The 144,179-nt window shown below is 39.0% G+C and overlaps 1 protein-coding gene across 1 annotated transcript; it reads left to right on the plus strand.

Moving 5' to 3' along the window:
• The first annotated feature begins 62,621 nt into the window (after positions 1-62,621).
• ubl3a (ubiquitin-like 3a) lies at positions 62,622-119,019 on the plus strand. The gene is made up of 5 exons (XM_059964124.1): positions 62,622-63,200; positions 105,806-105,914; positions 113,416-113,502; positions 116,617-116,694; positions 117,321-119,019. Exons 1-5 carry the CDS (start codon positions 63,174-63,176, stop codon positions 117,371-117,373), a joined length of 354 nt encoding a protein of 117 aa, XP_059820107.1. The 5' UTR covers positions 62,622-63,173; the 3' UTR covers positions 117,374-119,019.
• The last annotated feature ends 25,160 nt before the right edge of the window (positions 119,020-144,179 follow it).

Here is a 144,179-nt window from a genome sequence, read left to right on the forward strand (position 1 = left end):
ACTTAGAATGTGTGAAATTTGTTGTTTTGTAGCAGTAGTACAGTGTGAAGACATAAAATTACTATAAATTACAAAAATAAATAAATAGTGTAAAAAAAGGATAATGAGGTAATGTTCATGGGTTCATGAACTTTACAGAAATCTGGTGATCAAAAGGAAGATATTTTTTCTGAATCATTGAGTATGATACTTCAGGCTCCTGTCCCTCCTCCCCGATGGTGGTAATCTGAGGGTTTTAACAGATTTCACAACATATGCCAGTGATAATAAACCTGATTCTGATTCTGACTTTAGTCAAGGATGCTACCTTCTTGAGGCACGGCCTCGAAGATGTCCTCGGTGTGTGGAGAATTGTTCCAGTGACAGATCTGGCTGTGTCCACAAGCCTCTGCGTCCACTTGCAATGTTGTGCATTAGAGCCTGCGTACCAGGCAGTGATGCTTCTTGTCAGCACGCTCTCCATGGTACGTCTATAGAAATTAGCCAGGTTCTTTGGCGACATACCGAATCTCCTAAAGCTCCTAATGAGGTAGAGTGGCTGGTGTGCCTTGTTCATGGGTGCTGGGCCCAGAATAGATCCTCTGAGATGTTGGTGGCCAGAAAGCTGCTCACCCTTTCCACTGCGGGCTCTCAACGCTTCCTCCTTGTGAAGTCCACAATCAATTCCTTGCTCTTACTGATGCTGAGTGCAAAGCTGTTGTGGCATCACTCAACCAGCTGATCAGTTCACTCCTGTAACCCTCTGAGATTCTGAAAACAACAGTGGTGCCATGAGCAAATTTATAGATGGCACGTGAGCTGTGCTTGGCCACACAGTCATGAGCATAGTGAGAGTAGAGCAGTTGGCTAAGCACGCATTGGTAAGTTTTATACTGACATAAAAGGGCAGAGAATATGGCAGAGACCTTCCATTACATGGCTGAAAAATTGTGTTTAACTATGTGCTTCATGTGATACAATTTTAGAACACTGAAAGGTACAGCACTTACTCGGGAAGTGGTAACTATTATGAATAGACAGTCTTGTGCTTATCAAGCAGAACTTGAAATCTGATATTTTCATTCCAGGTCCTCCTAGCATTTGATGCATAAACACAAAGAGGTACCAGATATGGGAAGTGCATCCAATAACTGCAAAGCTGTTTTGTTTACCCATCCAAAAGCAGACTTTCACAGCAGACGGCTCTTCAAGCAGTCCAGCTTCAGCACGTCACAGACAATAAAGCCCAGCACTGAGAACTTCCAGGCTCTACAAGCTCATGCCCTCTCTCAAACACTCCCAAAAATTCCAGCCTTACTGTCCGTTACCAACTCAATGGTAAACTCAAATGCCCTCGCCTACTAGTAACGATCATGAAACTCGCCGTGGAGATCTAAGAGACAGTTGGTGGTGGAATCTGAGCCAGCACACAGGATGTTGGAGCACTCTGCAGGTCAGGTGGCAACTATGGAGGGAAGTGGACAATTGACATTTCAAGCAGAAACCCTTCATCTCAACTCAAGATGAATGGCCTTGGCCTGGAAAGTTGACTGTGTATTTTTGTTCATAGATCCCGCCTGGCCACTGAATTCCTGATGCCATCTCTGCTTTGACTCAAGCCTTAAGCTCTCATGTATCCACCATTGGCATGTATCCCCCATTTCCTTTCATGTTGACAGAGACATGAGAAAGGAAAGGCCTTTTCCCACTTCAATTGTGTGAAGATTTGAATCTCATTATTAAGGAAGTTTGCATAAGTGGCTCCTTAAAGGAACCTATGATAGCCCTGTCAAGCCAAGTTAAATTAATCTAATCCTTTGTGCACCAAATAATTCCTAGTGCCTATAAAGGTTATTGACTCCAAAAGCAAAAGTAACATGCTTATATTGTAAATATTGTAAATGGTCCTGAGGCTAGGGCTAAATTGGTGGGTTGCCAGGCAGTGCTGCTCGGTGGTCTGGAAAGGCCCGCTCCGCACTCTATCTCCAAATAAATAAACAAGCAGATGCCAGAAATCTGACGTTAAAACAGAGAATGCTAGAAGACTCAGCAAATCTAACACCATGTGTGCAGAGAGAGAAAAACAAAACTAATGTTTCAGGCTGTTGTGTTTTCACCAGATGTGCTGAGTTCTCATTTGAATACTAAGTGTTGTGGAATACTGATTCTGATAATATCTGAATGGCATAATGTGCCTTTACAAGTCAAGTGAAACAAAGTGTCTATTCACAGATCAATACTCCGAACCTTCTCTCCTTCCTTGGCAGCTGCTACCCATCCATCATTAGTGGCGAGTGTAGCTCTGAGGGTCTCTGTTTCTCATTGGATGCGGTTTGAATCCTGTGCAAATTGAGCTCCTGCTGTTTTAGAGATTCTGTCTTTGTCTGAGTCATTCAAGCTTCTTGCTAAAAAGTTCATGATTATTTTTTGAAAGTATCTTGATTGGTGGCCAGCACCAAATGCAGCAAATGTAAGTGTGCTTCATAAATGGGAAAAATCATTTTCGTAGACAACATGAAAGGAAACGGGGGATACGTGCCAACTTTGCAGGTCAAAGTGGCTTTAGGTTTCTTGAGAGAGAAGACTGAGTTTGAGGCTGTGGTGGGATTGGGGTCATTCCGTCAGTCAAGCAGTGATTGAGAACTGGGTCAAAGCAGAGATGGTGGGATTCTTGGAGCTACAAACAAGATGCTGGAGATTCTGTGATTTTACTTCTAAAGGAGAAACAATTTCTCCAAAATAACTGCAGAGATTCAACAATAATTCAAGGAAGTGTAACTTATCTGGTGTGAAACATTCTCACTTATTTAGACTTCTATTTACAGAAATATAAAGTTGAGAAAATAACTGAGATGTAACAAGAAGGAAGCGACATCATTGTTTAAAATATTAACACTTTTAGCAGACTAAAAATAAAAGCATTGAAGTAATTACTGCTGATGAGCTATTTAGATATTAAGCTCCGGTTATTAACAGAATTTATCTCTAATGCTCTCCACAAATATAGTTATTTTTAGTCCATCTACCAATATTCATCCTTCTTTTCCTATTGAAATGGGTGCCAACAGCAGAGAAACAGTATTCATCCTTCAGTTCAGTGTGATAGTTAAACATCTGAAATAGGTTAGAAAGGCAAAGCCAAATTCCCACTCAGTAAAATTATTTTATAGCGACTGCACTGATTAGGACAAGCTGATAATTACAAGCTCTGCAGCAGGGGCTGCGAGAGGGGATGGTGCCCAGTTCATGTGAGATTAATTTATTTAACAGCACATGGATAATGATGACTATCAAAATAGTTTTGTACTGTCTACCTGCCTTCCTGGAACAGCCCCAGGATGAGGTTGTCAAACAATGTCTCAAAAATGATCCTCATTCACAATAATTCACAGATGCTGCAGTGGCACACATATAGTGGGTCGAGTGCAAGGGGATCCCAGCTTTAGTTAGGACACCAGCTGCATAGCCCCTTTCCTTCTCTTCAAAACACACCCACCTTGGCCAACACTTAGTCAGCTTGCTACCAGGAGAAAACATTAAAGCCGAAAACCTCTTCATCTATCCTGGAGTCTGCACATTACGTCAGGTCAAGCCAGTATGCATCATTCCATTAGACTGTGAGAACAGAATCAGGACCTTTGGCCCATTCAGTTTGCTCTGCAATTCAATCATGGCTGTTTTTTTTCTCAACCCCATTCTCTTGCCTTCTCCCTTTAATAACACTTAGCCCTCTTACAAATTAAGAATCTATCAATCTCTGCCTTAAAGGCCCCCAATCACTTAGTCTCCACTGCTTTCTGTGCAAACAAATTCCACTGATTTGTGACACTCCAGCATGAAGAAATTCCTCCTCGTCTCAGTTTTAAAGGACCCTAGACTCTCCTACAGATGGAAATATCCTCTTTATGTTTACTCTATACAAGCCTGTCAGTAATATGAGGATAGGTTGAGTGAGCTAGGGCTTTTCTCTTTGGAGAGAAGGAGGATGAGAGGTGACTTGACAGACATATACGAGATGTACAAGTGTTCTAAAGGGAATGATGTGGCAACTGTGGTTGACAAGGGAAATCAAGGACTGCATTAAAGCAAAAGAGAGGGCATATACCATAGCAAAAATTAGTGGAAAGGTTGAGGATTGGGCAGTATTTAAAAACCAACAGTAGGCAACTAAAAAAGCTATAAGGAGCGAAAAGGTAGGCTAGCCAATAATATAAAAGAGAACGCCAGAAGTTATTTTCAGAAATATAAAGAGTAAAAGAGAGGCAAAAGTGGATATCAGACTACTGGAAAATGACACTGGAGGGGTAGTAATGGAGAGCAAAGAAATAGTGGATGAAAATCAGTATTTTGCATCAGTTTTCACTATGGAAGTCACTAGCAATATGCCATAAGTTCTAGAGTGTCAGGGGCAAAAGTGAGTGTAGTTGCAATTACTAAGGAGAAGGTGCCTGGGAAACTGAAAAGCCTAAAAGGTGATAAGTCACCTGGACCAGATGGACTACAACTCAGGGTTCTGAAAGAGGTAGCTGAAGAGATTGTCGAGGCATTAGTAATGATCTTTCAAGAATCACCAGATTCTGGAATGGTTCCGGAAGACTGGGAATTTGCAAATATGACTCCACCCTTTAAGAAGGGGGAGAGGCAGAAGAATAGAAACCTGACTTTAGTGGTTGGGAAGATGGTGGTGTCTATTATTGAGGATGTGGTTTCAGGGTACTTGGAAGCTTATGATAAAATAGGCCAAAGTCAGCATGGTTTCCTTAAGATGAAACCTTGCCCGACAAATCTGTTGGAATTTTTTGAGGAAATGACAAGCAGGATAAACAAAGGAGAGTCAGTGGATGTTGTGTACTTGTATTTTCAGAAGGCCTTTGACAAGGTGTCACACATGAGGCTGCTTAACAAGATAGGAGCCCGTGGTACTATAAGGAAAGCATGGATAGAAGATTGGCTGACTGTCAGAAGGGACAGAGTGGGAATAATGGGAGCCTTTTCTGGTTGGCCGTTGGTGTCTAGTGGTGTTCCTCCTTTTCACGTTATATGTGAATGATTTGAATGACAGAATTAATGGCTTTGTAGCCAAGTTTGTGGATGATACAAAGATAGGTGGAGGGGCAAGTAGATTTGAGGAAGCAGGGAGACTGCAGAAGGACTTGGATTGGGAGAATGGGTAAAAAAGTGTAAAATATAATATAGTGAAGGGAAGTGTATGGTCATGCACTTTGGTAGAAGGAGTTAAGGCTTAGAGTATTTTCTAAATGGGGAGATTATTTAAAAATCAGAGGTGTAAAGGAATTTGGGAGTCCTTGTGCAGGATTCCCAAAAGGTTAATGTGCAGGTTGAGTCAGTGGTAAGGAAGGCAATGTTAGCATTCATTTCAATAGGAGTAGAATATAAAAGCAAGGATGTAATGCTTTTAACATCATAAATCAGTGAGTTGTTTTGTTATGTCTCCCCTCTTGCTGTGAAATGGGGTCACCTCTTGTTCCCTGATTAGGGAGAGAGCCTGTGGTATGTCGAATTACTGAGTGAACGAGTAGTCTTTGGGATACTGCAAGTCTGTGTCTTACTGATGCTTTGCTGCATGCTCAGTGCTCGGAGGGGGCGCCAATGCCTTTTTTGTTGGTGGAGAAGGGGAGGGTCGTTATCTTGCTGCTGCCTGTGCATGGGAGGGGGGAGATGAGGGGGCTTTGTGGTTCTAACATTTAACTGTCATTCATTCTTTGGGGCACTCTTCTGTTTTCATGGATGTTTGCGAAGAAAAGGAATTTCAGGATGTATATTGTGTACATTTCTCTGACATTAAGTGTACCTTTTGAAACTATTGAAGCTTTATGAAGCATTGGTCAGACCGCATTTGAAGTATTGTGAGCAGTTTTGGGCCTCATGTACAAAAGGATGTGCTGACACTGGAGAAGTTCCAGAGGAGGTTCATGAAAATGATTTCTGAAATGAAAGGATTAACATATGAGGAACATTTGATGGCTCTGGGTCTGTAATCACTGGAGTTTTGAAGAATGGGGGGGGGGTGGAATCTTATTGAGTCCTATCAAATGATGGAAGATTTAGATAGAATGGATGTAGAGAGGATGTTTCATATAGTGGGAGAGTCTAGGACCACAGGGCACAGCCTCAGAGTAGAGGGAATTCCATTTAGAATAGAGATGATGAGGAGTTTCTTTAGCCAGAGGGTAGTGATTCTTTGGAATTCATAGAGGAGGTCAAGTTATTGGGTACATTTATAGTGGAAGTTGATAAGTTCTTGATTAGTTACAGAGAGAAAGCAAGAGAATGGGGATGGGAGGGATAATAAATCAGCCATGATGGAATGATGGAGTCGATTCGATGGGCAGAATGTCTTAATTCTGCTACTAGATTTTGCAGTCTTATGATAAGAGGCATTAGTAGAGTGGACAGCCAGAGTCATTTTTCCATGCCGGAAATGGCTTATATAACTTTAATGTGTTGGAAGGAATGTCGAGGGTGTATGTCCAGGTAGTGTTTTTCACACAGAGAGTAGTAAGTGCATGGAACGTGTTGCCTGGGGAGGTGATGGAGGTAGATATATTAGCCACATTTAAGAAACTCTATGGTAGGCACATGGATGAAAGAAAAATAGAGGCCTATCTGGGAGGGGAAGGTTAGAGAGTTCTTAGAGTAGGTTAAAGTGTTAGCTGAAAGTGTTCTGTACTGTTCTATATTGTTAGTCGGTAGGTTTCATGAGAGCTCACCTCATCCTGCATCAAACTCTCCTCATGTGTTAAGCCTTTCATATCTAAAATTATTCTTGTGACCCTCCTCTGGAGCCTCCTCTCCACCCCACACCTCTCTTACCTTTCACCTCTCAAAGATAAAGCACTTCTCAAAATTGTGGCATCGAGATCATTTACAACTATATTAAAATTGCAATTAACTCAGTCTTTTTATAATTACACCATTTATTGCGATTACTTTTTTTAATCCCTTGATGACCCAAATTATAATGCTCTAATATTAAAGATGTTGATAATATTATGTTGTATTAAATTAAATCAAAAATAGAAAATGTTGGAAAGAGGATGGACAGCATCTGTAGAAAGAAAAATGGTTATTTTTTCATGTTTAGGAACCTTCAGTGGAACTAAGAAAGGAGGAATCTAAAACTATTCAGTTTTAGGTAGCGGAGAAGGGTGGGGGGGGATGGGTAAAAGAAGGGGATATTTGGGTGAGACCATAATGTGGCAGTTAAGCAGCGGTTAAAACACAAAAATACAACTGCAGATGCTGTGGACCAAAGAATACGAACACAATGCTGGAAGAACTCAGCAGGTCAGGCAGCATCCGTGAGAAAAGAGTAGCCAACGTTTCGGGCCGAGACCCGTCATCAGGAATGGGGGTTACAGAGCAGTTAAGCTTCATTGTCATTAATGTGATGGTAATGGTAATGCCAGGTGACATGCAAAACAAAAACAAGAAAAGCTGAGCCAAATTAATGATGTCAGGCAGAAATGCACATTTCCAATCCATTGAGAAAGAAAGATTGAGTAAAATAAATTGGAGAATTTGATATTCAGCCTTGCTGACAACGACATGCCCAGACAGAAGATAAGGTGCTGTTCTTTGAGCTTGTGTTGGGTTTTATTTTGGTAGTGCAGGAGACCACAGGCAGACAGGTCAGAGTGGGACGGTGAATTAGACTGACAGGCAATAGGAACCTCAGGGTCACTTGTACAGACTGAACACAATTCTTCTGCAAAGTAATCACCCAATCTGAGTTTGATTTCCGCAGCGTCTGGGGATTGCTACCCACAGCTCCTGGAGTTCCTATGAAACTGTAGGAGAAGCAACACATGACCTTTCAACTCTCCTTTTGACCATACAGGCCCCCAAGGTTCCCTTTCCAGGTGAGACATGATTGCCTCTAGACTGCTGCTTCTGGTTTTCACAACACAACGACAGGAGAGTGAAAGGAGAATAATATTCAGTCGAGATGTGAAGGAAGCAACAAAGGGGAATGAACAGAAGATAGAAAACACTGGTACTGCTCAGAAAGTCAAACAGCAATTGTAGAGGGAGAAAGTGGATCACTCTTTTAGACCAATTATTCTTTGCCTGAAATAGGAAAGCTTATGAAAGGGACAGGCTTTCTGTTGCACAGAGTGGGGAGGGGTCGGGAGAATGAGGGACATGAATTTGATGGAGTGGAGGCCAACACAGAGTGTGATGAAAATGGTGGTGGTGCAAACAGCAAACTAACCAAAGGAAATTCCAACCAACTTAGAACAGGCTCTGAGGGGAGATAATATATAACATCTGAGAGTATCAACAGTGTTGAACTGTTGTGATGAACTCTTTGGTGGTTTCCTTTTATACTAAAGCTTCCTTAGACTTCCCTCTGTCATGAGCAGTTAGTCGTGCTAATGCACTTCCTTCTTAAAAGGGCTTCCAGCTGACACGTTGGAAACCAGCCCCTAGTAGTAGTTTGATTCCTGGTTGGTTCGACCAATTCTGAGGGAAGATCACTGGAAAAAAATTTATAAAGTCCAGTATATATATTAAAGGCATGTCAATTTTTTGGCTAAAAAAGATGAGTTCTGAACTAAATGGGAACCAGGTTTACCTGCAACTGATAATTAAAATCGGGGTCTTCCAGTTTTCCTATGTAAGATTCTGAAGGGAGATAGTACATAACAGCTGAGAGCTTACTTGATAAACTGTTGAAATGAACTCTTTGATGGTTGCCTCATCTACAAACACTTCCTTAGGCTTTCCTCTGTCATGAGCGATTAGTCATGGCGGTGCACCAGATCCTTTGAACAGGAAAGACACAAGGCCTACTGTTGTAGTGATGCTGTTTGACATCATTACTTCACCTTGTGAGGAAGGGGCCCTGATCCCAAATGTTACCTACTTTCTCTTTCCACGGGCGCTGCTTGACTGGCTGAGTTCCTCCAGCATTTTGTTTTTGTTTCCAGTTCTAGCATCTGTAGTTTATTTTATTTCCCATAAATATAACTTTCCTGGCTTTGTAGTTTGTGAAGTGCACAATGCACTTATTTAGACAAAACCCCGGGATGATATAAAGAAAATCTGATTTTTTAAATTTCAGAGGTTGTCTATGCAGTCTCTCTCTTAAAGTCTACCTCATTGGGCAATATTAATTGTTTGTCTGCATGATTTGCACACATTTGCGATCATTCTCCATTTTAACCTTCAAACAATGTGCAGTAGCAGTTAATATGTGACCATCCAGATTATAGTACATCCTGCTAGCTTTTACTGTGATCCTATGCTTTTGTTAAGTCTGTGCTTTCTTCATAAATGCAAATTTTCATAAACGAGATTTGTGCCTGGTGGTGCATTCTGATTAATTTGCGTGATTTACTCATTGGCTAAGTGGTTGGGTCAAAGGCAGATCTTTTTAACATGCTGCACTTTACACTGAGTGAATAGCAATAGATAGAAAAGATCTGTCTATAAATTAGACTTCACCTCTTTTGGTATGCATAATGTGCTCTGTTTATGGTGCTAACCCTCAATTAGATGTGGAGCTATTTCTGAAATCGTTTAATCAAACTAAACTTCAGGATATTTTTGCTGCTGGGTGGACAATCTATTGATTTCTTTTTCCTTTATTTTTAGGGCTTAAAGGAGGTATCAAAGTATCAAAATATAATAATCAAGTGATGCCATTTACAGGATCAAATGACCCAGTTAAAGTTCAGCCAAGTGATGCCTCAGTACAAGTGGGGTGCAGTGAGTCTGATGCCTGTCTCAGCAGCCCATGTCCAAATGGAATGAAATGCATTAACTTACCGTTAGCATATGAATCCCTTCCAGCTTCCTGTTTTCCTAACCCTTGTAAGCACGTATCCTTTCTTCAGAAGGCTTACTTCACTGTATTTGCAAACCAGACTTTACTGGATCTTACTGTGAGTTGCCCCATTGGAAAGGCCCAGTGGAGAATAGCAGTGATCATCTTAGTTATTCTTGCTGTAACCTCTTTGTTGGTTACCTGCATTAAGTGTCAATACAAACACAAAACGCTGGCAGAACTCAGCAGGCCAGACAGCATCTATGGGAGGAGGTAGTGACGACGTTTTGGGCAGAAACCCTTCATCAGGAGTTAAGTGTCAATGCACTGCCTTAAAAAACAAGAGAGCAAAAATGATGCCATCATTTCAAGCAGGTACCGAGAACAAAGCTTTCGACAATGACAATAATCATGTTGAAGACACAAAAGCTTGCACTTCTGACAATAATGAAGAGCAGCCAGACATCCTCAAAGCAGAAAAAAGTTATCACATCATGGACGATAGATATATTGATGCCACAGTGCGGGGAAGGAAATATTATGGACACAGGGACTATGCCTTAGAGAAATACGCCGTGGATAACATTAGCAGCACAGCTTCGTCTGATATTGATGTCATTCAGCATCAGACACAGATCTGCTAATGGTCACTACAAAAATGTTGTTCTCCCCAGAAATATGCCTGAAAAATTCCAACCTTTTATGTCAATATTGAATCAAAGGAGCATCCATTCTATTGCACAGATGATTCCAAGCCAAAAAAATGTAACAAAAATTAATTTTGAAAACTGACACTGCCCTTATACACTGACATCTAAATGGTTCCCTTCATCATGTTTATTTGCAGAGCGCAAACATTTAATGAATGAACTTCATTCAACAGGCGACGAAGCACAGTTTCTCTCCACTTTGACAGCAACCAGTCAGGTCAAGAAGGCATTAATAAGTTGTCTTTTACGGGAGATGTGCAGTCTAATGGATCAACGTTTACATCTGGTATCACAGCTAACAGCAAAGGAACACAGAGGTGCTGAGGAGATTTGCACTGGGACTATCTGCTGAAGAGATTAAACAACTGAGTGCTCAATAATACAAAAACCTGTCAAAAGCACCACTCAAAGAAGTTCACTGTCACAATTTTCACCAAGAACCGCAACTCAGGATTGCACCTCAGTCTTTATCCCTTGCTTCGAGCCTAATTGTCTGACAGTGATTTCCATGGTCCTTTCACTTGTTCCGAGTATGACTATGAAACGGAACCCAGGGCATATAATCACTCATCTGTCGACAGATAAACACAATGAGATTTGGAAAGAAGTATTGCTGAGGATAAGATACTGAACGAATGGGAGATGAGATTACAAGAGCGTGTAAAAGAATATGCATCTAATTCGCTCTTAATGGACAGTGAAACTTTCACTAATGACAATTCAGATAACTGTTCATTCTTCTGTCCACAGAATAAACAACCTATAACATTTAACCAACAGAGTAGGAAATATACACAGAATCTATGGGTATTTACTGCTTGACACAGCAAATTATTTTGAGACATGACCAAAAGAGCAAATTGCATCAGCCTGAGTTCCTTTCATCACAAATGACTGGATGCCATACTAATAAGGGAACAGATCATGTATCTATCAAATACCAAGATTCTACACTGAATGTTCTTTTTTTTCAAAAAAAGCATTCCCAGACATCTAACAACTCACACCCAACAATATTAAAGTTGTAGGCTTCAATATTACCAATCATTCTGCAACTATTTCCCCTCAAGACCAATATAGAATGGAAGTTAATTTCACCAATTTTACCACAAAACAACCTTTCCTGATTTTCCTAACAAGAATTTCCTGTAAGCCAGACATCAAACTATACAATGACAAAATGCGAATGTGGTCCCTAATTCTCTCGCAATGCTTTTCCTTCTTCTTCTTAGTGCTAATGGGGTACAGCGTTGTTCCCAGACTGAAAGGCTGTTTCTGAGACACCCAATGGTAAATCGGTTTATTGTTGTCACATGTACCAAAATACAGTGAAAAGCTGTCTTGCATACTGAAAGATATCTAGTGCTTTCCTGGCGTATATGACACATAAACTCTTCGCAGACTTCCAGCCGAGTAAAGGCATTGATTTTAACTGACATTTGAATGCCAAACTCTGCTACTTTCATTAGGGATGATGCCTAGGCCTATCTAGTCTGATGGTATCTTTACATATTCTGGAGTTGAGTGCAGGTAAACAATAAAGTGCAAGATCACAATGAGATAGATTGTGAGGACAAGAGTTCATTTCATTGTACTAGGGAACTAGTTAATCGTTCTTATAACAGTGGGGTAGAAATGTCCTTGAGCCTAGTGATGTGTGCTTTGAAATTTTTCTATCTTACGTTCACTGGGAAGCGGGAGAAGAGAGAATGTATTAGGTAGTTGTGTGTATTTAAAATTTCAGTAGTATTTGAGTAATATTGTAAATATATTGTTTGATTAAGCATACTTGTTCATTTAAATAATTCATTATGAGTTATATGTAAAAATAAATGAATTGCATATATGTGCATGCCACACGAAAGGAAAACAATGTTAGACTAGCATTCCCAGCAACCTCATTTTCCTTTCAATTAGCTTTTATGTTTTGTTACAAAACGTAACAGTAATAGGATCTTTGATTATGCTGGCTGCTTTACTGAGGCAGCAAGAAGCGTAGATTGAGTCCAAGGGGAGGTGAGGGGGGAGGCTGATTTCCATGATGTGCTGATCTGTGTCCATAACTCTGCAGATTTTGGCAGCAATGTTCGGAGCAGTTGCCAGTTGAGTCTTTTAAAGGTAGAGGAAAAGGAGTATTCTTCATGATTAACTCATCGTGGTGCGCAGATGTGACGGTTCGGTCTCAGTCTTTCTCATCTAGCAGTCAAGTGTCACCCATTCTCTGCCCTGAGGGTGCTTTCCTGGTGGTGGTGTACGTTCCACCTCAGGACGATGTCGGGCAGCCACTGGAGGAGCTGAGCACCGTGATCAGCAGTCACAAGACAGCTCACCCTAACGCGACCCTGATCATTGTTCTTCAGACATTAAAAAACCTGTTTATCGCCAGAGCAGAAAAAAAACCACTGCTGACTCCATCTGCCCTGTTAGTCACCTACTCACCAAATTGCCATCAGGGAGACAATACAAATCCATCGCCACCAGGACTATACATCATCTCCGAAGATTCTTTCCTGTAACTGTCCACCTTCTCAACAAAACTCTCAGACGTAACACCCTAACTGTCCCTGCACAAAATCCGTTAAATGGTCTTCCCGACTCTCCTTGATTTGTTGCTAATTATTTAGTCTGTTAATAGAGTCTATTCACATTTATATAAGTTTGAATATTAATGTTTGCGCATGTGGCCAATCTGCTAATTACTGACTGCTCATGACTGTTTGCCTTACTGTCTTGTAAATTGTTGGTTGCTATTGTGTTGTCTGTTATGGTCTTGTCCTGTGTTTTGTGCTTGGCACCAGACTACAATCAATCCTGGTGTGTTTCACAGAATGGGAATGAAGTGTTGTTTCTGGTTGTGCGGGATTTCTACCAGGCCAGCCTGAAGAAGCCTCTGAACAAACAACACCGACGTGTCAGCTGTTGAACCAGAAGAGCCAATCCACTGTTCTAGCACCATCAAGAATGCTCACTGTGCCATCACACACATGCACTTCAGAAAGTCCGATCATCTGCCTGTAGCTCTGCTCTTGGTGTACAGGCAAAGACTGAAGATTGCAGCACCAGTGGTGAGGATCAAGAAGATATGGTTGAAGGAGGTGGAAGAAGACTTACTGGACTGTTTTGTGTTGGTAGACTGAATATACCACAGTTGTCATAGACTTCATCAAGACCTGTGTGAATGAGTGTGTGCTTTTGCAAACATACCAGACATACCCAAACCAAAAGCTGTAAATGAACCAGGACTCTGCTGAAGGGTAGTTCCTCGACATTCAGGACCAGTGATACAGAACTATTCACAAAGTACAGGTGCAACCTATGGAAGGCTAGTTTAAGAGCATAAAGACAATTCTGATTGAAGTTAGAGATGAAATCGGATGCATGGCAGCTCTAGAAGGGTTGACAGTTCATTACTTCCTGCAAGGCAAAACCTGACATGAATGTCTGTGATGCTTCGCTCCCAGATGAACTAAACATTTTTATGCACACTTTGAAAGGGAGAATAAAACTACTCCTGTACAAATCCTTGCTGCATCTGGTGACCCTGTAACTTCTGTTTTGAAGGCCGACGTCAGAACATCTTTGAAGGGAGTGAATCCTCACAAGGCATCAGGTTCTGATGGTCTACTTGGTGGGACACTGAAAACCTTGCAGGAGTCTTCACGGACGTCTGCAATCTCTCACTGCTGCAGTTGAAGGTTCCCACCTGCTTCAAAAGGGCAACAATCATACCAGTGCCCAAGACGAGCAGGGTGAGCTGCCTCAATAACTATTTCCCATTTGCACTCATATTTACTGTGATGAAGTGCTTTGAGAAGTCAGTCATGGCCAGAATCAGCTCCTGCCTAAGCAAAGACCTGGACCCACTGCAATTTGCCTATCACCACAATCCATCTACAGCAGATGCAATCTCTGTCATTCGCCGGTCCGTGAAATCCGCATTCCGGTTCACGGTGCGGTCCATTTATTCCGTATTCTGGGTTTTCTGTTTTTTCCCTTGTTCCGCTGGGTGCTTTAATTGAAGCACCTGATTCTCATTTTGGACTGGCGCATAAATACCTCAGCAAACCAGGGATTCGCTGCCGGACTGTTTTCTTATCTCTCTCTCCCCTCCCTTCTGAATCTCTGGTACTTACTTTGGCACTAACCTTTGTCTGTTACTTTCGCCTGCTTCCTCGCCTGTATCGCCGTCAAGTTCAACCGCCGGAGTGAGACCGAGGCCTTGCCATGCCAAGATAAGGAACTACCTATTGTTGAGTTTGGAACGGTCTCTTTGTGTCCCTGTGTTTAGTGTCAAAGAAGTGCCCCGGTCCTAGGTCCTGTTCCCAAGGAGGGGTCCTGGCTCTGTGTTCTGTGTTTTTGTGCTCCAGTCCAAGGCTCTGTGCTCCAGTAGGCCATGCGGCACATGGCAGCAGCAGCCTTTCAGATCTGGTGCTGCTTTAATTTAGTTTTTTAATTTAATTTTAAGGCACAATTAGGGTTTAGGGCAATGGATAACAGAGGGACTATCTACCATCACCAGATACTGCTACAGTACAGAGATCACCAAAAAACAAGCCTTCATGGAAATCTGCTGGTTAGGTTGCGTGACCTCGGCTTGCTGAGGGGAACGGGCCTGCAGTCCTCGGAGCCGCCTGATGCTGGTGGCCAGAGTTAGGGATGTCATCGGCGGTGTGCGAGGAAACAGAAGCGAGGCGAGCGGGCAGGAGTCCGTGCCAGGAAAAAAAGCAAGCCCCAGCCGGCAGGCCCTCCAGTCCATTCTGCTCTCCAAAGGACATTCAATTGGACTACATCTGTGGTAACGAAATACTCGGCAGGAGTACAGAAACAGACAGAATCCCAGACGCTGCCATTCAGCTGTTTATTTATGTAACAGATTTTCCCCCAAGCCATCGGACTACCAGCCTACTGAACTCTGCTGTGCCGAGTGTCTTATTTATTATTTATTGTAATGCCTGCACTATTCTGTGTATTTTATGCAGTCCTGGGTAGGTCTGTAGTCTAGTGTAGTTTTTGTGTTGGTTTACGTAGTTCAGTGTAGTTTTTGTACTGTTTCATGTAGCACCATGGTCCTGAAAAACGTTGCCTCGTTTTTACTATGCACTGTACCAGCAGTTATGGTCGAAAAGACAATAAAAAGTGACGACTGTGCTCCAAGACCAAGGCTCTGTGTCCCTGTGCTCCAAGACCTAGTCCAGGCGTTGAGTTCCAGCCCTGTCCAAGTCTGAGCTTCGTGTCCTCATCCGGTTCTGGTGCCTCGCCCAGCCCAGGAGTACCTCATCTAGTTCCAAGCCACATCCCCGTACCTGGTTATGTCCAAGCCTAGTCCTAGAACCTCTTCCAGTCCAGGTCAAGGCTTTGTATTCCCAGTACTATCATGTGTCTAGTCTGTTCCTAGTCCCGAGTCCTCTCCTGGATCCAGGTTCCGCGCCTCAGTCAAGACCCATGTTCCGGATCCCTGTCCAGTCTCTGGCTCGGAGTCCTAGTGCAGGCTCCTAGTTCCACGTTCCTCGTCCAGGTCCCGCTTTCGTAGTCTCAGTCCTTGCCCAGGCCCGGTGTCCTTGTCTTGTCCGGGCCGGTGTCCATGTCCAGCGTCATCATCACCCGACTTCCCTTGCTTTCTGGATAATCCTACTCCTGTTCCCAGTACTTCTGTGTCTGTGTCTTGCATTTGGGTCTGCCTTCAGCGCCCCCCTTATGACAATTTCACTGGCTCTCCATTCAGCCTTGATTCACCTGGACAATAGCAATACCAACATCAGGTTGCTATTAATTGACTACAGTTTGGCTTTCAACACCGTCATACTCTCTGTACTAATTAACACGCTCTGAAACCTAGCCCTCTGTACCTCTACAACTGGCTCCTTGACTTACTCGCCAGGAGACAACAGTCAGAGTGTATAGGAAATGACTTCTCCTGCTCGCTGACAATCAGCTCAAAGGAGTACGCTTAGCCCACTGCTCTACTCTCCCTACACCCAAGACCATGTGGCCAGGCACAGCACAAACGCCATCTATAAACTTGTCGATGACACAACTATTGTTGGCAGAACTTCAGATGGTGAAGAGGAGGTGTACAGGAGTGAGATGGATCAGCTGGTTGAGTGGTGTTGCAACAACAACTTTGCACTCAACAGCAGTGAGACCAAGAAATTGACTGTGGACCAGGAAGGGGAAGTTCAGGGAATACACGCCAGTCCTCGTCAAAGGGTCAGCAGTGGAAAGTTCCTGGGTGTCAATATCCTGGAGCCAGCTTAACAATACAATGAAAACAATGGCACAGAGCAAATACATTTCATTCAGAGTCTGAGGAAACTTGCTGTGTCACCAAAGACTCACAAATTTCTACAGAAAAGCATTCTAACTGGTTGCATCACCATCTTCTATGGAGGGGCCACTACACAGAACTGGAAAAAGCTGCAGCAAGTTGCAAACTCGGCCACCTCCATCATGGGCATTAGCCTCGCAGCATCAAGAACATTTTCAAAAGATGAGTTTAAGATGGCGGCGCCACTCCGGAGCTGATTATCTGTTAGTTGTGAAGAGGGGTGCCATGCGCAATCATAATCGGATGAAAAACAGGTGTGGAAGCACGGAGGAACATCTGGAAATCTCCAGGAAGACCTTCTTCGTTGCTGCTGCTGCTGTGAGGTCCGGGTCTTTGCTGGGAAGAACAGGCCCCCAGTCCTAGGGGTCGCGTTGCTGATGGCCATTGGCGGAGGTGTCTTAATACGCTTGGCAGAGGATGGTGCTCAGAGAAGCTGTGCTGGAGGGGATGGTCGTCGGCTCGGAGGTTCGACAGACTCGCAGTCCGCTGCGGTCAGGTCGCTTTTGGTGTGTGCTGCGTCTGCGAGGCTGAGTCGGGCGGTGCCGTGGAAGTCCATAGCGGGGGCATTCCCTTCTGCCACCAGCGTGGGATGCCGAGTCTGTCGGGATCCTGAGGACTTGTGGAAACAGTGCGGTGGTTTCTTTTGAACTTATAGTCCTTTAACATCTTTGGACTATTTTTACTGTGCCCATGGTCTGTTTTTTTTATCAATTATGCTGTTGTTTGCACTGTTGTAACTATATGGTTTTGTGCAGGTCTTGTAGCTTTAGTTTATGGTCTTGTTTTGTCTGGTGGAATTGGAGCTCCTTTCCGGGGAACGCGCTAAAACGGTAGTGCGATATTAATACGCAGCAGCCTCTCCGGACTCTAGATTGGGATTGCCAAACATTATGTGGATTTTCTGGTGTAGTCTGTTTTGTTAGGTGCTTTGTTGATATCATTCTGGAGGAGCATTGTCTCATTTTTTAACTGCATTACATCTGTGGTTTCTAAATGACAATAAACTGACTCTGAATCTGAATCTGAAAAAGGTGGCATCAGTCATTAAGTACTCCCCATCACCCAGGACGTGCCCTCTTCTCATTGCTACCATCAAGAAGGAGGTACAGGAGCCTGAGACAGACATTCAATTGTCTTCTCCGCCACCATCAGATTTCTGAATGGACAATGAATCCTTGTATGCTGTCACATGATTTTTTTTCTATTTTGCTCTCTTTTTACACTACTTATTTTTTAAAAATTTTAATACGTATTTCTTATTGTAATTTACAATTTTTAGTGTGTTTTGCAATGTAATAGAGCTGCAAAGCAACATATTTCATAAAATATATCAGAGATATTAAACCAGATTCTGATTCATTCTAAGCCATCGTGTATCTAGATAGGATGCTTTCTGTGGTGCATCAATTAAAATTAGTCAGGGTTAAAGGGATGTGCAAAATTTCCTTAGCCTCCTGAAGTAAGCTATCGTGACTGTGGTATCTATGTCATTGAACCAGGACAGGCTATTGGTGACGTTTACTCCTAGGAACTTAATCTTTTCTACCTCAGTGCCATTGATGTAGACAGGAGCATGTGCACCACCACCCTTCCTGAAGTCAATGACCAGCTCTTTTGCTTGATGTTGAGAGAAGGTTGTTGTCACAACACCTTATCTCAATGCTCTCTTTCTCCTTTCTGTACTCCATCATCATTATTTGAGATAAGACCCTCTTTGTTAGTATCATCTCCAAACATTTAGGAGTTAGAGTAGTATCTGGTCGCGCAATCATGGGGGTATAGTGGACGAGGGAGCGAAATGAAATTTAATCATGGACAATTGAAAGCAAACCCAAGGCTGGACAGGCTAAATCAAATAGGAAAGATTTGTTCTTCATCTCTGAAATTCCTGGTTTCACCTAGACAAATCCAGAACTTCCAATCTTAATTAGATAGAAAGTCATCCTGTGTCACTGCTGTCGAAATTAGTTGAGATGGATGCATGTGGGAAATGGTTGATTCTGACTACTGGTGAAAGCTATTGTAGTTGTGAATGTTTACTTCTACTTCCTTGTGATTGTAAGCACTAAGCTGCTTTTGATGTACCAGTAATAATAGCATCTAGAAATCCAATTGCATTAAGCACACAGGCATCGATGATCTGTATTGGGAGTGTTCTGGTCTATGGTGTCCCTCCCATCCCAGAACATCCTTCCCTGTGTGCTGGGCTCTGACAGGATTTGTGCATTAATCCCACTTTACGTGGCGAGCAAATGGACGGTCCTCCAACAGATATGTAAATAAAGGTCCATGAAGTTCTGAAATACTTGGCTCTAGGTCAATGTGCATAACCCTAACACATTGAGAGAAATCTACTGCAAAGTTACACTTGCAATTTGAAGATAGAAGAGAATTGCAGAGGCTGGAAATCTAGAAGAACTGCAAGCAGCCCGTATGGAGGAAAAGGGACCTTGCTGCATCAACCCTCATGCAGGGGCTGATGCATCCTGATGCAGGATCTTGACCCAAAACGTCAACTATACCTTTGCCTTCATAGATGATTCTGGATCCACTAAGATCTTCCAGCAGCTTGAGTTTTACCACATCATTTTTCAGTCACGATGTCTCAAAACTACCACATTTGGAGAAGTCCAAGATCTTCCTAAAATCATAGTGCTGCTAACCAGCAAGGTTTGGTGTACAAGTGACAGGTAAAGCTAATCTAACATTACTCCAGCAAAATGGGTTCAGCTTATCTCCTTGTCTGCCTATTGCCTCCCTCTGGTGCTTCTACCCCCTTTTCTTTCTCCCATGGCCTGTTGTCCTATTAAATTCCCCCTTCTCCAGCCCTGTATCTCTCTCACCAATCAACTTCCCAGCTCTTTACTTCACCCCTCCCTCTCCTGATTTCACCTGTCACCTTGTGTTTCTCCCTCCCCACACCTTTTAAATCTGCTCCTCATTTTTTTTCTCTCCAGTCCTGCTGAAGGGTCTTGGCCCAAAATGTCAACTGTACACTTTTCCATAGATACTGCCTGGCCTGCTGAGTTCCTCCAGAAATTTGTGTGTGTTGCCTGGATTTCCAGCATCTGCAGATTTTCCCTTGTTTGGGTTCAGTCCGTATCTTCAGTGCTGTCTGGATGGAGTTTGCATTTACCCACTGCGTCGCTCTGTGCTTTCTCCAGATGATCTGCTTTCCTCCTGAGAGTCAGATAGATAAGGTTATTTTGATACTGTTAATTGACCCTTGTCTACATATAGGTGACAGACTTCCTTAGTTGCCTCTACTTCCTTAGATGTTGGTGAAGATTCAGCATGGCATCTAAAACTTTGACTAACTTCTACAGATGTGAGGTGGAGAGTCTATTAATTGGCTGCATCACAACCTGGTATGGAAACATCAATGCTGTTGAATAGAATATCCTACAAAAAGCAATGGGTATGGCCCAGTCCATCGGGGGCAAAGCCCTCACCACTATGAGTACATCATGAGTACATGAAGGGTTATCACAGGAAAGCAGCATCCATCATCAAGGACTCCCACCACCAAGTCATGCTCTTTTCTTGCTGTTACCATCAGGAAGAAGGTACAGGAGCCTCAGGACTCCCACCACCAAGTCATGCTCTTTTCTTGCTGTTACCATCAGGAAGAAGGTACAGGAGCCTCAGGACTCCCACCACCAAGTCATGCTCTTTCTTGCTGTTACCATCAGGAAGAAGGTACAGGAGCCTCAGGACTGACACCACCAGGTTGCAAAACAGTTATTACCCCTCAGCTATCAGGCTCTTGAACCAGTGAGGATAACTTCATTAAACTTCACTTGCCCCACAACCTATGGACTCACTTTCAAGGACTCTTCATTTCGTTTTCTTGATATTTATTGCTTATTTATTTATTATTATTGTTTCTTAATTTTTATTTGCATAGTGTGTTGTCTTTCATTGATTCTATTATGGTTATTGCAGTAATTGAGTATGCCAGTAAGAAAATGAAGCTCGGGGTTGCATATGGTGACATAAATGTGCTTTGATTAAATTGAATTGAATTGACTTGATTTCTTACATTGTTCGCATACTAGAGGAGTAAAACTCTTCTCATTACGTCTCCATCTAAATGTGCAATGTGCAATCATAGTAACATAATAATTTATACTAAGTAGAACAGTCGATGTAATATAGATAACACTCAATTCAGTGTGAGTTCATCAGTCTGAGGGCCTGGGGGAGGAAACTGTCCCATAGACTGATGTCCTGGCTTTTTTGCTGCGGTACCGTTTCCCGGATGGTAGCAGCTGGAATAGATTGTGGTTGGGATGGCTTGGGTCCCCAATGATCCTATGGGCCCTTTTCCCACACCTGGCTTTCTCTGGCTGACAGAACATAGGTCAGTGAAACAGTCTCCCGGTCTGCGTCAGGTCTTACCAATATATAAAAGGCCGCACCGGGAGCACCAGAGAAAGCAGGACCTCCCAGTGACCACACATTTTAATTCCACGTCCCATTCCCATTCTGATATGTCTATCCATGGCCTCCTCTACTGTCAAGATGAAGCCACATTCAGTTTGGAGCAACAACACCTTATATTCCATCTGGGTAGCCTCCAACCTGATAGCATGAACATTGATTTCTCTAACTTCCATTAATGCCCCTCCTCCCCTTCTTACCCCATCCCTTATTTATTTATTTATTCTCCCCATTTTTTTTCTCTCTCTGCCCCTCTCACAATCACTCCTTGCCTGTTTTCCACCTCTCTCTGGTACTCCCCTCCTTTCTTTCTCCCTCAGTCACCCATCCCATGATCCTCTCCCTTCTCCAGCTCTGTATTCCTTTTGCCAATCAGCTTTCCAGTTCTTAGCTTCACCCCCACCCCCTCCGGTCTTCTCCTATCATTTCGCATTTCTCCCTCCCCCCCCCACTACTTCCAAATCTCTTACTATCTCTCCTTTCAGTTAGTCCTGACGTAGGGTCTCGGCCCGAAACGTCGACAGCGCTTCTCCTTATAGATGCTGCCTGGCCTGCTGCGTTCCACCAGCATTTTGTGTGTGTTGTCTGATTCTGACCTTATTTGTTTGCTATTGGTCATCTCTCACAGATAATGGGTACATGGAGCTGTCCGGTAAGAAAAAGCTTTCCCGATATATATATATAACGACTTTCACTTTATTGGAAGGGTAGATATCTGCCTCTGGCATCCGGACAAGCCACTTTCTGTATCCTGGAGAAAAAAAAGCAAATTGTTTGCCCATTTAGAAAGAACCATGATTCCATGAAGCTTTTGAAAATACTCTTCTGTTATTATCTTTCTGGTCGCCTCTGTAATAAAAACCATTAGTGAGTGGATCAGGAAATATGAAGCGGAGAGTCTACTTCTTCGTTTCTGTAAATCACCAGCTACTGAGATTTGCAGAGATTTCAACAGTATTTTTTATCAGACTGAATGTAATAAAAAAATTTACTAATAAAGTGTCAAGCCTTTCTTGTGATATTTCAGCCTTGTTTTTGGACATTTTAATTTGTACAGTCTGAGTGCCTGTTTACTTCTGAGTTTTACAGTCTGAGTGTTTACTTCCAGAAAACATGAGCCCTCATGTCAAATTTATCACCTTGAACTTTTAATATAATCAACTACAAGGATAGATAGGGAAACTTTTGAAATACCCAGTTAAATATTGAGATGATTAAACAGACTTAAAGTAGTTTTGTTAGAGATTTCTGATATAGTTGTTTTACCGGCTGAGAACTGTAATGAAATTGGTTGGATGCCAAATTTATTTCTTTGTTTGCACTACAATAGATTAGTATCTATGGCCACCAATACGAATGGTTAACATTCAGCTAAATAGTTGGAACGTAGTTGTTCACGTATGCTCTGAGAAATGTGAAAGGTTACATTTGGATCTTAGTAAATGGTAGAAGAAGTTTAACAGGCTGAATGGTCCACTTCTGTTCCAAGCTTGAATGTTCCCATATTCTAACAATATGCTGCAAATACATCTTAATTTCAAAGTATGTCTTGTTAGACCATGAGACCATAAGACAGTAGCAGAAATAGCCCTTTCTGCCCATTAACTCTGCTCTGCTATTCCATCATGGTTGACTTATTATCCTTCTCAACCCTATTCTGCTGCCTTCTCCCTGTAACCTTTAACACCCTCACTAAACACGGGCCAATCAAACTCTGCTTTAAATATACCCAATGACTTGACTTCCACAGCTGTCTGTGGCAATGAATTCCACAGATTCATCTCTGTTCTAAAGGAACATCCTTCTATTCTGAGGTTGTGTCTCTGTTCTTAGACTCCCCCACTATAAAAAAACATCCTCTCCACATCCACTCTTTCTAAGCTGTTGTGTATCTGATATTTAAATAATATTTGAGCAATCTTGTTCTTTTAAATAATTATGGGTTATATGTAAAACTATGTTAATTGCATACTTCATCCTGCATCGTGATATCTGCAGGCCTTGCTTGAAGGAAGATGAAACCAAATCTGCATTCCCGGACTCCTGTGTTTTCCTTGAATGTATTTAATGTTTTGTTACAAAGCATGACATAGGCTTTCCAATACTTAGTTGGTTTTAATGAGATTACAAAGAGAAACTACAGGCTAAGCCCATTCATTTTAACACTATGATTTAATTCTAACTTTGTGCTTCAGAAGTTCAAAGTTCAAAGTAAAATTTATTATCAGAGTACACACATGTCATCACATAAAACCCTAGGACTCTTTTTCCTGCCAACGTACTCAGAACAGTAACTGTAAACAAGATCAATGAACAACGAAATGCAATTATAAATAAATAGCAATGAATAACGAGTATGAAATAACCAGATAAAGAGTCCTTAAAGTGAGACCATTGGTTGTGGGAACAGCAGAAATAGAACGTGTGTAGTTATCCCCTTTTGCTGAAGAGCCTGCTGTTTGAGGGTAGTAACTGTTCTTGAAGCTGCTGGCGCGAGTCCTGAAGCACCTGTACCGAAAGTCCAAAACTCCGTGCTCAGTGGAAGTTTGAAATAAATGACAGAAAATCCTGGAAATATTCAGCAGGTCAGTCACGTCGTAGGAAGAAAACAGAGTGAGGGAATCAGGTCAGCACTGAGTTCTGATAAAGAGTACTTGACCTGAAATGATAACTTCGTTGTTAGTCCCACAAATGTCACCTGACCTCCTAAATATTTCCAGCATTTTTTGTTTGTGTGTCTCACAGAGTATTCTGATGATAAAATATGTCTAACAATTTCCTAACGCAATTGCGAGCCTGACATCACCACAAATGCTGCCACCGGCCAACAAAGGTCCAATGCAATTTTATCACTGCAACTAGGGATACGGATTAATTGTAGCTTTTCCCTTAGTTCCAAATTCCAGAAGCAAATGAAAGGAAGGAACTTGGCACAGATAACAAATCCGAACTTTAAGGCTAAACTTTCTATTAGCCTGTAAGAACAGTACATTTCCTTCAGACACTACACAATTAAACATTAATGTTTAGATGAATTATAAATGAGCATTTGTGAATGTTCCTGACTTGTGACTTTTTTTTTCATGTGCAAATTGATCTGTAGGGGTAATTGGAGCCGCCAAGCATTAGTTTTCATTTAAATCCTTTCCAAATATTTTACAGGCCCAAATTAATCATTCTGGACTTCTGTCTTACTGAGATTAAAAAATCAATATGTCCCTTTTCTTCTTTAAAAATCCAATTAAAAACAGGTTGTTGGATTGAAATTTCAGTATTGTTTGTTCAATCTCCACTGTTGTTTTTAGCCACAGTGAAATATGCAGTAATTTTAAAATAAAAGAACCTTACACAGAAGCTGGTAATCTGAAATGAAAATAAAAATACCAACATTGCATGGTAAATCGCAAAGCAATAGGTTGATGCTTCAAGTAAAATCTCAGCCTCAAGAACAGCCAGTTGTGTTGCAAGGTTGAGTTTGAAATTCCATCCCTAGGAGCATAGATTTTATGTTTGGAATGATGGTTTTGAAATGAAAGAACAGTTCCTGCCCTTCTGTACTTCCTCACACAGCTGAAAGGAAATTCACTAGCAGACAGCCTTTGACTCTTTTGTCATATCTTCAGTGTTACTGACGGTGCAGGAAAGGTCTCCTTCCTTTGGTGGCGAGGGTCAAAAGCAAAATGGTCCATTGCTTGTTTCCACCTTCACAATCAGAATCAGGTTTAATATCACCGGCATATATTAGGAGATTTATTAACTTAGCAGCAGCAGTACAATGCAATACATGACTTCAACTCAAAGCCAAGGCTGTGCAGAACACTTTAGAGGGAAAACAAGCAGGGGTATGGGTCTGATATGAGTGCTTGGAGAGCTGGCTTACCATTGATGATTGGAATGTCTCCTTTTTAATCATAAAGAAGTAGGACATGGAACCAAGTAGAGATATATAGTAGATATATCATAGATATATCTGTACATAATATACTACATATGTATATAGTAGAGATCTAAGTAGAGTAGAGGCAGGTTCGATATTGCAATTAAAAAAAATTGGATAGATATATGAACAGGAAAGGAATGGAGGGATATGGGCTGAGTGCAGGTCGGTGGGACTAGGTGAGAGTAAGCATTCAGCACGGACTAGAAGGGCTGAGATGGCTTGTTTCTTTGCTGTAATTGTTATATGGTTATATATGCTTCAAATAACACTAGGATCTTAAACATCATGGGGTCTAGCATTATTCTTGAGTCAGAACATTATGAATTAAAGTGTAATTTCATTTGAGCTAACTTATGCATTAAAGGGAATACTATATGTTGAAGATACCATCTTTGAGAAGAGGTTAAAATGAGAGACTGTGTCAACTCTCGGGTGGTCGTATATTGAAGACATGGAATATATCTGGACTACTTTCAAATCTATTAGAAAAAAATCTATTTATTTACCTGTTTGCTGATTAGAGGATCCGGCTTTCCACCAATAAATTGGTTTGTTTTCTGCACTGCAGCAATGAAATATACTGCTGAAGCTGTCCAAGGGCTGTTAACTGCTCGAAGATGTGAAAAGCATTATATATGTGTATGCAAAATATTTCTAATGAGTAATGATTAAAGAGAAATCCTTTACGTACTTAATATTGGATATAAATCTGATGTGATCTATGCACAAGTAAAATTTATTGGCATCCATTATACTCTAATTAGGATTTACATAAAATATCGTGTTTTTGAACCACTGGCTATTATCTTTTCTTGTTAATCAGTACCCATGGTGTCACATTTGGTATTTCAAACATTAAGTACTGATTCTAGGTCAAGCAGGGTGAAAGAACCAGTGCCGGGAGGGGGGTGGTGAGGTGGTAAAAGAGGGAAGGAACATAAGCAGGAAGATGAAAAAGGTTGGGAGCTATGACAGAGGAAAAGAATGAAGAATGGTGGAAGAAACGTGACATGAGAGATAAAGGGAAAGAGGAGAACAGAAAGAGTAATGTGACTAGGAAACAGATGGAGAGAAAAGGCGTGTGAATTAAAGCAAAGAAAAAGTAGGAGAATTCAAAGGACAGGGTGAGGGAAAGAATTTATAGTGGAGCAAAAACTGAAGAATGCCAAAATGATATGAAGAAATGATGAGAATTCAATGAAAGGCAAGAATAGAAACAAGAAAATTTGAAAGATTGTAAATGAATCAGAAAGGTGGGAAAGACGAAGAAAGAGGGAAGGAAGAAGCAGAAGTTACTGAGGAGGACTACCAGAAAGAAAGGAGACGATCACGTGGGAAGAAAGAAGGAGAAAACAGAATAAAGATTAAAGGATGAAGGAAGAATGAAACCTTGATTTTAAAAATAGGCTCCGGTTTCTCAAGAACAATATGAGTGTTCAAAAATCAGATAAATTAGTTTCTAATGTTTTGATGAGTTCCAAATATTAATCAGTCATATAGAGGACAAAACGTATTAATTTGCTCGCACTTTTTATCTTTGCGTGATAACATTCCTCTGGAACTCCTCGGGTGTTTTGACATGTTAAATACTGCACAGGTAGTTAACGTCTCATTTTTTCAGCCTGTTCCTGGTTGCTTTTTCTCCCAGGTTTTTTCCCTCGACTTTGACCTTAAAGGAGTATTAACATTAATCATCAACTCAAGCAAAACAGTTCTGATTCTTGTCAGTATTGATCCACAGTGTATGCATTGTGTTACCAGTAAAATGAAGAACATGTTTAAAAATGCTTTAAAAAGGAGTGAAAGGCAATTAACATTTTAAATGACGATATGTGACTCACCTTTTCATTCTCATGTAATTGGCTACTTGGTGCACACAGTGATTTAAGGACCAAAGGAAGATTTAGATTGAGTATGGCTAAGAATAACTGAACTCCAGCAGAGGTCAGTTCAGAGAAGGACACAGAATGAAATAACGCTAAGACCTGTTCTGAGGATGAAAGTGGACAAGAGGGTAAACATTGGTCAATCTCAGCAGGTGTTTGCATAGCACCCAGTTATACAGTCAGAGATGAGAGAAGGTAGTACTTATGTTAGCTGCCTCTTAGCCCCACCTTTTTGATGAATACATGTTGCCAGTCTGCATTCCTATTAAAATAGTCAATTGTATATTATGTTGGAGGTGTTACTTTGCCATAGGCCATAACCCAGTGGCAAGTGATGATGTTGACTTGATCACAGTTTCCCAAGCCTAATTATCTTTCAGATAAGTTTAGTAAGCTTTACTTTCAAAAATCAAATAGGCAAATTAGTGAGATTGGAAAGCTACACTTTCCGAGGCCTGCTTATTTTCTCATTGAGGAGCATCGTGGATACATGGGTTCAAATTGCTTTCATGATTTCAGAAGGGAACACCTTTTCAGGATAAGTTTTGTTCCTGCAAAAGGATTCTATAATAAATAATGAAGTTTTGCACACAGCTACAGTGCTACAGATACAGGCATCTAACTCTTCAGGTCTTAATCACGTTTTACTGGCATTGGCAGATCATCTACATGCATAACAGACCCTCCCCTTCATCCAAAAGAAGACACCTTTAAAACCAGGTTTTCCCATTGACAAAGCCCGACAGAGGAACTGACACTGTTGCAACTCATTCATCATCTTAAAAACTCTGGAATAGGTAATACAACACTTGTAAAACATTAATACAGTAGTGAAAACATTAATACGTTCTGTGTTGTAGCAAATCTATTCTGTGTGCAAAGACAAGGCAAAACAACATCCATGGTCATGTATAAATAGAGGAGATCTGAGTGACATGAGCATTAAAACTAAAACTGTAAAAGCTGTTTCCATTTTATTGATTTTTATTTCTAATTTACAGTTATTTTATATTTGCTTATGAACCTTTGATGACATTGATCAAGGTAAGCTGGAGGACATGTTGTTTTATAGAACCATATTTTCATGAAGTCTATTAATATTATTTGATTTTTAAAGTGATTCTGCATACACCTTGACCTGGTCCTATGAGCATAATATTTAATTCCAACTGGCATATCTTAAGAGTAATTGGTAGTGGTTTAGTTGTAAATGGAAAACTCTTTACTTAATCCAGAAAACAGACAATAAAGAATTGACCTTATTTTTCTTAAGCACTGAATTGAAGGGTTCTGAGGTGGAGGAAGAATGTTATGTACTATACACGCAGTCACGTACATTTGAGTTTGCTGCAATATATTACAAATCCTTGCATTTCTTTTCAGCTTAATTTAACTTAATTTAACCTCCTCTTGGCACACTTTTTCTATCAAATTTTCTCACAGTAAACTCTTGAATCCAGGATTGAACAGCTTGTCATGTGAAGAGCATCTGATGGCCCTAGGCCTGTATTCACTAGAATTCAGAAGAATGAGGCATGACCTCATTGAAACCTATTCGATGGTGAAAGGCCTTGATAGAGTGTATGTGGAGAGTCCAAGATCAGAGGACACAGCCTCAGAATAGACGGGTGTTTTTTTCAAACATAGATTAGGAGCAGTTTTGTTTAGCCAGAGAGTAGTGAATCTGTAGAAATCTTTGTCACAGGCAGCTGTGGAGGCCAAGTCTTTATGTATATTTAAGAGCTTGATAGATTCTTGACTGATCAGGGCATGAAGGGATACGGGGAGAAGGCAGGAGATTGGGATTGAGAGGAATATTGGATCAGCCATGATGAAATGGAGCAGACGCAATGGGCCAAAAAGCTTAATTCTGCTCCTATATCTTATGGTCTTATGGTCTAAGTTCAATATTAAATAGGTATAAATTTCTATTAGTTCCATTTAGACTTTCCTGCAGTTTTGGAGAATTGATTTTCTCCAACCTGTCCCACCTCAGCTTCCAGTGTTTCCCTCCTTCAGTTCACAGCATCACAAGCTCTGGTGAGACTACCATCTTCGTTCTGTTTTCACCCACTATCCCTCACAACCCCACTTTTTTCCTTGGCAGAGAAAAAAATCTTCCCCAAATGTTTTCAATTGCACTTGGGAAAAATACCATTTAATAGAGAATGATGCAGTTAATAATCAGCACAACCACATTGGTACTGTGGTGAACTACATATACCTGTCTGGACACGCCCCCTGATGACTGCTCCTGTGGCTCCTCCCACAGACCCCAGTATAAAGGCGATTGGAAGCACTGCTCCTCTCTCAGTCTCCAGGATGTTGTGTGATGGTCTCTTGCGCTGACAGTGCTTACTTCCAGCTAATAAAAGCCTATCTCTCACCTCACGTCTCCGAGGGTTATTGATGGTACATCAGGTACCAACACCATTAATGCCCTCATCCCTATGAAAATCATAATTCTTTCATACTTTCTCAGAATTAAACAATAGCAGACTGGCAATTTTGTTACATTAAAGGTGCTGGATGAAAAATAAAAAGTTGCTGCCATAATTGTGGGGTGTCTTATCTTCAAGATAGTAAACATTTTTAAAATTGTCAACTGCTTATAGAGCTCTGGAAGAACCTAATGCGCATCATGTTGCATCTGTCAAGGCAAACATTTTTAACAACATATGGTATGCATTTTGCTTTGGCAGAAGATGCCATGAGTCTTTTTCTCCACTGATAGTCATTTGCTGTCCCCCTTGTAGCTGTAAGTTCAGGTTCCTGTGCCACCTATTTGCTCTCCCACTTTATAAATCTCTGTAGTTTTAATTTTGTTCTCTGCAGTCAGCTGTTTACTGCGGTAAATTTTTTTTGGTGAATGAAACAAGAGGGCCATGTCAGTCTCTAACCTCAATTCTTGCTGGTCAGTCCTCTTGAATGCCATATTGAGTGTTTGTCAGCACCCTTGGATATCATATTGGCTTTATGTCATTGAGGCAGAAAGGTCAGCACCAAGCCATGGAAGAAAAGACACAGCCAGTGATACTAACTTTAAAGAGGGAATGCCACAGAATGCACTTAATAACACAGCAGAAATTTGCATTGTGAGCTTAACCCTTGAAAGTGATTAGCATAATTACTCAAAACCAGAACAACTCAGTGGGTCAGGAGCCATCTATGGAAGCAAACAGCGTACGTTGAAAAGGTGTTTGCCTCAACAGATGCCGTACGACCCAATGGGTTCCTCCAGTGCTCTCTTTAAACGTTCAGCATCTTTAGTCAGTTTTGTATACAGTTTAAATATTCAACTGCATTCATATCAGATTACTAAAGTAATTTTTCTTTCCAAAATAAATTGGCACCAGTGGAATATGTACAACCTTCCATATAAGATTATTCACAAATGTTCAACAGCTCTGGTGATCACCTGTAAGGAAAACTAACATTATTAAGGTATTCAAATACACTCAGTAGCAGCTTTATTAGGTACACCTGCATGTTAACGCATTATCTAATCAGCCAATTACGTGACAGCAACTCAATGAATAAATGTATGCAGACCTGGTTGTGATTTAGACCAAACAACAGAATGGGGAAGAAATGTGATCTAGTAACTTTGACCACTGAATGACTGTTGGTGCCAGACTGGTGGTTTGAGTATCTCAGAAACTGCTGATCTCCTGGAATTTTTATGCACAACAGTCTCTAGTGTTACAGAGAATGGTACAAATAAAAACAAAAAAAATCCAGTGAGCAGCAGTTCTGTGTGCAAAAATGCCTTGTTAATGAGAGAGGTCAGAGGAAAATGGCCATATTGGTTGAAGCTGACAGGAAGGTGACAGTAACTCAAATAAACACATGTTACAACAGCAGAAGACTCTGAATATACAATATGTTGAAACTTGAAATGGATGGGTTACAGCAGCAGTGGACCATAAAACATAAAAGTAGAATTAGGCCATTCAGCCCATCAAGTCTGATCTGCCATTCCATCATTGATGATGTATTATTCATCTCAACCCCATTCTCCTGCCTTTTCCCTGTAATCTTTCATCAGGAACATATCAATCCCCACTTTAAATATACTCAAAGACTTGGCCTCCACAACCATCTATGGCAAAGAATTCCCATCTAATTCCCTACCAACTGGCTAAAGAAATTCCTCCTCATATCTGTTCTAAATGGACATCCCTCTAGTCTGAGGTTATGCCCCCTGGTCCAAGACACTCTCTCTATAGAAAACATTGTCTCCACTTACACTTTACCTCAGCCTTTCAATTTACAACAGGTTTAAATTATATTCCCCACCCCCACCTCATTCTTCTAAACTACCGCCAGGGCAAATCCAGAGCCATTAAATGCTCCTCATATGTTAACCATTTAGTTCTCAGTATCATTGTCGAAAATCTCCTTTGGACCCTCTCCAATTTTTTTTCTTTTCTTAGATGAGTTGCCCAAAACTGCTCACAATATTCTGTGTGATCTGACCAATGCCTTATAAAGCCTCAGTGTTACACCCATGGGCCAATGTACCTCTAAGCACCCCAAAACCTCTTCCATAATAATGGATCCCAACACATTCCCAACCACTGAAGTAAGGCTAACTGGCCTATAATTTTGTTTCTTCAGCCTCCCTCTCTTATCAAAGAGTGGAGTAACATTTGCAATTTTCCAGTTCTCCAAATTCATTCCAGAATTTAGTGATTCTTGAAGAATGATTACTAATATCTCCACAATCTCTTCAGCTATCTCTTTCAGAACCCTGGGGTGTAATCCCTCTGGTCCTGGTGACTTTTCTACCTTCAAATCTTTCAACTTTGCAAGCACCTTCTCCTCAGTAAAGCAACTACACTCACTTTTACCTGCTGACACTCTCAAATTTCTGACATAGTGTCTTCCACAGTGAAGACCAATGCAAAATACTTAAATTCATCCACTATTACTTTGTCGCCCATTTCTGCTTCTCCAGTTTAATTTTCTGACAGTCTGATATCCACTCTCGCCTTTCTTTTACTCTTTATATATCTGGGGAAAAAAGACATACCACAAACGTACACTCAATAAACTACAGCCACTGAGTGTATGACCCTTCCATATGCAAAATGTACCTTTTCTCAAATTACTATCTTACTAGTGTAAGATTTGATTGCAAAATGCATCTGGAAAATAGAGAAAACAGGAAATGAAAGATTGTGTAATTGCAATTTCAACAACAGGCTCAGAGTGTGCTACTAGCATTTATAGGGGTGGAAGTAACTGTAATGAAGTGTTTTGTGGAGATTAATGAGAAAAAAGAGAAGTGAGGGAGGGAGAGCTTGTGAGCACTGGGATATGGTTGGTGTAGGATTACCACAAGAATGAAAAGAAGTAAGTAGAACTCTTACCTAAGCATCTCTGAACAGAAAATTGAATGTCTTATAGCCACCTAGGACCTTTGACTTCTGATCTCCAAATGGAGAAAACTCAAAAAGTAAGCAAAAACACTACTGTCATGAAGAACGTGGTGAGGCAGAGATCTTAATGGGAAGAGAAAGTAAAGTAAGATGGGAAAACATATTACAAAGTGAGTGGGACATTTACAGAAGCAGTTCAGGTAAGATCACTGAATTTCACAGTCAATTCCTGGGTGCAGTATCACCTGCATTGAACTGACCTACCATCCCTCTAAACTAATAACAAAACATGAAGTGCTGGTGGTACTCAATAGATCATGAAACAATAACCATTACAGGCACATTTTCTGCAGAGGCCTAGCAGAGATATTTCAAACATTCTATACAATGGGTGGAGGTGCTGGAGGATTGGAGGATAGCTGATGTTCTGTTGGTTAATAAGTGGGTTCATTATAGGGCAGAAAGCCTAGCATCAGTATGGGTCAATTACTGGAAAGTATTCTAAGGAACCAGTTGAATAACTACTTGTATAGACAAGGACTGATTAGGGATAGTCAACATTATTTTGTGCGCGTTAGGTTGTGTCCAACAAATCTTAGAGTTTTTTGAGGAGATTACTAGGAAAGCTGATGAAGGCAAGGCAATGGATGTTGTCTACATGAAATTTAGCAAGGTCTTTAACAAAGTCCCACCAAGGGGTTGGTCGAGAAGGTTTATTCACTTGGCATTCAGGATGAGAGCGTAATTTGGATTAGACACTGGCTTTGTGGGAGAAGCCAGAGAGTGGGAGTAGATGGTTGCCTCTCTGACTGGAGGCCTGTGATTAGTGGAGTGCCATAAGGATCGGTGCTGGGTCTGTTGTTTGTCATCTATATCAATGATCTGGATGATAATATAGTAATCTTATCAAAACTTTATACTATAATTATGAAGATACGTTCAGAGCCCCTTTATAAGACAAAAAATGATTGGGAAAGAGAGCTTAACCTTATTATTCCTATTGAGAATTGGGATAGAATTCTTCAATTAGTTAATACATCATCTATATGTGCCAAACATTCATTAATACAGTTTAAGGTCATACATAGGCCCCTTATGTCCAAGGATAAATTGGCTCATTTTTATTCCTATATAAATCCTATTTGTGATAGATGTCAATCTGAAATAGCATCTTTAACTCATATGTTTTGGTCGTGTCCGCTTTTGAAAAAATATTGGAAAGATATTTTTGATATTATTTCTGCGATATTGAAACTTGATTTACAACCCCATCCTATTACCGCAATTTTTGGTTTACCGATGATGGACTCACTTCATTTATCTTCTTCCGCCTGTCGAATGATTGCGTTTCTTACACTAATGGCTAGAAGATCTATTTTGTTGAACTGGAAGGAAATTAATCCTCCTACTGTATTTCATTGATTTTCTCAAACTGTTATGTTTAAATTTAGAAAAAATTAGAAGTGGTGTATTTGATACTTCTATTAAGTTTGAAAAGATATGGAGACCATTTATTCAATATTTTCATATGATGTAATATGACCCTGTTTCAAGCCTATTTGATTTTCCAGTTTTGATTTTATATATGTTGAGAGGATCGGAGTTGACGACACAGATGATTTCGTATTTTTGTGAAATATTATAAACAGCCTTTTTTTCTTTTTTCAGTTTTTCTTTTATTTCTTTTTTTTTCCTTATTAGCTATTAGATTATTCGACTTGTTTTTTTGCATTTTTTTCTTTTTCTTTTTTCTGTTTTTTTTAATTACATGTTATGACATACCTAGATCTGCCTTGTTTATTTATATATTGTATCGTCTATGATTTGGGAATACTCATTTATACTGTAATCATTGCTTATGTATTCTTTCATGTGCAGTTGAAAAGTGTATGTTTGTAATCCCATTATCTATGTATCAATTGTATTTTGTTGATATTAATAACAATAATAAAAAGATTGAAAAAGAAAAGAAAGATAATATAGTAATCTGCATCAGTAAATTTGTGGATGACACCAAAATTACGGTGTAGTAGACAGTGAGGAAGACTATCAAAGCTTGCAGTGGGATCTGGACCAGCTGGAAAAATGGGCTGAAAGTGGCAGATGGTATTTAATGCAAGGTGTTACACTTTGGAAGGTCAAACCAGGTAGGGCTTACATGGTGAGCAGTAGGGCACTGGGGAGTGCAGTAGAACAGATAGACCTGGGAATACAGATTTATAATTCCTTGAAAGTGGAATTAGATAGGGTTACAAAGAGAGCTCTTGGTACATTGTATAAGACATTGCTGAGGCCTAGTTTGGAGTATTCTAGCAGTTCAGGTCGCCTACCTACAAAAAAGATATCAATAAAATTGCAAGAGTGCAGAAACATTTACAAGGATGTTGTCAGGATTTGAGGACTTGAGTTTTAGGGAAAGGTTGAATAGGTTAGAACTTTATTCCCTAGAGTGTAGGAGAATTGGGGGGGGGGGACTTGATAGACAGTACATAGTTATGAGGGGTATAGATAGGATAAATGCAAGCAGGTTTTCCCCATAGAGGTTGGGTGAGATTAGAATTTGAGGTCACAGGTTTAAGATAAAAGGTGAACTGTTTAAGGGGAACATGAGGGGAAACTTTTCACTTAGAAGGTAGTGAGAGTGTGGAATGAGTTGCCAGCAGAAGTAGAGGGTTCAGGTTCGATTTCAACATTTAATAGAAATTTACACAGGTACATGCATGGGATGTGTATGGAGGTATGGAAGGCTATGCTCCTTGTGCAAGTGGATGAGACTAGGCAGATTAATAGTTCAGCATGAACTAGATGGGCTGAAGAGCCTGTTTCTGTGCTCTATGACTCTAGGGCTGTATGACATCCTCCAGTTAGCCTCTGTGTTATAAAATGTCTTTTTTTTAGAGGCACCACTGCTTACCATTTAAACTGCACATTTTAATTCCACTAAATGCTGTTAACCTTCATTTTCCCTTTTAAAAAGTACAGGCTACCTTTGCGTCATGTTATTGAAGCACAGCTCTACAACAACCAGTCTGGGAGCTGTCAGCCAACAGCACCGGTAGGGTGATAGCCTGCCATTCTTAATCAAATGAGGTATGAGCACCAATTTCATTCCTGTGTCTCCACCATGAAGTAAGATGATCTACAGCTAGCTCCTCTGTTGTTTCTGCTGAAAAAGAAAACTGCAAAAGTAATTCTTTTTCACTTTTGCCTGCAGTGCGTTAAATTTATCACTTATTATACATGAATTATATTGTAACGTATTTTCAATAACTGCATATTCAGCCTGCTACAGATATTTACTGGGAAGAAAAGGTTCAGTGAGTGAGCTTTATTCCATATTGCGAACTCAGCCTAAAAGATTAGGTCATTGCTTATCCTCCAAGGAATCCAATTCTTTTTTTTACCATATTATGCAGCCCATGGCTTCTATTGATGTGTAACCATGACTGTGAATCATGGGTTTGGCTTCTGTCAGGAAAGTGATTCAGCTGCTGCCAAGGTTGCTGACCAACTCGACTGAAATACAGAGCAGCCATTAGTCATATCTGAGATTGCACCAGGGTGACAACTCAATTTCCTTTAGACTTGGAGGATCATGATTTTTTATTTGGTCTACGAGCTGCTGAACTGCAGCATGGCAAATGGTGTAGAGGTAAATAGAGCCTTTAGTTTGCCTGTGGCATCCCATAATATTTAGGATAGCCACATTAGCATTTGGAAATGCAGACTGATTACTAACAAAGCTAAAGTTGGCCACCATTCACTTGGCTTATTTCCTGCTGGCTGCAATATTGATTTTTTAAAAAAATAATGTGGGCTGATTTCAAACAAAGCCCCAGAGGAACAGCCATGTTAACCAGATGATTGCCTATATTGACTGGCTCATTCCAAGGTTTGAATAGCCACTTTAACTAGTTTTTCTCTCTCCATGGAAGCTGCCTGTTCCATTGGATATTTCCATCACTGTCTTGTATCTCTGATTCTACCAGCTGCTATGTCCTATCTCTCACATGTTCTTTAGCATATTTTTTCTCTTTCTCTACTTAACTGCCTTCCTTTATCCATTCTCTCAACAGCTCCAAAAGCATTTGATAATCTCAACAACATTGGACTCTAGCACAGTAATATCCTTTGTCATCGCCATTCCTAATGAAACTTTAAACTCACATTGTCTTATTTTTCTGGTTGTGAGAACAGATTTTTACCCGAAATGGAATCCTTTTTGCCTGTCCAAAGATATGGCCTAAAATGCTAAGCATCCTCAGCACATTCCACTTTTATTTAATTTGTAGTAGAATGGATTTCAGATCTGTTCTTAATTAGACACTTAACCTGATATTCCCCCTATTTTATAAACAGCTTCAGATTGAGGATTTACCTCTGCAAGGTAATAAGTGAAAAATAAAACTACATCAAATGTCTTGGCAGTAATTATCATTCACTGAAGCACATTATCCTCCACAAGTGATTCATCCAATAGCTTTCCTCTACTCTTTGATCGAGGAAGCTTTCATGACTTCAATGCACTCAGTGTAATGTATATCTTCCTTTTGTTGTGCATTTTCATCATTCTGTTCACAACATTGATTTTTGTTCAATAGTTGGGTCCCATTTCCTTATTTTGAGTTGTCCAGGATTCAGCCTCAACTCATTAACTTTGCTCCTTCAGAGACAAACTCAGCTGTTGTCAGAAGGTTACAAGCTGTGTTGCATAGGATGTTAAGTTGATTAATACTGGTATAAATCATTGTTGCTTATATGCTGATCAAAATGACAGACATAAGGCAGACTTGTAAGAAAAAGAGAAAAGGAAATAGAAAAATTGATTTACCAAGATGTTCGACATAATATAAAAGAATAGAGAGTCCCCAACTTTTTTGAGGAACCACAAAGAGCCCAAATCATTAAGGCTGTTTTAAATTTTGCTTGGAACTGAGTCAGAAAGCTTCACAGTTAGATTGTGTGGATGTTAATTTATATGAGGGAAAGCACTGAAACTACTGAGGCGTTTGGTTAAGATTTCTTTTATATATTTATTGTATATTTATTTACAGGAAGTGATCTTTGCACGCCAATATTTCTTGCTGATCCTTATATGATCTTAAGAAGGTAGTGTTGAGCTGACTTCTTAAATGACAGCATTCTGCATGATGGTGGCACTCTGAGATGGGAATTTTAGGATTTAACGCACATGGATGAAGGACTAATATTACATATTCAAGTCAGGATAATGTATTTCTTGGAGAGTGAGTTTCAGGTGATGCTATCCTTACGCGGTTGACTTTCATGTGCAGAGAAATTCTGTCAAGGGAACCTTGATGAGTTTCTGCAGTGATTTTCAATTTGTGCACTACAGCCTCATTGTGCCTGTGGTGGGGGAAAGAATGCATTACGTGGAGAACAGGGTGATAGTCAAGTGGGATAGCTTGTTCAGGATGGCTCAGAGCTTCTTGAACGTTGTTAAAATTGAACACAAGGCAATTGGAGGGAATTTTATCACACCCACCACTTGTGACCTTTAGGTAGTAGAAGTACTTTGGGGAGCCAAATAAGATGCTGTAGGATATTCAGATTCCAGCCTGGTTGTGTCGCCAAAATGTTTATTCAGCAAGCTTAATTAAATTTCTGATCAAGAATGATTGTTACATACAGACTGATAATATTGCCAATAACTGTCACATGGATGTGATCTTTTGTTCAAGATGTAATTGTAACTTAGCAGCCCAGCCTGAATACTATATGAATTTTTATACTTATATTCGGCTTAACAGCTAAAAGATTTAACCGTTATGAAGTTTCTGCCCAATGCTTTTTGTTTGTTTCTTTTACAATGAAAATAGAAAATGTTTGGCCAGAGTTCAGAGAAGTGTATTGCTATGTTGACAGTTTTAATATTGTTCATCAGGACAACTTTCAGTGTTAGACTCTGAACATTTGCTCTTTCAAACACATACTCAACTCTAGAATATTGCCAAAACATTACAGTATCTTTTGTATACAAGATATTACATCTGTTGTCAGATGATATATATCTGAAATAAACCACTGATAGGTGCTAATGTCTTTCATTCCATTCCTTAAAAATTATCATACCAAGGTCTACAAAAAGTTTAATGTTTCTCAAATTAGTTTCCAACCCATTAGAATCTCCACAGGGTAGTATTCACGTTCATAAAATATGTTTCAGAGTAATATGAAATGTTACCCTTTCAGTGATTTAAGGATTACCTCATAGCAATAAAGAAATTCCTAGCTGTTATGTAGAAATAGAGTGCAGAGAAATATCCCCAAGGGAAATCCATTAAACAGTTTAAATATGCTGCTTCCTTAGTAGTGCTGATCTTAGTGGCAAAATGATTGCATTGGGAGCTCTGTCCATGAAAAGAACCTAACAAGGCCATCCTTTGAGATTTAATAGATTGAAAACAGGAAACAACTTAAATTGCTAGATATGAAACAGAACTCTGAAGAGCAGCCTGAACCTGCACTGTTTCCAGGAAATGGTGACTGGGTTGTTTTTGAATAGCCAAAAAAGTCATGAACCTGTTCTTTCTCTGAGGAAAAAAATCTCACAAACTTGACTCCAACAATATCTACTCATGCAACAAACAGAGTACTTCCCTCTCATGTTGTTAAGTAACAGATTATCTCAGCAAAATAGATATTTATGTGGAGACACCGCAAGGTCATTTTCACAAAAATCATGAATGAACAGTTCTATTATTAAAATACCCCATGTTAATTTCTGCTAGCAGGATAAGATTCCTTTTTACCAAGAGCATCTATTAAGTGCATAAAATTCTGCTTTTTTAAAATTAATTCAGATTATATTGTGCAGAAATAAAGTCAAATAAATGCATTACTTTTACAAATACCACTCTTAGCTATCTTCTTCACCGTGATTTCTGAACTATAACCTCACTTTCACAGCTCAGCAAACAGAATCATTTGTAATCAATCATGAGCAACATTTTGTACTGAGCTCTTAAATGAAAAAAGTGGAAGCATAAATCATGAACTAAATTGAAATTAACACTATGTAAATAGTTTATAGATTTGGCTGCAAAGAATGCATCCTTTTAGACACAGTGAAATTCGCAAATCAAAATTTTGGGTAAAAAGAATGACATTCCTTGTAAGATAAAGGTATCACAGTTAAGAAATGTATTTTAAATGAATGCATTTTATACCTTCTAGGTCACTTTTTATTGCTTTCTGTTGCATCTCTCTCTCTCTCTCTTTCTCCCCCCTTTCGCTTTCTCTCTCCCTCTCCTCTCCCCCTCCCTCTCTCTCTCCTCTCTCCTCTCCCCATCTCTTAACCCCCTCTCTTACCCCCTTCTCCTCCCCCTCTCCTCCACCACTTTTTCCCCCCTCCTCCATCCCTCTTCCACCGTCTCCTCCACCCCTACCTCACTCCTCTCCCCTCACTCCTCTTCCCCACAACCCCTCCTCCTGCACAACTTCTCCCCCACAATCCCTCCTCCTGCACAACCTCTCCTCCACACCCCTCTCCCCTTTTGAGAAGGGTAATTCAGTCAGAGTCTGTTGTATAGGCTGGCTTTCAGTTGATGGATTAATAGCTGCTGTGTTACGCAGCAGCAATGGCAAGTGGTATCTAGGAAGTGTACAATGGAGCCTGACCGCATGGCGAGGGCACAACAGCACCCAACTACCGATCTTGGATCCATCTTGGCTCTTTCCTAACAGCCAACCCTCGATCTTATATCCTCTTCTACATCTTTTCCAGAATTTTATTCTTGTTCAACCACCTGAATCCCTGGGTTTCGGCCATCCTTTTATCTGCTGAGGTCATTGCTTGTTGATCAGCACAGCTTACCTTATGTCCTGCCACCATTCCCTTTCCTGTTCTTATTTTCCTATCTGCTACAGTGGAACCATCCTCTCATTAACCTGCCCTCATTGTTAGTCCAGCGTTTCTACCTCCATTAAGCTTTCCATTAATCTTTAAAACCTGATGCTGCCTCTACACTTAGGAATTATTGAATCTGTGAAATTTACAAAGAATTTAAAATTGTAAGCACCAGAGATTGTCTGTTAAATGCTGTTGTGCAAAATGTAATTTAGTAATGTAATGTAATGTAATATTGCAAACTATCTGCCAAGCCAGTCAATATGCTTTTCAGGAGTGTCATTATTCTTGAATACATAAGCGATAGTAGCGGAAGTGGGCCATTCAGCTCATCGAATCTGCTTTGAAAAGGAGGAAAGAAAGCTGCCTGTGGTGTAGTGACTCAGCTCTTTTCTCCGGACCCTCAAGAGATCTGGCCAACTCTAGTGCATCGTGAAGATCGCTGACCCACCAGTTTAGTTCCAGTCAGAGCACGTGGATCATTCTCCTCCCCACACCTCCTGTTCCCACCCCCCAGATGCCAGCAGAGCTCCCTTCTCTCGTGCGGCCTATGTGAGAGGCTGCTTCTCCTGCCGCAGGGGAGCTTTGACTTGGCATATGCATATCAAAGAATAATTATAAACTGGCATTAAAAGGCATCAATTAATTTTAATAGAGTGAAAATGATTGGCTGCACGGACCAGTGTTTTACTTTATGATTGTATAGCAGCAGAAACAATAAAGACAAAGCTGCTCATATTTAACGCTGGCCTCCGTTGAACCACTGAACAATTATTTGCCCCTTTTCATACCCCTCTGTGGCAGATGAATTATACATAGGCTCAAGCTCATCCTAACTCAATAAATCACATTACAATACATTGAGGCAGATCTCCTTTCGTAGCACTTGTACTAATTCCCAGAGCTCAGCACCAACCAAAGCAAAGCAAATGGCAGCATCTTCTGCCCTTCTGCCATTAGTCACTGTGGAGAACTCATCAGAAAGTCCAATGGGACAAGTCCATCTTTGGGAAACCTGACGGCTAAGTTAAGCTTGGCATGGGTTCAGCAGTTGCTCTTAAAGTAAGTGTGAGGACATCATTTACTGTGAAAGACATCTTATGTATTCAGCTGGTTGTGTAAAGTCAGCCCACCTATGTTGCACTAGGCTGCACTGAAGTATGAGGACAGATTCCCAAAGGACGCCTGCACCCTGTGAGCTGAACTTGAAGGAACAGTATGGCCTGGAGACAGAGAGTTTTGGATGCAAACCAATATCACAGCAGCAGGCGTACAAAAATAATTTGAATATTTTGATTTTTTGTGTACCATTTGTGGTGGGTAATTCCTTGCATTTTCTTCATGTACACAGCATAAATGAGAACTGATGCAGAGTTCATAAACTAAATTTAATAACCAGAACAAGATGATGATGATACATCTATTCATTTACATTAAATCACAATCTTACATTGTTCAACATTCAGCTTTCAAATATACTTCATCATAACATAACTTGATTTATTATAGACTTTAATGAACTTGATATGATATATCTCTTTTGGAAGTTCCCTATTAATATTGAAGGGCTCTCAATTATGTTGAATGTTGTTTAATGGACTGGAGAACTAATGTTAAAAAAAGAACTTACATTTTTAACAGAAAATTGTTTTTAATGATATAGAGGAGATTACTCCAGATTCTTATGGAGAACTGCATGAGGCCATTTCCTCCCTAATGTTTTTAAAAAGTTCAATAGTTCTAATTTAAAATTTATCATAGGTTAACATTCATCTACTCAATGAAACAGCATTTTTATTTCTTGAATACAATAAGTAAAATAATGGCAGCAGAAGAGTAAATTTATCAATGTCAATCTACTTCAGCTGTGGTGTACAGCAATCCAAACTGTAACATTCACATTTTAAAATCTAACCTTCCTGTTCTGCGTGAATGGCTTTTGGTCTTGATTCGGATGGCTTAACATTCTCCCTTTAATTGCCATCTCGAAGGGCAATGATTGATTGTAAAACATAGCTTCAGAATTCCAAAGATTTCAGCAAGTACCTACTTGTCGTGTACAAGAGCATGATCATTGAAGAAGAAGAAAGCCCTTAACTCTGAGTGGAGTCATCGGGACGCCATCACGACAGCATTTTTTTAGCAGGCTTTCTTGTTTTTACGAGGCCGACATGCTAGCTCGACGCTCAACCCAGCACGGATGGAAAGTGTGCAAGGGAGCCGGCTGGATTCAAACTCATTGGGTAACATTAAAGTATTTGTTCCTGAGCATTGGTCATTCCCACTAGGGTCACTGAGCAGTACCTAATTCAACTCTCTCATAAAATGACTTCAACAACTCTAGAGCCGGAGCAGCTGAGATCAAAACAGACAAGCAGAATTGAAAAATGTCTTTTTTTTCTATATTGCATCATAGAACACTGACAGCACAGAAACAGGGACTTTAGCCCACCTAGTCTGTGCCGAACCATTAATCTGCCTAATCCCATCGGCCTGCATCCAGTCCACAGACTTCTACACCCCTCTTATCCATGTAACTATCCAAATTTCTCTTAAGTGTTGAAATCAGCCCTGCATCCACCACTTGTGCTGGCAGCCCATTCCACGTTCTCACCACTCTCTGAATAAAGAAGTTCCCCCTCATGTTCCCCTTAGGCCTTTCACCTTTCACACTTAACCCCTGACCTCTAGTTGTAATCTCACCAGACAACAGTGGGAAAAGTCTGCTTGCATTTATCCTATCTATTCCCCTCTTAATTTTGAATACCTATATCAAATCTTCCCTCAATCTTCTATTAAGAAATAAAGTCCTAATGTATTCTACCTTTCCCTATAACTCAGGTCTTCAAGTTCTGGCAAAATCTTTGTAAATTTTCTCTGTACTCTTTCAACCTTATTTACATTTTTCCTGTAGGTAGGTGACAAAAACAGTACTCCAAAGTAGGCCACATCAATGTCTTATACAATTTCAACATAACATCCCATCTCCTTTACACTTTACATTGATTTATGAAGGAGAACATGCCAAAAGCTTTCTTTATGACTCAATCAACCTGTGAAGCCACTTCCAAGAAATTGTGGATCTGCATTCCCAGATCCCTCTGTCCTACCGTTCACCGTTTAAGACTTACCTGGTTGGTCCTCCCAAAGAGCAGCACCTCACACTTTGCTGCATTAGTTTCCAACTGCCATTTTACAGCTAGTCCAGATCCCACCGCAAGCTATGATCGTCTTCCTCGCTGTCCACTAAACTCCTAATCGTGGTGCCATCCGCAGACTTATTGATCTAGTTAACCACATTATCATCTACATCATTGATATAGATGACAGACAAAAATGGATCCCGCACCAGTTCCTGCAGCACACCACTGGTCACAGATCTCCAGACAGAGAGCAGCCACCTACAACCGCTCTCCGGCTTCTTCCGGAAACTTACTACCTTATTTTGAATGCCAAGTGACTGAAACTTCTTGACCAACTTCCCATGTGGGACCTTGTTGATGTTGATAACATCCACTGCCTTGCCTTCTTCAACTTTCCTGGTAACTAGCTTCCTCAAAAAACTCTATAAAATTGGTTAGACACAAATTTCTACTTCTTTGTCTTTCTGATTTCCTTTTTAAATGCCCTGAAGAATTGAGGGTCATGGAAAACCAGTGCAAATGAGGGGTTGAGAGTATAGATCTGCTGTGATCATTTTAGATGGTGGGGCAGGTTTCAGGGGCCTGCTGGCCTGCTCCTGCTCCTATTTCTTTTGCAAACACAAGGAAATCTGCAGTTGCTGGAAATTCAAGCAACACACACAAAATGCTGGTGGAACACAGCAGGCCAGGCAGCATCTATAGGGAGAAGCGTGGTCGACATTTCACGCCGCGATCCTCCCGAAACGTCGATGGTGCTTCTCCCTATAGATACTGCCTGGCCTGCTGTTTTCCACCAGCATTTTGTGTGTGTTGCTCCTATTTCTTTCGTTCTTGTGTCAATATTTTTTTTGCTTTGCTTCCTTCTACCATTATTCATTGTTTTCATTCACTTTAAATTTACACTGCCAGTGTTAAAGTAAATAGCAGAAGACATGATGACTGGCTATTCATGTTTCACTGAGGAGCTGTGAGGGACATATGCATTCAATTCAGCTCCCTAATACAGGACTCATATACAAGAGAGACAGTGAGAATTCAGACAACTAAGTTCTGATTAAGTTTGAGATTTACTTTCTCGACATCACTTAACATGAATATTCTTGTTAAAGTCATGATGAGAATGCTATAAAATAGATAAAATAATATTGAAGTAATTTTTATAAAATGAATCAAATTTTATGAGAATTAGCAGAGTGCCATGTGAAGATCATTTTAAAATAATCTTTTCAATTGGAAATTAACAGAATTAATTATGTCTTCCCAATGTAATAGAACATAGGAACAGTACAGCACAGTACAGGCCCTTCGGCCCAAAATGTTGTGCTGACCCTTAAACCCTGCCTCCCATATAAGCCCCCTCCTTAAATTTCTCCATATACCCGTCTAGTAGTCTCTTAAACTTCACTAGTGTATCTGCCTCCACCACTGACTCAGGCAGTGCATTCCATGCACCAACCACTCTCTGAGTGAAAAACGTTCCTCTAATGTCCCCCTTGAACTTCCCTCCCCTTACCTTAAAGCCATGTCCTCTTGTACTGAGCAGTGGTGCCCTGGGGAAGAGGCACTGGCTGTTCACTCTATATGTCAATTGATCTATATTGTTTGATGGGATGGGTTAGATTAAAACAGTCCTTGAGTCAAAAGAATGGGCATAATCTCAAATCAGGAACAAAACAGAAGAAAGTAGCAATCAAAACATGTAAGTTTCGGATATGGAAACCATAACCCCGTGACCTTCTATGGCATCACCACCAACCAATTCATCCAAAAGGGGCTGAAAGGAATCACCAGTGTTCTTGGATTTCCAGGTGCACGTTGCATCTCTGCTGCTGGACTCAGCAAGTTCTCTACTGGAGAAGCTTCCCCAGAGTTGCACTGGAAACTCCACCTTCCTGATATGATGCCAGCCACACCTTAGGTGGCATCAGAGATCCTAGTTATTTAAATGGGGATTTCCAACCTGAATTTAGGAAGGAATAAATAAGTTTTTAACTTACTTTTTAAAAATTACTTCAGTGTTTTATTCTTTTAATTTTTTTGTTATTATTCATTGCATTGGGCAATTATCGTGACACTGTTAGAGCGCGGAGCATTCCAGTGTTCAGATCTGGCGCTGTTTTGTAAGAAATCTCTGTACGTCCTCCCCGTGGAACGCATGGTGTTCATGTTTACTCCCACAGTCCAAAGATGTACTGAGTAGGTTAGTTGTAAATTGTGCTGTTATGAGGTTAGTATTAATTGGGATGGTGGGGTGGGTGTGGCAGCATGGCTTGAAGGACCCACTCTGCACTGTATCACTAAGTAAGAAAATAGCTTACAAGGTTATTTTAAGCTTATTGAATATTAATTTGCTAACATTCTTGACTGCTTTGAAAGCTGTCCCTACATTGTCTAAAATGTCAAAACCTGTCCTGACTTTCCAGAGGTGGAGTATCTTGAAGGTGTGAAAATCTGGTGATATCAGCCCTCTATACCTGGTCCAGGCAAACACTGGTGTGTTGAGAACTGCAGACATTGATTCTGAGACAGGAGTTTACTTCAAAAGCACTAACAGCCCAGAAACATCTACTCTGCCAAGGGGCAATGAATTATTGGAAAACCATTATGTTCTGCTTCTCCTAGTAGGCGCTCCAGAGTTAGTGAGTCATCTCACTGTTAAAATTGCTTATTGCTCCAGATTTCCAACACCAGTAGTTTTTCTTGAGTCTCCCTTTCTCTTTCCTCCTGATCTACCCACTTCTTCCTACACTTCCCCTAGCACCCATTACACTATTTCTTTCCCACTTCAGCCTATCCATCTACCCATTACTCATACATTCCTCCCACTTGTTCCCCTCTCACACTTTTTCCATTTGCTCTCCCTTGATATCCTGCTCCACCTTCCTCTTCTGTCAGATTCCACCACAGCCAGTCCTTTAGCACTTCCACCTACTTCCTCCCTGTTTCTGAAGCTATTTCCACTCTCCCCTTCCCCAACTGCCTATCATCCCTCCTCATTTAGATCCTCCTATCACCTGTAAGATGTTGCTTCCTCCCATCCCACTTACCTTCACATTTTTGTACTAGCTACCTGCCCTCTATCCTTCAGTCCAGATGAAGAGACTCGACCTAAAATGTTGGCCATCTATTTCCTTCCATGCCCACCTGAGTTCCTGAATCTTGCACGTTACTCTGTATATTTTATTTCAAACTAGCAGAAATGCAACGGTTAAATTATTTAGTGAAACAGAAGGGCACTTTAGTATTATGCTAAAGTATATTTTGCTATGCTTTTCCCTTGGGCCTTTTTGATAACCTATTTCAGAAACGTCCACTCAGAGTTGTTGCCCTTCTATCCCCAAGGAGGCTTTAAACTGAGGTCGTCTCTGTCTTGTCAGTGGAACATAAAATCTCCTGTGACTTGTTGAGAAAAACAGTGGTGATTTTCTTGTTAACCAAAGATACCCTGGTCACCAACACTTTGCCGTCTAAAGAACCTTGTTGTAGCAAAATATTCTGCATGAGAACAGTGACTGCTTTTCGAAGTAATTCATTCATTGTAGTGTTTCAAAACATCCAGATATTTGTTTTGTCATTATGGTGTATTCTTCTTCTTTGAATCCCATGTAAAGCTCTAAAAAAATCACGTTATTGTGGTGAACTACATATACCTGTCAGGACACCCCCCCCCCCCCCCGCTGACTGCTCCTGTGGCTCCTCCCACAGACCCCAGTATAAAGGCGATTGGAGGCACTGCTCCTCCCTCAGTCTCCAGGATGTTGTATGTTGTGTGATGGTCTCTTGCTGCTCTCTCTTCCAGCTAATAAAAGCCTATCTCTCGCCTCACATCTCCGAGAGTTATTGATGGTGCATCAGTTATGAACTGTTGTTCTGATGTTCCTCAGCATTTCTCGTAGTTTCCCATCTTCCCTTTGACAGGAGACCCATCAATTATTTCTCCATTCCTCTCTGGTTCTGCGTTTTCCTGCCAGAGGCATATTGGAAGCCTGGAGGAACCTCACTGAATTGTACATCAGTTTGTTTATTTTACACTAGTTTTGCTTAAGTAAGTACCTATTTTGTAAAATTCAGTTCAACAAAGATCAGATCCACTGAAAGCGCACCTATCTCTTCATGAACAATACCTTAGAAAAATGCCTGAGAACTTTGAAAGCCATAGATATTCTACAAGCCATATTACCACTCAGCTTCAGTTTTCCCAATATATAAACAAGTAATGAAACAGTTCAAGCTTGATAAGCACAGAAAAGGTCAGGAATGCTCAGTAGGTCAGGCAGCATCTCTGGAAGGTGAAATACTTAGCATCTCAGATCTGAGACTCTTTTGACCCACTTAGTGTTTCCAGCATTTTCTGTTTTAATTTCAGATTTCCACCATTTGATGTTTTTCCTTTTATTACTTTCACAATTGGATAAGCTTTGGATGTCAACAAAGGTAAATTCTACTTTTAGCTAACAAAAAATATCCTGTTTATTCAACCAAATGAAGAATTAATAACTGTTGCCGCCAACAGACCAACTCAAAAATGACTTTGAAGTTACCGAAGGCCACCTGACTCAAAAAGTAACAAAGTGCTGTGGCTCAAGTATATTCAAACAACATAACAGGAAGTTGTCAAGATATCTTTATATCCTTGTGAAAACTAGATTTCTTGTGGAAGCATGAGAGATGAACTGCTGCCTTGGTCTGGAAATATAGGAAATAAGGTCATACTGAATTCTTTCTTTTTAAATCTTTTTATTAATTTTTAAGCAAACATAAATGAAACATGAATACAAAGTGTTTGAGAGTACATAGTTGATAGCTTAAGTAGACATTCAAATATATAACAATCAATATATATAGCCTCCCAAACTCATAGTATTTATGAACAAAAGAAACAAAAAGAAAAAAAAACAAAGGAGAAGAAAAATGGGCCATTGCATAACGTTAGATACATACAGTAGTGCCAGTAACTCCGAACCTCCATCCAAATAATTAAGGATAATAAAAGTGAGGTTTAGGAAAAGACAATTTAACTCATATGAAAATGTTGAATAAATGGTCTCCAAGTTTCTTCAAATTTAACTGAAGGATCAAAAACAACATTTCTAATTTTTTCTAAGCTCAAACAAGAGATAGTTTGAGAAAACCACTGAAATATAGTTGGACGATTCATTTCTTTCCAATTCAATAAAATAGATCTTCTAGCCATTAACGTAACAAATGCAATCATTCGTCGAGATGAAGAGGATAAACGACTATTATCCACCATTGGTAAACCAAAAATTGCAGTAATAGGATGAGGTTGGAGTCATACTGAATTCTGCAAGCACCACTACAGCTATTAATACTGCCTGCTTACTAAAAGCATAACAAATATCCCTGAATTTCAAAATACTGTACAATTAGCAACACACGACACATACACTCAGTGGCCACTTTATTAGGTATGAGTGTATGTTCGTGGTCTTCTGCTGCTGTAGCCCATTGACTTCAAGGCTCGGTGAGTGATGCGTTCAGAGAAGCTCTCCTGCACACCGCTGCTGTAATGTTGGATGACTTGAGTTACGGTCACTTTCCTTTGACCTCTCTCATTAACAAGATGTTTTCACCCATAGACAGCTGCTCACTGGATGTACTTTTTTATTTTTTGCACAGTTTTCTGTAAACTCTAGAGACTGTGTGAATGAAAGTCCCAGCAGATCAGCAGCTTCTGAGATGCTCAAACCACCCCATCTGCTACCAACAATCTTTCGGTGGGCAAAGTCACTTTGAGCACATTTCTTCCCCTTTCTGATGTTCCGTCTGAACAACAACTGGACCTTTTGATCACGAATGCTTTGAGTTTTTGCCACGAGATTAGCTGATTAGATATTTGTATTAACATCATCCCTCTGAGTCCCCAAATTTGTGTGCTTCTCTAATTCCCATAAAGTTCACATTTATTATTTAAAAAATTCCTAAATTTTTAGGTATTATCTAGTATTCTCACCTGCTTCAAATATTTTAACCAGAGTATTTACTGAACATAATAAGATGTAAATAGTAAGTGATATTACAAAACAAAATCTGAGAGTTAATCAGAATTTAGTTGTGTAATCTTTCACTAACATCCTTGTGCATGTCCCCTGTATTAGGGAATTGGATATCCCTCTGAGCTTTGTGCCCCTCTGCTCCTCAGTTATAATCATCATGTCCTCTGGTGCCTAGAGTTCAACTCCTCATTTGTGCCAGTTCTCTCTGATCCTCATTCCTTGGGAAGTTTTAAAAGGAAATCACGAAGCAGATAAAGAATTAGAAAAAAATAAAGAAAAACAACAAAAAAAAAACCCAGACATTTTAATTCATTTTGGACCATGCCAGCCTTAGAGTTGATTAGGTCATTTTGTGAGAAGGGCAAATTAGGGACTCCTCAATGCTCAGGGCCAAAATCTTCACTGGCATCTAATGACCATGCTTTTGTACCCAGAAGTAGGTACTTGCATGAGATCTTTAGAATTCTGAAACTATATTTTACAATAAATTATTGTTTTTAGAGTTGACAAATGATGGGAGAAAATAGAATCATTCGAATCTAGAAACCTCTTGACTGAAATCCTGCCACACATACAAAGGAAATAAGAATTTAAAATGTAGTCAGCTGATAAAAGCAGCATTTGAAGATGAATTGTATGACTCTGTGTGGTGAACTACATATACCTGTCTGGACACGTCCCTCTGCTGACTGCTCCTGGGGCTCCTCCCACAGACCCCTGTATAAAGGTGATTGGAGGCACTGCTCCTCCCTCAGTCTCCAGGATGTTGTTTGGTGGTCTCTTGCTGCTCATTGTGGTCTCTTGCAGCTAATAAAAGCCTATCGTTCGCCTCCTGTCTCCAAGAGTTATTGATGGTGCATCACTCTGACCATCACAGGGCAAGCCCTCCCCACCACTGAGTACATTTACAAGAAGTGCTACCTTAAGTAAGCAACATCCACCTTCAAGGCCATGCTCTCCTCTCACTACCACCATCAAGTAAGAGGTATAGGAGCCTTAGGTTACACACCACAAAGTTCAGGAACAGTTATTACACTACAACCATCAGGCCCCTGATCTTGCTTGGATAACTTCATTCTCCTCAGCTCTGAACTGGTTCCATAACCTACAGACTCACTTTCAAGGATTCTACAACTAATGTTCCCAATATTATTTACTTACATTTTTATTTGTCTTATTTTACACATTGATTGTCTGTCAGTCCTTGTTTATTAAGAGTTTTTCATAAATTCTATTCTATTTCTTTACTTTCCTGTGAAAGCCTGCAAGGAAATAAATCTCAAGATCTTATATGTGACAGATAGATAATTTGATAATAAATTTACTTTGACTTTGATTTGAGTGAAACACACTTCTTGTGCTAGTTCAGCCAAGTGTTTGGAACCTGACTCTCAGCATTGCCTCCCTGGGCTGTCTGTTTTTTCTCCCTTTGAACATACATTTGGAAGCCTATCTGTTGATATCAAATATTTATTACCCCCCCCCCACCCAATAAGCACCGCTGTGGGGCCCTGTTTTGTTGCATGTTGAGTCATTCTCCAATGGTTTTCCAGGTAACACTAACATGAAGATGATCTCCTCCATCTACAATGACCTTCTGCTTTAAGCACACGCTAACTTTAACCAGAAAGCATTTGCAAAATTGTACCCTAATTCCTTCTGCCCTTGCCACTCACACCTAATCTCTATCCTTGCCCATAAATCCAATCAATTCCTGAAATAATTATTGCTGACAAGACCCTGTCATGGTGCAAATTTGAAATTGACATGTTACTGTTCTCCACTTAACAAGAATGGGTTAAGTGCACTGGCAACACAATCAGTGCTCCCATTTTCAAAGGCAATCAGATTCAGCTCCCTTTGTTTCTTATGAAAGCTACATTGTACCCTCTGACATTTATAGTTCCTTGCTGTGTACGGAATGGCATAAATTGTGTCTAACAACTAATCTAGATAGAAAAATCACTTCCTGGAATCACCAGTTTTTCCCATCCCCGATGAAGGCAGAAGATAACAGCCACAGCACTGAGTACAGGATATAACCATTTGTCAAGGTTTATTTACCTGTAAGCACTAGGCGATATGTACAAATGAAAACTAGATCTTAAATTACTATACTCTTCCTCTGATAGCTACTTTTAATAGTCACTGGCAAGCAACGGTTGCTTAGAATAAGACAAATGGATCATTTTCCTTGCCTTTGGAAATATTTCACTTATGCATGGAATATTGAGGCCTGGAAATATTCTATTAATTTTAAAACTAAGAATTGGAGGTATGATTTTATCCATAGAATTTATTTGAATTCATATATTTGGAAGTAAGCACATGGGGGTAATCGCTTGCTGTTGTTACTATTCTACACATACTAATTCCAGACTGAGATTCACATCAGAGCTATTTGTCAAACAACACACACCAGAATTTCAGCCATCATCAATGTCTTAGTTATTCCAGAATATTGAACCATTGTGAACACTTTGGCCATTTCCTGATTCTGTTTTGAAACTTAGTAGACAGAGCAGCTTTGTTTTCAACCTCACCTATTCTTTCCAAATGTTTTAAAAGTAAGACAAATGCTGTTAATTTCCTTCAAGATTTTCCTGTCTGATTACTTCAGTTTCAGTAAATGGTTGGCAGAATCACCAAATAAGCTGAATAAATGGCTTTTCCATCAGCCTTCGCTGAAGTTACAGCTGATCAGGAGGACACCAAGAATGATTCCAGCAGAAAACCCTTTTGTTTAATTTAACAATCTTAGTTTTCTGATTCTTGGAAATGTGATACAGAGTGGGAGACAGTGAACAGAGTATACCATGGGACAGTAGTGTCAGGTTGACACACAACAGTAAGTGTCAATGTATCTGAGTTCTGCTTGTGAGGTGTGCTACTGAAATATCAGTTTACAATGGGGAATGAATTGTGACTGGTTTTTCGCCTCTCCAGGGCAAGAGCACTGGCGCTTCAATGCAGCTGTTATTCCACAACAATATTGGAGGCTAATGCTTGGCCCATCAGGTCTATACTGGCTCTCAGGGCAATCCAGTCCTTGTCATTACACTACATTATCCTGTAACCTTTTCTCTTTCATATGCTGATCAACTATTGACTTTCCTGTCCCTCGTATAGCTATCAGCCTGCACTACAGCCAATTTATAGTTACCAATAACTTTTCAATCCAGGGATATCTTTCAATCCAGGTGTCTTTGGAAGTAGTAGGAAACCAGAGTACATTGATGAATTCCATTTGGTCAAAGTGAGGATTCGTAAACTCAGCACAGACAGCACCGAGGGTTGAAGCCAGTGCTTTGAAGCTTCACGGCAGCAGCACTATTTTTCCCAGATCCTTTCACAAATGCTGCTTAAATTAATGAGTGTCGCCAGAATTTTCATTCATCTTAGAACCCACAGACTAGAGTGGAGGGACAGAGGGACCACCTAAGAAGAAGGAAGAGACCATCAATTATATTGATGAAATATTCTGCATAGCAGATTATAAGAGAACATAGTGATTAAACACAACATTGAATGAGATCAACAAGAAACCATCTTTTGCATAACATCCACTAATTAAAATTAAAATATGTGGGAACAAGCTACAGAGAAATAAAAAGAAAATGTTAGTTTTCTTTTAAAAGTGTAAGATCTTACAAAAATTAAAATTGATAAAATGCAATTTAATTTTAACAATCCAACATTCCTGTCCTGGCAAATTTCACAAGGATAAAAAGTTGCACAAGAACTCCAAGAGTGAGAACTGCTATTTCAGTGATTTGACAGCGTTATTTGAGCTGGACCTTGAGTTGGGATAGCACTGAAGGGATAAATTAGGAGCTCCTAAATCTGATAACTAAAATCAGAAATCTGTGTACATACTGTGGATGTTAAAATAAAACAGTATGGAGTTACACTGAGGTGAAAACCATAAGCAGGTGGCCTGGTAAATAGATCACCATCACATAGTAATACACAGGAAGAACTACAGAAGATCACATTACCATGGGTGCATGAAATTCAGAGGTTAAACTGTCTTGATTGGCATTAATTAATTTCTTAGCACACTTCTTATTGATGAAGCATCTGAATAGGTTGTCTACTTGACATGTAGTAGAGTTGTGCAATGTCACAATATGTCCAAAGGGACAAGGGAAAATGGTACTCAAAAATTATACAAATAAATAGTTACGTATCTTGAACTATCAGTAATACAAATACAAAATATGAGTATGGGCATGTTAAATCTTCCATCCATTTACAACCAATTTTTTCAGTTTTTGTAAAAGAAATTGTTTTTCCCACATTTGGAACTTTGTTTTCAGTTTTGGCTCCCTACTATGCCATTAAAGATACCATAAATTTGTAACAGGTGCATAGGATATTTAAAAGGATATTGCCTGGACTGGAGGGACTAAATTATGGGAAGTGGTTAAGCAGATTGGAACTTTATTCAGTGGAACGTTGGAGAATGAGATTGATTTATAGAGGTGTGTGAAATCATGGGGGACTGAGTGAAAGAACACAGTCTTATTCCTGGGGTCAGGAAATCCAGAGGACATAGGTTTAGGCAAACACGAGGAAATCTGCAGATGCTGGAAATTCAAGCAACACACACAAAATGATAGTGGAATGCAGCAGGTCAGGCAGCATCTATAGGGAGAAGTGCTGTTGACGTTTCAGGCCGAGACCCTTCCAGGCTCGGTCTCGGCCCAAAACGTCGACAGCACTTCTCCCTATAGGTGCTGCCAGACCAGCTGCATTCCGCCAGCATTTTGTGTGTGTTGCTTTGACATAGGTTTAGTGTAGAATGGGAGAGATTTAACGGCCTGAGGAGCTACTGTGACCCAGAGCATGCCAGACTGATTGGTTGAGGTAGGTATTGTGGTGAACTACGTGTGCCTGTCTGGACACGCCCCCTGCTGACTGCTCCTGTGGCTCCTCCCACAGGCCCCTGTATAAAGGCGATCTGAGGCCTGATGCTCGGCCTCAGTCTCCAGGACGTAGTATGATGGTCACTCACTTCTGGTTCCTTCTTCCAGTCAATAAAAGCCGATATCTCGCCTTACGTCTCAGAGAGAGTTATTGATGGTGCATCAGGTATATTAACAACACTTAAAAAATATTTGGATAGGTAGATGAAGAGGATAGGTTTAAAGGCTCTTGGGCAAATGGGACAAGCTAAGATGGGACTCTTGATCAACATGGACAAGCTGGGCCTAAGGCCCTGCTTCCATGTTGCGTGTCTCTATGACTCTGGTAATATCTGAGTATCATTTCATAATGCATATATTCACATGTTTAATTTTCAATTCGAAGAAACAAGTTAGAGGATAGTTGAAAAAGAATTTGAGTTAGAATTTCCTGATCCTTGGCCTCCTAGTATAGTATAAATATACCCATATGGAGCAAGCGTAGGTCACTTCAAGCCTGCTCCATCATGAAGTAAAATCATTGTTGATCTGATTGTAATCCTCCTTCCCATCTTCTTAGGCTCTCCATTTACTACATAAAAGAGATTAAAATGTCAACAGAGTTTTACGCAAATTTAATACTACATCAGGTATACTTCTAAACAGTTCACTACATAATAGCTTAAGTTTAGAACAACAAAGATATACGAGCCATAGCTGAGTAGGCATGCTTAATAACTTTCTCAGTGATACTGGATATTCTCTGGATTACACAATACAGGTGTCCCCTCCTTTACAATTGTTCACTTTATGCCACTTTGCTTTTACAAAAGACCTACATTAGTAACCTGTTTTCCCATTACAAAGAGGATTTTCGCTTTTACGAAAACTTTTCCCATATAAATGAACGGTTCTTCGCTTTATGCCATTTTGGCTTAAGTAAGGTTTCATAGGAACGATCTAGCTTTGTAAAAGGGGGGGGGGTACACCTGTATTACACTACATGGTTAGAAATCTGAAGTACATTTTTTGAGTAGTGTTAAAGAAGCTTCACTTTGTATCATGCTATATGTGGGAGTGCTTTTCAGATGCAAAATATAGAGCTAGCCCATTCACCAACATGTAATTTTTCACTTTTAAAAGTTTATTGCATCAATCTTTTGTCCACAAGGTCACAGAGTCCTACAACAAAGAAGGCCTGTTGGCCACCACATTTACGCCAACAATTTTTGCCCATTTATGTTAATTCCATTTTCCCACATCATATCCGTTGTTTTCTATGCTTTGTCCATTTAAGTGCCCATGTAAATACCTCCTCTGGCAGCAAGTTCTATATAGCAATCCTGCTCAGTGAAAAGACACAAGAGATTCAGCAGATGCTGGAAATCTTAAGCAGCACACACAAAATTTGGGAGTAACCCAGTAGGTCAGATAGCATTTATGGAGAGAAATAAACAGTCAACATTTCAGGCTGAGACGTTTCATCAGGACTCGTTTAACCCTCAAATTCCCTTTAAAACACAGTCCTCTCATCTTAACACTAAGCCCTTTGGTTTTTCATACCTTTACAATGGAGAAAAGGTCCTGTTTACTCTATCTTTCCCTCCTATAATTTTTCTTTACCTTTTAATCTCATTCTATCAAGGGAAAACAAAACGTAGCCTATCCAATTTGTCTCCTCTTCCCCATGATTAAAGTCCCAAATCAGGCAACATTCTGATGGGTCTCTTCTACAACCTCTCCAGTACAATTACATCCTTATGATAGTGTGACAACCAGAATTCCACACATTACTCTGAATGTGGCCCAACCAGTGCTTTTACAAAGCTGCAACATAATATCACAGTATATATATTGTATGCTCTGAACCATTAAGACAAGCATCCTTTCTTCACCACCATATTGACATGCGTCATGTTTTTCCATTGAGAGAAGGGGCGATTCAAACAAGAGGACATGAGTTGAGAGTTAGGGGGCAAAAGTTTAAGGGTAACACGAGGGGGAATTTCTTTACTCAGAGAGTGGTAGCTGTGTGGAACAAGCTTCCAGTAGAAGTGGTAGAGGCAGGTTCGTGTGGTGAACTACATATACCTGTCTGGACACTCCCCTCTGCTGACTGCTCCTGTGGCTCCTCCCACAGACCCCTGTATAAAGGCGGTTGGAGGCACTGCTCCCCCCAGTCTCCAGGATGTTGTGTGGTCATTTCTTGCAGCTAATAAAAGTCTGTTGTTTGCCTCTTGTCTTTGAGAGTTTATTGATGGTGCATCAGTTCGGTATTGTCAATTAAAGTAAAATTGGATAGGTATATGGACAAGAAAGGAATGGAGGGTTATGGGCTGAGTGCGGGCCAGTGGGACTAGGTGAGAGTAAGCGTTCGGCATGGACTAGAAGGGCCGAGATGGCCTGATTCTGTGCTGTAATTTTTATATGTTTATATGGTCACCACATACAGTTAATGGTAGAGAATTTATTGCACATGTCCTACTCCTAATTGACTTACTAAAATATATTATCTTACACTTGTTGGGACTAAATTCCCTCTGCTAAGGTTCTGCCCAACATTCATTCTGATCCATATCATGCTGAGACCTTAGACAGCCTTCCTTGCTATTCACAATCTCACCAGCTTCTGTCATCTTCAAACTTGCCAGTCATACCTCTTCCGTTCATATTCAAGTTGATAATATATTACAAAGAACAGAAGTTCCGGCCCTAACCCTGGAGTACACCACTGGTCACAACTTTCAGTCAGAAAAACAATCTATCATTGCTTGTCACCATGCCAACTTTGAATTAATTAACCAGCTTGTCTTAGAGCCCATGTGCCATAACGTTCTAGACTAGTCTTTCAAGCAGGACTTTGTGAAATGTGTTACTCTGGTCAAGACGGGCACCATGTTGCCTTCATCATTATTCTTAGATATCTCCTCACAAAACACAGTCCAATTCATGTGGTATTATTTCAGAACATATACATAGAGCAATACAGCACAGTTAGGCCCTTCAGCCCACAATGCTGTGCTGAACCTTAAACCCTGCCTCCCATATAACCCTCCACCTTAAATTCCTCCATATATTTTCCCCAGACAAAGCCATGCTGACTATCTCTGATCAACCCTTGTCCTTCCTAATGTACATAGATCCAGTCTCATACTCGTCTCCAGTAATTGCTCCACCACTGATATAAGGCTCATTGGTCTGTAGTGCCTGGTTTGTTTATGCTGCCTTCCTTAAATAAAGGAAAATATTAGCTATTCTTCAGTCTTTTTGCACAACAGAGGCCAATGAAAATACAAAATTCTCCATCAGGTTTCCTGCTATCTCTTCCTAGGCTTCCCATACCGACCTGAGGAATCCATCAACCCTTGTGTATCCCATGATATCAAACAGTTAATTCTTAATAGTGAGTGGCCTCCTCCAAATTATCCATAAATTATCCATAAACTCTTCCATGAGCTCAATATCTCCCATACCTTTCTCTTTGGTGAATACAGGTGAGAAGTATTCATACAGGAGCTCAGCTGTAGCACTTGGCTCCACATGTGAATTACTCTTTTGTTCCATAAGGAGATGTACTCTTTCCATTGTCACCCTCTTGCTCCTGATAAACTTACATAATATCTTGTAGTTCTCCTTAATCTTATCAGCCAAAGATAGTTTGTGGCCAGCTTTTTGTCTTCCTGATTTCTTTCTTAGATTCTCTCTTACACAATCTATATTCTTTCTTCAATAGTATAATTCATTTAGCAGCTTGCATTGTGGCTGACACAGACAGCTCTAGTTTCAACTCAGATGCAGTGAAAGTTGATTGATTAATGGCATGGAGGTTAACTTTATAAAAAAGTGCAAATTGCTTTTCTTGACAGCTCTGAAAAGGTTGGATATTGTTTCAAAGGTTAGTAACAATTTAAATCTTGGCATTTTTCATAGTTAAACAGCACACACAGAACTGTTCAAGCAACACACACAAAATGATGGTGGAACACAGCAGGCCAGGCAACATCGATAGGAAGAAGCACGGTCGACATTTCAGGCCAAGACCCTTTGTCAGAACTAACTGAAAGAAAAGATAGTAAAAGATTTGAAAGTAGGAGGACAAGGGGAAAATGCGAAATGATAAGAGAAGACCTGGGGGTGGGGGGGGGGGGGAAGATGAAGCTAAGAGCTGGAAAGGTGATTGGCAAAAGGAATACAGAGCTGAAGAGAAGGGAAAGGATCATGGGACGGGAGGCCTAGGGAGAAAGAAAGAGGGAGGGGAGCACCAGAGGGAGATGGAGAACAGGAAGAGTGATGGGCAGAGAGAGAGAGAGAAAAAGAGAGGGAAAATAAATAAATCAGGGATGGGGTAAGAAGGGGAGGAGGGGCATTAACAGAAGTTAGAGAAGTCAATGTTCATGCCTGATGCACCATCAATAACTCACTCTGAGACGTAAGGCGAGATATCGGCTTTTATTGACTGGAAGAAGGAACAAGCAGTGAGTGACCACCATGCTACATCCTGGAGACTGAGAGGCAGGGGTCAGGCCTTGATCGCCTTTATACAGGGGTCTGTGGGAGGAGCCACAGGAGCAGTCAGCAGGGGGCGTGTCCAGACAGGTATATGTAGTTCACCACAATGCCATCAGGTTGAAGGCTACCCAGCCGGTATATAAGGTGTTGTTCCTCCAACCTGAGTGTGGCTTCATCTTGACAGTAGAGGAGGCCATGGATAGACATATCAGAATGGGAATGGGACGTGGAATTAAAATGTGTGGCTGTTCTTTGTGATATCATAATTAATTGTTGTTAAGTTACTTGTATGCTCTTAACATTGATTATAGTGATAAATTTCTGATAATATCTTCATTTACCTCACCAAAAGCCTTGCAATATGGGAATAAAATACTTTCTTCTGTGAATTGAACCAGATGGAATTCACACTATTTAATCAGCAAGAAATATACATTTGTATCCGTGAAACTTCACAAGTTTACAGAGATATTGGCTTGTAAGCAAGAATCAAAATGAACAGGTAAACCTTATTTCATATTGTAAGAATCCAATGCTTGTTATGTTGATGTAGCATGGAAACTAAATGGACAGTAAGGTTTACTTCATTAATTAAAAATGCAACAAGCAAATCTTGGTCCATGATGAAAATAACTAGTATCAGCTTCGAGAATGGCCAAATGTGCAGGCTGTCTGTTGAGCTATCTCAAAGGTGGAAATAGTATAAGGGAATATTTATCTCTGGGTTCCTGCCCAAGTAACCATATTCCCAGACCAGAAAATTAGTCAACTAAGGCCCACTAATCCTCAAATAATCTACATTGAGAGAAGTCTAATCAATTTGGCATGGATTGTGGCATCCAAGGCAAAATAATTTAAGTGTATGAATTACACTGAGTAGTTCTTTATGAATGGTCATGATTGTCTGCAATATCTTAACCTTCTGACAGTAATCTAGTCAGCCTCATGAACTGCCTTGAGGACATAAAGTGTCAGATGGCACAGAACTTCCTACAGCTGAAGGCAAGACTGAAGTTCTCCTATTTGGCCCCCCTGACTCCATCAAAGTGATTACCAACAGTCTTGTTAACCTGTCCACCCTTGTCAAAACCCATGTCAAATCCCTCGGTGTGATATTTGATTCCGCCTTTAAGTTTAACAAGCAAGTTAATGCAGTAGTAAAAACCAGTTTTTTCCAGCTTTGTACTATTGCCAATATCAAGCAGTTTCTCTCTTTCAAAGATCTCAAGAAAATCATCCATGCTCTTATATCCTCCTGCTTGGACTACTCCAACTCCCTGTATACTGGGATTAGTCAGTCGTTCCTGTCCCGTCTGCAACTGGTTCAGAATGCCACAGCCAGGCTCCTGACAGGTGCCCGGAAGAGGGACCATATTACTTCTATCCTGGCCTCTCTCCACTGGCTGCCAGTATGGTTCAGAATTGATTTTAAGGTTCTCCTGTTTGTTTATAAAGCCCTAAATGGGTTGCCCCCCTCCTACATCGCAGACCTTCTTATTCTAATTCCAGGTCCCTCAGGCTGGTTGATTTGGGGCTCCTGGCTCCCCCGTGATCTAAGTTTAAGTTCAGGGGTGACCACACCTTTGCTGTTGCAGCCCCTAGACTGTGGAACAGCATTCCCCTCCCTATCAGATCTGCCCCCTCCACTGACTCTTAAGTCCAGGCTCAAAACTCACCATTATTCACTAGTGTTTGAATCTTCCTGATGTGGCTGATTTTTGGCTGGGATCATGTATTGTTCATTTTGTGCCGATGAGCTGAGTGCCTTGTTGTTTATATCTGTGTTTCTGGTATTTGTGATTTTAGCTGCCTGTTATGGTTTGTACAGCACTTCGGTCAACGTGGGTTGTTTTTAAATGTGCTTTGTAAATAAATTGGACTTGACTTGACTAATATAGATATCCAGTTGATAATGTTCATATTTATTAATACAGATTGCAAGGGCTAGTTACCTGATGAAATTACTTGAATTATGCATGTAACAGCAAAGTGTGAAATGTTCCTCAGAAAACACAACAAACTGAAATGGATTGCTGTACTGAAAAAAATATAATGACACCAGCTGCAGTTGGTACAAAGCCAAACCATATGATCTTTTGAGCATGACATTTTACAAAATGGTCTTCTGGAGTAATTTGAAATGATAATATTAGTAGAGGCATGCGCGTGTGCAAGCATTACAACTGTTGCCCTACAGCTCGGTTCAATCCTGCCTGTATGGAGTTTGCACATCCTCCTTGTGACTGTGCGCAGCTCCTCCAGATGCTTTGTTTTTTCCTCACAACTTAAAGATGAGTGGGCTTATAATCAGAAAGTTATATGGAATGGAACTATCCTTTTAGTTTAACTCATCCCCACTGATAAAGGTACAAGGTACCTGCTTGCACTGGCCCATATCCCTCTAAACCTTTCTTATTCATAAACCTATCCCAATGTCTTTTGAACATTGTAATTGTACTTGTCTCTACTATTTCTACTGACAGCTCGTTGTCCCTCAGATCCCCTTAAATCATTCTCCTCTAACCTTAGCCTTAGGCCCCTCTCTCTGGGGTTAGAAGATCATTATCATGAACCTTATCTATGTCCCTCATGAAATCTCTATGAGATTACCCCTCAGTCTAGTTTGCTCTATGGAAAACAGTCGTAGCTTCTCATCAAAACATGAGCTCTCTAGTGCCATGAGGTTAATTCGATTCTGTAACTTTGCCCCTCAAGTGAATGGTAGAATTATAGAGTCAAAGGTAATCTGAAGAGAATAAAATTGAATTATCTAGAATCACTGTTTGTTTCATGGCCAGAATTGACTTGATGATCAGAAAGGTCTCTTTCTGTGCTGTATTACTGTATATCAGAGGTTCACAGAACACCCCCCCCCCCCCGCCCCCAGTTAGTTAAGGCTCATTGGCATTAAAAAAAGTTTTGTATGGTTCTTTATGCAGAACTGCCCATTCAAGAGCATTAATTGGCTTGGTTTGAACAGTGCAAATCTGGTAGTAACAACAGGAATTGCTGGCTGATGTGTGGAAAAAAAGAAAAAATATTGATGGCTTTTCATCAGGATTAGACATTGTTGCAATTAAACCACTGCTGACGTTCCTGTTGTAATGAAGCACATGGATTAAAGATGACACCACTGGTTTTGTTTGCCAATTTGGAATGCCTAGTGTTGCCAACACTGAATGTGGCAAAGTGGAAGTATATTCATTTTGAGCAGGATCATATTGATTTACCATACTTGAAAAAAGTATTATGGAGTCATTTAGGGCACTTGGATTCAATGTTTGGAGGCATTGATACTGAATTTACCGTGAAATTCAGTGCATCCGAGTGCCCTTTAAATACAAATTGGAGATGTAGGAAACGCTAAGTTGGTTGAGAAAGGATCAAAAACAGTCATCACTTTGAAACATCAGTTTTGTACAGTTTGATATCTACGGAATGCTTCCAGCATTTTCTCCTTAAACACTCCAGAAAACTGTACTTAGCTTGTAGGCTCCCACTTTAAATGTCCACTTACGTCATCCATACGCAACGTATGCGTGACGTATAGAGCGCTTGCATCGTGCGTTTGGAATGCGGCAGGCTGTCCGCGTTGCCTCGCGGGAGATGTAGTCAACACTCTGCCCCTTTGATTTTTGAGCGTCGTAATATTCCAGCGCATTGACTACAATTCCCAGCAGGCTCTCGCGCAGGTCATGCCGGAAACGACGCAGCTCCCAGCCGCTGGGTGATCAGCCTTCTCTCCATGCGCCATGTTTGTTTGAGAGAGGGAAGAAAATGACAGGACGGGCGGCTGCAGAGGGATTGTCCTGAGGAGAGGGCAGGCAGAATGAGCATTTAAAGAGCTCTGCTACCGGAATATGAAAGGGACAACTTCGTGCTTCTTTTTCTGTCGGCGCTTGAATTGTTGAGTACGGACGGTGCCGCTGTCTGTTTTCAAGGGTAGCTTCAGTATCCAACTTGCGGCGGAGCAAGTTCGGGTCTGCTGCCGATTTTGAACTTGACGACGATTCTCCACCTCTCCAAGTGGCTCTCTCGCCTTCTCTTTGCGGAGACCACCGGCCGTAATTTTTTTTTTAATTTTCCGGTCTGCGCGAAACCTCAACTCGAGCTGCATTAATTCGGAAAGATTCGAAGACCGAACTCGTGTGGTTGGTTTTGCTTTCTTTGATTTCAATCCGGATTGTTTGGAAGGAGTTGGCAGATTGAACGGAGAGTTCTGCGGATAAAACAGGGAGTGATTGTTGATAGACGGATACAATTAAAAATGTCAAGCTGTATACCGGCGGACATGGTAAGAGACATTACACGGATCACATTTTCATACTGGTCTCACTCGCTCGTAATTCACTAACCGAATCTTTACGCCCCAACACCTCAGTAGTGGGGATAAGAAGAAACAGAAACGCACTTGCTAAATGGTGGTGGCAGCGTCTCTTCAAAGAGAAGATTTAGTTCAACTTCGTAATAAGGAAACTCTTTTCAGTTTCCATTTGTAACTAACAGCATTTTTTAAAAAGCTGACTAATCATGTAATTCAATCATGCGTTGCATGTGGTAAAGTTGCTTTTATAAAAAAGTCCTTATTTTGAAGTATCGATTGAGCCTGAACCCGAGAGTACATTAGCAGAGAACTGGGTGGCGCGAAGATGCATTTATTTGCTCTGCAGTTTCTTACGTGTCGAAGACGGGCTGATAGGGTCTTGATGAAGCGTATTATGTCGAATTATTCTTACCTTCAAATTTTAATGAAGTTTGTGTGCAAAAGGTTTTGGGGAGGTGGGGTGGCTCAAATGAAAGAATATTTAGTTAAGGGATTAATGAAGTTTAACAGATCCGGCTAGTCTGTTTCTTTCCTTTCGATCCACAAATTCGCTATTTTAAGGTAAATATATGAATGAAACCTGAGCGTATTTCCTTCATGTTTAAAATGTAGTGGCCGTAATTATGTTCTGTTCGTTTTCTGCTGAAGCTTTGTTTTGGTTACCGGTTGGTGTTCGTTCTTCATCGTTAGGCACAGAAAGGGAGAAATGAAGCTTATTTGAGTGCATCCGTAACTGCAGCAGACATGGAATCAATGTCAATTAAGTGTCTTTTAATATTTGCTTTTGAGGCTGAAGCAAGGCTAAGCAATTATAAACCCAATATATTTATTTATAATAATAGGCAAAGGTATTATCAGTAATGACAAATAACCAACGTGTTCTATTTCACAAGAAGCTCAGATGCCAAACATATTTCTTTGCCGCGTTGTATTACTGAAAACTATCTAATCAAACCTATTAATGTGTGACCAATCCATAGCAGTACATTCATATCAAGTATAAGATCAGAGTAATGTGTTTGGTAGTGTTCATATTTACTGAGTAGTGGTATTTACAATAGAAATGGCAGCAATAGAGCCACCTTTAATTCATGACAGATTACCTGGGTAGTGTAAATAGCTAAAGATATAGTAGTCCAAATATTTTAAAAAGTGACTTGCGATGCTGAGCAGGTAATAAAAAAACTACTAAAAATCTGTAATAGAATCAGAAATGATTGGAAATACTCTGTGGGTCATGCAGCATCTGTGGAAGAAGAAACAGCTACTGAAACAGTTCTGATCAACAGTGTTCAACCTGAAAAGTTAACTTTTTCTGTATATTTCAAAGAAAGCATTTTGACAGATTGCCACGTCATTTGTCTTGCTTTTAAGTTACTAAGTCAGTGGAGAATAGGCTGTTATTTAGTATAATGTTTGATATAACTAGTGTTAAGTTATTTCACAGATCAAACTGTGTTCTGTACAAGGCTGAAAAGATATACGTTGTAATGTGAATAAGTGTGCATTATTAGTATACAGAGATCTTTATGATCTAACTACTCATTTTGGAAATTTGCTGCTAACAGAAAGCATACAATTTCTGGTTGCTAAGGTGTATTGCATCTTGTAAGGGACTGCATTAAGTTTCCAATTGGAGACAGATAATCATGTTTATTTCATGTTGTAAATAACTTCCAGGCAAATTGCATTTTTTCACTCTCTCAGGATGTCTTGGGCAACTTGCATTCAATTAAGTTGAGTTTTGGAGCATTTGTTGATTTATATAAAAAAAACCGAACAAGATCTCTCAAACAAAGCTGAGATGACAATCTCTTTTATTAATGTTGAGAGGTAATTGTCCAGAGAACCAGGGGATAGCCCCTTTGCAATATCCAAAATCGTTTTTTTTTGCATTCTGGTATTCCTGATGGAGTAGACAAAATCTTGGCTTCGGTGCAGGCTCTTTCGGGGTCCTGAAAATTCTGCATTATCTATTAAATGTCTATGGAATGGGATTTTATCATTCTCGCGTTGATGTAGGAACTGTCCACTCTGTTACAAGATGATTTCTGCAGCAGCCAGATATGAATTAAAATCACTGCAGATATTTTCAAGTTACTGCTAGTATTTATTTACTAAGAGACATGCCTGAAAAATCAATTGTTTCAAGGCTTGCTCCTTACTCCTGATGTAAAAGGAATTCAGACAGTTGATTGTAGTTCACATACTTCCTTCTTCCTTGTCACTTTATGACAATTGTAAGTTATTTTACTAGCAATCACTTCTAATAATGTATTTAAATCTCAAAACACAGGAAATAAATTTCAAATATTGAAGCTTAAAGATTTATAATTTAAAGATTATTGCTAAAATAACTGATTATTTTCAAATTGTAAATTTATTGAAATTTATTGTAAATGTATCACAATTTCAAATTGTAAATTTAAAATTACGGTACACTTCTTTAGCAAGATGACAAGAAGAAATAATATGGGCTAAAACTGTGATTTTTTTTAAACTTCAGAAGCAAGAATGAATGCAGTGTGTCTAGAGAGATTAAAGTCTATTTTTGATTTCTGTAAAGATCCTATAATAAATATCAAGGGATTGGAATTGAATTTTGTGTTCTTAGCTGATGCAAAATGTTTTGGCTTCAGGTCTGTCTAGTGTTTGGAGATATCCTTATGGCACAAGTAATTTGAGGATTTGTTACTCCATTTAAGGATAAGCTAAGCCGTGTTAGTTATACAGAGAAAAGGCAGCTTCCATGAGATGTACTTACTTCAGTTTTTGTTATTAAGGTAGGGCGGAGGAGCAAGAAGAACCTATCTGAAATGGTAATAGTCAAATTCATTTCCAACTACAGTATATGGTCTTTTAAGTGGTTAATCAATTAAGTTTGGTTAATCAATTAGGTTAAGGGGGTAAAGTATCCCACTACATAACTTTATCAAGTGTCAGTTATGAGCAATTTGTGGTGAACCTTGTTCAAGGGACAACTTGAATTTTTTTTGTTTGAGCATTAATATTTTACTTTCTTTGACAGTTATTGGAAGTTATATTTTCATGATAAGGATGTAATGCTGAATCTTTATAATGCATTGGTCAGAAAGCACTTGAGGCATTATGAGCAGGTTTGAACCTTTTATCTAAGAAAGGATGTGCTGTCATAGGAGAGGATTCAGAGGAAGTTCATGAGAATGGTTCTGGGAAGCAAAGGGTTAATGTATGAAGAGCATTTGATGTCTCCGGGCCTGTAGTTGCTGTTCTTTAGAAGAATGAGGAGCGAATTTCATTGAAACCAACCAAATATTGTAGGTCCAAAATAGAGTGGAGGTGGAGAGAATATTTCCTATCGAGGGAGAGTCTGCAATCAGAAGGCACAGACTTAATAGAAGGATACCACTTTAGAACAGATGAGGAATTTATTTAGCCAGAGGGTGGTTAATCTATGGAATTCATTGCCACAGTTGGCTGTGGAGGCCAAATCATTGGCTATATTTAAAGCAGAGGTTGAAAGGTTCTTGATTAGTAAGGGTGTCAAAGGTTACAGGAGAAGGCAGGAGAATGGGATTGAGAGGAATAATCCATCAACCATGATGGAATGGCACAGCAGACTCAGTGGTCCGAATGGCCTAGTTGTGCTCTTGTGTTTGGATACCAAGAACAAGGCAAAGGAGGAGAGAATGTGAAACTGACATTTTAAGAATTATGTCAATGGTTGCTTGCAATATTCCCTCTTTTTTTACAGCTGCACTGACCAACAAATTTTTACACGGCCTGAAGACTGTGACACTCTGAATTTTTTTTAATATGCATACTATGGATGTTTAGAATGAAAATTGAAAAATCACATTTTTTTGAACTGACATAAACCGCAGTTCACAACACAATAAACAACTGACAGGCACAATGGCAAAAGCAAAGTATTTTGACTAGAGATTGTTGTTCATCGGTTGTTCTGTGTTTAGAGTTACAATTTGCAATAGTGTTGTAACTTGAGACATGTTAGTACATTGAGCTCTGAAATCTTTCAAAGTAAAGATGGCATGGTTATTATTTTAAAACATTATGGATTATATTCATTAAAATAATTACAGGTTATTTCACAATCATGTTAACATTTCAAATTAGCATAATTTTAATTTCATTTGTTCCATTTCCCAGCACTGTGGGAACCACTCAGTGTTAGGTGGAATTTGTGGAATGTGAACATACTTGGTCAAATAAATTTTATCTTTCATCTTACATTGTTGGCTAACCTTTTACTGCTCTGATGATTTTATCATAAGGCTGGGAAATTTGCCCTGGAGCCTGTGCTGCTTTAAGTGAGGTGTAAGCATGACAGTCCCTAATTGAATATACGTAGAGGTGGGGTGGGGGGGGGGGTGGGAGAGTGATGCGATGGCTTTAGTTAGTAGTTATGCTTATGTTATTTAAGTTGATTTTATTCATTTTTAGTATGTGGGTGTTTTTGTACCTTTTTTTATATTTTTAAAATTTGTTCTTATAAGTACTGAAGACCCCTAACTAGTATGACTATGACAACAACTAACTGGAAGCTCGGCTTCTGTTGGAAGCCCAAGCTGGAGCAAATAACATGGTCCAAGGGTGTTCAGTTTTGAGGCAATGGAAGGTCTCTTCATTAATGTCCTTTTCTTAACCATTAAGAGATAATGTCACTCGAGTTGCATGCAAGAAAACCAGCATTGTAATCCAATCTGCTATGATATTCAAGATCAGAGATGTTATTGGAATTGCTAACCTTCCAGTGAGAATTTGAATGAAATCTTAGTTCTTGTGGATATCAAAGGTACTGTGACCTTGTTAAAGAGAAAGCAGTTCGCGTGTGGACCTATATTTCTCTCAGCCAAAATCACAAGGAGGAGGGCGTGCAGTGTACAAAATGTATTTTCTTAGACAAGTATTTGTACAGTCAAGTTAATCTTATTGTTCCTTATTTTGCAATATTTAGTTTTGTGATTTATAGTAATTTTGGCTTTGCACTGTATTGCTGCTGCATAACAGCAAATTTCATGTCATTTAATTTAGTGTTAATAGTTCTGATTCTGACCCCTCAAGTGTCCTCTACTATCTTGGGTAATCTCAATGTACCTTCTGATGTGCATTGCTATCTGCCCCACATAACCTTTCATCCCCTTGTTTATAAAAATTCTTCCCCCTCTACCCTAAAAATGTTCAAATACTTTCTTCCTGAAAAGATGATGTAAACTGTTTCATTGGCTTATCACTTTCCAGGGGAAAAGAGTTTCATCTTGTCTGTATCTTATTTTTAAAGCATTGAACTCTTTATTAAAGATTTTTGTGTTAACCTGTTCATAGTTCATTTTGATAGAAAAGAGTTAAAATATCTTTAGATAATTTTGAAAAGTTCTCAGATTTTTTTTACAACCAGCAAACTGTTGTAATGTTGAAGATAGTGGTTTATATGCAAGAAGCTCCCATAAAGAACAATTGTCATAATAACGGAATATATTCATTAATGGATAGCTATTGACCAAAGTATGGGGAATAACTTCCTTGCTCATTGTTGGTATAGATTTGATGTATTTTTTGACCTTCATGGATAACAGGGCTTAAATTCTATATTAGATCTGAAAGATGGCATAACTAACAGTGAATTTTTGTGCAGAATAACAAAATTGACACCAAGCTACCAAGATGGGAGACCACAAGATTTGGAGGTTCCCCCAAAGTTTTCAAATAAGATTCATGTTTTTGCTATTAACGAAGGAGTGTAAGGAGACAATGAAGAATGGGCCAGATTTGGAAGAGTGACTAGAAGGAAATGTGACTTAATCTGATTTAAGATTGGAGAGTTCAGGATGAATCTTGGCTGAGTGGAGTTTATTTTGATGTAATACTTTTCAGTGGAGTTGAGTTTGCAGAGGCTAATCATGCACCACGTTTAGGTACATAAAATTTAGACTTTAGCAGGAGTGACCTGGAATAAATACCCCTCTGATACTTTATTTGCTCATTATATGAAGCATATTACTTTTGCTCTGATCAACTTCTATTTTGATTATGATCAGGAAGAAAATGTATTGCTACTTAATCCTTTCCTTTTCATGTGGGCATCTGGCAGCATATCTATCACCTCCCAGTTTCTTTTGCTATTTCCACTCTCCCTCTGCATCTGCCTATAACCTTTCCTCAGCTGAACCCACCTATCACTTGCTGGCTTTTACTCCACTCCTCCTTTTCATTGTTTTATATTGGTTATCTACCTTCTATCTTTTAGTCAAAATATTGACTGACTCACTGAGTTTCTCCAGCATGTGTGTAGCTTCAGCTTTTGCTGTCTATGCTTGGCTATGAGAAAGTGGTACTGAGATGCTACCTTGACAATGACTGCAATCCTCTGTGATGCTACAAGTGGTTATTGGATGGTGAATTCCAATGATTCAAGTCAGTGGAGTGATGGCTTGATATTCTGTGGGCCAGCTGCCCCTGGCAGATCTGATGGTTTAAGCGGTGTTGTGGGAGTAGTCAAGTTGATTAACTGCAGAAAATTTTGAGTGAGGTGCTAAGTTGCTTGAATATTTTTGCTTATGCAGCCATTCAGGTAAATGAAGAATTCCTTCACAGGCTTAACTGGTGTTTGAAGATGGTAGACGGAGTTTGATGAATCAGCTGAGTTATTTACCACAGTATATCCAGACATATGATTAGGCTTTAAATTTTTGTGAAAAGAAAAGAACAATCAGAATTTCAGGTTATTCTGTTTTGTAGCATTCTGATACACAAGCTCCATTAATTAGTGCCTTGTATTGAAACTTTGGTCGTGTTATTTCCCAGTGTCCTTACAATAAAAATCAGCATCCTGATTGCTGCAACATTATGCAGTTCTGTTTCATTTATGAACCCTCACCACCACCCTTGCCTTTATGCTAATGTTTATCATTCTTCAAAAGTGAACCACTTCATGTTTTCCGACATTCCACTCCATTTACTGACTTTTTGCCCACTTGTTTCGCTTTAAATTTTTTGGTTCTCCTATGGCTGATACCATTTTACAGAACTCTAATAAGCTTCTCAGCCATGATTGCCTTTCGAGGGTCATGTGATAATGCTTGATGAGATTATAACTTCCAAAACGTTCTTCTGTTACTTAATTGAATTCAATGTTTTTCCAGTAACCAGTTCACAACCATTGCATCCTCTATGTCTGCCCACTCTTAGAATTAGAGGATATCAGCCTTTAACATTCTCAGTTTGGTTGACACTAATTGTCTTGTTATGGTGAAGGTATTAATTCTTCTGTAGTATTATTTGGATGTTGTATCTTTTAATGTAAAAATTGATACAAAACATGTTTAACTCCTGTGCTACTTAATAGACTACACCCCATCTATGTTCACTTTAACCTAACTTTCTGTGAACTTAAACTGGGTTTGTCAGCGTTTGTATTTTTCTGTCGCCTTTCTCTTTATTTTATTTTTTGTTCTCCACTCGATTCTAAATATTCCACTTTTTAGACCTAAAGTGAACTTTTACCACTATATATTTTCAATAACTTCTATTGTTCACAATTGGTTCATTTCTTCTATCCCCTCTCCTCATCATACTTTTGTCTCCTTCATTATTTGCCCCTGCTCATCTATTTTCTTATCAGCTAATCTGTCTATTCTATTTTCATTCTTTAGTAATTTCACTTACTGAAGTTTAACCCAGTTGCTTCAAGTCTAATTTTTTTTATTTTTAAGACTAATGCTAAATTCTATATAATTACTGCTTTCTCAGGGATCTTCTGTTCTGAAATCCTTTATTAAACGTCCTTTATGTGTAACCAGAGTCAAATAGCCTCCTCTTTGTTTGCCTCCATAATGTATCTGAAGTGCACTCTGAATTCATGCACGTGTCTATTGTTTCCAATTTGATTAATTCAATTTATATAAATTAAAATAATAATGTCCTATTTTTAACCAACCCATTATTTTGTCATTTAGACTTTTATACTTCCTACAGGTTGAGTAGGAAGGGGAAGGGGTTTATACATTGCTCCTACCATTATCTCTTTTCCCCAACCAGTAAATTCTTAAATGGATTTTATCATTTGAGGCTAAATGGCCTCTTATTTTACCACCTATTAATAGTGATACACATCCACACTTTATTTCCTACCTGTCCTCTAAGCTTACAAGCTTACATCTCAAAATATTGCATTCCATATTTTGATCATCTTGTTTGTGTGTCTTCATAATTGCTGTTAAATTATGTCTTGTGTTGTCAGTTCATTTAATGTTTTGGTAGTATATACATTTAGCTAGATAATTCTTTATTTCATCTTTTTAACACCTTTTCTCAAATTGATGGGTAATCTGTTGTGCCTCCATTTGCTTATGCTCTTTCTAGTCTTTATCTTTTGCTTTCTAAGTCGCTTACAATTTTGTTTCTTTTCCTGCTTCCCAGCTTGGGTATGCTTCCAGCATGCTAGATTTTACCCTTCTCAACAACACTAGCAATTGCCCCCACAAGGAAGCAGTATTGTCTGTGTTAACTGATCAGTTTGTAAAAGTTCTACATTCCTAGGAACAGTCTCAATGCCTCAGGATTTTACATGCTACCTTATTCTTACACCAAACTTTGCATTTAGATCAGCACCAGGACATGCCCTTCAGCCCGTGTTGTCTGTGATGACTATGATGTAATTTAAAGGCACATCAGTGATAAACCTAAATTATGTTTAAATGTCCCTGGGGGAGAAAACATTCTGACTAAATAACTTTCTGATACATCTCAATTTTATATACATACTGCCCTTCAGCCTCTACTGCAGAGAGTTCGTCTGATGCTCTTTTATCCAGGCAACATCCTAGTGAGCTACTTCTGTGCCCACTCCAAAGCCTCCATATCATTTTTATATGTTGTGGCAATTGGAATGGCATTCAGTAACTAGAACTGCACAATATTGGGAAGTTTATCTGCAGTAACTCACTTTTCATATCCTTTCCAACTCAAAAGTCACCTTCCTATAATTGTTTTTGCCTAATAATCAACTCAATGTCAGTCTTTATTCATTTCTATCACACTTCTTTTCAAGTCTTTTGTGCAGCAACTTACTGTAAGTCTTCTCGAGGTCCAAGTGCATAGCAACCCGTATTCTGCTAGCTACATCCCAAAACTGAAATTTGTGTAATAGGATTTTCCTATAATAAATCATATTGACTCTGTCCAGTTATATAATTTATTTCTGTTATCCTATAACCACTTCCTTAATAGTTTTAGAACTTTTTTACTACTTATGTCAGACTGATCATCTTTGTTCCTTGTTTTTGTTTCTTAAACTGAAGAGATAGATTTGCTACAAATATTTGATAACAAAAAGTTTATATAAATTCTGACTTTTCATTATTTCTCAATATCTCCGGTTTACTCTGTAAAGGACCCACATAAATATATCTATATTTTTCCATATGTGCTACCCTTGCTAATCGATTCTAGTTTTGCACTTTTCCTTTACTCATCAGTGCCATGGTTACTCTGCCACATTCTAAAAATGTTGCCATTCCTCAGGCTTTTTTCTTTTTGATGATATTTTGTGCATTTTCTTTAATATCTTTAACCTCTTTTGATAGCCATACCCAGCCACTTTAAATATATCTCGTAAGCAATATATTAATTCTTTAAATATTAGCCAATCTAGTTTACTGTTACAACTATTTTCAGTTTCCCATTCTACTGTAGCTCATGTTTAATGCACAAAACTTAATCTATTTTAGATTTAAAGCCCGGCATAATATTAAATTTTATTTATTATATAAAACTTCATATTGCGTTCAGTCTTCCTTAAAGCTCCCTTAACTACCAGAACACCTATTAATATTTTATTGTGTAATACCACATCGAAATTGGCCTGTTCTTCTATTGGTTTCTCAACATGCTAATCTAGATAACCATCTCTTATATACTTAATGAAAAATGCTGCTTATTTGTTTTACCCAATTTGTATACAAATGAAGAGGCCCCTATGATTATTTCATTATCTTTGTTAGATCCACTAGTAATTTTAAATGTTGTCCTGTGTTAACAATTTTTAGCCTCTTACCATTTCTTAAATCTACCCAAACTGACTCGATTTGATTTTCTGAGCTCAAGTCCTTTCCCTTTACTGCAATTCAGTTCCCCAAGTTCCCTAATCTTATTTATCTCATGTCAATTTGAACATACTTGACTCAGTAACTCAAAGACTATCATTCATGTAGCTCTACTTTTAAATTTGGGTTTTAGCTACTTGTATCCCTTCATTTGAATGTTCTTTGTCCTGTCTGGCATTGCATCTTACATAGAGCATGATGACTAGATCTTCCACCTGCCAATTTACTTTCTCTCCCCCCCCCCCCCCCCAACCGTTGCTATTTCATCTCTAGTTTTCTGATTCTGAGGGGATGAACTTGACCCTGGTGCTGGGGAGGCAGCATTAAGAAGAGGGACGCCTCACGTCTTAATAAGCTGGTAAGGAAGGCAGGCTCTGTCGTGGGCACAGAACTGGAGAAAATGACATCGGTGGCAGAGCGGAGGGCGCTGAGTAGGCTACGGTCAATCATGGAAAACCCTGAACATCCTCTGCACAGCACCATCCAGAGACAGAGAAGCAGCTTCAGCGGCAGGTTGCTGTCAATGCAATGCTCCTCAGACAGGCTGAAGAGATCATTACTCCCTAACGCCATTCGGCTCTACAATTCAACCACCAGGGGCAAGACATGTTAAAGTGGCGGGGTTAGGACTGAGCTTAAGTTACCACTCAATGCACTTTAGTAAATTATTTAAGAACTTTTTAAAAGCTATTTATTAATGCTTTTTGGGAGGGTGTTTTTAGATGCTTATCATATTTATACTGAGTTAAATACTGTATGTAATTAGTTTTGCTACAATAAGTGTATGGGACACTGGAAAAATGTTGAATTTCCCCTTGGGGATGAATAAAGTATCTATCTATCTATGGGCATGATGCATCGCCCGCCTTGCAGCTGAAGAGATACAATTTACCGAGGTAATAAAATCACAAAATACTTGGATTAATTAGTAGGTCAAAAGAGATTCAGAGTTAACATTTCAGGTCATCGGCCTCCTCATACCTGTCTGTTAAAATATTTATTTTAAATATAGCAATGTATTGTTGTAGTTGCCATGCCTCCCCAAGTTCTTCTGTCTGTCAAAGCACATGCATCTTGGATAGTGCTCTCAGAGGAAGCAATGCTTAAACTATGTTGATTTGATTAACTATTTCAACTCATTTAAACATTAGAATAGAAGCATCTAAATTTATTATTTGAAACAAATTCGTCCGCAAATATACCACATTTTTTAACATTTGCTTGCTGCTTTTGTATTGTATGTAGGAATAATTAAATTGTGACTTGGATCTGTATTATCACTTTGAGACAGTTTAGTTAAATAATACCAGCCTTTTTATTTTGCCCCAGCCTCCTTATAATTTAGAAGTAGCTCCATAATGTCTGTGTATGCACTACTCTTCAGTTGGTTGGTGGAGGGGAGAGGGGTGGGGAGAGAGAGAGAGGGGTGGGGATGAGGGTTGGGGGGTGGCTGGGTTAAACAGTCAAAATGTGATCATCAGTGGGTTGTATTGAATGTAATTTGTTGGTGTTGCAATAAAAATCAGTGATTTTAAAGAAAGTAGCTACATAAAATTTTAAGTACTTGTGGATGTAGATTCCTAGAGAGAAACAAAATGGGAATAAGCTCCCAGGACTGAGGTGGCTAGCATGAGGGGGAACAGTTTTAAGGTGTTGGAAGTAGGTATGGAGGAGATGTCAAGGGTAAGTTTTTTTTTAATGCAGAAAGTGGTGTGTGTGTGGAATGGGCTGCCAGAGCTGATGATTGAGGCAGATACAGTAGGGTCTTTTAAGGGACTCCTGGATGGGTACATGGAGCTTAGAAAAATGGAGGGCTAGGTAATTTCTAAGGTAAGGACATGTTCGGCAAAACTTGGTGGGCCAAAGGGCCTGTATTGTGCTGTAGGTTTTCTGCGTTTTTCTATGTTTCTAACCCATTGAGTTCATGCTGACCATTATGACATGAATTCTACCGTAATCCATTTTATTCTCCCCATATTCCCATCAACTCTATCTCCTCCCCCCTCCCCCCGTACCCTCACCCCTAGAGAGTCTACAATGCAGATTCGCACCAGGGAAAATTTATAATGAGTAACTTATTTATAGGCCTGCATGTTTTTGAGGTGTGGAAGCACTCTGAAGAAAGGAAGAATATGTTGAATCCTTATAGGCAGCACCAGAATTCAGGGTTAAGTAATTGGATCTGAGCTATTCTGTTGCTATGTGTTTGATTTAGTTCAGAATTTTTTTATGAAGTTGGAATGTTAATAACTTCATGTAGATGTAATCCTAGTGTAGGGACTTTATTAAGATTTAGTGAGAAAGAAGGACATACCTACTGTAACTTTTCCCATTGATTCATTTTCATGATATTGGTGCTATATGACTTTATTCTGCTTTTCATGATGAATAGAAGGTCTATACTTTTGAGCCCAATTTCAGAGTGTAGTACAGCTGAAGCATAGCTTTGTCAATGGTGCCATCTTTTGGATGATATGTTGAACTATGTTAACTGTCTTCTCAGATGCACTTGGAAATCTCAAGATACTTTTCAAAGAAAGTGAGAATTGTCCCTATAACTACTTATTCTTCAATCAACATGACCATAAATTAGATCATCTTGCTGCCACTTTTTTCTTGGAGTCTTGGCATGTGCAAATTAGCTATAAAAATTTCCTTACAGCGTGATCATACTTTAACATTTTTTGGAAAAATAACAGGTTATGAAAAATGATCAAAATGTGTAAATTCTTAAGTAAGTCTTCATAATTCATTTTGGGAATATCAGCTTTAAAAGCAGTGCAGTATTACAATTTTAAATTTTCTGCACTGCTCTGGGATAATAAACACAAGAGTATCTGCAGATACTGGAATTCTAAAGCATCATACACTCAGCAAGTCAGGCAGCATCTATGGAAAAGAGTGAACACTTGACACTTCAAGCTGAGACCCTTCAGGACTTTTGTGTGTTTGTGATTAGAATATATTTTGTAGTAAATATATTTGAATTAGTGTCCTTAATGATGGATGTTGTCTTTTGAGAATAGTGGTGAATATAGCTTAAACAAAACACTAACTCCAGTACTCAGAGAATAGTAGTGACATTTTAGATTTAAGTAGTGATCACATTTTCTCTGAAACCCCACATCTAGATCACACAGTGTGTATGATTATATTGACACACCTGTATCTCTTGACTGTGAAACTATTATGTTCATATCAATATATTTAAAGTCAAGCATATTTAATCAGTCAGGTTTATTATCACTGGCATACTGTGAATTTTTTTGTTTTTATGACAGCAGTATAGTGCAAGACATAAATTACAGTAACAATAAAAAATGTAAAATAAATGGTATAAGAGGAGTCATGAGACAGTTTTCTTAGCTTCATAGACCATTCAGAAATTTGATGGTGGAGGGCAAAAAGCTGTTTCTCAAACGTTAAGTGTGCATCTTCATGCTCTTGTGGCTCTTCCCTGATAACAGCATGTCCCAGATAATAATCCTTATTTATGGATGCTGCTGCCTTGTGGCACCACCTTTTGAAGGTATACGATGGTGGAGAGGCTTGTGTCTGTGACGGAGCAGACTGAATCTCCAAACCTCTGCAGTCTTTTGTGATTCTGTGCATTGGATCCTCCATGCAACCAATCTGAATGCTCTCTGCTGTACATCTCTTGTAGTTTGAGTCTTCCATGACATCACATCTAATGAAGTAGAGCTGTTGGTATGCTTTCTTCATAACTGCATCAGTGTGTTTGCACAGGGTAGATGCTCTGAGAGGATACCCAGGAACTTGAAGCTGCTAACCCCTCAATATTGACTGGTGTGCGTTCTCCTGACTTCCCCTTGCCAACAGTTCCTTTGTCTTGCTGACATTGAGTGCAGGGTTGTTGTTGAGACAGCACTCAAAGAACGAATCTACCTCACTCCTGCTTATCTCCTTGTTGCCATCTATGATTCTAACGGCATTGGCAACTTTATAGATAGTCCTAGAGAGTGTCAACTTTTTGTATGCAGCTCTCAAGGGAATCAAGTATTCCCATTAGGAACTACTACAACTGTAATCTGCAGACACAGACTGCTTATAAATTAAAGTTTTCAAATGGGTACTTTTACAGGTGCATAAATTCTCATCCCAGAATATACACTAATTATCATGTCAGTATAGTTAAATAACTTTTTCCAAGTTGAAATAAAATAGAACTGCAAGACATTATTTGCTTGATTCTAGCAACTTTATAACCTTTAGAAGATTGTATTTATTGCCCTTTTGGTCATATTGTTTTTGTTTTGGTTAGTTTCATTCTTTAATAAAAAACTGATTCCTTTGCGGTCAAGTGCAGGAAAGCAGCAACACTATTGTTTCAGTTGACAGCATTTAGATTAATCTCATGACAATTTGTAGGCGAATCTTCAATCAGAATTGCAGGGTGAGTGCTTAAAAAGTTTCTCATATTTCAGTCTTTAATTACAACTAGATCTAGGGTAATTTAGAATTTATTAGCAAATTCAGATCCTCCTTTATAGAATACTTGAGAGAAACACAGTTAATTGGGAAAACTAATGTATTATGTATTTATATTGCTAAAATTCTATTTTGACCCTTTATAAGCTGATTAAAGTTCCAAAATTTCCTTTCACAAGAAAAAAAATGCAAGCAATATGAAAGGGGCTGTCTCTCATACTTGTATGTTGGGAATTTCTACCTTTTTCTTTTATTATTGAGGTAAAATAGTATTGACAGCAAAGTAAATCATGAAGTTAACCTTTTTTTAAAAAAAATCAATAGATGATAGGTGCAGGAGTAGGTCATTCAGCCCTTTGAGGAGGCATCACCATTCACTGTGATCATGGCTTAATCATCCACAATCAGTACCCTGTTTCTGCCTTCTCCCCATGTCCCTTGACTCCACAATCTTTAAGAGCTCTATCTAACTCTTTCTTGAAAGCATCCAGAGAATTGGCCTCCACTGCCTTCTGAGGCAGAGCATTACACAGATCCACAACACTCTGGGTGAAAAATTTTTTCCTCAACTCCGTTCTAGATGGCCTGCCCCTTATTCTTAAACTGTGGCCTCTGGTTCTGGACTCCCCCAACATCGGGGACCTGTTTCCTGCCTCTAGCATGTCCAATCCCTTAATCTTATATGTTTCAATCAGATCCCCTCTCATCCTTCTAAATTCCAGTGTATACAAGCCCAGTCGCTCCAATCTTTCAATGTATGACAGTCCCGCCGTCCCAGGAATTAACTTCATGAACCTATGCTTCACTCCCTCAATAGCAAGAATGTCCTTCCTCAAATTTAGAGACCAAAACTACACACAATACTCTAGGTGTGGTCTCACCAGGGCCCTGTACAACTGCAGAAGGACCTCTTTGCTCCGATACTCAATTCCCCTTATTATGAAGGCCACCATGCCATTAGCTTTCTTCACTGCCTGCTGTATCTGCATGCTTACTTTCAGTGACTGATGAGCAAGGACACCTAGATCTTGTTGTACTTCCCCTTTTCCTAACTTGACACCATTCAGATAGTAATCTGCCTTCCTGTTCTTACCACCAAAGTGGATAAACTCACATTTATCCACATTAAACTGCATCTGCCATACATCTGCCCACTCACCCAACCTGTCCACGTCACCTTGCATTTTTATAACATCCTCCTCACATTTCACACTGCCACCCAGCTTTTTGTCATCTGCAAATTTGCTAATGTTACTTTTAATCCCTTCATCTAAATCATTAATGTATATTGTATTAATGTATATTAATGTAAATGGCTGTGGTCCCAGCACCGAGCCTTGCGGTACGCCAGTAGTCACTGCCTGCCATTCTGAAAGGGACCTGTTAGATCCTACTCTTTGTTTCCTGTCTGCTAACCAATTTTCTATCCATGTCAGTACCCTACCCCCAATACCATGTGCTCTAATTTTACCCACTAATCTCCTAAGTGGGACTTTACCTGGCTTTCTGGAAGTCCAGGTACACTACATCCACTGGCTCTCCCTTGTCCATTTTCATAGTTGCATCCTCAAAAAACTCCAGAAGATTAGTCAAGCATGATTTTCCCTTCATAAATCCATGCTGACTTGGACTGATCCTGTTTCTGGTATCCAAATGTGCCGCTATTTCATCTTTTATAATTGACTCCAGCATCTTCCCCACCACTGATGACAGGCTAACTGGTCTATAATTCCGTTTCCTCTCTCCTTCCTTTCTTTAAAAAACAGGATAACATTTGCTACCCTCCAATCCACAGGAACTGATCCTGAATCTATAGAACATTGGAAAATGATTACCAATGCATCCACGATTTCTAGAGCCACCTCCATAAATACCCTGGGATGCAGACCATCAGGTTCTGGGGATTTATCAGCCTTCAGTCCCATCAGTCTACCCAACACCATTTTCTACCTAATGTGAATTTCCTTCAGTTCCTCTGTTACCCTAGGTCCTCTGGCTACTATTACATCTGGGAGATTGTTTGTGTCTTCCCTAGTGAAGACAGTTTCAAAGCACCTGTTTAACTTGTCTGTCATTTCCTTGCTCCCCATAATAAATTCACCTGTTTCTGTCTTCAAGGGCCCAACTTTGGTCTTAACTAATTTTTTCCTCTTCACATACCTAAAGTGCTTTTACTATCCTCTTTTATATTCTTGGCTAGTTTACCTCCGTACCTCATCTTTTCTCCCCGTATTGCCTTTTTAGTTATCTTCTGTTGCTTAAAAGATTGGTTATATAGATCTAATAAGATAGGGTATATGCAAATATAATGGGCTCTCCTTTGGGCTAGATAATAAGTTTAACATTGGCATCAACTTTGTAATTTCCGCTTCAGTTGTGGACATCAGAAGACTACATTAATTTTATTTCAGATGAAAGCTCAACAATATTTTGCACATACTTTTATCTGAATAATTGCACATTTTTTCTTTTGAATTTACTAAAGCTAACCCACACCTGCAGAAGATGTGGGTTTTGTTGATAGAATTGGACACAGGCAATAAATCTTTAATCTGTGTAAAGATGGATGTTAACTGTTGCCTTGAACTGCTACAGACTTTAAGATATTTTCACAGCATTGTAAGAATGTAAAGTCCAGGCCTGCTTTTATTTAGCAATAGTTAGTGAATGACAATAAATTTCCAGGTGAATATGGCACATGAAGATAACTTGAAGGTAGTAGTGTTCCTGTTCAATTCCTATTCTTAACCTGAGTGATGATAGGCACTGCTTTGGAGGTTGCAATTAATGAAGTCTAAATGAATTGCTCCATTGCATCTTTAGGTATGAGCCAAAGGTTGCAAATGGTGGTGAGTATTGAATGAGATGCCATGAAAACTACTTTGTTTTATCCTGAATGTTGTTTGAGTGTCTTGAGAGTTGTAAGAGTTGCTTTTATTCAGATAGGTGGAGAGTGTTTAGTGGGTGGTGGATAAGTTTTGAAAAGTTGAGGTCAATCATCTACTTGTTGTATAATCTTCTCTTGTAGCAAGATTAAGTTTATTGACTGGTGCAGTTATATTTCCACGGTGACTCAACTTTGATATGACAATGGTTAAAAGCCTTTCAAAAATTAGTTGAAGATTATTAAATTACATGAAATTGAAAGTAATCATTGTCTGACTTGCACTCAGTATAAATGTTACTTGCCTGTTGTCTTCCCATGCCTGAATCTTGCTCAGGTCTTGCTGTTTGCAAGCTCAAGTTTTTTCATTATCTGAGCAATTGCAAATGGAATTGAATGTTGCAAACATCAGTGATCAGCTCCATTTCTGTCATTAGGATGGAAGAAAGTCATTGATCAAGCTGCTGAAGAAACTCGTCTATAAGGCATTCCTGGGAAGAGTTCTATAAATGTCCGAGTGTTGAGATTATTGGTCTCCATAATCTGCTTGGTGCTAGGCATGATTCCAATCAATGGAAAGACTGTTTCTGTATTCAGAATTTAGAATGACAGCTTGAGGCCTCCTCCTGTGAAATGCCTTATTAGTGGTTGATAGTTGTGTGGAATTTATTTTGCTTTGTGTTTGTCAACTTATCATTTTTTCAGTGCATATACTGTAGATGACTTCGAACAGTTTAACTATATGTAAGTCTTCATATGCTGTCTATCACCAGCATTGATGATTGATGCTCCTGGGTGTATTTTTCCTGTAATTTTTTTTGCATTTCACACTGTCATAGTTTTAATGTGATTCATTGATAATGAAATTGGTTAGCATGTATTTTAGCATGTGGTTTTTACGATTAAATATACACAGCTTACCATGATTTTCTCCAGATGTTTGAGCATTGACGAAGCAGGATTTGACTGTTTATATGTTTGGGTGAATGCCAGTTAATCCATTCAATTTCTTTCATGTTGTTTTTCATAGCAGTTTTGATAAATCTGAGTAGTGTGATAGGTCAATTTAATTGAGTCCATTATTTCCTGTGAGTTAGTGCCATTGGCCATGCTGGTTGGGAATGAAGGATCTTCCCTGAAAGTCAGTGATCCAGACAGATTTTTGTAACATATTCCTCTGATAATAGCTCTTTTATTTCTATTGACTTATTTACATTCCCCTGCTGCTGGCATAGGATTTGAATGTCTGCGTGGTTGAGGTTTCTGGATTGCTAGCCTGTTTAGCAACTATATCCAGATTCCAGTCACCAAATTATGACTGTGCTCACATTTCCGTATCTTTTACCTTTTTGATATTTTTGATAATGACTGATAATCTTAGCGATTAAAGAAATTGGTAAAATGCTATATTTTTTGGAGAAAGGAATATGGATTATTGTACAGTTTTCACCCAAGGTACTTCTGTAATCATATCATTTAAATTGGGACATCCATCATTTTTGCAAAAAAAACCAGTTCCAGAAGTGGCACAGCTAACAATATGAAACTACCAATAGTAAAAATTGTTCTATCAATATTGTGTGAAATTTGAATGCGGCAGTTATTATTTTCTGGATCTAATGAAGACTTGATCAGAAAGCTGAAATCTTGCTTGACTCCTGAATAAAATCTTCAAAGGTTTAGTTTTGTAAGCCCCAGACAAATTTTGTAAATCGTTTTCATTGGCTGGGAAATAAAATAATAAACTTAAATAACATTATGAAAAATCTTGATAGAAGACTAAAATACTCAATTTAAGGTTTTAAAAATTCCTAATGCTAACATTTTAATCACTGGTAAATTAAAATCAATAGAAGAAGAGTATTATTTGAGCAGAATCACTAGTACAGTGGATTCTGGTTTACTGAACAGGGCAGCTGCTTATTTAGGACAATGCTTAAAGAGTAAAAACAAATAAAAAATTACCAGGATTCCCTTCATTTATTTGGGAGACCATGCTGCTTAATTGGGACAGGCTACTGTTGCCAAACATTTTCTAGCTGGTATCAGTTGCATGCATGTCGTGTGGCCGTTAGACACTACAACGTGCTTGGACGAACAGTTTTTAAGTAGTGTCATTTGCGTGTTTGTGTTCAAAATGCAGTGATATTTGTCACTGATAGTTGGTGAGTAATAAACAGTAAGACGATTCAGAACGGTTTTACTCACCACTGTTTCAAGCATTCAGGCTTGGAGTTGTCAGAAACATTTGGGAGTGAAAATGAAACTACTTCAATGTAGTTAAGAACTACGATGAATTTGAAGATATCAACAGTCATCTTGAGTGCTACAATTAAAATGAAGATTTGGAGGATGCAGTTGTCGAAAGTACTGTTAGGAGGCAGTCCACTATCTGCACTAGTGTTCTATTTTTGTTCATTTACAGTCAATCAAAAGAACATGTTAACGTGCACTGAATGTTTCTTTCGATAACTTTCTTTTTATAGTACTGTAGTAGTTGTGGTAGTGTTCTAATTTATTCTGTATTTCATTTAAATAAATAATTTTTACTCAGTTAATCAGTAAATATACCTTTTTAACTATTTAAATGAAACATTGGCTAATTGGGACAGCCACTTAATTGTCCGAAGTGTCTAAATTAACCAGAATCCACTGCATCAATATTGTGAAGTTGCTACAACTTTACAGGTTCTTTGGATTCCATGAGCTTTTATTCATTCAGTACTTGACTTTCAGCATGTATACATGGAAAAACTAAATTTGTTGGCATATATGCTTGGGAACTCTTGGCACTTTTGGGATGGGATGGTAGGGCACCAGTTAGCACAGTGCTTTACACACTCTGGCTGTAAGATCAGGGCTCAATTCCAGCTGTTTATAGGGAGTTTGTATGTTCTTCCTGTGATCGTGTGTGTTTCCTCTGGCTGCTCTGTTTTGCTCCCACATTCCAAAGATGTGTATTAGGGTTAGAGTTGTGGGCATGCTGTTTTGCACTGGAAGAGTGACAATACTTGTGGACTGCACCCAGCATGTCCCAGAATTGTGTCACATTTCACTGTATAGAAACACAGAAAACCTACAGCACTGTACAGATCCTCTGGCCCACAAAGCTGTGCTGACATTATGATGGCAGAATTTAGTATTATTGGTAAGACTCTTGGCTGTGTGGAGGATCAGCAGGACCTTGGGATCCAAGTCCATAGGACAGTCAAAGCTGCTGCGCAGATTGAGTGTGTGGTTAAGAAGGCATATGGTGTATTGGCTTTCATCAACCGTGGGATTAAGTTCAAGAGCCGAGAGGTAATGTTACAGCTATAAAGGACCCTGGTCAGACCCCACTTGGAGTACTGGTCACCTCACTTCAGGAAGGATGTGGAAACTATAGAAAGGGTACAGAGGAGATTTACCAGGATGTTGTCTGGATTGGGGAGCATGCCTTACAAGAATAGGTTGATTGAACTTGGCCTTTTCTCCGTGGAGTAGCGGAGGATGAGAGGTGACCTGATAGAGGTGTATAAGATGGTGAGAGCATTGATCATGTGGATAGCTAGAGACTTTTTCCCAGGGCTGAGATGGCTAACACGAGAGGGCACAGTTTTAAGGTACTTGGAAGAAGGTACAGAGGAGATGTCAAGGGTAAGTTTTTTTTTAATGCAGAGTGTGGTGAGTGCATGGAATGAGCTGCTGGCAGTGGTGGTGGAGATGACTATGATAGGGTCTTTTAAGAGATTCCTGGATTGGTACATGGAGCTTAGAAAAATAGAGGGCTATGTTTAACCCTAGGTAATTTCTAAATTAGTACATGTTTGACACAGCATTGTGGGCTGAAGGGCCTATATTGTGCTGTAGGTTTTCTATGTTTCTATGAACATATCCTTACCTTAGAAGTTACCTAGGGTTACCCATATCCCTCTATTTTTCGAAGCTCCATGTATCTATTCAGGAGATCGTATCCACCTCCACCACCATCACCAGCAGCCCATTCCACACACTCACCACACTCTCTGCATAAAAGCAAACTTATCCCTGACATCTCCATATGTTTCAGTGTTTTTTTGATGTACATATGACATAAAGCTAATCCTTAGATTTTTAATCATTCCTCACAAAATCTGGTGAATTGTTACTTTATAACGATTTTGCCTGTACTGTATTCCATTGTATTACTTGTTTAACTGTTCTATGTTATCTTGTCTTTTAAGTGGGAACATTGTTGATTCAAGCTTTACTTGACTTCCCCTTCCTCATCGGTATTGAACAATAGAATACTAAAAGACTGCAGCACTGTCAGATATTTTGGATAAGATATGAAACAATTTATTTTCTTAAGATTTCTTTTGAGAACCAAAGGTTCAAAAGTTTAAAGTAAATTTTTCTATATCAAAGTACCTATATCACCATTAAATATTCTGAGATTCATTTTCTTGCAGGTATTCGCAGCAAGTACAAAGAACAGTAGAATTAATGAAAAAAACATGCATGATAAAGATGCAAAAGAGAACATACTGTGCAAATATAAAAAAGGAAAAATAACTAATAAATATTGACAACACAAGTTGTAGAGTCCTTAAAAGTGATGCCATTAATTGTGGAATCAATTCACTGTTGCGGTGAGTGAAGTTATCCTTCCTGGTTCAAGAGCCTGAAGTTTGAGGGGTAATAACTGTTCCTGAACCTGTGATGTAGGCAAGAAGAGAGTATGGTCTGGATGGTGGGAGTCCTTGATAGATGCTGCTTTGCTGTGTCAGCACTACTTGTAAATGTGTTCAGTGGTGGGGGGACTTTACCTGCACTAGGCTGTATCCACTACTTTTTGTAGGACTTCCTGTTCAAGGGCATTGGTGTTCTCAATGCAGGCTGTGATGCACTTAGTATACACTGCAACGCCCATCTATAGAAGTTTGTCAAAGTTTTACATGACATGCCAAATCTGTGCAAACTCCTAAGAAATTTCTAAGCTGCTGTGCCGCCTTTGTAATGGCACATACATGCTGGACTCAGGACAGACCCTCTGAAATGATAATGCCAAGGAATTTGAAGTTGCTGACCTCTCCACATCTGATCCCCTGATGAGGACTGGCTCATGGACCTCTGGTTTCCTCCTCCTCTCGTCAATAATCAGCATTTTGGTTTTGCTGACGTTAGGTTTCAACTGTCCAACAATTATCTCTGAATATGTACTTGATCCAGATTAGATGGGCTTTGTGCTGCTGGCTGATCTTTTCATGGCTATTGGACAAAAGTTGGAAATAATTTGTTTCCTCAGTTTTCTGTGCTGACCCTTGGGTCTGACACCATTGCTAACTTCACAAGTTTATATGATAGTGATCATTTAAAGATCATTCCACTACATTTCCAGCTATTAGACTTAATGAGTGACTGGAGTTTTTACATGCACTAGTACATGCAAATAAAACTGTGTGGTAGTAAAGTTGGAATAAGGAGATGGTATTATAAGTGATTAAGATCAGCAGTTATAAAACCCACCTGATACGTTGATTTTTTCTAAATGAAGGAAGCTTACTCAATGCTTACGTGATTTGGTAGCTGTCTATATCAGCTGAGTAAGTCATTTCCAAGAATGGGAGAAGGGGCTGCAGATGGTGACAGTATCCTGTTTGTGGTGATGAGAATCTATGATTCAGAGTCTGAAATATAGCCAGCTAGGCTTGGGATAGAAATTAAAATGGTTGGCCACTTGGAAATTCAGATTTTTTTTTGCAGGTGGAGCTTAAGTGTCTGTAATAAATATTGATAGGTTAAAGAAGAGGGAAAGGTAGTTGGCATATGGAGTATAATGAGAGAAAATAGCGGATATAGTATGTTTGGAAAATATAGTAAGACCTTTTTAAATGGTGGAAAACTAGAAAATGTTTATACAGAGAGATTTTGCTTTAGTTTATGAAGTATGGGAAGGAAAGACTTTTCAGACACAGCAATTGTTGAAGGACAAAACAGGCATGAGGAGACAAATGGCTTACTCCCATTTATGAATGATCATGATTCTTTGTAGAGTTGTAATCTATAGTTACATTTATTGTTTGTAGTTCATCTCTTTACACAATTTTGTCATTCACCACATGAGGAGCACTCCGGTTTTCTTACACCCTCATCCCTTCCTCATTCCACGAAACCTAACTCTCTTCTATATCTCTGTCTCTTCAGCTTACCCACCATCAGTGTAATCCCATCCCGACTCTTCTGCCTCAATTTCTGAAAGGCCACTGTATTTTAATACGATCTCTCATTGGAAACTCTCCTGTTGTGAGAGTTAATTAAATCATAAACATGAGAAATTCTACAGATGCTGGAAATCCAAAATAATACACAAAATGCTGGAGAAACTCAGCAGGTCAGGCAGCATCTATGGAAATGAATAAACAGTTGTTGTGTTGGGCCAAGACCTTTCTTCAGGACTGGAAAAGAAGGGGGGAAGATGCCAGAATAAAAATGTGGGGTAAGGGAAAGGAGGATAGTTACAATGTGGTGGGTGAAGCCAGGTGGGTAGGAAAGGTAAAGGGCTGGAGAGGGTGGAATCTGATGGGAGAAGAGAGTGGACCAGAGAAAAAAGGGAAGGAGGGAATGACCCAAGGCAGGAAGAGGTAAAAGGCCAGAGTGGGGAATAGAAGAGGAGAAGGGGAGGGATTTTTTTTTAACTGGAAGAAGAAATCAAAATTCATGCCATCAAGTTGGAGGCTATCCAGACAGAATATAAGCTGTTGCTCCTCTACCCTGAGGGTGCCCTCATCGTGGAACAAGAAAAGGCTATGGGCCGACGTGTCAGAATGGGAATGAGAATTGGAATTGAAATGTTTGGCCACTGGGAAGTTGTGCTTTTGACAGATGGAGCAGAGGTGCTCGATGAAGTGGTCCCTCAAATTATGACAGGACTCACCAATGTAGAGGAGGCCACATCAGGAGCACCAGACACAATAGACAACCCCAAAAAGTTCACAGGTGAAATGTTTCCTTGCCTGGAAGGACTGTTTGGAGCCCTGAATAGCAGTGAAGGGAGGAGGTGAATGGGCAAGTGTAATTGGTAACTACATTGGTGCTGCTTCATGCAGCAATGTTGAGCTGATCAATCAACTTTGCCTCTAACTTCCACCCTGCCCTTAAGTTCACTTGGTCCATTTCTGACATCTCTCTCCCCTCTCTCAATCTGTCTCCATCGTTGGAGAGAAACTGTTCACCAATATCTTTTATAAACCAAAAATTCCCATGGCTATATTGATTAAACCTCTTTCCACATTGTCTCCTGTAAAACTTCTGTTCGTTTTTTTCAGTTTCTTTGTCGCCAATGCATCTGTTCTCCCAGGATGTGGCTTTCCTTATGAGAACATCAAAGATGGCCTTCAAAGAATGGGGCTTCCCTTCCTCCTCCATTGATGCTGTTGACAGCTGCATCTCCTCCATTCCCCGAACATTCACACTCACCCCATCTTCCCGCTGCCTTAACAGTGATAGAGTTCCTCTTGTCCTTACCTACCACTCCATGAACCCCCACACCACCCCCCCCCCCCACCTAGCTTACTGAAGCAATCGCTCCCTCAGTGATTCCCTTGTCTATTCATCCCTTCCCACTAATCTCCTTTTTGGACTTGTGTCTGCAAGGGGCCAAAGTGCCATGCCTACTATTCAACTCCTCCCTCACCTCCATTCAGGGCTCCAAACAGTCCTTCCAGGTGAGGCAACAAGTCAACTGCTAATCTGTTGGAGTCGTCAGTTGTGTCCAGTGCTCCCGATGTGGCCTCCTCTACATTGGGGACTGCTTTGTTAGCACCTCTGCTCCATCTGTCAAAATTAGAACTTCCTGGTGGTTAAACATTTTAATTCTGATTCCCATTCCTGATCTGACATGTCAGACCATGGCCTCACCATATTCCATCTGGGTAACCTCCAACCTGATGGTTCCCCTCCTATTCCCCACTCTAGCCGTTTACCTTTTCTCACCTGCCTATCACCTGTACCTGGGCGCTCTCCTCCTTCCCTTTCTCCTATGGCTTACTCTTCTCTCCTATCAGATTCCTCCTCCTCCAGCTATTGACTGTTCCTACCATTACCTTCCAGCTATCCTCCTTCCCCTCCCCCCATGATTTTATTCTGGATCTTACTCCTTCCTTCCCAGAACTGAGGAAGGGTCTTGACCTGAAAAGTCGACTGTTTACGGTGGCACGCAAAAGTTTGGGCACTCCTGGTCAAAATTTCTGTAACTGTGAATAGTTAGAAGATGAAATAATCTCAAAAGTCATAAAATTATGGATGAAACATTCTTTTCAACATTTTAAGCAAGATTAGTATTATTTTTGTTTTGTACAATTTTAGAGTGGAAAAAAAGGAAAGGAGCACCATGCAAAAGTTTGGGCACCACAAGAGATTTGCGCTCTCAGATAACTTTTAGCAAGGTCTCAGACCTTAATTAGCTTGTTAGGGCTATAACTTGATCACAGTTATCGTTTGGAAAGTCCAGGTGATGCGACTTTCAAAGCTTTATAAATACCCTGACTCCTCAAACCAGCCATGGGCTCCTTTAAGCAGCTGCCTAGCACTCTGAAAATTTAAATGATGCCCACAAATGAAGATAGCAAAGAGTTTTCAGGTAGCCATTTCCTCAGTTCATGATGTAATTAAGAAATGACAGTTAACAGGAATGATGGAGGTCAAGAAGACCAAGAAAACTTTCCCAGAAAACTGCTCATACGATTGCTAGAAAGGCAAATCAAAGCCCCCGTTTAACTGCAAAAGACCTTCAGGAAGATTTAGCAGACTCTGGAGTGGTAGTGCAGTGTTCTACTGTGCAGTGACACCTCCACAAATTTTGACTTTCATGGAAGAGTCATCAGAAGAAAACCTTTCCTGCATGCTCACCACAAAATTCAGCATCAGAAGTTTGCAAAGGAACATCTAAACAAACCTGATGCATTTTGGAAACAAGTCCTGTGGACTGATGAAGTTAAAATAGAACTTTTTGGCTGCAGTGAGCAAAGGCACTACCTCAAGAGGCACAAGCTGAAGGTTTTGCTATGGCCCTCAGTCTCCCGACCTAAACATCATCGAAAATCTGTGGATAGACCTCAAAAGAGCAGTGCATGCAAGAATCTCACAGAACTAGAAGCCTTTTGCAAGGAAGAGTGGGTGAAAATTCCTCAAACAAGAATTGAAAGACTCTTAGCTGGCTACAGAAAGCGTTTACAAGCTGTGATACTTGCCAAAAGGGGTGTTACTAAGTACTGACCCTGCAGGGTGCCCAAACTTTTGCTTCGGGCCGTTTTCCTTTTTTGTTATTTTGAAACTGTAAAAGATGGAAATAAAAAAGTAATCTTGCTTAAAATATTAAAAAAAATGTGTCATCTTTATGCCTTTTGGAAATCAGGTCATCTTATACTCGCTTAGCTATTTTTACCGGGTGCCCAAACTTTTGCATGCCACTCTATTTACTTCAGTAGAAATTAAATACCTTCCAAACATGAGAAAAAAAATGTCTGTTTTGAATAGAAGAGCATGCATATTGACATGTGCTTTGAATTTATGAAATTTGTAGGAAATCCCAGATCTAGGAAAAATGAGAAAGTTGCCAGAATTTAACATACTAATGTCATTTCTGCACTCTGGGGACACAGAGAAGAATGGATTGAGGTCTTGACATATTTAGAGTAGTCTCAGAATTAGGAAGCAAGCATGAAGTTTCATGGTTTTGTAATCTTGGCACCTTAAATTAGTTGGGTATACTGAAACCAACAGCTTTCGTTTTGAATTGCATTGGATACTCTGAAAATCTGAGATGCCATCCGTTCTATGTTCTAGCTTAGGCTGCTTCACCGACCATGATGTTCAAAAGGTTTCAATAGGTACATGTCAGAAATGTATACAATATACATCCTGAAATTCTTTTTCTTTGCAAACATCCACAAAAACAGGAGTGCCCCAAAGAATGAATGACAGTTAAATGTTAGAACCACAAAGCCCCCCCATCTCCCCCCTCCCATGCACAAGCAGCAGCAAGATAACGACCCTCCCCTTCTCCACCAACAAAAAAGGCATTGGCGCCCCCTCCGAGCACTGAGCATGCAGCAAAGCATCAGTAAGACACAGACTTGCAGTATCCCAAAGACTACTCGTTCACTCAGTAATTCGACATACCACAGGCTCTCTCCCTAATCAGGGAACAAGAGGTGTCCCCATCGCACAGTGAGAACAGAGACGTAACACCATAAATCAGTAAGTTGTTTGTTAAAAGTCTGTTGCGTCGCTTTTTCTGAACTCTGCGCCCAAAGAGTCTGCCCCAGAAAGACCCAGGTCTCTGGGCACATAGCCAGCAGCAAGCCCACTGCTTCCGATCTTCCGTGTTCTCCTGTGACGGATCAGGCGGTGACACCAACCTTGAATCAGCCTGTCTCCAGAGCCACGAAAATCTGGAACCCTGAAGGTACGCTCGCCTTCCAGTCCACGTCTGTGGGATATCAGAGAACAGCCGGTCCTGAGGCCCTGAGAGCATGTCCCATTCCCACAAAGAACCAAAGTCAGAGTCAGGGTCTTCAAAAGAACCTTGAAAAGGTATAAAAGGATATCAAAGATAGAAATAGAGCTGTTTCTGAGGATGCAAGCAAAGGAGTTGTCGTTTAGTGCCATCATAACTAAGCAGCATCCACTACTCTCGGCACCATTTTATTCTAGATAAATTTAAATACAGACAGCTGCAGAAATTGAGCACATTTCCTTCCTTTATATTGCAAAATAGGTTGGAATATTAAAAGTGAAAAAGTTCAGGTTGAGTGCTTGATTTTACTGTTTTTGGCTTAGCTGATGTTGGGTCAGTAAATAATTTGTTTTTCCATTTAAAAATATCTGCAAAACATTGGTTAAATTGATATTGGCACCCTTGTGAGCGAGGTCACCACTTGTGCCATGCTGTATGAAACTGTTAGAGACTACTTTGTAAAGTCATTATTTGATGTCCAGGTCAGTCAGGCATTTGTTTGTGCTCCTGAAACCAAACTTAAGGTTATTGAGAATGAGAGATGACAAAAAAAGGAGCTTCCCTTCCTTCACCATCAACTCTGCCCTCAATCGCATCTGTTCCATTTTGTGCACACCTACCCTCACCCCATCCTCCCACTAACCCACCAGTTTGGTTCCTCTCGTCCTCTCCTACCACCCCCACCAACCTCCTCACCCAGCACATAATAAGGTTATAAGGTTTCCTTTTGCCATCAATACATCCTTTGATACGGAAGTGGATGAGGGTGTTTCTGATAGCGGTGGTGTCTAGAACCAGAAGGCACGACCTCAGAATAGAGGGGTGCCCATTTAGAACAGACTTAAGGAATTTCTTTAGCCAGAAGCTAGTAAATCTGTGGAATTCATTGCCACAAACTGCTGTGGAGGCTAATTCTTTGACTAATTAAGAACCTTAATATATCCAGAGTGTCAAAGGCAGGAGAATGGAGGTTGAGTGGGATAATAACTCTGCCATGATGGAATGGATGAGCAGACTCATGTTCCTATATCTTATGATCTTTGGAAGCAATGAAACAAACCTCTTCAGGACTTTATTCTGGCTGAACCATGTTACCTGTGCATGACAAATTACAGCACTATACTCAGCTTACTTTATAGGTATATTTGAAATTGACTGTGGTTTGCAGAGAAGGCACAGTCATTCAATATATGGGCAAAACTAGCATCTTTTGTGGATAATTCTGAATGAGTCGCTCACTGAAACTAGTCTAATACAAAATGTGCTGGAAGAACTTGGCGTGTCAGACAGTATCAATAGGGAGAAATGGACAGTCAATATTTTGGGTTGAAACCCTTTATCTAGACTGAAAGGGGAGAAAGCTTGAAAAAATATGGAGGGAAGAGAGGAAGCAAAAGTTGGTAGGTGATAAGGGAATCCAGGTAAGAGGTGTGATAGGCAAATGAGGGTAGGAATGATTTCAGAAGCTGGGAGGTGAAACTGAAGATGAGGGCTCTGGTCATGGAATAAAGAAAGGTAGAGAAGAGAATTGCAGGAGGAGTGTATGGTTGACAGAGAAATGGGGAAGGTGGGGGAGGGAGAAGGTGATGATGGGGACCAGTTGGATCAGGAAAGAGGCTGAAAGAAGAAAAGAAAAATAAGGAAAAGTGACAGAGGGAAAGTAGTTGCTGCAAGTTTGAGAACTTGGCTTCATGCCACCAGGTTGTTGAATGTCCAGGTAAAATTTGAGGTGTTGGAGCCAAATACATGATTTCATGCCACATCTTGGAGTTTATATAAACTGTAATTTTTTGTTGTAACAGTTGTTTGGGAAAAGGCTCCTTGTCATCTATTCCCCACCTTCCGACTGCCCTCTGCAGGATAATCACAGGCAGTTGATTCCAAGGTTCTGCTTTTATAATTTTAGTGTTTTGCTATTAAAGTAATTGGGACATTCCATTAAACTAATCGGTTCCAAAATATAATGGTATGAGTCTACAGTATAAAAGCTGTAAACCACTGACTAGTTGTATGTATTCTTTATCTGTGCTGTTATAATAAAAACAGTGCAGGATGTACTGCAGTTTGGAAAGATGTTCTTCGGAAATGCACAGTAAATTGTTATGTATCTCATTGTTACTCTTCTATACCTTGTGCACAAATGTGTCTTGACAGTTGTTAATCTAAGTACCTTCTTACCCTTAGGTGTACAACTTGTGATCGGGGATGAAAAGTTTTTAAAGGGAAATCTTATTTTTAGAAGCAAATTTTGAATTCCACATGCAAATTTATTAGATTTTCTTCCTTTTGTATTCTGCAATCTTTAAAGTATGCAGTATCATTTTAATCTCACAGAAGGATCTGACAGTTGCAGTTCTCTTGGTGCTTTGCATCTGAGCAACGAAGTACTAGAGTATACTATCAGCTCTGGTTGTGTTGAGTGGTGGAGTATGCTGGAAGGGTTGAAAGGCTTACTGCTGTTTTCTGTGTTGCTATGAAAAATAAATTATTTTGGCAGTTAGTAATGTTTTGGCATTCAGAAACAAAAGTGACATTCTGATCTTGGTAATGTGTTAGATCCAGGCTTCTGTTTGAATAGTTGTCATTTATGTGAAGTGCCAAGTCACTTAATTCTTTCAATCACACAAAATCAAATGGGTGGCGCGGTAGCGTAGCGGTTAGCATAATGCTATTACAGTGCCAACAATTGCAGTTCAATTCCCACTGCTGTCTGTATAGAGTTTGTATGTTCTCCCCATAACCACGTGGATTTCCTTTGGGTGCTTTGGTTTCCTCCTATCAAAGACTTGTGGGTTAGTAGGTTAGTCGAGCACATGGGTATAATTTGGTGGCATGAGCTTAAAGTCAGTGTCATAAAAATGCACAGAATCACAGAAACAGGCCCTGTGCCAAGCTATTTAAACTGCCTAGTCCCATTGACCTGTACCTGGACCATAGCCCGCCATATGCCTACTGCCAATATAACTATCCAAACTTCTCTTAAACGTTGAAATCAAGCTCACATCTACCACTTGTGCTGGCAGCTTGTTCCACATTCTCACCACGCTCAGAATGAAGAAGTCCCCCCATGTTCCTCCTAAACTTTTTACCTTTCACCCTTAACCCATGACCTCTGGTTGTATCCTCACCTATCCTCAGTGGCGAAAGCCTACTTTCATTACTCTATCTGTACCCCTCGTAATTTTACATACCTAGATCAAATCTCCCCTCAATCTTCTAAGTTCCAAGAAGAAAAATCCTTACTTATTCATTCTTTCCTTATAACTCAGGTCCTCTAGCTCAGAAGCAAGTTCACACAAGAAAAAGGGAAAGTTATATTTCAGTGTACACTTTCTGTTCTTACTATATTTAACAATAATCCAGATTCCTGATCAGATGTTTATAAGCAAGCTGGGGCAAAACACTGCTGGAGAAATTCTACAGACTAGACAACACCTGTAAAGATGAATTTTGGGTAGAAAGTGTTCATCTGAGCTAAAAGTAGAGATGTGACAGGCCTGGTCCACCTCTAACTTTATCCTTTTAACTATCTTACTGTTCAATTAGAGCAATTTCTTCCAAATAAAAGGTTTTATGGAATTCATGAGTCAAAGGTATGTGTTATCTCTGTGAGGTAAGTACGTATTCTATTTTAAGTTGACATGATCCATTCTTCTTCTTGCTTATCCAGGACAGTTATGACTGTATCAGTGCTGCTTTCTGCCCTTACCTTGATACCACTTTATAAACATTTCTGCCAATTTCTACCTTGCCCTTGCTTTTGTGATCTATTTCTGACTCTTCCCTTCCTTTGCTAACCTAATTCCATTTTTGCAGGTAAGCTAACAATCAGCCTTGACTACAAGGATTCCCACAGCTACCCAAACTGCATTTCCTTCCACCCTGCTGTTTGTAAGCACTGCAATTTCCCAGTTTCTCAGCCTGCTTACTTGGTGTCCCTTTCATGATTTTCTTTATTGTAAACTGTAGGTTCCCTTTCAGCACAGTTGATGAGACTCTCAACTATGTCCGTTCCATTTCTCACACTTCTACTTAAGTCTTTCCATTCCCAGAGCAAGAATTACTCTTTCTACTCATTGCTTTCTATTCCATCAATCTTTCAGGTAATTATCCTTTGTATTTTCTGGCATATCCCATCTGAGGAGCCACTTGTCACATCCTGTCCTCTTTCCCCCCCATCAGTATTTTGAAGGAATCAGTCCTTCGAGGATGTTCTGGCTTACTCTTCCCATTTCCACCAGTACATACTTACAATACCACAGGAATTTCCTCTTTGCAGCCACAGATAATACAGCAACTGCACTTTTTCAGTCCTCCCCTTTCCAGCATCAAGGCCACCTTCTACTCCCCATGAGGCAGTGATATGCTTTATTCCTCTTAGTTAAGTGCACTAATTCAGCTATTCATGGTGCTGCCCTCCAGTATTTGCTTAGTGGAGGAACAAGCTAGAACAGAACAATCTGCAATCATGCCACTCGGACTTGGGCTATATTTTTTCTCTTTGTGACCGTTTTTCTGAAATCAAAACCTGTTAGTCATGTGTTTTGAACCTTGGCTCTGGAGGAACGTTGTTTCATTTGTCTATTTTTGTGTTTAGTTGAATAATTAAACTTGAGCTTGTTGTCTTCTAAATTGTGCAGTCATACAATTTAGATGATCGCTTTTTAGAATACCTGCATACATGAGTCTAAGCTTTTAATCATCCATCTCATCTCCTATTTTGACTCTTTTTCTTTTTCAATCTTTTTATTGAATTTCATATATATATAAAGAAAAACATAACATAATAATGAATAGGTTATGAATACAATAGACTTGAAATTACATTGGTAATAAGATAATAATATCCTATTAAACATCAACAGAAAAAAGTACATTAATCAATCAAGTCTGTATAACTATATATGAAAAAAAACAAAAATAATCATCAAAAAAGAAAAAAATTGAAAATAAGTAAAAGAAAATGTATATTGAAGAAAAAACACTAAACTAAACTAACATGGGCAATAATAACAGTTTATAAGTATGTGATAGTGTCAAAAAAACTCCGGAACTCCATACCTGAACAAGAATAAGCAGAAAGAAGGTCTGGAAAAGGTCAGATTAATTCATATGAAAATGTCGAATAAACGGTCCCCAAGTTTCTTCAAATTTGACTGATGAGTCAAAAATAGTGCTTCTGATTTTTTCCAAACTTAGATATGAAATAGTTTGGGAAAGCCACTGAGACGTGGTAGGAGGATTTACTTCTTTCCAGTTTTGTAATATGGACCTTCTGGCCATTAATGTTACAAAAGCAATCATTCGTCTGATTGAAGGGGAAAACTGAATACCATCCTCATTTGGTATACCAAAAATTGCAGTAATAAAATGAGGTTGTAAATCGATATTCCAAATTGAGGAAATGGTAACAAATATGTCCTTCCAATAGTTATGTAAAGTGGGACATGACCAAAACATGTGGGTCAATGAAGCCACTTCTAGATGACACCTGTCACATTGAGGGTTAATATAAGAGTAGAATCGAGCAAGCTTATCTTTAGACATATAAGCTCTATGTACAATTTTAAATTGTATTAAAGCATGTTTAGCACATATATAGAAGAGGAATTAACCATTTGTAAAATTTTTTCCCATTTATCTGTTGAAATATTATATCGAAGTTCTTTTTCCCATTCTTGTTTAATTCTATCTGATATTTCTGGTTGTATCTTCATAATCATATTATAAATAAAAGCTACTAATCCCTTCTGACAAGGGTTTAAGGTAAAAATCAAACCTGAGAAATCCACTGAAGTTGAATTGGGAAAAGATGGTAGAACTTTATGTAAGAAATTTCTGATTTGTAGATATCTGAAAAAATTAGATTTAGGTAATTTAAATTTGTTGGAAAGTTGGTCAAAGGACATCAAAGTACCTTCAAAAAAAAATCACGAAAACATTTTATACCTTTCCTTTTCCACATGCTAAAAGCTTGATCTGTCCAGGAAGGTTTGAAAAAAAAATTAAGTAAGATAGGACTATCAAGAACAAAGTTTTTCAGAGTAAAAAAACTTACGAAATTGAAACCAAATTCGTAATGTATGTTTGATAACAGGATTAGATATCTGTTTATTGAATTTAACTAAATCAGCAGGAAGAAAAGAACCAAGAACAGAGAATAGGAAATATCCCTTTACCTCGTTACATTCCAAATTTACCCATTGCGGGCACAGTGGTGAATCCAAATCTAATTTCCAATACATTAAGTTACGAATATTATTCGCCCAATAGTAAAATCTAAAGTTAGGTAAAGCTAAACCACCATCTTTTTTAGATTTTTGTAATTGCTTTTTACTTAACCTGGGGTTTTTATTTTGCCACACAAATGAGGAAATTTTTGAATCAATGTTATCAAAAAAAGATTTAGGAATAAAAATTGGTAAGGCTTGAAATAAGTATAAAAATTTCGGTAAAATCATCATTTTAATAGCACTAATCCGACCAATTAATGATAGGAATAAGGGAGACCATCTTGTAGTAAGTTGTTGAATTTGATGAAGCATAGGTAAAAAATTCAGTCTAAATAAATCTTTATATTTCTTGGTAATTTTTATACCTAAATAGATAAAGTTATCAGTAACAACTTTAAATGGTATCCTGTCATTCAATAAAGTTTGTGCGTTTAAGGGAAATAATTCACTCTTATCCAAGTTTAGTTTATAACCAGAAAAGCTACCAAATTGAGCCAACAAGGATAAAATAGCGGGAATAGACCTGTCAGGATCAGAAATATATAACAGCAAGTCATCAGCATAAAGTGATAATTTGTATAACTTCTCATTACGGGTAATACCAAAAATATTAGGAGATTCACAAATAGCAATGGCTAAAGGTTCTAATGCGATATTAAATAATAAAGGACTTAAGGGACAGCCTTGTCTCGTACCACGAGATAATTGAAAAAAAGAGGATCTATAATTATTTGTAAGAACAGAAGCAACAGGTTTATAATATATTAATTTAATCCATGATATGAAGTTGGGACTAAAATTAAAATTTCTCAATGTATTAAATAAGTATGTTCATTCAACTCTATCAAAAGCTTTTTCAGTATCTAATGAGATAACACATTCTGAGATTGTGGGTGATGAAGTATAAATTATATTAATCAATTTTCTAACATTAAAAAAGGAATACCGATTCCTAATGAAACCAGTTTGATCTTCTGAAATAATCTGTGATAGTACCTTTTCTAATCTAATGGCTAAAATTTTTGTAAGAATCTTAGAATCTACATTTAATAATGATATAGGGCGATAAGATGCACATAAAGTAGGATCTTTATCTTTTTTAAGAATTAGAGAGATAGTAGCTTCATAAAAAGATTGAGGTAATCTCTTCTTAGCAAACGCATCATTAAAAATTTCACATAACCAAGGGGAAAGCAAAGAAGAAAAAGTTTTTAAAAATTCTACAATATAACCATCAGGGCCAGGAGCTTTCCCTGAATTCATTGATGAGATAGCCTCTCCTATTTCGGCCATAGAGATAGGAGCATCTAACAAGCTACGATCTTCATCTATCAGTTTAGGAATATTCAAATTGTTAAAAAAATTATCCATCATGGACAGGTCACCATCAAATTCTGATTGATATAAAGATTTATAAAAATCTTGAAAAGTGTTATTGATTTCTTTATGATCAGTAGTTAAATTACCGTCTTGTTTACGAATTTTAATAATTTGTGGCTTAGTCGAAATAGCTTTTAATTGATTAGCTAACAGTTTACCAGTTCGATCACTATGAATATAGAATTGAGCCCAGGTCCTAATTAATTGATTTTCAATTGAAGAAGATAATAGTAAACTATGTTCCATTTGAAGCTCAACTCTCTTCTTATAAAGTTCTTTGGTAGGAGTCACGGAATAAATCTTATCAATTTCCTTAATTTTATCCACTAATAAAGCAATATCTAAATATCTTTGTTTTCTTTTACCAACGGAATATGAGATAATTTGTCCATGGATAAAAGCCTTAAAAGAATCCCAAAGTATTCCTCTGTCGATTTCTTCAGTATAGTTTGTTGAGAAAAACAAGTCAATTTGCTGTTTTATGTAGGTGATAAATTCTGGGTCTTGAAGCAAAGTAGCGTTAAGTCTCCAAGATCTAATATTATTGGAAAAGTCCGAAATCTTAATAGATAACTTCAAAGGTGCATGATCCGAAATAGTAATAGAATCATATTTACAATCAATAACATCCGTTAATAACCGATGATCAATAAGAAAATAGTCAATTCTAGAATAGCTATGATATACATGTGAAAAAAATGAAAATTCTTTATCTTTAGGGTTCAAAAACCGCCATATTTCAGTGATTCCCGAATCAACCATAAAAGAATTAATAAGTGAGGCTGATCTATTCGGAAGAGTACGGATAGATTTAGATCTATCCATCGAAGGATTCAAACAACAATTAAAATCTCCACCCATTATCAACATATATTCATTTAGATTAGGAAGGGAAGTAAATAAACGTTTAAAAAATTCAGGGCAGTCAAAGTTTGGAGCATAAATATTAACTAGAACCACTTTTCGACTAAAAAGTGAACCAGTTATCAACAAAAATCTGCCCTGTGGATCAGAAATAATTTCATGATGTGTAAACGAAATTGAGGGGTCTATAAAAATAGACACACCCCTAATTTTGGCGGTACAATTCGAGTGAAATTGTTGACCCTTCCAGAACCTAAAAAAACGCTGATTATCCTCCCTCCTAATATGGGTCTCCTGTGCAAAAATTATATTAGCGTTCAATCTATGGAATACTTTAAATATTTTTTTACGTTTAATTGGATGATTTAAACCATTAGTATTCCAAGAGATAAAGTTAATAGATTTATCCATCATGCCAATATTAGTTGTGTATATCATAAAAGGTTAAAAAGACACATAACCCATAATTCAGGAAGAAGGAAAATTGATTCAGGAGCAACCGGAGAACATGACACCTCAACAATATTAATAATTTAAAGTCGGCCCATAGACTAAAAGCAAAAAAATAAAAATCAAAAGCGTGAAAAAAGATCCCTACCCCCTCCCTCCACCCTTTGAAAGAAAGCCAAGCGGCAGGCGCATAATCTAATACTAACATTACCCCCATTTCAAGATGGCAGCTCCATAAAAAGATTAAAAAAAACTCTAACAACCAGATTTAAATATAGGGTTGCGAAAAAAAAAATATATCAGTCAGAATGAAAAAACTAATATAATAAAACAAACAATCATTAATAAAAAAAGTATAAACATTAAAATTTAAAAGTGTAATATACCTTTAAAAAAAATTCCATATTCAAATACAAAAAAGATGACGTTTCATAAGCAAAGGCTTATGGGAAGAAGAAACGACAGTTTGAAAAGCCATATTACTAAATACAAATGTAAGTTCAGCAATCTATTAAAAGAAATTTAATTAAAAAAAAGTTATCAAAATAGGATTAAACAAGGGATTTAATAGACACTACAATATATAAAAAAAAGACCAAAAAATCCAAAACATTCGTCCCATTTCTAAGTACAGGCAAACAAATAAATGCTTACAGAAAACAAAGTCTTACGGGAAAAAGAAACGACATCTTGAAAAAAAAGTAAATCATTATTACAAAATATAAACGTATATATCCGAAACAGAAAAAAGAATAAAAAAAGATATTATAAAAATTAAAAAGAGCATCTATAAACAATGATGACAGTAAAAAAAAACAGACCCGTAGATCAGGATAAGAAATTATAACCCAGCTTCATAGGTTAAAACTTAAAATGAAATGGCATCCTCTCTCCGAAAAATCTTCAACATAACACATAGTTCAAGTTGCACTAGAAGATTGATATTCTTCAACAAATTTCTTCACTTCTTCCGGAGTGTTAAAAAATTGCTGACTGTTGTCGTTCAGCGTAATTCTAAGCTTCGCTGGATACATTAAAGCTTGTTTAAGTCCAATCGAGTGAATCTCTGCCATCACTGGTTTAAAAGCGATTCTCGCTCTCATTACTTCGAACGAATAATCTTCAACAATACGAAATGTGTTGGTGTTGTAAGAAATCATACCTTTTTTACGAGCTAATCGAATTAAAAGCTCTTTCTCCCGAGGATAATGAAGGCGAACAATCACTGCTCGTGGTTTACCAGACACAGCCGAAAATCTCGCAACTCTGTGAGCGCGGTCGATAACAGGTTTAGCTTGCAAACCTTCACCACCAAAAATTTCCCACAGTAATTTAGAGAAAAATTCAGTTAAATCACCGGACTCAACTTTTTCGGGAAACCCGATGATTTGCAAGTTCTGTCTGCGAGATCGGTTTTCGAGATCAGTAATTTTAAACTTATACTGATCTCCTGTTTTAACAGTCGATTGTATCTTCTTGTCCAGCGCTTCAATTGTACGTACTTTTTCACAAATTAATTTTTCAATAAGATAGGGGAAGTAATATGCAGGGAGAAGAGGTAAAGACGAGTAAGAATTCGGGGATTATGGCAAGACTTGTGGGATAATGGGCGGAAGGAGAGACAGTTTTACAGAATACATAAAACAGTTGGATTGATGGGAGAAAGGGGTGAAAGAAGAGGGGAAGGAATTATGTTGACTCAACAGAATTGGGCATACCATGCTTAACTATTCCTTGTGTCTTGATGGAAAGCATCACTCTGTGGTGTGTAGGTGTTGTCATTATGAAACAGTTGAATACATTCTTTTACCATGTAAGACAGATAAGCCTGAAAGAAAGCAAATGCAGGCTGCACTACTGTCTTTGGGGGTTGATAGTTTTTCATTTAAAAACTTTAAGTAATGGAAGTGATTTTAATTCACAATATTGTCCTTCATTATTTGCAATCGATAGGTTTTTTTGGATAATGTAGTTTTCATTTGATAAAGAACTAGTAGGAGTTTTATTTCCCAATTCTCAACACCACACTGCAGTGCATTTGGTGGCGGTAATGCACTTTTAAGTTGGATTGCCAATTATCACTAAAAGTCAGAAAAAGAAAAGGGGTAAAAGGTCCGAGGGGAATGGGGAGAAAGAATTTGTTTATTGGAAAGAAGTTGATATTCATGCCATCATGTTGGAGGCTACCGAGGCAGAATATAAGGTGTTGCTCTTCAACCCTGATGGTGCCCTTATCTTGGCACAAGAGGCGACCATGGACTGACATGTTAAATGGAAATCAGAAAATGTTTGGCCACCAGGAAGTTTCGCTTGTGGCAGATGGTACGGAGGTGCTTGACAAAGTGCTCCCCCAGTTTACATCCGGTCTCAGCGATGTAGAGGAGGCTGCATCAGGAGCACCAGACACAATAGACAGTCCTAGCATATTCACAGGTGAAGTGTTGCCTCAGCTAACTGCCTGGGCCCTGAACGGGGGTGAGGGAGGAGGTATATGGGCAGCTGTAGGACTTAGGCCACTTGGAAGGATAAGTGCCGGGAAGGAGCTTACTGAGGAGGGACAAGTGGTCAAGGGAATAGCAGAAAGCAGGGGAGGTGGGAGGTAAAGATGTGTTTAGTGGTAGGATCCCTTTGGAGATGATGGAAGTTACGGAGGATGATTTGTTGGATGCAGCAGCTAATGGGGTGGTAGTAAGGACAAGTAAAGAGGTAGGGGGAGAAAAGAAAAATTACTACCTTTCAAGGTACTAATTTCTGGATTACTCTCAGCCCCATGTACTAGCCAGGGCAGGAAAAGAAATAGAACAGATGAACGTGTGACCAAGGAGCTGGTACAGGAGGAAAGGGTTTCAGATCATTAGAACCAATTTTGGAGAGGAGTGGGTTGCGTCTTAACTGGAGGAAGACCATATACTGTTTGGAGGTTTGCCACTGCAACTTAGGAGTGTTTAAATTTGTTTGACAGGACGATGCAAATCAGAGCACCATTGTCAAAAAGTAGAACAATTAAGAGGAGGGTAAACCAGTAATAATGTATAGAAAGGCAGGCAGGAGTATGGCAATAGACACAATGGAATAGATGGACACAATGGAATAGATGGATTGAAATGTGTTTATTTTAATGATTGGATTATTAAGATGAACCTGGAGCCTGGATCTATATATAAAATTGTAATGCTGTGACCATTAGAGACTTGGTTGTAAAAAAAGGACAGAACAAGATGCTTAATGTTCTAGGTTTCAGTGTTTTACAAAAGGTAGAGAGGGAGGGATTTGCACTATTAATTGAAGATAATATTCACAGCTGCAGTAAGAGGGCACTTGTTTGAGTCTATGTGGGTAGAACTCAAAAATAAAAAAAAGTACAATCACTCTAGGATTATACTACAGACCCTCTTTCCCCCCCCCCCCCCCAAGAATTCCAAATACCTACCAGGGCATTGCATAACAGGATAACAGGCAGACAAGGGAAAGCAGTAAGATGTTAAGGATGACTTGAACTTACACAATATTGGGACCTCCTTAGTGCAAGAGGTCTAGATGGGGCAAAATTGTTAGGTGCATCCGTTTGTTCACTCGTTATTTGCAGTGTTGTATGGTATGAGTGATCGTGGTCTTTCCGTGGCCATGGTTGTTCTTGGCAAATCCAGGTGCATCTAGGTATCTTAAATCAGTTTGTAGATGGTCAATTGAGAGGACTGGTCATGCTGGACCTGGTGTTGGTAAATGTGCCTGAGCAGGTGTATGGCCTTCAATGGCAGAACATTCAGTAACAGAATTCCTTAAATTTTTAGATGGTTACAATGTCTTGTAAAAGTATTTTGCCACTACAACTATTTTCACATTTTACTGTCATATTTTCTAAATTGTATTGAAGTAGGATTTTTGATCTAATCTACAAAACATTGTGTCTATGTCAAATGAAATGAAAAATTCTAAAACCTGTCAACAATTTACTAAAAATTAAAAACCAAAATAGTGAGGCTGAAAATATATTCCTCCTCTTTGTAATTACAACGCTAACTTTCCTCAGGTGTAATTTATAGTATTACCTTGCAAATCCACCCAATTTGTTGTAGAAAATTGGAAGATCAGCTGTTTTCAATGAATTCATAAGACTAAATTATCCCTCTGTAAGGTCCAACAGGATGATAGATTTTCAATAGACCAAAAGAGCATTCAGGACAAGTTGAGGGAATGACAGCCATTTCAAAGGCACTGAACATGCCTCAGAGCTCAGTGCAGTCCATCATTTAAAATAAAAGTGGGGGTGAAAATGAAACCACAGTCACACTGCCGCCTCTCTAAACATAGTCACTAGAGAGGAATGGCAATTGTAAGAGAAGCTACTGTGACACCAACAGTCACTCTGAGTGAGCTGCACAAGTCAGTGACTGCAACTGGCGATGAAGTTCGTGGCTGCACGACCTCTAAGGCCTTGCACAAAAGGGCATGTCCAAATGGATTTTAGTAAAGTGTTTGACGATGTTCCTCATGGTAGGCTCATCCAGAAGATTAAGATGTATGGGCACCACTTGACTGTTTGGATTCAGAATTGGCTTGCCTGTAAAAGACAGAGGGTAGTGGTTGATGAGACTTATTTTGGCTTGAGGTCCATGACCGGTGGTGTTCCACAGGTGTCCATACTGGGACATCTGTTATTTGTTACATAAATGCAGGTGAAAATGTGGATGTCTGGGAGGTTGGTAAGTTCACTGACAAGAAGTTTGCCAAAGGATACTGCAGGATATACAGTACTGTGTAAAACTCTTGGGCACATATATATAGCTAGGGTGCCTAAAACTGTTGCATGGTATTGTCATAATTTTATGTATTGCAATGTACTACTTCTGCAAAAAAACCAAATTTCATTATGTGAGTGATGATAACCCTGATTCTGATATGGGTCTCTATTGTGGACTGAGAGTGGGAAGTGGGCATGTTGGGAAAAGAGCTAGGGAGAGAGGAGGGAGTGGGAACCAGAGTCATTCTGTAATGATCAATAAATCAATTGTTTAGAATCAAATCACCTTGCTTGGTGTCCTCGGGGTGGGTATGTCTGCATTGCACCACCCTCACCCTCAGTACTTCTCTGCCACCTGTCCCTCACCCCTCCGTGGTGCTCCACTCTCTGCATTCCCAAACCCTGATTAGAAAGTTATTTTCCAGATTAGATTTATTTTTGTGGACAGGCACGTGTGGCAATTTTCCTAGCCATTGTAATGGTCTTCTAATTGTGTGGCAGCAGTTTGCTGAAGGAATGTCTAATTCTGGGTTGTAAAACATTATGACAGACAAGATTATTTTTTTCCCAAGGTCATTGCTATATTCAGTATTCAACTATTTCTTGATATCATATGGAGTGAGTTGCAGTTGCTGAAGACTGACTTTTGTTATGGTGCAAGTCTTGAGTAAGAGCCAAGATGTATCATCCACTAGCATTTACAATTCACAAGGCTGTAAGTGCTGTACTTTACTATGTGCCATTGTAAATTATGGCATCCAAAGTTAATTGTGACCATAAAAGTATTTTAATTTTCTTTTTCATGCTAAAGGAAACTTGTGTACTGTCTGTTAACCATAATTTTGTTTTGTTAATTTGGCATAGTGTGGATGTAATTTATTGACTGCTGTTTCTGTTTTGAACAGCAGTATTAATGTTGAGCACAAATACAAATATGTACAAGTATTTAGATTTTTCACTGGAGTACAATGAATGTTCCCTTTTTTTTAAACAGATTAATTTACGACTCATCTTGGTCAGTGGAAAAACAAAAGAATTTCTATTTTCACCCAATGACTCAGCAGCCGACATTGCCAAACATGTTTATGAAAACTGGCCGATGGGTAAGCAGTTCTTTCTGATTCGAGATTTTAATCTGGGTTTGGTTTACAGTGCAACTCTTTTAGCTATAATGCTTTAGTTGTTTTAGGGTATCCCTAACTATTGTGAAATTATTTTAAAAAAAAATTTAAACTGTCACCAGATTTGGGAGAACAATGCATCATATTTCCCTCAGTCATTGGGGGTTGCTTGCCCCAGCAAGTCAATGTTGGTGCTTCCAACAATCTCATTCCACCACTTGTTTCCTTGTAACCTGGTTTCTCTCACATGCCTACTAAGACTCCGCCTCCTGTACTATTGGAAATTCATAACAATCAATGAACCTAACAACTCACACTTCATTGGGATTTGGGAGGAAACTAAATCACTTGGGGGAAACCCACAGGCTCTGGGGGAGAACATGCAAAGTCCAAAGTGTTCTTTGAATTGGCTTACTTGTTCCATTAACAATGTTGATATCTGAAATGTATGTATTTGCATGACATTTGGTCCATGACTGTGATGATCACTTAGAGCCACCTATTCTGACCTCTGCCATTGTGCTATGTAGCCTCTGCCTTAATTCCTCTACTAAAACAATTGCCCATCCCTTTGGTGTCTCTACAAATGGACATTTCATGGCATCTCTGAGCACACTTAATTTACCTTTTAAACGTGAGATGCTCCCTAAATCTCATTCCTTCCTTGGCACTTTAGCACAATAGCTCCTCATTTAGCAACACCATCCTACTAAAATAAAAACAGAAAATGATAGAACCAATAAGATGATGAGGCAGCTGTGGAAGGAGAAGTGAGGTGTTAACTTAAAATGTTAATTATTTCCCTTTCCACAGATGCTGCTTGTGTTGGGTCCACTACTTTTTATGTTATATGTTAATACTTGATGATGGACTTGATGGATTAGTGGCCACATTTGCAGAAAATACAAAGATGGGTGGAAGAGCATGTAGTATTGAAGATATAATTCTGAAACTTTTTAAGGCATTGGTCAGACCGCATTTGGAGTATTGAAAGCAGCTTTTGTCTCTTATCTAAGAAGGTATCTGCTGGTGTGGGAGAGGATCCAAAAGTCCCGGGAATGGAAGGGTCAACACAGGAGGAGAGTTTTGTTCTCAGCCTATATTCACTGGAGTTTAGAAAAATAAAGGGAATCTCATTGAAACTTACTGAATATTGAGAGGCTTGGATAGAGAATACATGCAAAGAATGTTTCCAACGGTGAAGGAGTCTAAGACCGGAGGGCACCACTTAAAATTACAAGGATGTCCTTTTTGAACAGAGACGAGAAATTTGTTCTGCTAGATGTTGGTAAATCCACAGTATTTATTGCCACAGATGGACATAGAGGCCAATGTTATTTGGTATATTTAATGCAGAAGTTGATAGTTTCTTTGGAAAGGGTGTCAAAGTTTAGAGAGAGAAGACAGGAAAGTGGAATTGAAGGAAAATAGATCAGAGCAGACTCGGTGGCCTACTTCTGTACCTATTTTATGGTCTCAGATGCTGCCTGATTTTCTAATTTTTCCCAGCATTTTCCCTTTTCGTTTCAGACTTCCAACATCTGTGGTTTTAACTTTTATTTTCACTACTATGTTAAAATTTTCTTAATTTAAGATACTTTAACTCTACCTCACTTGAACTCTTGCATTCTGAACAGACCCATGGTCCTTCAGATATTTGCAATTTTGCCAGTTGAAAATCCACCCTTAATTACTGCATTGTTAACAGCTTTGCCTTCTGTTGCTATGGCCGCATGCCCTGGAATTTCCTTCCCTTTAACTCTCCAAAGAGAGTCTTCTGTATTTGATCTCCTCCAAGCCATTCTTAAGCTTTTGATTATCTGCTTTAATACCTTCCTGTGTAGATCCATCTTATTTTGTTTGATCACATTCCCATGATGCATATTATATTTTGCAGATCAAAAATTCTAGTTATTGTCTTTATTTCTTCTACACAGTCTGTTTGTTCATTAGATAAAAGAATTACTATTTCCTTTACAGGGATTACTACATTCCTTTGCCTTTAAAATCAGCAGGAATGTTCACCAGTAAAATATTAAAGCTGAGCTATTAGGTCTAATTAGTAAAACTTGGTTAAATGGGTAGGTTTCAAGTAGCAACTTGAAAATGAGAGCGATTTTTGTAATGGGCTAGATTAATCGGCTTAAGCTATTTGAGTGTCTATGAGATGTGGTACAAGCACAACAAAATAACTGAAGTCTAATTTATTATCATAAAATAAAATGAACCACAATATAGTCTATATAGCAAGTCACAAAGATTTCTGCAAGGCTTATGATTCTTAGTCACCACTTGATTGTTGCTGTTGTCAGGGGAATTTCATATTCCAACTTGCTCATGAGACTACCTCTGGGTCCTAGACACCGATTGCAATCTCCAATCCCAGTTGAAGTCTTACAAAGCCGGGAAAGGCACCCCATAAGTACACATTTCACAAGTGATAAACTCTGACTTTTTGTTTCAACGCAGCTTGTTTTTTTCAAACTCATCCTGTGTCCATTCAAACAGTCTTTATAAATCAAATAGTCATTTCTTCATTCACTCATATCCAGACATACAACGTTCCCTTGGACTTAAAAAAAAGGGCATTAATGTTTACATATAAGTGATGAGCTGAAATCCAAAAAGAATATCAACTATCAAATCGCTTGACAGATATTTGCATTTAATGGTGCCTGAGACTAAGAAAGAATCCAGTTACTATCAACAAACATTTTACAGATATGAACGGTGTTTACTCACTGGCAAATTTTACTCACTAATAGTCATGTAGACCCCTTATTCTAAGAACTCAGAAAGATTTAAGTGGTCTTTCAATCTGATAGACTATCATTGTTTTAATAATAATAAACCTGATTCTGATATTTAGAACTCTTCCTTCTGCTTAAAGCAATGAGTACATATTAATATCAGTTGAAATATTAAAACTAATATCATCCTGATTATTAAAATGAGAAAATTATACAGATCTAAGGATTAACCTTAATGTTCATATTAAAATGTCCTAATCCCTAAGGGGGGAGTGGGGAAGAAGAACACATCAACAAGATGTTAACAACAACTTGTTGGTAACTCAAACAGAATGAGTAAGAGCTTCAAACACTACAGGGATGCAAGAGACAAATTACAATCAATTTGGCACTTAACCTTGTTTCATAGAAAAGATTGTCTGAGGCCAGTCACTCTAGGTTTAAAACATTTCCTCATAGGCCCCCAATTAGCACACGTTGCATAATTTATATATTTTCTTGAAACATTAATAATATTTTCAGAAATCTCAAGGTTGTCAATGGCTCATTGGGTCTCAACAGATGTTCGACATCTCATAACACACAAGACAAACATTAAAATAGAGCAAAGCAACATTCTGGCAAGAATCTTTGAAAACAAAAGTGGAGGAGTAGTTAGTTACAAATGTTTTAATTCTTGCTTTGTCAGCTTACCCTTGTCCACAAACTCAGAATAGATTTTTCCTCATACTGTCGTCCTGTATGTATTAGGACTATGGACATACCCTGTGGAAGCAGTGTAAAGATGGACTGAAGGCTATCCTATGTAAAAGCAAATTGATCTTGGGACTGTTCAGCAATAGGGATGGAGAAGAAAGCTTTAGCTAACTCAGTAAAAGTATTATAACTGAATCCAGCTGGAAAGGTCCTCAGTAAGGGTGACAACATCTGGAACAGCTGTGGCCAGCAGAGGGACAAACCAATTTAACTGGTGATCGTCAATGATCATGTGCCATGAACCATCAGCCTTCTGAACTGGCTAAACAGGGCTATTATAAGGGCATAAGGAAGGAAGGAGAATTTCCAGGTTTAGGAGGGACTTGACTGTCTCATCAATTTGCTTCTGCCCTCCAGGGAGACTACTTTGCATGACAACTACTATTTGTGATGGCAAGGGTATAAAGACAAGTTCTCATTTTGCCTTTCCAACCAGAATGGACACTTCATAATACCAAAAGCAAATTTGCCAAAGGGTGTTGAGATAGAGGTTCCAGTTGACAAATCATTTCTCAAACTGTTTTCAGGTACCTGGGAGGTAAGCATGTGGACAGATCAAGGAGGTCCCTTGCCAATAGCGAGACAGAACTTTGTTAGTACAGCATCAGTATCTGATCCCTCTAATCCCTGAATACACGTGCTCCCCTGTATATAGATCCAGATTCCCATGTAATAAAGTAACCTTAGCCAGAGTCCACCAGGGCGATTTGCTGTTGCTTATTATGCTGTGACCACCAAAGGGTAATAGTTACATAAGGCCGCTTGGATGATGGGAATGTGAGTTGCAGTTATAGCAATAGTATCAATCCTGGAGTCCTATGCGACACACTGATTAACCTGCCATCCAGAGTGCAATGCAGCCATGACTGGAAATAACCAGGGAATCTCCTCCTTTGGATTAACATTACATTCCGGTGTAGAGGCTGTAAGGATGACTGATACATTTGTTCTCAAGGAGTTCTTAACCTCAGGTAATGGTAAGGGTCCATGACGTAATAAAGGTTGGAAACTCCTGGTCTGAGCTATCAAATGTAACTACCTGGGTCACAATGCTCACAGTTTAACACACTAAAAACACCAGTAGTTACACCGTCAACTTTTTCCTTATTCAGCCCTGTCTTCAGCAGGAACAGAAACATTTCCTTTCTACTAAGATGGGAAGAGGGGCTCTTTGAATACCAACTGTTGAGTCACAATTATTGGCTGTTTTGGGGCATTCCTAGTTCCATTCATCATGCACTCATGATGCCTCTGCTGCTGCCGGGATTTAAAAGCAGTCTTACCTGCACTTTATCCCAATCTACTTCTGACACTTCATGTTGGGCAAATAGACTGCCAGTCTCCGAGGACATGCATCCCAATCCAAAGGGGCAGGGTTAAAAGCACGGACAGCTTGTATGAGCAAATCTGCAGATGCTGGAAATCCAAAGCAACAAACAAAATGCTGGAGGAACTCAGCAGGCAGGCAAAATTTTTGGAAAAGAGTAAAAAGTTGATGTTTCGGATGAAGCACCTGGGCCCAAAATATCAATTGTTTACACTTTTCCATAGATGGCTTCATATGCTGAGTTCCTCCAGCATTTTATGTGTGTTGCTTTGTATGACTATTCAACTATTGTTCAACTCCATTAGCCTGACCAGCCTGTAACTCAGCTGAGGCCAATGGCTCTGTCATTAATGACCCTAACTGAATCAATTCATGCACATTTAAAAAAAACAGTTGGGAAGCTCCTAAATCCTATTGGCAGGTGAGCCAGCTGATCAAGGATCCCCTGGGTGCTGAGACAAGTTTGGCCTAAATCTTGGAACTCAGTGATAATGTAGTTGTGGAAAGTGTTCACAGTGGTAGTAGGAACAACCACTGCAGCTTGATTTTGTTCATCAGCATTCTTCTAACTTTTGCATGTTTGAGGGTGTGTCCCTTAATTTCATTATTTCTGTCCCCATCGAATCATCATCATCATTGTACCATATATCCCCACCGCAAGTATCTGGGTCCCAGTCCGGCTGCAAGACCATAGATCATATCTTTACGGAATCGACCATCAAGCAGCTGTGTGAATGCATTGCTTTTGCATTACAGTAGCCAATCTACCTACCACGGCAACTTGTTTAACTTCAGAGTGCTCAACATGTTCCAGTGCCCTGTGTGCTGTTTCACTTAAAGCAGTGTCCTGAGTACTCAGAGGCCATCTCTTACTACAGTCACCTGATTTCCTCAGAGGGCTCAGCTTTAACTGCCACAATGCAGTCATAAAAATCCACCCTACTTGAGACAGAGAATCCTTCTAGAAGGAAAAACTATGTGCTTATGGCATTGTGGTACTACACACAGAAGCTTAAGTCAGACAATTCAGCAAATACTTTCTCAGACATCTGGGATGGCCCCATTTGCTTAGAACATTAACCAGCAATCCAAAAAGCTCAAAAGTTATTTGTCCATCTGGAGACCCGAGATAAGTCATATGGTATTGGTCAACTTGCTTGTCCACTTGCTGGAAACTGCTTGCAATGCTAAAGTTTTGTGGGCTGGATTAATCAGACCCAGACTATTTGAGTGTCCAGGCGATATGGTAATAAGTGCATAAGCATTACAAAATAACTGAAGCCTAATTTATTATCATAAAATAGAAAACAGATAAACCACACAAAATACTATTTATCAAGAGAAAGATTTCTGCAAGGCACAAAGGTTTCTGGGCTCAGATTCTAGTCTCCACTTGATTGAGGGAGCTCCAAATTCCAGCTTGCTCCTGAGACCACTCCTAAGTTCGAGGCACCAATCATGATCTCTGGTCCCAGTTGAAGTCTTGTGACACCACCCCCATAAATGCAAGTTTCACAAGTGCAGAGACAGATAGACTCTATGATATTGTGTTGAGACAAAAGTTGTTTTCTTTTCAAACATACCCCGGGTAAGTTGACACAGTCCTCATAAATCAATTAGACATTTTCCTCATTCACTTATGTCAGGACATACAGCATTCCCTTGGATTTACAAAAGGGCATTAATCTTTACAAATAGATAATAAGCCTGAATGCAAAAATCTATCAAACCAGCTATCTAACCACTTTACAGACGTTCACAATTTAACGATGCCTGAGACTAAGAAAGAACCCAGTTACTATCAGCAAACTTTCTATAGACATTAACAGTGTTTACTCACTAACAGACATACAAGACCCTACATATTAAGAGTTCAGAGAGACCTGACAGACATTCATTGTTTTACAAAATCTAATGGGGCACAGATTTAGAATATGTTGCCCTTCATTAGTCAAGGAATTGATGAAGAACATTAAGGAAATGGTACAGCTCTAAAAAACTTGGATTATACCACGCTTTTGTAATGTGTTCAGTCCGGGTTGTCCCATTATAGGAAGGATGTGGAAGGTTTAGAGTGGGTACAGAAATGATATACCAGGAGTCTGTTTGGATTCAAGAGCATGCCTTATGAGTAAAGATAGTGAGCTAATGCTGTTCTCAGTCTCCCTCACTTCAAAGAGAGGTGACATGATAAAGGTGAATAAGATTGAGAGGTGTAGTTATAGTGTACAGCCAGTGCCTTTTTCCCAGCGTGACAAAAGCCAATGTCAGAAGACATCGGTTTAAGTTGAGTGGAGGGAAGTTTTGAGGAGTTTTTTTTTGCAGTGTAATAGGTGCCTGGAATGCACTTCAGGCAAATTGATGTAAATAAAATGGGTTATGGATTGTGTAGTAGGGAAGGTTAGATTTATCATAGAGAAGGTTTATATAGGTCTGAACAACATCATGTCCAATAGGCCTACTGCTATACTGTTCTATGTTGAATCCCCTGGACTGTGAAGATTTATTTGAAGAGGATAATGTGGTTTGTCATATCAATATCAACAGACTGGTTGAAAAGGACAGAAAAGGACTTGGCCTGTTTCAGTACCATGGTAGAGGTGGAACATTTTAAATCTAGATTTAATATTGCTATTTATTTGTCTTTAAGATTGGGAAGATGAATTTGTCAGCAGTCCAAGTATTCTTCGGCTCATCTATCAAGGGCGATTTCTACATGGAAATGTCACTCTTGGAGGTAAGAAATCTAATCAATAGCATGTAAGAATGTTATAAGAACAACAAAGGTCCCATTATCATTGATGAAAACAGTTCAGTAATATCAATACTTACAGTCAGCATAAATGTTATCCAGTATCTAAGTAAATGTTTCTAAGTTCAACATTTTTATTAATTAATTTATTTATCTGCTTTGTGATGGTCTATTGACTGCAATAACTTTCTCGCATATGTCCGATAACAACACAAGCATGCACGTACCACCTCCAATGTAATGAAACATCCATCCCTGCCCCCCACCCCCCCAAACCAGTCCTGTGGGAAGTATGATAAAACTAAATACTACTACCATCTAATTTGTTTCCAGTTGCTATACATATGCCACATTGCAGAGATAACAGTGGGATTAATTTATATCCTAAAATATCTAGATTCACCCAGTATCTTCAACTAAACAAATGTAGTATGCTATCTGAATGACTAGCTGGCATTGTCACCAAGAACTTGGTTCTAGTGAATATTATCATGCTAATTCAATCAACTTTCTAGGTAGACAATCTTCAGCATAGTTCTTGCTTCTGTTCATTTCACCATCCGTTCACTGAAGTTAAACATGCATCTTATTCATCTCTCATCTTTACTTCAAGCCCTACATTCAGTTCATCACCAAGAGAAATCTATTTCGATATCAGCAGAATAGCTCGCTATTCTTCCTTTGTCCAGGTTTGTTTTTGTGATATATCTGCACTTGTTATCTCTATCCTACATAAACCAAATCAGAACACCTACCTGCATTTTACCTCTGTCCTTGCCACCCACCATGCCAGTCAATTAATCTCAGTTTTACTTCAGATTTCTTTGATCTCCCTCCATCCTGCCTTCCCATGTTTCTTCACTTCCACATCACATTTCATCCCAGTGACCATTGCTATTTTTCAATCAGGGTCATTTGGGATAATCTTTTATGTTAAAGTTACATTAACTACCAAATTAAGTCATTTGCTTCTATCTCCCCAATAATTTTGTCTGTCATTCCAGATTCATGCTTACATATTGATTATATGACCTTCCTAGCAGAGTATGCCTATCAGTCCAATGCTGTCCCTCCTTGTACCCTTGTATACTTGCAATATTTTCTCTCACTTTGCTGTCAGTTCTGCTGTGATTAACCAGTTAACCATATGTATGCTAGTTGGTTAACCTATTAGTGTACTTAGGATGTCAGAGGAATCTGGAGCATCTGGTGGAAAATCAGTGTCAATGAGAGAGTAGACAGCATCAGTGGTCAGAGTTTACCAGTTTCCATGGAGCTGTGAGGTGGTGGCACTAACTGCTTTGCCTCTTTTCTGGCCTTTTTCTCTTTTCTATAGATAATCCTCGGTCACTCCTTATCTCCCTTTCTATTGCTCTCTCTCTCCCTCTGTTTGCATCCATTAAATGTTCCTTTCCCTTCTCTTTGTTCTGGCATTTTCTGAATTATCTGTCTCATGCAGATCTACCCCCACTCTGTCCTCTTAATGTCTTTCTTCCTCTCAGACTCTTTCATTCTCTCACTTCTCCCTTGCTCGATCTCACACTCGCAATTTTTAATTTGTTTTTCTTTCTTTAGTTTTCTTTCTATTTTGCTTTAATCTCCATCTGATTTCTCACTTCATATCACTTCTTTCTTCCTATTTGAGCATCTGTGTGGTGCTCTCTGAATTTCAGCTTGTCTAATATTTTCTTTACCTCTAATTTTTCTCTCCATCTCTTTTTCTTTTGTTCTGAAGGTGTTTCTCCCTCTGTTCTTCAGTGTACAGTGTGTAAGGGGGCGTGTATGTAATTGTTTCTAGGTACTCTCTCTCTTCCCATCTTTTTTGCTATATAACATTTTATGTTTGCCCTTTTCAGCTCTATCTCTGTGACTGGTTTTCCTCCCTAACTTTTGCTTCATCAATGTTGTCCTCACACCTTCCACTGCTTCTCTCTTCCTTTGCTTCACTTTTTCTTCCACACTTATTTTTGTTTCTGATGTACTCTTACATACGCTCCCTCTCTCACTCATTCACTCACAGATTTCCTGGATGAACATTTCCAAAAACTCATAATTAACCTATTTTAGAATGAAATACTGCAGGGCATGTTGTGTAACAATGGCTGAAGGAAAAGGTGGACTGAATGTAGAATTTGATAATATTGGCAGAAATATGCTAATAATCTTCATAGCCAAAGTTAATTTTGGAGATGTGTGAAGTATGAAAGGAAATGAAGAAAGGAAATAAACTGAGAGTAAACCAATAGAAGTTCTTGTAATCTGTTTACCAACCTTGATCCCCTATTCTCTGAATTCCTGCCCTCTTTAGAGCCTCAGTCCCCTCTGTTTTTCATCTTGCTCTATCTCATCACTTTCTCCTCAAGATTTCCATCTGGATACCTGGCCCATCCCATTGTGCTCCCTCTACTTTTCACCATTACCAACCACACTTCATCCTTCCTCTTGATCCTGTGTATGGCCATGTGTTGTTTAGGAATCCGCCCCAGTAATCAGCCATTCTCATCCTCCACTCCTGTGAAAGTCACCCTTAGGGTTAATGACAGTCATCAGGGCAGACAGAACTTGCATTGGAAAAACATCATTTTAGCTCATACTTGGAAGTCAAAGCTATAATTTCATCCGTCCTAATGTTGACAGCATTTGGCTTTTACATTAAACTTCATTGGTACCACCATCATTGAATTCCATATCAACGTTCTGGATGAGAGAAGGCTGGTACACTATGCCTTTTGGACAGTGATAACATCCAGTATATAGGTGATGCAGAATTCACCGACTGCTGTAACACTAAATATCATGGGGAAGTTGCTTGGTATTTATTGTTCGATGCAGTTACGCATTGGACATTTATGTGACATGATAACTGTCTCTAGTCGATTGAAATTTGAATGATGTGGATTGATTTCAAAGCATGATTCAGAGTTGCAATGAGGGATCATCGGATCAGAAGAACAATATTATACAATGGAAGCCATTGCCTATTTAAAACTTGCAGAGTTTGAATAGGTTGATTCTCTTTTGCTTTTTTAAACAGTTGTATTTTGCTGGAGATTTAGTTGAATAAATTATTTGAGATTAATTATCATGTGCCGTTTACAGCATTAAAGCTTCCGCTTGGTAAAACTACTGTAATGCACCTGGTTGCAAGAGAAACATTGCCAGAGCCAAATTCCCAGGGTAAGGACCTACTCAATTGCACTTTCTTTTTTTTAAAAAAAAGGAAAACAATTTATATTTTACTGGAAATGTTTATTTTGAATGTACTTTTATTGGTAGATCTGGGAGGGCCCTCTGCCCTTAGCTGACATCTGGTCATTTAATATGGCTATTATCTGTGACCATGCTTACTTGTAGTGCATAAATTGGCATCTGTATTTTGTTAATGCTATAGATTTTTCTTTTTGAAAGTGATTGCAATCTAATTTTTATGCAAATAAGAAATGAGGCTCATTATTATTTTGACAGTTGGTTCGTCATTTAATTGACATTTTCAACTCTGTACAAAATGTCTGTATGTTTCCTGCAATGAACCATTGATTCATTTCCAGTTACCTCAATTTCATTTGTAGTTAGATGTGAAATTGACTAAAACTTAAGTATTTTAATAGAGAGCAGTTGCATGGTTATAGAAAAAGGAAATCTGAGTAATCCATTGAGCCTCTTCCAGCAGCATGAGAATTGTTTCTGTTCTCTACTCAGTGGGGGCTATGTGGAAATGAAAATCTTTCAGGGGAAAAGTGAAACAAGAAAACTACATTGTCATAAGGTTGTTTCTCACCAAAATTTTTATTTAATGTCTCTAGGTCAAAGGAACCGTGAAAAGACTGGAGAGAGCAATTGTTGTGTCATTCTGTAAATACTTCCACTTATTTCTGCTAACCGTGATGTAATATAGTCCTTGTCTTTCATGCTGCTGATATAAAAAAGAAGTAACATTGCTTCAAGAACTCTTTTTAAAATAAATCTGTTCATGAGATCGATATTTAAAAACTGGAGCATTTCTGTTTGGTTTATTTTAAAGCTCTTCTGTTGTAATGTTCATTTTTGTTCAGTTTTTTTGTTACTTCCTATAATGCCTTCTATAGTTTCTGTATTTATTTCTACATGTGAACAAGCAAAGTTAAACTGAAGAATATTTACACCACTGACCCCATTTTGCTATAACCACGCTGTGCTGAATTTAAACAAATGTGCATCAGTGCTTTTTTAAAAAGATTAGGTTATTTTTCTTAACCCAAGCATTTCTTGGAGGAAATACACACTGCTGATTGTAGTGTTAATGTTGCCTTGTTAACCAGATAATGAAGACAGACTTGCTTTAAAGTTTAAATTACAGTAAAGACTTAGCAGTTAATTGTGAAATAATTTTTATCCCACAAAATGAACTTCATGCAAATTTCATAATTATTAAAATATGGGTAAGTCTACTCTTAAGCATTAGGTGATGGAAGTGTATGTGCCTATATTTTGATGAGCTTGTAGATTTTATTGCAAAGATTCTCTCTCTTTGTGCACTGCAATATTTTAGCATTGCCTACAAAGGCTTAATTTGTTGCACAAAGCATTTTATAGCCTTAATGAGAGAGAGGGAGAGAGCGAAGCTTTGAAGCTTTTCTCTTTCTTACTGCTGAATATTTAGCATATTTGTGGTAGAAAGTTCTATTAATCATGTCTCTATCAGTAATGTTTTTGTCTTATAACCTTACTGTTGACTGGATAGTTTCTAACCTATTACAGAATTAAAATATCGTAGGGAAGTCACTCATCAAGCTGAGTATGTTATTTTGTTTTTCTTTACCATAACTATTTTAGTAGTTGTATAATTTGCATTTCTGTATCTAGTGCTTGCAGTTGTGCAAAAGATGGGGAAACTGAAATATTGGTTGGCCCAAGTTTGTTTTATGTCAGCCTTCCCCTTCCTTTTGTATAAAATTATAAATGATATGCTAATTAAACCTAGAGAATTTTGCACAACACTGAAGCATGAGCTACTTTTGTCTGAATCTGTAAAAAAAAAATAAAGTTTTTATATTTTTCAGTGGGGGAGGTTGTGTCCTCCCATCTGAATTACAAATGTGTAGAATATATTTAATAAGAATCTTATACAGTACTGAGAATAGAACTTGTTAACAAGTATAGATTTCCTTGTAGTATAACAAAATATACCAATGTAAGTAATATTAGCAGCTTTAAAATGTTGCAGGTTGACTGTGTTCTATATCTAATAGAATCATCTTCCCAGGTTGAACTTGATGGTATATGTAATAGTTTTTCAGATGATTGTCATATCTTAATTGCTTTTTCCCCTTTTATCTGTGTTTATTGTTTTTAGTATGCTTTACATGCAATAGTTCTTACAAAATATTGTTCATATTGATCAGGATAAAATTTGTATAGAGCTATGTTTTGCAATGATTGTAAATATCACTGAACATTTTCTTTCTGCAACCTGTAATGATAGATTACTCCTGTAAACTAAAATAAAATATTGCAGTTCATGCATTGATTCTATTGGGTATTATTTGCATGGATATACTTTCAAATTTATTGTCAGTAAGTTGGTTTCTTGCTATCTCATTTACACATTTACAATTTAAGATTTTTTATGTCTTATTGTGACAACAGCAATTACAAAGAGGTGTACATTAAATGTCCATTGTGCAGAAAAAACAAAATTACTTGCTTTTGAAATTTTCTTTTTAATTCTATCCTTTGTCTTGCCCCCTTCCTCTCACTGTCTCCAGCCATAAAACTCTCTGGTCTCTGCATTCCTTTTACTTGGCTTTGACATCTCGTGACCTGTGCTATAGAATTCTCATCAGGAACACATCTATTTTGTTCCACTAGTCTGTTCAGTTATCTGTGCTAATAATTTAATTCTGTGCCAAATTTTGTTGAATACTACTTTCAACGATTGTAGGGGTTAGACAGGAAAGTTGAACTTGACCCAAGTGTACGTCTGCCATGATATTGTTGAATGGTGGAACAGGTTTGATGTAGCCTACTTCATAAGATTCTTTTTCTTTATGGTGTTAGGCTTATGGTGTCCAGATTTGGATTGCTCTCTAAGTGGAATTATAGCAAATACATCATGGGTTGTTCATTTTTTTTAAATAATAGTACACTCTTTCCTACCATTGTAGGAAAATATCTTTGTTCATTCTGCAGTGTTTCTAGGTTCCCTTTGAATTATGGATGCAAAATATAGAGTTTTCTTTTGCATGGCTTAACTGGAGCTTGATTAATAACCAAATAATGTCACTCTCCATGAACCAGAGGGCCCAATCCATCCCATGTATCAACTTAATCAATTTGTTACTGACACATTCTGATATCCTTTCACTGCAATCACTTGATCTCGTTCACTTACAGAACAAGTTTTTATTCTATTCTTGGTCTATCAGATATTAGTTTTGAATTAATTTGAATTTTATTTCTGCTCTTAAATCTTACTAAAGCTAGATGGGTTATATGTTCAACAGTGTGACTTTTAATTCTTTTAAATCTGCAATCATAAATGATATCTTTTCTTCTCCTTCAGCCACTTAATTTTGATCCACAACTCTTGGCTCTCCTTCATCCTATCCCTAATGCTACATTCCAGTGTCTGTTGCCTAAAGCATGTGGCTTAACCCAGGGTATCTCCTAGGCTATTTTCAGATTTCATTCACCTGGTGTTCTACGAAGAAGTAATGGAAAATGCTTAAAGGAAGCATCCTGCAAGTGTGAGAGCAGAAGCATATTACTGAGCTGCTGTTGTCACTCAGCATGTTCAATTGCCATAAGTATTCACCTTACAATTACAAAGTGGATGAGTTTAGAGCTTGGATCAGTACTTAGAGCTATGATGTTGTAGCCAATACAGAGACTTGGATGGCTCAGGGACAGAAATGGTTACTTCGAGTGCCAGGCTTTAGATGTTTCAGAAAGGACAGGGAGGGAGGCAAAAGAGGTGGGGGCGTGGCACTGCTGATCAGAGATAGTGTCACAGCTGCAGAAAAGGAGGAAGTCATGGAGAGATTGTCTATGGGGTCTCTGTGGGTGGAAATTAGGAACAGGAAGGGATCAATAACTACTGAGTGTTTTTTTTTATAGACCACTTAATAGTAACAGGGACATTGAGGAGCTGATAGGGAGACCGATTCTGGAAATAATAACAGGGTTGTTGTGGGAAATTTTAATTTCTCAAATATGATTGACATCTCCCTAGAGAAAGGGATTTAGATGGGGTGGAGTTTGTTAGGTATGTTCAGGAAGGTTTCCAGACACAATATGTAGATAAGCCTACAAGAGGAGAGGCTGTACTTGATCTGGTATTGGGAAATTAATCTGATCAGGTGTCAGGTCTCTCAGTGGGAGAGAATTTTGGCGATAGTGATCACAATTCTATCTCCTTTACATTGGAGAGGGATAGGAACAGATAAGTTTAGGGAAGCCTTTAATTGGAGTTAGGGGAAATGTGAAGCTGTCAGGCAGGAACTTGGAAACATAAATTGGGAACAGATATTCTCAGGGAAATGTAGGGAAGAATTGTGGCAAAAGTTCAGAGGATATTTGCGTGGCGTTCTGCATAAGTACGTTCCAATGAGACTGGGAAAGGATGGTTGGATACAGGAACCGTGGTGTACCAAGGCTGTTGAAAATCTAGTCAAGAAGAAAAGAAAAGCTTATGAAAGGTACAACAAAAACTAGGCAATGATAGAGATCTAGAAGATTATAAAGCTAGCAGGAAGAAGCTTAAGAATGAAATTAGGAGAGTCTGAAGTGGCCATGAGAGGCCTTGGTGAGCAGGATTAAAGAAAACCCCAAGGCATTCTATAAGTATGTGAAGAGCAAGAGGATAAGACATTGAGAGTTTAGGACCAATCAAGTGTGGCAGTGGAAAAGTGTGTATGGAACTGGAGGAGGTAGCTGAGGTACTTAATACTTTGCTTCAGTATACACTACGGAAAAAGATCTTGGCAATCGTAGGGATGACTTACAGCAGATTGAAAAGCTTGAGCATATAGACATTAAGAAAGAGGATGTTCTGGAGAGTTTGTAAAGCATCGAGTTGGATAAGTCTCTGGGACTGGATGAGATGTACCCCAGGCTACTGTGGGAGGCAAGGGAGGAGATTGCTGAGCCTCTGGTAATGATATTTGCATCATCAGTGGGGATGGGGGAGGTTCTGGAGGATTGGAGGGTTGCAGATGTTGTTCCCTTGTTCAAGAAAGGGAGTAGAAATAGCCCAGGAAAATATAAACCAGTGATGGAGAAGATCCTGTGAGGCAGGATTTATGAACATTTGGAGAGGTATAATATGACTAGGAATAGTCAGCATGGCTTTGTCAAAGGCAGGTCATGCCTTACTACCTGATTGAATTTTTTGAGGATGTGACTAAACACATTGATGAAGGTAGAGCAGTAGATGTAGTGTATATGGATTTTAGCATTTGATAAGGTACCCCATACAAGGCCTATTGAGAAAATAAGGAGGCATGAGATCCAAGGGGACCTTACTTTGTGGATTCAGAATGGCTTGCCCATAAAAGGCAAAGAATGGTTGTAGATGGGTCATGTTTTGCATGGAGGTCGGGGACCTGTGATGTGTCTCAGGGATCTGTTCTGGGACCCCTTCTCTTCGTGATTTTTACAAATGACCTGGAAGTGGAGGGATGGGTTAGTAAATTTACTGATGACATAAAGGTTGGGGGTGTTGTGGATAGTGTGGAGGGCTGTCAGAGGTTACAGTGGGACATTGATAAGATGTAAAACTGGACTGAGAAGTGGCAGATGGAGTTGAACCCAGGTAAGTGTGAGGTATTTCATTTTGGTAGGTCAAATACAATGGCAGAACCTAGTATTAATGGTAAAACTCTTGGCAATGTGGAGGATCAGAGGGATCTTGGGGTCAGAGTCTATAGGACTCTCAAAGCTGCTGCACAGTTTGAATCTGTGGTTAAGGCATGCTGTGCATTGGCCTTCATCAATTGTGGGATTGAGTTTCAGAGCCGAGAAGTAATGTTACAGCTATATAGAACCCTAGTCAGACCCCAGTTGGAGTACTGTGTTCAGTTCTAGTCGCCTCACTCCAAGAAGGATGTGGAAACTATAGAAAGGGTGCAGAGGAGATTTACAAGGATGTTGCCTGGATTGTGGAGCGTGCCTTATGAGAGTAGGTTGAGTGAACTTGGCTTTTTCTCCTTGGAGAGACAGAAGATGAGAGATGACCTGGTAGAGGTATATAAGATGATGAGAGGCATTAATCATGGATTGTCAGAGGCTTTTTCCCACGTCTGAAATAGCTATCATGAAAGAGAGCACAGTTTTTAAGGTGTGTGGAAGTAGGTACAGAGGAGCTGTTGGGCAAGTTTTTTTTTACTCAGAATGGTGAGTATGTGGAATGGGCTATCGGTGATGGTGGTGGAGGCGGATATGATAGGGTCTTTTAAGAGACTCCTTAGTAGGTACATGGAGCTTAGAGAAATAGAGGGCTATGGGTAACCCTAGGTAATTTCTAAAGTAAGTACATGTTTGGCACAGCGTTGTGGGCCGAAGGGCCTGTATAGTGCTGTAGGTTTTGTATGTTTCTAATAGTTCAAGTGTCATTCCAGATTTAATTACTAAGTGAGGCTGACTATTTCAGAGGAATTGGTGCGCTATCAGAGGTGCCATTGTCAGCTAAGGCTTTGGACCTACCACTCATTTTGGATAGATGGTGAAGATTTGGCAGGGAGAAATGTTAGTGAATTGCTTCTGTGTCCTCACCAATATTTATTCATAAGCCAACATCATTACAGCAGTACATCTAGGCATCTAGTTCATTTTGAAGAGTTTCAGACATAAGTTTGACTTTTTCTTATCAGAAGATAATTCTTGACCTACTGAGTATTTCCAGCAGTTTTTTGTGTCCCTTTGTAGGACCATGCTGATTATTACATAGTGTCTGACAATAATGACTGTATTTTCATAGAACAGAGAACAGTGCAGCAGAGAAACAAGCCCTTTGGCTCATGATGTCTGCACCAACCATGAGAATCCAACTTGTCCTATCTGCCTGCATGAGGTTAGTATTCCTCTATTCCCTGCCTGTCCAAATGTCTCTTAAATATTGCTGTTTTATCTGTTTTCACTATTGGCTTTTTGCATTCCAGGCACCTAACATTCTCTGAATATTCTTTTAGATGCTTCAAATTTCCTCTTAAACTCTACCCCACCCCCCATCTCTCACCTTAAAACTGTGCCCTTCGAAAAGCACACTCTTGACGAAGAAAAAAACACTTAGAGATATATTGAGAATATAGCCTCATTTTAAATATAAGACTTGTTTTCTGTGAAATGCTGAAAAATAGTCAATTAAACAGTTACTATTTTAAATAAGATCCAGATGATAAAATCATGGAACATATTGATCTGAAATTTACAAACACAAATTAAAAACTGGAAAAGAATATTTGGCTTCACAACCCTGCACTACCATTTAAGATCATACCTGATCTAAATTCTTTGTGCAAAAAAATGAATAAGAAATGTCAACCTTTTAAGTGAAAATTAACTAAAACTGCCATCAAGATGAATAAAATTGCAAAGTAAGATAGAATTGTTCCATGGAAGCATTGGTTGCCCTTTTATCAAGGCTGAATAGATATTGAAATAATCAGACAAGATGTAAGACATGGATAAGCACTGAATGGAGCCATGTGGAAAACACTAGTCTTTAATAATCACATTTAAATGTGAAATTCTGAGCTTTACTTATAAATGTTAAAGGAGATTGTCACACATGCATTAAAATGGTGTGTATCAGTTCATGGAATCCAGTCTTTTTTGCTTTATTATTAGTTTCTTACTAATGACTTTGCCTTTAATTGAAAAGATTTACAGTTCACAATCTTTTACTGTTTTCTGGATGGAAATAAATGCTGTGGAATTCATTCATCTTAAGAATTTTCCTGGAGTTTAAAAAATATAATTCTCTTCATGTATACTTTGTTACATTTCAGCAGTTTTTAAATGTTACATAACAGTAATATTTTGTTTACATATTAATCAGGCCAGCAGTAACAAGTTATGTGCTCTGGGAATAATCAATTTCCCCATTTAGTTTCTCCGTAACGTGATCAATCCTGCAAGCTTATTAATACACTCTGGTTCTCTTACCAGCCACCTATACTAATTTACCTACTGTCCAATATATCTCTCAGGTGTGCAAGGAAACCAAATTATCTTGGAGAAACTGATGGGTAAGGATCAAACGTGCAAACTCCGCCCAGCATCAGGGGTCAGAGTTGAACATGGGTCCCTGGAGCTAAAGGCAACAGCACCACCTGCTGCCCTGAGCACTTTTTTAAAAAACCTTTTCATCAACATGTTAGAGAGACATCAGGTTTTAACATTTTCAAACAGGATGAGTTAATAGCAAGACTTTATCTATCTCTGGCCAGTAATTTAACACGTAGAATTCCTTATCTCATATGTATGTCTGTTGTAGACTTGTTGATAGAAACTGGTTGACATTCAGTATTGTATCATGTGACTACTAGAAAAGTTAAAGGTAAACCAGATGGACTTTGGTCATTTCTCATCTATTTTCAGACCCACTGGCTGGTGTTTTTTCATTGTTTCCTATTGAGTCTTGCGGTCAAAGGTTTTGAAGGAAACTTATTTGGATTGATAAATAATAAGGGTAGTATATTGTACTACATTATTTTCATGAAGCACCTGTCAGATATCTTTGCAATAACAGGCAATATCATATCCAAGCCACATACGAATTTCAGGGTAAATATTCTTCCTTGACTACAAAGGATCATTGGATAAGTGATGTGCATTATTTTACCATTTGGGAAAGTTGCAATAGCCAACTATTTAGTAAGTTGAAAAATACCTCGTTTTCGTTTATTGTGGTGATTCTTTTGCTGCTGGACAGTGAGCAAGAAGAGGGGCATCAAATGCAATCAAAATAGATTGGCTCAAAATTATTATTAATTTTTAGTAAATATTGCACTTTAGAGTTCTTGTTTTATTTCTTCATCTTGCAGGATCTAGCAAAGCTAGACCCATAAGGGTGGTGGTTAGTCTTCCTTGTTAACTATTTGTAGTTCTCTCAGAAAGGTATTCCTGTTGGGACAGAGTTCTAGATTTTGGATCCAGTGGCACTGAAGGAGTGGCGATATATTTTCAAGTCATAATGTGTGTCTTAGAGAGAAACATAATGGTGTTCCCATGCTCCTAATGGCCTTGATCCTTTGTGATAGAAGTTGCAAGTTTGGGAAGTGCTGGTGGAGCAGCATACAGTGCATTTGTAGGTTATTCTATACCAACTGTTTACTGTTGGTGGAGGAATTAATATTTAGGGTGGCTTAGCAGGCTATCCTAATGGTGCCAGGCTTCTTTAGAGTTAAAGGCATTGCACTCATTTTATTCAAGTGGAAAGTATTCCATTACACTCCTGATTTGTGCTTGTTTTGGAAAGAGTTAGGGGTATCAGGAAGTGAGTCACTCCGTGCATGATTCTCAGCCTCTGAGCTGCTCTTATGTTCACAGTTTTTATGTAGGTGGTTCAGTTGAATTTCTGGTTAGTACTAACCCGCAGCATGCTGATATAAGTTGGAAAAGGCAATTTCATCAAAACTCATTACGACTCTTTTGTTGGATAAGGTCATTGCTGGGCACTTCCATGATATGAATGTTCATCTGCCACTTAATGGGCCGGTTCATTTGCTCCTTGTGAAACCACTACTGAACCCTACCTCTCCCAGCCTTATAGTAGAAAACAAGTCATTGATGGGATGCTCAAGATGTTTGGGCTTGGGATACTTTACTGGGGAACACTTGCAGTGATCTCGAAGGCTGGCTGATCTTCATAAAGCACATCTATGTGCTTGTTATTACTCCTACCATATAAGTGTTATCTCCCTATTATTATCAGCTTTTACCAGGGATCCTTGATGTCAACACCAGCTCGTGGAGTTCATATCCATCCACCTTTGGACCAAGATTATGAAAGAGATCTGCAGCTGAATAATCATTTCAAAACTTAAATTGAGCATATTTGTTCAGTCTATTGAGTCTGTGTCAACAACATTGTCTATCATTTTTCTATTAGTTGAGAGTAGATTTGCCCTGTTTTGTAATTAAGATGTATTATAGGTGATTTTCCGCTTAGTTGGAAGTGTTGAATCTGTAATGCAACAACTTGGCTAGAGTCCTACATAGTTCTGGAGATTGGTGTAATACTACACTGTTTTGGTTATTAAAGATGAACATATTTTTGCGGCCTTCTCCAGTGAGTAGTTGAATTCTCTATTACCATTCACATGGACTTCATAGCTTTTATCTGATTGAATGGTTGTCAGATCAATTGACTCTGTTTGCATGCCAACTCAGTATCTAATAAAGCTCTAAAAATGTATACCATGGGGTTTACTCCCAATATTTTAAAGATTCTTTTATGACAAAATCAAAGGTCTTTATTCCAAGATTTCAGAAACTACTTGAAAAGCAGCAAAATCTGAACAATTTCTAAAACAGAATATTTGTCATGACTAATTTGGAAGGTTGATTGTAGATTTAATTGACTTGTTTATCCTTTGTATAGATTTATTAAAACTTAGCATTTGCTAAATTAATTGTGTTTGTGCCCTATAACTAATTTTGCTTCCTATTTGCAGGGAGCTACAGGGAGGTGTTTTAATTGGATTGATATAAAACGTGCCGCAGAAGTTTCACTGTTGGCACAAGTAAAAATGTTTGAGTTAAACCTCCAGAATAAGGAACTGGAACCTGGACTAACATTACAACTGTAGTATCTAACCTTTGTAGCACAAATTATTTCTAAGTTTGAAGACTGTAATAAATCGGGCTTTAACTTATTGTAAAATGGACCAAATAAATGCTAAAAATTGTTTGGAGTGAGGATGAGTGCAGAAGGGAGATTATGACTGATACTGGATCTCTTTGGTAAAATATCCTATGCTTTTAGTTCTTGGATCTCTTTCGAAAAACAAAGTCTACAATGTTTCAAACTGCACTTTTATTTTCTTTCCAATAAACTCACATCAGATTGTAAACGTTGCAATTTAAGTTGTAAGTCAATGTCACACACCTTTCAATGTAATTATTTGTTTCCTCAAGGCAAGAGCACAGTTGTTAAATTGTCACCTTTTGTTAATTTTCTAATTTGGTTTGCATGTGGTCTGTTTGGGGGAAAAAAGCATCAGAATTGTAGCCTGGTGAAATGGGTAGTAAATACTAGCTATAAAATTTGCTAGTTTATCACTGTGACAACTGAAATACAAACTAATAAAAGAAAGAACAGGCAACATTTCTCCAGTTAATGGCGATCAACCCAACACACTTCAAGAATTCCCCACACAAAAATATGTGCCCTGGTTCCCAGAAAATCTTCTGGTGTGATCCAAATCAGTATCTAGGCAAATTTAATCTGTTCAGCCAGATGGAATATAAATCTAAAGCCTTGAAAAAATACTTGAATCCTGTCTGCTATAAATCAACATTGTCCCTTCAAACAGTAAGCCAGGCATGTCACTTCTAGTACAGGTGACACTCACATTATGACATTCAGGTTACGGAACTTCATCTTTACAGAACTCACAAATAACCAACCAAAAATTTGGGATATGAAATAAGTTTGGTCTCATTGAATTCATGTGAAAAAAATCAGTAAATAAATCAACATAAATATATATTTTTTAGAACTTCCATTTTTTGATGCATGCAATTTATATGGCTTCATGTTATGTAAAATTGCAGTAGGTACCATTTTCTTGGAATGTAGTCTGCTTTATGATTAATATTTCTACACTGGATGGTAGCAGAGCCATAAGGCAGATGGCAAGCCAATATTATCAAGGATGCTCCATTGTTCATGCAATGAGGCGTGTGATTTCAAAGAAGACCACATTTAGCAGTCCCAGTGGATTTGGAGCTACCAACAGCATTATGTTTCCAACGTTAATAATTTTTATGAACTGCGGTTAAATATTCTCTGCAAAGGACTGTGATCTGTAGAGACCTCTCACCTGGGCAGTGCTATCTCTTCTTTAGCTCTTTTGATTTATGAATTAAACTTTAAGATATCTACTCCAAATACTTTTGTCAGTATTCCTATATTTGAGCTATACAGTCTTTGTTCACCATGTTCTAAATATGCCAGAAAGTGTTTTTGAAATTCCTGGATGAACAAAATTAAATTAATGCTATCAAATGCAAATGAAACACTTATCTTACACGGTCTGTGATTGATTGCAGTAATTTAGTAACTTTGTGCATTACTGTATTGTACAGTGTTCTTGAGTAGAATAATTTCTTTTCTCAGTGTTCCCCTATTAGACTCGTATACATCCAAATCTTTATAAATTCACAGTGCTTATCTTGCCTGATAGATGTTAGAACATCAGTGCTAAATTAGAATATTTAAATTTCTCATCTTCTCATTGCATATTATATCATTCCAGAAACACTTTCACCTAAGCAAGTAATTTAGGTTCTACAAATCCTTTTATAAAGGAATATTGAAATGATCAGACAGTTTCCCCCACCCCCACCATCACTACTGTACTTTTCATTCTCCACACCTTTGCTCCAACATCCTCCTTAATACTAGGTGTGTAGAACTGAGATCAAGCATGATTTGCTTTCACTCAGGTTTTGTGGGTTCTGAGGTGGCTAATGAGGCTAATGTGCCAAATGCAGATTCTTTGATGCACACACATAGCAAATGGGTGAGTACTTTGAAGGTGGTCTGCCACAGACGCAGTGCTCCAGGTGCTTTCTGGTACATGACCTCATGGTTTGCAATACAATCTCGGAAACAGGAGGACCCCAGGAGTCTCTGAGGATGTGCATTTATTCAAAGCACGTCCTTGATTCATCTTCTCTGTCCACCTGATAGTCTCCTCTCAAGAAAGAGCTCAAAAGATATTGTCTGTTTCATCCCCACAGTGAAGCAGGTTTTTGAGGGTCTCATTGTGGAACGTGGTCAGCTTAGTTCTGGCATGTAGTTGCCACAGAGTGTACATATTCCCATTAGTTCTGACGATTACGAGAAGCTTGTTGAAGGTGATGGGGAACTTTTAAGATGAAAAGGATTGAGGAAATTTGAACCAATGATGCACTGAAAATTTCTCATACATGTTGTGCTTTTGGAGAATCAGGAATCAACAAAGTTTGTATTTTCATTCTTATAAATATTTGAATTTAGTTCATTTTCTGCTTTAACTGCCAGATGATGCAATTGTTCTGATCAAACGGGACAGAACACGTAAATAACTTTTTAATAAGATTATTTCTAATGCCAATCTTTTCCCTTCTAATCACAGGTCCTTTCTTGGGTAGGAATCATTGATATGGTGCCATTGTTTCCATTCCTCCCTCTTCCCAATACTTCAACTCAATCGGCATTTTTGCATTGCTACTGTGACGGAATTTGTAAACCTACTTTATTGATTGTAAAACGCTTAGGGACATCTTGAGATAACCACAAGACATACATTGGGCTATGGTTTATCAATTACTTGCTAAAATATATTGGGCTATTGTTTATTGCTTACAACTTGTCATTCAATAGCATCATTCCCTCTGTACTAATAACCAGGTTTCAAAACCTGGTCTGCTGTATCTCGCTCTGCAACTGGATCCTCAGTTTCCTTATTGGGAAACCACAGTCAGTGTGGGTCTGTAATAAAATCTGCTCACTGACCATCAACACAGGTGTACTTCAAGGATGCATGTTTAGCCCACTGCGCTATTCTCTTATGACTGTGGCAAAGCACTGCTCAAACATCATCTATAAATACATTGATGACACTATTGTTCATAGAATCTAAGATGGTAAAGAGGCTTCCAGGAGTGAGATAGATCAGCTGGTTGTTAGATGTCACAATAACCTCACACTAAACATCAGCAAGACACAGGAACTGATTGTGGACTTTAGGAAGGGGAGGTTGGGGAAACACATACCAGTCCTCATTGAAAGGTCAGCCGTGTAATGGGTGAGCATCTTCAAATTCCTGGACATCAGCATTTCAGAGGATCTATCCTTGGCCTAACACATTGATGCATTCATGAGAAGACACACCATTGGCTCTACTTCATCAGGAGTTAGAGGAAATTTGGTATGTCATCAAAGATGATCAAATTTCCATAGATGTCCATAGAGAGCATTCTGACTGGTTGCATCATATCCTGGTATGGAGGCACATATGAATGCACATATTCACAAGAGGCTGTAGAAGGTGATAGGCTTAGCCAGCTCCATTAAGGGCATGACCCTCCCCACCATTAAGGACGCCTTCAAGATTTGATGCCTCAAGAAGGCAATACCGTCACTGTCCATGACTCTTCTTAATACTATCAGGGAGGAGGTTACAGGAGCCTGAAGATACACACTCAATGATTTAGGAACAGCATCTTCCCCTTCACTGTCAGATTTCCGAACAGTTCATGAGCAGAATCTCATTATTTTTGTTTGCATTATTTATGTAATTAATAGATTTTTGTCTTTGCACTGTGCTGCTGCTACAAAACAACAATTATTACACTGTATGTCAGTGATCTTTTTTTAAACTGCTTGAGTTCCTGAAGAGGATCACCTTCTACAGCCTCTTGTGAGTCTATGCATTGGAGCCTCCAGGATATGATGCAACCAGTCAGAACGTCTTAAGTCATGCTTCTTGTTTGTTAGATTTGGCAGTGGTATAATTAGCCAACAGCTGCTCCAACACAATTCATTCAATGCTAATAAATACTTGTTTTTAATATGTCTGATAGAATTATGGTCATTTTTTTCAGACCCAATGACACTGGATAAATGTATCATTATTGCTTCTGTAGTATTAAATAGTACCATTGTGAATCTCAAGAATGAAAATTGGGTCCATCTGCTTTGATTTATAATTATCAGTACATCTGTTTCTTCCTGGATTGGCAAAAATGGCTTCTTAACTGTGAGCCTACATTACCTTCTGTAGCAAGCTAGCCAAGCTCATCATGGAGTGAGTTCTGGATAAGCATTATATGTATTTTGGCAGGTCATTCAAAATCAATTTGCTTATGTATTGTTCCAGTCCTTTAAGGTAAGGCCCAAGGAAAAGGGGCTTTGAGTTTGCAATTTATAAGAATATGATTGTTGGTTATTAATAATGGATTGAAATATTAACTTATTTTTACAAGTTACTGTCCTTAGGAATAATTGTTCTTGTAATTCAGCTAGATCTTTGAATCAGGCTATAAACACATTCTAGTAAATGGATCTAGAACATTATGTAAACTGAAACATTTAATGTGACTCCCACAATAATCAATCCAACAATCAATTTGACTCTTCTCTACATATACGGCTACCTCCTAATTTAAGTGAAAAATGAATGAAATCAGACTTGTGAATATATTTGATAATCTTAACATATTTGCTTTCATTTGTGCTTTGCTGCTCCTTTTCCCCATCAATCTTGAGCCTGTATTTTTACCATCCATTTTCAATGAAGAATGCACATACAACCTTTCATTCTGCTCTTGAGCCTCTTGAAAATTTGTGCTATTCAGTTCATCTTCTCATTTTTTTCCACTACCAAAATGTAATACTTCATAGCAAAAGGATTTGAGTACAGGAGCAGGGAGGTTCTACTACAGTTGTACAAGGCCTTGGTGAGACCGCACCTAGAATATTGTGTGCAGTTTTGGTCCCCTAAACTGAGGAAAGACATTCTTGCCATAGAAGGAGTACAGGGAAGGTTCACCAGATTGAATCCTGGGATGGCAGGACTTTCATATGAAGAAGGACTGGATCAACTAGGCTTATACTCACTGGAATTTAGAAGATTGAGGGGGGATCTTATTGAAACATATAAAATTCTAAAGGGATTGGGCAGGCTAGATGCAGGAAGATTGTTTCCGATGTTGGGCAGGTCCAGAACGAGGGGTCACAGTTTAAGGATAAAGGGGAAGCCTTTTAGGGCCGAGATGAGGAAAAACTTCTTCACACAGAGAATGGTGAATCTGTGGAATTCTGTGCCACAGGAAACAGTTGAGGCCAGTTCATTGGCTATATTTAAGAGGAAGTTAGATATGGCCCTTGTGGCTAAAGGGATCAGGCGGTATGGAGAGAAAGCAGGTACAGGGTTCTGAGTTGGATGATCAGCCATGATCATATTGAATGGTGGTGCAGGCTCGAATGGCCTACTCCTGCACCTATTTTCTATGTTTCTATAGTTATTAGGTTAAACTATTTGCATCTAGCTATTCCTTTGGGCATTTAAAAAATTATTTGTGTTTCAGCTTCTGACATGCATATATTCTGATCTTAAGCACTCCATTGTATGTTTAAAAAGATAAGTTTCTGCTTTCTTCCTGCTTTGTTGTAACAGTGATTTCTTTAAAGTAATCTTAAAAATGTTTTACCAGTTTGATGACATTACAGGATCTAGATCTCAAGAACTTTGAGCTGTCACCTGACTGTAAACAATGTCAGAGAAGTGGATGCCCACAAGCTCAGTGGAATTTTGGCATTGGAATTGGTTTCTGATTGTCACGTGTGCTGAGATGGAGTGAAAATCTTGAATTGCATACTTTCATTCAGATCAAATCATTACACAGTGTATTGAGGTAGTGCAAGGTAAACAATAACAAGATGCAGAATAACGTGCAACAGCTATTGTGAAAATGCAGTGCAGGGAGACAATAATGTGCAAGATCATAATGAGGTAGATTGTGACGTCAGGGGCACATCTATTATAACGCCATTACAACAGGGTAAAATTAAGGTATTTCTGGGTAGGTTTTTAAACCAGAGGGGATAACTTCACTCACCCCAACACTGAACTGTTCCCACTCATTTCAAGGGCTCTTCATCTCTTGTTCTTGATGCTTATTTCCTATTATTAGTTTGTTTTATATTTGCATAGCTTGTTTTGCACATTGGTTGTCCGTCTTATGTGCGGTTTTTTATTAATTATTTAGTGTTTCTTTGTACTTAATGAGACTTGCCTGCAAGAAAATGAATCTCAAGGTTGTATATGGTTATTATATGTAGTTTGATAATAAATTTACTTTGGACTTTGATGATGCAGAAGACTCTAATGAGATGAACATTTGGCACATGATAAGACTTCTGAGGAGGCAGCACCATCATGTGGCCAAAGGTAACATTTTACAGAATCAGAATATGATTTAGTATCACTGGTATATGTCATGAAATTTGTTACCTTCATGGCAGCAGTACAATGAAATACTTGATAAATATAGAGAGAAACTAAGTTATATTAAGTATATAATAAATATGTCTATTGAATAGTTGTTAAAATAAGTACTGCAAAATAACAGAAATAAAGAAAGTGGTGAGATCGTGTTCATGTATTTGTTGGTCCATTTTTAAATTGGATGGCAGAGGAAGAGAAGCTGTTCCTGAATCGCTGATTGCATACAGTCAGGCTTCTGTATCTTCTGATGGTAACAGTGTGAAGAGGGCATGTCCTGGGTGGTGGGGATCCTTAATGATGGACGCCGCCTTCTACTCCTTAAAGAGGTCTTGGATGCTGCAGAGGCTGGTGTCCATGATGGAGCTGACTGATTTTATAAGTTTCTACAATTTGTTTTGAGCTTATGCAGTAGCCCCCCCCCCCACCTCCCCCCCCATTCCAGGTGGAGATGCAACCAGTCAGAATGCTCTCCAAGGGTATGCTTGCAGAAGTTTTTGAGTGTTTTAGTTGACAAAACAAATCTCAATCTCCTAATGAAATATAGCTGTTGTCTTGCCTTCATGGCTTGCAAATGGATGGTTTTGAAGGTATAGTAGATCAGTGTAGAATATAGAGAATAAGGATCAGATTTATTGTCATAGACATGTGATGAAACTTGTTTATTTACATCAACTGTATGGGACAAGACATAACCTACTGCAAGCTGTAATAAGTAAATAATGCGAAACTGGAATAGTGAGGTAGTTTTCATGGACCATTCAGAAATCTGATGACACAGAGGAAGCTATTCAAGCATCATTTTCAACCCAGTCTTGAATAGCTGACTGTGGGTCCTCAGGCTTCTGTACCTCCTCCATGGTGGTAGTAATGAGAGGAGGGCCAGGAAATAGACTTTTGAAAATCTCCTTGATAATGGGGAGAGCTGTGGCTGTGGTGGAGCTGGCTCTTTCAGTTCTGCATATTGGAGCCTCCATACCAGGTTTTGATGCAACCAGACAAAATACTCCCCACAGTACATCTATAGAAATTTACAGATGCTGGTCCTAACCTATGTGCTAAAGTTATATATGGGACAAGTGGTTTCAGGAATTGTTTGGTAATGCAGAATAGAAGCATAGGCTATTTTATTATCCAGGCAGAATAATTAGCAGATTTTCTTTTTTTTTTACATAGAGGAAGGATCAAGTTTTGCTTGATTTGATTCAGCTGCATCTAGTGCACCCTTTGATTTGAAGGAATGCAAATAGTTCAAAGTAAATTCATTATCAAAGTACATACGGTACATATCACCATATACAACCATGTCATTTTCTTATGGGATTACTCAATATATCAATAGAACAATAACAAACTTAATGAAACACTGCCCAACCTGGGTGCTGAACCAGAGTCCAGAAGAGAAAAAAACTCTGCAATTTAAAAAAAAGAAATAATAATAATAAATAAGCAATAAATTTTGAGAATGAGATGAAGAGTCCTTTGGTTGTGGGAACATTTCAATGATGAGGCAAATGAAGTTGAGTGAAGTTATCCCTTTTGGTTCACGAGCTTGATTGGTAGGGGTAGTAACTCTATCTGAACCTACTGCTGTGAGGCCTGACACTCCTGTATCATCTTCCTGGTGGTAGCAGCAAGAAGAAAGCAAGTCCTGGGTGGTGGGTGTCTCTAGTGATGGATGCTGCTTTCCTGCGACAGCATTCCAAGTAGATGTTCTCAGTGGTGGGGAGGGCTTTATCCTTGATGGACTGGGCCATATCCACTAATTTTTGTAGGAGTTTCTGTTCAAAGGCGTTGATGTTTCCATAACAGGCTATGATGTAGCTCGTCAATAAACTGTCCACTACACATCCATAGAAGTTTGTCAAACTTTTGCATGTCATGCTAAATCTCCTCAACCTCCTAAGGAAGTAGGGGTGCTGCTGTGCTTTCTTCATAATTGTATTTACCTGCTTGGCTCAGGACAGGCCCTCTAAAGTAATAACGCTGAGGAATTTAAGGTTACTGACCCTCTCTTCTCTACCTCTGATCCTCTGATGAGGACTGACTGGTTCGTGGACCTTTGGTTTCCTTCTGAAGTCAATAAGTAGTTCCTTGGCTTTGCTGACATCAAGTAAGAATTTGTTGTTACGTCGCCACTCAGCCAGATTTTCACTCTCCCTCCTATATGCTGATTCATCACCACCTTTGATACACAGTGGTGTGGTAAACAAACTTGAATATGGCATTGGAGCTGGTCTTAGCCACACTATGTGAGTAGAGCAAGGGCCTAAGAACACAGCCTTGTGCTGCACCTGTTCTAATGGAGATTGTAGTGGAGAGGTTGTTTGCTATAGTCGATAAAGAGCATCTTGATGTATGCATATTTGCTGTCCAGATGTTTCAGGGTTGATTGAGGAGCCAATGAGATGGCATCTGCTGTGGACCTGTTGCTCCGGTAGGCAAATTGGAGCGGATCTTAGTTGCTTCTTAGCCAGGAGTTGATATGTTTCAGCACCAACGCTTCATGGTGGTTGAAAATGTTACTGGGCGATGGTCATTGAGGCAGGTCACTATGCTCTTCTTGGGCACCAGTATAATTAAACAGTGCTGAGGGGAGAGGTTAAAGATCTCAGTGAACACTCCAGCCAGTTATTCAGCACAGGTCTTTAGTACTTGGCCAAGTACCCTGTGGGCTTACCCTCTTGAAGGCTGCTTGCATATTGGAGTTGAGACTGAAATCATAGGATCATTGAGGGCTGTGAGAGTTTGTAATGGTTCCTCCATGTTTTGATGGTCAAAGCGAGCATAGAAGGCACCAAGCTTAGAGTTGATAGTATTCAAACCCTTCCACACCGGTTGAGCATCCTTCATTGATTTAAGTTTAGTTCAGAACTGCAACGTCACCTGTGAGGTGACTTTCCAGAGATCGTACTTGGACCTCTTGCAAGTTCCTTGGTCACCAGACTTGAACGTCTCAAGCTGTCAGCAGATTGCAGATCTCATTATTCTTCCAGGGTTTCTGTTTGGTGAAGACTCTGAATGATTTTGTGGAGACACACTCGTCTACAGCTGCTTTATTAAAGTCCATTACAACCATGGTGTAATACAGACCCACAGATGAGACCTTGAACGTAGCCCAGCCCACTGTCTCGAAACAATTCCATAGTTGCTCCTCTGCCTCCCAAAACCACCTCTTTGCTCTTTAGCCTCTGCCTGTATGCAGGTAGGAGAAGGACTGCCAAATGATCCAATTTACCAAAATACGGTCTGAGCATGGAACGCTAGGCACTCCTTATCTTAGTATAACAGTGGTCTAGTGTGTTTGGACTTCTGGTGCTACAGGTTATATGCTGATGGTAATTGGGCATGGATTTCTTCAAATAAATGTGGTCAAAGTCCCAGACGTTTGAAGTGTGTCTGGATGGGCTGTTTCTCGTTTGGAGACAATGTCATGCAGAATCTCAAGTGCTTGATTATAGTTGGCAGCTGCTGGTATGCAAATTGTGGTCAAGATTATTGAGAACTCCCTGGGTAAATAGAACAAATGGTATTTGCCTTATCAGAGCACCACTGAGAGTTCATCATGAAACACACACCTCCACCTTTTGCCTCTTCCAAATCAGCAGTTTTAGCCATTCGGTAAATAAGACCATAAGATACAGGAATAAAATTAAGCTACTTAGTCCATCAAAGCTGTTCCACTATTTCATCAATTTTCCTCTCAGCCCCAATCTCCTGCCATCTCCCCATATCCCTTCATGCCCTGACCAATCAAGAACCTGTCAGCCTTTGTCTTAAACATACATAAAGACTTGTCATTCACAGCCACCTTTGGCAAAGAATTCCACAGATTCACCAACCGAGAGGCCTTACGCTATATGTCACTTGAAACATAGCCCACCAGTATTTATATTGTGTCATCTATGGCATCTAATTACACTATATTCTGAATAGGTGATGTACTTTTAACTGCTTTATTTGGTTAGATAATCCCAAAACATTTATAGTTAATTTCATTTTTTTCCCTATCCTTCCCTAGGTATGCAATTTCCTGCAGCTGAATACCTGGTACAATATGCGATACCTACATTCATTGAACATCTGGCAGCTGTACCTTAAGCCCTAAATTCTGGAATTCCTCCCTAAACCCATCCATCTATCTACCCTTCTTGATCTTCCTTACAGTGTATTACTTTGACCAATCTTTTGCCTATCCACCCTAATATCTGTGTTGCTTGTCATCAGTTCTTTTGTTTGATAACTCTCTGGGAAAGTGCCTTGGAATGTTCTTACCTCATAATTGTATTGGGGAAAAAAACTCCTCTGAGCTTGTCAATACCTCATTTACAAATCACCACAGAATATGCTGGTGTTTTTGTACAGTTTCTGTATCTGGCAAGATGGTGAATGTTAGTCCGAAAAATCCACATTCTTAACATTTTGCACGCAGATCTTAGCACAAAGCACTTTGAAAATAGGTTAAGTATTGTGTTGAGATTTCTACTGAATAAAGCAAAGTCATTTATTAACATGCCCCTAAAAAAATCTTGTTGAAAACTTAAACTTTAAGAGCAGCCTTCCATCCCAGCAGTTTGGGTTGAACTGATTCAGACTCCTAGAGGCAAATACATATAGTTGGTAGAACACACAAAGGGAATTTTCTTGGATGATAACAGATATTTCTGTTGTCTTAATAATTCATACTAGGGTGACATTATTGAATAGAATGAGATTAACCTGAGTAAACAGCTTCCATGGAAGTTGTGAACAATATTTGGGCAGTTCCAGACAGGGATTCAATTAGCTATGGCTTACAGAAAAATAATTAGAAAATTTTACATGCAAACAAACTTAAAATACTCCAATGCTAAGATCTGTAATATATAAGATTGAGGATAAATTACAACTGCCATCATCATAATATAAGACATTTATTTCTGAAAAACTTTGAAACAGCCCCACTGAATAATACTAAAGGACTTCTCTGGTCTGCAGTAATTTTTGCTGCAAACACTTGCCAAACAGTATTGCCTTTGCAATCTACAGTAATAAAAATGTCCTGGATAAGATCTATTTGGAGAGAATAATATTTACTGTCCATTAATGACAATGGACCATGGAATAAAGGGAAGGGAATGTGGAGGGGAAAAAGAGGGAGAAATGTATAGGTAGGTGATGGGGCAGATCGAGGGTGGGGTCTTCTGTGATCTGTCAATTCCAACTTCTCCAGCCCTTTGTTACTTCTACCTACCAGTTCCCAGCTTCTTACATAATTATTACTCTTCCTCTTTCCCTTCCTCACCTATCATGACCCCTCCCCTAGATCTACCCCTTCTCCTCATTTAGTCCTGATTAAGGTTCTCAATGCAAGATATCGACTATTTTTTCCCCTTCATTGATGCTGTTGAGTTCCTTCAGCTTTTTTTGTGTTGTGCTTAAATTATGAGGAGCTATATTTCACCTTTGGCAGTCAATTTCCCTAGAGCCAGGATTGCTCATTGAAATCCTCTCTACTCATCAGATTAGGTAGAAATTAAAGACCTCAGAACAAAACTTGAACATTAGTTAATAGATGTTACAGCTTCTTCAAATTCCAAAACTACTTCAATTCCAACTGCTCTTAACTCTGAAATCTTTGAATATAGCTGCTTTATCCATCGCTCCCAGTATGTGTATTTTCAGCCTGATTTTCATCTACCCATTGTCACCAAAGCCACCAATTATATCTATGTAGTTATATGGCCTGGATTTCTTCTCTAGATATCTGTATAACATTGATGCAGTTGCTTTTCAATCACACACTCGCTATCATCTACTATTCCTCCCTGTCTTAATGTAGACAGCAACCTTAAGGGTTTTGCCTTGCAAGTAGACAGTACATGTAGCTTCTTGCACACTCCATCCTTCTAGACCATTTATATTGCTCAATTTGATCAATATTCCTTGAATATTGATTCATCCTCCAGTTTTACATCTCCAACATCTTGGGATATTGGATCTGTGTTGTGTGCTGATAATAAATTATAGATGAATTAAACCTCCAATCAAACACCCAAACTCAGCTGCACAGAGACCAAGTTTGCATGAGACAAAACCACTAAAGTCTGATTTAATACGTAAAGACAGAAGAAAATAGTTTTTTTCTGGTTACCATGGGAGACATACATGATGACTTTCCATGACACTCAGCACTCATTTCAAACTGTTGATTATATTCAATTACATAGGCAAGTGATAATTAAAAAATTATTCCACAGTAAGAAGTTTTTTTTTCTTGTAGTGTTTAATACCAGTTATGTAGAAAGTTACTACCTGTGATATATTTTGTGATTTGCCAAAAGCCAAGATTTGATATGGTTACCCCACCCCACCTACCCCCACCATTAGTTAATCCTGTGAGGCCTTTGGAGTAACATTGTCATGGATAAAGGCTAATGCCTCTGATTCTGCTACGAGTGAGCTCTCAGGACCTGGGTAATGCAGTGGAAGTCCAAACTGCTGCTATACTCTCAACTGCACTGTGGAGCTGAAATTTGAAATCTGTGCTGTTAATAAATCATTACCTAATTTGTTTTATAAATCAACAAAAAAAACAATACGATCTGTGTAACACGCACAACTCAGCCAGGCAGCATCTATGGAGGGAAATAAACAGTTGACGTTTTGGGCTGAGACTCTTTCCTACTCCTCCTGCCAACCACACACCACCTTATTTTGGCTTGTGCTCCTTTCCCCTTCAGTCCTGATGAAGAGTCCCAATCTCTTATAAACATCAACTGTTTATTTCCCTCCACAGGTGCTGCCTGACTTGCTGAGACTGTCCAGCATCTACAGAATCTCCTGTGTTTATAATCTGTGTCATTGCCATGTCACCATTAGGAATTTTGAGAGATCCAATTGCTGAAGTTGTTCCTTTGGAAAAACAAGTAACGTATTGATTCTTTTCTGTAATTAAAGTTCAAAGTCCTGAAAGTGAGAAATTTTATCATTTTTCAGTTAGGCTATGAGCACCTGCTGTCTTGCCATAGATCTGATAAATCCCAGATGCTCAGCTCCAGTCCAGGACTTTCATGTGAACAATTCCGAAATCCTGAGTACAGACGTTGTACCTGTAGTATCTTTGGATTCACTATTCCATGGCTACCATTATTCACCAAGTGTTTACATGGTCTTCTGCAGAAATATTTCATTCCATCATTCACCTCAAAGAGGCATCTGTACAAGTGGCTCTGGTAATCTTTTCATCCACCCCCATGGACATTTTTCCTCCTTTTTGATCCTTATGGCCAAGGCTTTCTTGCTGAAGCCACTGCTTATAATCACGTGGCACAAAACTGTTGAAAAAGAAGGGGTGTCATTAGTTTTTCCTTCTGCTTACCTGAATCCCATGCTCTAGAATCACATCAAAGCAATATTCTTACATGCCATTTCTAAACTAGCAGCCTTTCTACATGGTACTTCAAATTTTAAATTCTATGATAAAGTGTCACCTAAATTCTCTCATAAGTCTGTCCATGCATCTAAGAAACTGCTGGGTTCTTACCATTATCATCAGAACTGAAAGAACCAAGAAGAAGATTAAGATGATTCCACTGTGTTTTTGATAATCGGTGTCCTAGAATCCAAGGTCAACTCATACTTGCATGATTCAGTGACATCTCCACTTTAGCAGCGATCGAAGTATTCTGGTGAAAATCAGCCCTGACTTACCCAGGAGCTCTGTTGTACCGTCTTGCTCAAGTGCTTTGCCAAGAAATGTTGCAAAATTACAGTATTGCTAGCTTTTTCAAATTCACAATGTAATCTCTAGCTACTGGCCTTGGCATTTGATTACTTATCAAATATAAAGTTTTGTAATATTTCTGATGGACTTATGTTAAAATGAACCTTCAGTAGCTGAACTCCAGCCTAAATCAGTATCAAATGGTGCTGTGTGGTATTCCACCAGGGTTTGGCTTTCTTCTGCTCACTAATCTGTGCATTCTTCGGAATTCTCACCTATAACTTCAACAATGTTACTGGCTTTGAAAGACATATCCAATAATTCAGGGCAAATGCTAAACGCCTCTTACATCCTGCCATATTCAGCAGGTTTCCCAATCTACTTCAAATGCTCTTTTTTTGATGTTACTTCTTACCTCACCATTGAGGGAATCACACTTGAGGTTTTCTGGGCTTCCTGTAAGTTGGACTCACTATATATATCACTATTTATCGCCAATTGTTGAGGTGGCTTGAACCCTAATCAGAGATTGGTTGATTTCTGAACATTAAGGGAATGAAGGGATATGGGAATGTGTGGGAAAATGGTGCTGGGGTACAAGATAAACTATAATCTCAGTGAATGGAGGTGTGGGCTCAAGAGACCAAATGTCCTACCCCTGGTACTTTTTTTTTAATGTTCTTCTATGAAAGAAATTAAAGGACATGGGGCTAGTGCAAGGAACTGGCTCTGGGGTAAAAGACAGACATGATCATATTAAATGTTGGAGTTGGCATGAGGGGACAAATGGCCATGTATATTACTGAATTCGTTTTGAAGTAAAAGCCAGAAAAATCTGAATTACATAAACCATTTAAAAATTAATAAATTATAAATATTCTTTTGATAAACGAATACACAAAATGACTGTGGTATTCTGTTCAAAAATTGTATTTAGAGTCTGATTCAATACACATAAAACCTTCTAGTAGGAATTGATAACAATTAGGAAAAGAAAACCCCCTCTATCCAGGGTTATTGAATCCAATTTTACCACTCTCATTGGCTTTTCGTTTTTGCTTGTTTATCTGAACACAGATTTTAAAAAAAACAATATAGAATGTTCCTGACCTGTACTAGAGCTCACTTAGCACACTACAGTTTTGGCTTAGAATGTGTAAATTGGAGCTGGTATAAGGTTGAGTACTCCTGCGATTCTAGTGCTGGTCAATAAAACATAAATGATTCTGTGCATCATCCTGCTTCCCACTCAGTCCCCAAATTCTTCATTTCCTAAGATTGAGAGTCTGTTATTCCCAGTCTTATTCAGCAAGCTGTATTTCAATTTACTAAATTCTGTGTGATTACAGTAATATGGCCAGACTCAAAATAACATTAAGAATCTTCAATTAGCTAAGAATTGTTTAAATATCCCTTCCAGACTTCTGTAAGTTAAATTTAATTGTCTCAACCTCCACTTGATTTTGAAAATGTTAAATCTGTATGCAATACATGTTAAGTTTCATATATAATGCCCTACCAGGATTACAATTATTAAACTGTTAAAACTCTGTTGCACAAGAGCATTAGGTCATGATTTCATTGAGAAGAGTAATGAGTGTATGCATTTCACCAACAAACTTTAACAAAAAAAAACAAACTGGAATTTCCCTGGTGAAGCTCTGGTGAAGGGTCTCAGCCTGGAATGTTAAATGTTTATTCCTGGTAGTTTGGTGGCCAGCATTTTATAATTTATTCTCTTTTCCTAATAATATTCTCTCCATTGCTCCATGTTATAAACTTTTCTTCCTCGAAGGTGATCATTCTATTCTCGAAGAGACCCCATCAATAGTATTACAAATATTTTTGGTATCCTCATTGATAAAAAGGATATTGCCATAGAGAGAATGCCAGAGGTTCACCTGAATGGTGGTTCCATACGTGGCTGGTTTGCTGTATGAGCAGAGACTGGCACTCATTCTCCAGGTTGCAGATGATTAAGAGATCTCATTGAAACCTACTAGATTCTTTCCGGGCTCCACAAGCTGAACGGAGGGAAGATGTTTCCTCCAGATTAAGAGTCTAACACCAGATATCACAGTTTCAAAAAAGACAGTACTCTTTTCAGAGTATTTATAGAATCAATTACCGGTAATATGAGAGTGCAGGGAAATGGGAGAGAAGATTGTCACTGATCGTAATGAATGGCAGAGCAGAATCAAAGAGCTCACTGACCACTTCCTGCTACTTTCTATGTTCTTATATTCAGTCTCCTCCTAGCCTGTCCTTTTTTTATGTTTTCAGTTATTTCTGTGTTAGAAGTATTGTTACTTTTTTTTGATATGAACTTTCTTGGCCCGACCTAACTCAACCTTTTGGTGCAACTTGGATCCAACTATTTGAACTGAGCACATATGCTAGGATCCTGTTGGGCTGGGGTCAGTGGTCAGGCTGGAAACTGAAGCAGTATCAGGAGTGAAACCCCTTACCCTCTCCTTCCATGTTGCTTCACATTAGGTAGTAAAACATTAAGTTTCAATATTAAACCAAGGATGTGGCTCTCAACTCCGGCCTCAACACAAGACTAAGCAGAGGCCAAGACTGTGGGTGTATTCAAAATGGAAGTTGATAGTTTCCTGATTGGTCGGGTCATTACAGGATATGGAGAGAAGGCAGGTGTATGGGGTTGAATGGGATCAGGGATCGGCCATGATGGAATGGTGGAGCACACTAGATGGGCTCAATGGTATAATTCTGCTCCTATATCTTATGAATTACAG

This window comes from Hypanus sabinus, chromosome 3 (assembly GCF_030144855.1).
Source record: "Hypanus sabinus isolate sHypSab1 chromosome 3, sHypSab1.hap1, whole genome shotgun sequence".
Lineage (NCBI taxonomy): Eukaryota > Metazoa > Chordata > Chondrichthyes > Myliobatiformes > Dasyatidae > Hypanus > Hypanus sabinus.

Bases quoted from the DNA above. Each gene is read 5' to 3' on its own strand.
- ubl3a (XM_059964124.1), top strand. From the start codon at position 63,174: ATGTCAAGCTGTATACCGGCGGACATG. The intron at 63,201-105,805 runs GTAAGAGACATT...TTTTTTAAACAG, and splicing joins GCTGTATACCGGCGGACATG to ATTAATTTACGACTCATCTT. The intron at 113,503-116,616 runs GTAAGAAATCTA...TGCCGTTTACAG, and splicing joins TGGAAATGTCACTCTTGGAG to CATTAAAGCTTCCGCTTGGT.